Source organism: Artemia sp. Qi Xiang Cuo, chromosome 1 (assembly GCF_049724085.1).
Source record: "Artemia sp. Qi Xiang Cuo chromosome 1, ASM4972408v1, whole genome shotgun sequence".
Taxonomy (NCBI): Eukaryota; Metazoa; Arthropoda; class Branchiopoda; order Anostraca; family Artemiidae; genus Artemia; species Artemia sp. Qi Xiang Cuo.
This window is the reverse complement of record NC_142794.1, coordinates 44,414,511-44,529,143: the sequence shown is the minus strand read 5'-3', so window position 1 is coordinate 44,529,143 and position 114,633 is coordinate 44,414,511. Positions and strand designations below refer to the sequence as shown.

At 36.1% G+C, this 114,633-nt stretch overlaps 2 protein-coding genes across 2 annotated transcripts; both read left to right on the top strand.

Annotated features, from left to right (window-relative positions):
* Positions 1-959: 959 nt before the first annotated feature.
* Positions 960-11,616, top strand: LOC148956363 (uncharacterized). Its single transcript, XM_089090501.1, has 3 exons — positions 960-1,026; positions 4,553-4,955; positions 11,571-11,616. Exons 1-3 carry the CDS (start codon positions 960-962, stop codon positions 11,614-11,616), a joined length of 516 nt encoding a protein of 171 aa, XP_088946627.1.
* LOC148956362 (uncharacterized) lies at positions 9,683-106,279 on the top strand. Its single transcript, XM_089090489.1, has 13 exons — positions 9,683-9,745; positions 12,955-13,098; positions 38,623-38,778; positions 43,264-43,374; positions 49,709-49,865; positions 52,062-52,192; positions 53,950-54,056; positions 76,617-76,767; positions 87,642-87,780; positions 93,292-93,443; positions 100,863-100,993; positions 103,738-103,882; positions 106,272-106,279. Exons 2-13 carry the CDS (start codon positions 13,020-13,022, stop codon positions 106,277-106,279), a joined length of 1,467 nt encoding a protein of 488 aa, XP_088946615.1. The 5' UTR covers positions 9,683-9,745; positions 12,955-13,019.
* Positions 106,280-114,633: the final 8,354 nt, after the last annotated feature.

The window sequence follows — 114,633 nt, the reverse complement described above, 5'->3', positions numbered from 1 at the left end:
CATGGACTCTGTGGCCAGTTGAAGTTTGTCTTTTTTAATCCTTACGGATAAAAAATTGAGAGTTCATCATATAGAACCTTATTAGCATCATGTATCTATCCCTAGCTCACCAGAATTATGTTTCTGCAGCTACTCTTTGATGTAATAATTGCGGAACTACGTCATTGGGATGTATTTCTATTTATAATCGCTGCCCAACCGCATGGAGACGAATTTAGTTGCTTTCAAATGTATAGGAAACAAAGAAAATATGGACAAATTATTTATCTTAGCCTAAAATGCATATCAGGTGCCAATAATAGGCATACCAACTAGGAAAAGTTCCAAGCCCCCCGTCTAAGTACCGAATGTTACTTTCAGATCTCTGAATTGCATCCCACTTTTAATCCGAATTTTTTCTTTCAATATGTATATCAAAACTAAAGTTGTTAACCCTTCGATATTTTTAAATTGATGTGTATAATCCCTTAAAAATAAAGGTGACCACGCTGTAATAATCTATTCTTACTTGAACGTCCCTCTCCCTAGCGGACATGAAACCGAATTTTTTGTACCCTGAAATGCAGCAGAAATAATAAAATAAATGCAATAATTGCAATAAATGATTAATTAACGAAAGATGCCAATCCCTCATCGCAAAGATGACCAAGACGTAACAGCCATTTTTTCTCATATGTCCCTCCCTTTCCCTTGTCTGAAAAATTTTGCCAGATTTTATTTTGTACTACAACCATTGAACTTTCATACTACAACTTCTTGAACTTTTAAAATGGTGTGTCGTTTTTTCTTTTTTTTTTTTTTTTGTGAGAAAAAGGATCTCACATTCTTTGATAAGCTAATCAAGGAGTATTTATTAATACCAAGATACAGTAAGCTTTAACAAGCTTGTCGCCCAAGCTTGTATTGCTCAGCTTAAAAAAAGTCAACGTACCTTGGTTCAAAATTTAAATTTTGCTGCCATGGGGTCAGGTCACTGCTTAGAAAGGAGCAAAGGGAAAGCTGCAACTTCTTTAGAGATTGAGCCAGGTAACCGTCATACATCGTCAGTGCTTTTCTATTTTAGTCCAACTTTAACCTGAAATTGATGCCTGCCTGCTTGCTTTCTAGAACGGAGATTTCCAGTCAAAACCAGGAACATGGCACAAAGGAAAAAAAGCTAAGTTGTGTAATTTGATATAGTCCTCTCCAACAAAGACTGCAAAACTTCACAGAGTCTTCTATAGACTCTCGCTCAGTTACTAGTGAAAATCTCCTTTTTGGCCCCAGGTATGAATTATACGCAGGTTTCCAAAAGGTAATGTTATCTTCATCAGTTCGGCCTGAGGTCCACACTTTTTCACAAAAACAGTGGAGGTCTGACCTATACCACTTTCTAAGATAGATAGATAGATAGATAGATAGATAGATATGATTTATTTTCCATATATCAGTAAAATAATTACATAACAATCTACAAATCCCCACAAAGGCTCCATGGCCTGTAGGAGGGGGATTATGAAAAGATCAAATAAACATTAAACATTTAAACGCTTAAGATTTAAACAATATAAACATAACATTAATATTTAAACATATAAACATAAGCATTTGAACTTTTAACATGTAAAGCATTTGCTTCATAAAAAAAAAAAAAAAAAAAAAAAAAAAAAAAAAAAAAAAAAAAAAGGAGAGTTCACTTATAAGCTTTTTAAGAGTATGCGAAAATCGGTAAACTAGGGAAAAATGATGAGGACAAAACCATAGTGTTGCTCCCGGAGTATAATTAGGCCAAGTGTGTCAAAATATCATCTATCAAATGTGATTAATTTTTACCTACGTGTACGTCTGTTGGAGATATTTAGAAGTTCTAATCGAGATTAGATTTTGTTTGGATAATTTTTATCTTGTCTGTAGTACCCCATAATTTGTGTTGATATCGATTGTGCTAATCCTCATTTTTCACCGTCATTTTCAATTAAGCATTTTGTCTTGGTTAGATATTCTTTACAACGTTGAATTTGTTTGTCATGTAGAAAAAGAGAATCTATAAAGATTCATAGACAACTGATTAGTTTTCTGTGTTTCAGCTCAAGAGACTACTATGTTGCTATGTGTATCTGGGAACAGAACCATAGTAGAATTACTAATGAAACAACAATCAATCTTACAAAGAAGGAAAATGCAAAAGCGAGAAAGGTAAGGCTAACACAAATTCAAACGGGTATATTCAGTATTCCCAGGCGAGTTTCATTTTGGGTTTATCTGTCTTTTCTAATGGTTGTCATTCAATCATGATGGTTTTATCACATCATTTGTAACATCCATACCATCATTGAAGTTAGTTTATTTAAAGAACGTAATACAAAGACACTATTAGATTTTTGAGCCATAGTGAATGAGCCTTTGTTCAGGATTACTTATCGCATTTACATAAGGAACCCATGCCAATACGCAGCACCTCTCTTCCAACAAATGGATTATGCTTAAAAAAGACCTTGACAGCATTATGCAAATAAAGTAGGATTAGAAATATTGCTGAACGCACATTTCCAGATCTTTTTGTGGTACTTGTATGATACACCCTACCGTTCAAGTTGTCCATTCATTGACGCATTATAGAACCGTTTTATTTTTCGTTAGTTTCTTTCAGCTTAGCATGAGATGAGACAAATAGAAGTGACAGAACAGATGGAAAATAAATAATTTGGGCTATATGTTTGCCCATTAGGGGGGGGGGGGGGTTAAAGTATTTGGACAATGTAAAGTTAGGAAACAATTCTTACTACATAATATGCAGAATAATTGTACCTAACACATTCAGAATGCAGACCCGCTATACTTTACCCAGCCCGCTCGATCCGTCCCCCGTGTGACGCCCCCTAATATACAAATATATAGCCCAAATTTGTTTCTAAAGTATAATATTTTTATCTTACTTCGGTATATTTCATTAGGATTGAGCACCAGAGAAACATTTTAGAAGAACATTAGGTAGGGCGTATATCATAGAAGCACCCTTTTTGTCGCTAATTCATATAAGTTATATTAAAAATATTTGTAGAAACAAAACTTGATGCCAACTTTTAGCTATCTTATTTGTGCTTGGCTGAGTATACAAGTTCTGGTAAATCTCTTCTTGGTGTTAGGACATCTTAGGCAGATGCAGTCCGCTAGGCGGTTACCAATATTTGTTTTAAATAGCCATGGGTAGCTTTTCCTGAACTCAAAGGTAAGGTTTATCACAGGCCAAGATCTTGTCACAGAGGGACGTGAAAGGAAAGAAAAACATCTAATTTTTACTAAAATTAAGAACTCTTTATTTGAAGGGCCTTATAATAACTTATTATTATTATAATAATAACAAAATATATATATATATATATATATATATATATATATATATATATATATATATATATATATATATATATATATATATATATATATATATAATTTATTTATATTATAATATATTTATGTAATAATAAATTTATATAATATATTTATGTAATAACAATGTACATATATATAATAATTTATACAATAATTTATTTTTTATTTGTTATTTGACCTCAAATAAAAAATAACCTATTAATTTTTTTCGACCAGCTTGACATTTTAAGCTTATTACTTCAATCTAGTCTGTTTCTCATTTTAATTTTTTCATTTCTACTTAAGTGAGAGTGGGACACTAGTAAACAAATCTGTCTCTACCTCTTTGATTATAAGGTTGTTCTTGAATTATATCTTAAGAGACCATGTTACAATAGAGTTTATTATTGTTTCCTCTTGAGTTTCGTCTTCAACTAAATTAACTGTAAAGTTTATGGTACGCTACTCATTTAAAGATAAATTTTCCACGACTTACAAGAGAAGAGACGTAAGAGTAACATTTAGTAGTACTGCAAACATAATGCAAATATTATTAAACATAATAGAGGAATATTTGGATATGAAAGGATTAAAATTAAATAAGAAGAAAATTGTAATTGTAGTTTTTAGGAAAGGTGGAATTAAGGAAAGAAAATGAATTTAGTTATAAAGGTAATTTTATAAAGATTAAAAAAGAATTCGTGTATTTAGGGGTTAAGTTTTTTTTGGAATGGTAAGTATGCACAGGGGGTTAAGCATAGAGTACAAAAAGGAAATGTGTGTGTGAATTTAATTTTAAAAAGTGAGATTGGAAAGATTAGGGATTTAGCAATGCATAAAAATTTATTTAGGACTAAACTCCTCCCGATTATGCGTTACGGGTGTAAGCTGTGGGGTTTTAGAGAAAGTGAAGAGTTGGAGAGAATACAAAGGAATTATTTTAAGAGAGTTTATCGGGCCCATAAATCCACTCACAGTGTTGTACTGGAGGGAGATTTGGGACTAAGCAGGCTAAGAAAAGATAGGTTAATAAGAATGATGAACTTTTGGACAGAATTTTTAAGAAGTAAAAATAGGCTAACGAATCTCAGTAAAATTAGATCCTCAGTAAAATTAGCAACAAGAAGTTAGGAGTTATCCTAAGATGCAAAAGTCTTCTCCCTGATGATTCTATTCTGCCACTTTTCAATTCGTGCATCAGACCTGTCATGGAATGTGCATGTCCTCTTCGCTGGTGCACCAAAAAGCCACATCGCTCCACTCCAACATTTTCAAAATAGAGCAGTGCGTGCAGCAACCTCTGGCAACACGAAGGCTAAAACCCCACAGCTGATCCAGGAACGTTTCGATGTGGCGTCCATGTCGGTTTTCTATAAGTACTTGTATAACCCTCCATCGGAGGAGCTATCGAAGCTCGTTCCCGATAAAGCAAAGCCCTTGCGATCAACTCGCCAAAGTACAGCTCGTCAGGACTTCCTTGATCAGGGTACTGCCCGCCAAGAATATCTGAAAACAAGGTTCGCCCGGCGATCGGTTGTCACATGGAATAGATTGCCGGCAGAGGTAATCCCGGAAAATACTTCCCTTGACGCGTTCAAGAGAAGGTATAACAAGTACCTCAGTGTTAGAAAATGAGGTAACTACCAGGACTAGCGTCAAATCATCATCTGTGATGGAGTCGTGAAGCCTGTAATAAAAGAAGAAGCGTATTTCAGTTTTGTTGGAGGATAAGATACAGGTAGGGTGGCCTCAGGAAATTAAGAAAATTTTATATGAAGTAGGATATTCGTATTTTTGGAAAGAATGTAAGGGATCTAATTCTGATACAGTAGCTGATAAGGTAAAAGAAAGGTTACACGAGCAAGGAATACAGCAGTGGCAGGTCCGGAAGGAGGCCTCGGGATTTCTGAGTCTGTATAGTACCCGTGTCTCTTTCTGTATAGAAAGAGACGTGGGTGGAAGAAGTTTATTTTAAGTTGAGGTTGAAACAGGAAGAAATAAAATGGATTTTGAATTTAAGAGGAGGTTTGATTGATATTAGGGAAAGAGAGATTAAATTATGGGTCACAGTGTTAACCCAGTCCCTTGTCCTATGTGTGGGGAAGATGATGAGGATAAGTTTCATTTTTGGGGAATTGTAAGGAATTGGCAGATCTGAGAAATTCGTATTTTTAGTTAGTGCTGGCATATAGAAGGTGGGTGGAAGCGGTTGCAGGATCACGAGTTAAAATGGCATTAAGAAATTTGGCTAAATATGTTGATGAAGGGCTGATACATCGTGACAGATGTAGCCTATCTCTTTATAAATAATTTCGTGAAGATTCATTTATAAGTACGTTTTTCTTTTCAATGTATGTGTGTTTTTCGCTGATTTTGCTTATGTTCTGTTGTTTTTTTTCCAATGGCCCGACGGCTTTTTTTGGAAATAAATGTATACATACATATATTTAGTAGTACTGGTTTACAAACTTTTTAGGAAGAACTTGTTGTCTCCAAGGAAAGGACATCTTACCAACGTTCCTTTTGTCACATTAATGGTTACCTGCTGAAATTTTTCTAAGGGAAAGTATGGCGGCAAAAATTCTCCCAGTAAACGTTATAAAGTCTTGAAATAATATTTTTTTTTTTTTTTACCAGAAAAGTATCATATTTCATCTAATGCTAAACTTCTTTCTTTCTTGTGCATATTGTTGGTGCTAAGGATTGGGCAAATGTTCTGTGTTACCCCCCTCCCGTCCCCAACCTTTCTGTTACTATCTCTATCATTTATTTAGTACTAATGGGCAAGACCAAGTCCATTTAAAATGGAAACATTGAATGCTTCTGTATCTAAAACAAACCTGACATGATGAAAATTGTTGCCAATACTCCATCCTAGGACAATAGATATTATTTTCTCACTAGTCAGTTGCTATTAAAACACACTATTTAATTTATAGTTACTAGGGGCAATGGTTCGTTCTTTACTAGGCAACCATGATGAAACCGTTTTATCCAGTTCTAATGCTATTATGATTAATTAAAAAAAAAAAAACTGTTTTCTCAGGCAAGTAAAGAGTTAAGGGGAAACTTAAAACGAACAAAAATTATTGCTTCACAGTCTGTCTAACATATATTGATAAAACTAGTACAAATAAACCAACTGATAATATGCCCCTATGTTTGAATGATTATAGAAAACTAGTGCTTTACTGAAACACAAAACAACTTGAGTTTTGGTACAGTAAAATCAACCTGATTAAGGACACTTTTTGGAAAAAAATAAAGCATTTTAGAATTGCTGCATAATTTTTTATCGTGTATTTTGGTATCACTTCTGCACAATGAGCCCAGTCCAATGATTGAATCTCGTTTTGTCTCTGAAAAGGACATTTCATGATTAGTCAAACAGTTCGTGTTAACGAACTGTAAGTAAGGAGTGACCCGGCTCAATAGGAACCGAAACTCTAAAAAACGCAATTTTGATACTAATAGATACACCAAAAGAATCCAATTTTATGTTGATTTTAAATATATAAGTTTTATCAAGTTTAGTGTTACCCATCGAAAGTTACGAGCCTGAGAAAATTTGCCTCATTTCCGAAAAAAGAGGAAACACCCCATAAAAGTCATATAATCTTACTGAAAATCACACCATCATATTTAGCGTATCAGAGAACCCTACTGTATATGTTTGAAGATCCTATCTGCAAAAATGTGGAATTTTATATTTTTTTGCCATAAGAAAGATCACGGATGCGTGTTTATTTTATTTATTTATATTTTCCAGGAGTGATCGTATCGACCCAGTGGTCCTAGAATATCGCGAGTGGACTTATTTGAACGGACATTAAACGTTCTAGTGCCCTTTATAAACGTTCTAGGTCAACTAGGCCCCTTCCGACGCTCATTTTTTCCCAAAGTCACCCGATCAAAATTCGAGATAGCCGTTTCATTCAGCATAGTTGAAAAATCTAATAAATATGTCTTTGAGGATAACTTAACCCCCCTCAGTCCCCGGGAGAAGGGCTGTAAGTTATGAACTGGCAATAACCAATAATATTAACGAATAATTATATAACCAATAACCAATAATATTTTATTGGTTACTGGGAAATATAGGAAGACGCTTTTTCTGACGCTGGGGGGAAAGCGGGGGAAGGGGTTACATGGAAGCATCTTTTTATGGGGGAAGGGACATTTCTATGAAGGCAATGCCGGATTTCCCAGGATTATCTAAAAAAGATAAGAAATTAAATATAAAAAAAATATTTTTTCAACTGAAAGTAAGGAGCAACATTAAAACTTAAAACCAACAGGTATTATTACGTATATGACGGGATTTAGGCTCAACTTTCTACAACACTCATGTATGAACTACCAAATGTTGCTGTTCTATGGGCTTAACCTGTTCCATGAAAAAGATGTTCAGGAAAATCATAGATAAACGATTTTAAGGTTTGTTTCTGCGGAATTTGACTGTACTTAATAATAGATACATAGTACTTTATTAAAGGCTTATGCTTACCATTAGTGATGAAGTGAGAAAAAGAGGTAAAGTAAAAATTAGCTTTGCTTATATCGCCTAGTACCTAAAGACCCTTGAGGTGTTAAAGTAAAAATGGCGTCTTTAGAGGCATTAGTATTGAGATGGGATCGCCTTAGGCCTAACTGTTTCTGAACAAATAAATAGCACTCCCACCTCTGTATATTCATTAATCTGAAGCTAAGCCATTAACAGTGATATTTACTGTGTAAGGGAGGTGCTGTCGAGAGTCATTTGGCGGTAAAATGTAAGTCAAATTCTTTTGTCGCATGATTGATTCTATAAATCAGTTTATTACAAGCCGATACAAGGCCATGCAACACAATATTCTATAATACTCATTAAAATATAATAATAAATGTCAATCATCTTTCTAATCCCCCCAAAAACAACAAAAGACAATAACAACAACAAAGTAACACAGACTTAAATTACTCTCATTTCTTTACCACTTCATTAATATATCTACAAACATGACATATTTTCCTTTTTAAAGTCGTCTACAGTATCCCCTGGAGGTCACGGATACCACCCTATAAAAAAACTTCCTAAATGAGAAATGTTCTTGAATCCCGCTAGAATATCCTCAACTCCTAAATTGCATCTGGGGCAAAAACAATCAACATTTGAGGCTAGCCTTTTTCTCTCAAAAGCTTTTTTCTATTTTTCAATGACAGACGAATCACTCGGTCTCGAAATTAGGTGCCTGATATTTCAGATTACGAACCTATTTCAAAATATTACTCAAAGCCAAAAACCTCTTTAAACTGGGCATAAAACTTTAATGTCTCTGACCTCCTTCCTCTCTGGTCCCGAAACTGGATTTAATGGTATTCCATTCTACCTCTAAGCCCAGCCATAAACGATTCATCCATCTATGGCGCTTCTAGCCCTTCATTCAAGACATAAGATTGTCCTGCCCATCCGGTTCAGCCTTTATTTGATACACCTATGACCATTTCCTTTTCGACCGTAGCATCTCCAAATAAGCTGTATCTGCTAACCTATCTTTCAGCAGGCTAACAACTGCCTTCTTTAATTAGAATATAATCATTTGCTCATTAACTCAATTAATGGAGCTTTACTGAACTCAGGTACAAACCTAATAGCTATAAGTCAGGAGACGGGGGGGGGGGGCTATGCCTTGTCTAAAATGAGTTTGCTTGCGCTCTGTAAGGGCTTTACTTTAAAGGGGAAACTTGGAGTATCTATGAACTATCCTCTTTAAGCTCATCTTTAGATGTTCAGTTGTGAAGATCAACACGATTTCTATGGATTTTTTTGACGCTCCGGAAATAACCTACATGCAAATATAATTTAAAATAATAGGAAGTCACATTTTTAGAGATTGTCTTTTTAGTGGGATATTTGCTGACTCAAAACTTGTTTTTTTTGTTCAAAATGACATTATTTTGTATTATGATCCGACTATCGATGAAAAGTGAATGGCGGATCAAATATGCTTGGAAGATCTTCACTTTCTATGGGCTCGGTTCAGCCAGTACTGCACAATTGATAGAATGGGCAGATTTTCTTTCTATAGTTACGACTTCCGCAAAAAATTTTCTACCAACCCTTGTTTTGGAGGACATTAATCACACCCTCAGCAACAATTGTTTTATATTCGATTAATCACTTCCCGAGATGAAAATTTCACGGGCTACTCCGTTTTCAAATAATTTTAAATAGGGTTGTTCTATTATCTAACCGGAGGTAGAAAATCGGTGCTTCCGGTTCCGGATGCAGGTGATATGAGCCAGGATTTTTAGCATATGATCAGTCATAGAACACTAACGATTCTAGTCATTTCTATGGTGCATTGGCTTTAGTGTCACATTATGTGGATTAAAATCAAAATTGGCAAGTAAGGTAGGCTATTCAGTTCTTGGCCTGCAGACAATAGAACATTCCGATTCAAAAAAAGTTGAAGTTGTTGCAGCATAACACCTACAAATTTTCTCCATAGTGTTATAATTGCTTTTTGAATGTTACATAACTTTTCTCAGTTTTTAGCTTTTTAGAAAAAGTATGTTTACTGGAATTAAAAAAAGGCCATACGGCTAGTGCGTTGTTACTGAATGAAAATAATAACACATTTAATGTAATGCCTGAAAATCCGTCAGGTTGGAGAGATAAGCAATAATTCCAATTTGTTTTTTCCTAAATTACATTTTTTTTCCAGCAAAAAAATAGTAAGAAAAATAACATGTATTTGCAGCTTTAAAGAGCAAGTTCAAGGTTTTTTTTATCATTTTTTTTTACTCAAAAAGTAGACCAGATGGTTAAAATTATGATTTTCGGGATTTCTTTTCAGTTTTTCTGGCACTGTTTTTATTGCCCTGTAGTCCTCTGAGATACCTCAGACCCTAATCCCCTTCTCAGCACATATACCCGTGCATACTTTATAAAGTAAATTAAAAGGGGAGAAAAACTAAAGAAAAGCGCAAACATTTCGATGTTTTAACATGAAAAATTACGTATCTGACTTATAGTTTTTTTTTTGGTGGGGGCTGTCTGTCTTACATGGAAATTAGGCTACATTTTGTACTATCCTTGTCTCTTTGGTTTAAATCCTTTTATTTAGGCTATCATTTATAAGGGCTTGAAAAAATCATATTGTACGATAAAAACTGTCTCTTTTCCCCTTCTTAACTTTCGAAAAAAATCGAAACTTAATTCAATTCGCAAGACGATTTTGATGATTAGCGTTTCCTCTTGAATTCTATCCCAGTAAGATAATATTTTTTAAACCTTGGGTGGGAACTTACATTTTATAACTTGTCAAAAGCAAACACATGTAAACTGAATTCACATACTGTACTTAGAGTAACTATAGTGTTGTTACCTTCGGCATGGAAGTTTGGCTCTTGCATTCGATGAAAAAAAATGACATTAGAACCAAAAATTTACAACAATTCATTTAAGTCAACGGAGTAGCGGTGACTTTTAAAAAGACTTTTAAAAGGGCTGTTTTCCTCACAGTGTTCTAAGAAGAAGTAAATAGTCGGCATACCGAATTTTCTTGCTGGATATTCCCCGCTAATTTAAATAAAAAGTACAGGTTTTCCAAGAAACTCGAAAGATGATTTTTCAGTCGACTGGTAAACACTTATCAAATACGCTTTAGGTTTTAGTTGAGTAGGAATGCAAATAAATAATGGCTTTACTCTCACTTAATGTGAATTTAACTATTTTTGAATCTCCTATTTAATGGAGAATGGGGCATTTACATATGAGGGCGAGAATATTTTTGATACAGATAGTATTTCTTTCTTACATTGTGCCTTTCGCAATCAACAGGAATTGATAAAATATAATAGTTCAGGCACGTACGCAACAGGGGAGGGGACTCCTAGAAAAACAAACGAGTAAAAATTATGTAAGAACAATCTTCAAAATCTGTGCATCTCGTTGGCACTTCCTTCTATTTATTGCCAAGGTTTTTCAACATGGGGTGTTTACTAAAAAGGGTATAATCTTTAAACAAATTAAAATAAATAATTTAGTTGTAAATAATTTCATAGTGATAAATAATTATAATATTTATTATAAATAAATTGTAATAAATAATATTTATAAATAAAAATTTTTTGAACAGTTTACCATTTAACAGTGTCTAGTTTCTGAGTACAAAAGCGCACACAGTGGCATAGGTCTCAAGGGGAAGGATTTCAATGCCTTCTTTTTTTTTCAGGTTATTAATCAACATTGCTAAATCTGATGCCCAAGCCACACTATAGTCATACCTGTCGAACAAAAAAGAAAAGATCTGTGTTTATCGTTGATTGTAAAGTCATACTTGCACACTACTAATACTGATAATAGTAATAATAACGATAATTTATCTTTAATTCACAATGCACAACAAGAAACCAGGAGTAAAGAAGTATAAAAAGAAACAGGCCAAAATGAAACCCAAACCAATCGACTAGATGAAAAGCAAGGTATAAGACCTTGAAATGGCTGAAAATTTGAAATAGCAGACTAGGACAACCCTTCGTGCTGCAAGGTCATTTTTACTGCTATGCCTGGAATGCTATTTATTGCTTTTAAATGCGTTGGGGGTCAGTAGCCCTACTGCTGTTGGTTGTAGTTTCTGTTCATTAAAAGTTTGACTTGATTATTCACTTCGATTTTTGCTCTTTTTAGGATTTATTTATTTATCAATTTCGTTCCGTTTTAAGACTTGATTGCTAGAGGACTTTTTCTGCTCGACTTAGGTGTTAGTATGGCTCATCGCTTCTCCTTACAAAATTTATTTTCTGGAAAAAATTTTCAAACTAATTTTTTTTTGTTTTTAATTCGACATAGTTTTGTTGTTGGTGAATATTAAGAAAATTTATATCGTCTTTTTTGACAAGAAAATGTTGCAATGTGTTTTAAATGTTGGACAATGTCAATCTGCTCAAGACAACAAAATGTCGTACTCTACTTTAAATGTTGGAAAAAATTTTAATATTCAAATTCCACAATATTTAAGTTTAATCAACAGTAGTTTCATGTAGTAAATCCTTAATGTTGGTTTTACTAACCTTAATGTTTTAAAATCCTTAATGTTGGGTGTATTGAAAACCTGGGTGATGTTTGGTCTTCTTTGGGGACATCGTGTAGACACCCTTGAATAAACACCTATTTTAGTCTTCCATTTTATCAAACGAATCTTTTCTACATTATATTTTGTTGTAACAATTTGTTTGTTTGAATGAATGTATAATACAGTCAGTTTTTAAAAAGAGGTGTGTTTTTTCTTAAAAATGGGCGTCATGAATCAATACAACCAAATTTAGGTTTAATTGAGGTTCCCTTGGTCCTGCAATTTAATTGAGGTGCCCAAATAGCCTGAAACTATACTTGAATATGCGATACTTGAATATATAGTTATAAATTATAAAGTGTTTATCATAACTGTTTTTAGTAGTAAAAATCAAAAAAGAGATTACTTTCTAACTCTCCATATCGTGCCATCCTTTGCAGTATTAAAGTTTTCTAAATCTGCTGGAACCCACCCTGGTTTTAAACCTCTGAAGAATATTTATCAAGTTACTGAGATTCAATGCTAATTATCAAGTATATTTTAGGCTGAAAACTGTGGAATAAAATATATAGTTCAGAATCTTCCAAAAATAAAACCTCATTCTGCGCAATGGCTGCATTAACAAAACTCAGGTTTGAGATGTTTGGAATTCCTTTTCTCCTAAGTCTGTTGATCTCAGAAGCATCTGGTAAGTCATTTGTTTTTTTGTCTCAATGTATTACCCTGATATGTTCAATCCTGGTATTAGTTAATAAAACTATTAACTTACATTTTACATCCTCCATTCGGAGCAAAATGGAAATGGGAAAAAGCTCTGAAATTTCGATCTTCAGAATCAACATTTTCGGGGTCTGATATTTTGCAAACCCCTAGATTCGAAAAATGCCTTTTTGTGGTATTTTCATTGGAAAGACTCGATAAAACAAATCTCCTCTAGTAATTTTTACAATTAAGTTTTTTCATCTTCATTAAAAAGCTTAAAAACTACCCCCGCCCCGCAGTTCGTGAGTTGTCCCCTCTGACATTCAGTCGGAATAGGAACATACACAACGTAATTTTGTATGACAGTGTGTATCTAATATATCGCGAAATTACGCATCCGGTTTACTCCGAGGTTTAACCTTCCGAATAAATGCAAGTAAAACAAAGGTGACAAGAGTACCGTATTAAACTTGAAAGCTCAATATTTTAAGCAGGATAAAAAATGAAAAAGAATTGCATTAACTCTAAAAGTAATACCGGATTGGTGGTTGATGGTGAGAAGTTAGTATCTGTTCTCTAGAAGCATTTACCTATTGAAATTTGTAGTAAGGGGGCAAAACCAAGGGTCCGCAAATTTGAACCGTGCTCATATTAAACTTAAAAAGCCATCACTAATTGACTCCATCATTTTAAGATATGTATCCTACTTATAATTCGATCTTCTCTCCAAAGTTATGAAGCAAAACTTTATTTTCTGATAAAAAGTAACTTACGCATGAGATTATACATAAGTTTATATTGGGAAATGAAAGAAGTTGGGAGTAGAAAGTTTTCTACAAGATGCTATTAAAATGAGCTTACTGAACATCATAGGCAGCGCAATAGCGCTGCCAAAGTAAAGAACGATGTTGCCACAATCTATTTTATTTTTATTTTTTCTCCATACACGGTCACTTTGTATCGAAGGAATTGCCGTAGAAACTTCGAAAAGGGCTCATTGAATTGAAAATTGGAGTGGCTATTGCCCTTTTTAATAGTCGAAAGTGATAGGAAGGCAACTAACACCCCTTCCACGCCCACCAATCCTGAATTACATCCAATCAAAATTTAGTGATAGCCATTTGGTTCAGTATAGTTCATTCTCAAATAGAAATTATGTTTTTGAGGAGGACACTCCCCCACAGCTTTTAGGGTAATAATTATGAGTTATGGCCCGAAGGCATATAGGGTTTTTATAAAAGGCATTGTCACAAAAACTTCAAAAAAGGCTCATTTGATTGGAAGTTCAAAGGGCTAGTTCCCTTTATAATAGTCGAAAGGGATTGGAAGGCAACTAACCCCCCACCCCACGTCCATCATTCCCCAAACACATCCAATCAAAATTTTGAGATAGCCATTTTGTTCAACGTAGTTGATTTCCAGATAGAATATATGTTTTTGAGGAGGAAACTCCCCCACAACCCTCGGGGCAAAGGTTGTAAGTTATGCCCTGGGGCACATGAGATTCTCATAGAATGCGTTGTCGTAGAAAATTCACATGGGATTCATTCTATTGGAAATTGTAATGATTAATACCCTTTCTAAGAGTCAAAAGTGATTGGAAGGCAACTAACACCCCTTCCACGCCCACCATTTCCCCAAACACATCCAGTAAAAATTTTGAGGTAACCAATTTTTCCCGTGACGTTCAAAGTTCAGGAAATTATAGCTTTGAGCAGGATACTCCCCCCACAGTCTTCAGGGCAAGGTTTATAAGTTATGCCCTGGGGGTATATAAGGTTTTCATTGAAATCTTTATCCTAGAAACTTGAAAAAGGGCTCATTCGATTTGAAATTTAAAGGGCTAGTATCGTACCCTTTTGAATAGTCGAAAGTGATTTGAGGGCAACTAACCCCCCTCTCACGCCCACCTTTTCCCAAAACACATCAAATCAAACTTTTCAAATATCCATTTTATTCAACGTAGTTGAAAGTTTTGGAAATTAGGTCTTTAAGGATGACAACCCCTCCCCCCACAGCTCTCAGGGCAAGGGGTGTAAGTTATGCCCTGGGGGCATATAAAGTTTTTATTGAAAGCGTTGTCGTAGAAACTTCAAAAGGGCTCATTCTTTAATAGTTGGAAGTGATTGGATAGCGACTAACGCCCCTCTCACGCCCACCATTTTCCCAAACACTTCCAATCAAAATTTTGAGATATCCATTTTGTTCAACATAGTTGAGTTATGAAAATTAGGTATTTTAGGATGATAACCCCCCCCCCCCAGAGCCCTCAGTGCAAGGGTTGTTGGGCATTTCGTATTGAAGGAAATTTCGTAGAAACTTCGAAAAGGGCTCATTCGATTGGAAATTGGAGTGGCTACTGCCCTTTTTAATAGTCGAAAGTGATTGGAGGGCAGCTATGCCCCCCCCCCCGCCCATCATTCCCCCAAACACATCCATTCAAAATTTTGAGATAGCCATTTTGTTCAGCGTAGTTGATTTCCAGATAGAAAATATGTTTTTGAGGAGGACACTCCCCCACAACCCTCAGGGCAAGAGTTTTAAGTTGTGTCCTGAGGGCATATATAAACGGTGTTGACACAATAAAGTATACATTATTTTTTTTTCCTTTAGAGCAGGGCACTTCGTATCGAAGAAATTGTCGTAGAAACTTCGAAAAGGGCTCATTCAATTGGAAATTGGAATGGCTTGTGCCCTTTTTAATAGTCGAAAGTGATTGGAAGGCAACTAACACCCCTTTTACGCCCACCGTTAACGAAACACATCCAATCAGAATTTTGAGATAGCCATTTTGTTCAGCGTAGTTGATTTTGAGATAGAAATTATGTTTTTGAGGAGGACACTCCCCCAAAGCCCTCAGGGCAAGGGTTGTAAGTTATGCCCTGGGGGCAAATAAGGTTTTCATAGAAGGCGTTGTCGTAGAAACTTCAAAAAAGGCTCATTCGATTGGAAATTCAAAGGGCTAGTGCCCTTTTTAATAGTCAAAAGTGATTGGAGGGCAACTAACCCCCCCTCTCATGCCCACCTTTACCCCAAACACATCCAGTCAAAATTTTGATACATCCACTTTATTCAACGTAGTTTAAAGTTCTGGAAATTAGGTCTTTGAGGATGATAACCCCAAACAGCCCTCAGGGCAAGGCTTGTAAGTTATGCCATGGGGCATATAAGGTTTTTATAGAACGCGTTGTCGTAAAAACTTCAAAAAAGGCTGATTCGATTGGAAATTGAAATGGCTAGTGCCCTTTTTAATAGTTGAAAGTAATTGGAAGGCAACCAACACCCCTTCCACGCCCATCATTTCCCCAAACACATCCAATCAAAATTTTGAGATAGACATTTTGTTCCATGCAGTTTAAAGTTCAGGAAATTATACATTTGAGCTGGATACTCCCCCACTGCCTTCAGGGCAAGGGCTGTAAATTATGCCCTTGGGGCATATAATTTTTTATTGAAATCTTTGTCGCAAACCTTGAAAAAGGGCTCATTCGATTGGAAATTCATAGGGCTAGTGCCCTTTTCAATAGTCGAAAGTGATTTTAGAGCAACTAACCCCCCTCTCACGACCTCCTTTTTTCCAAACACATCCAAATCAAAATTTTTGGATGGCCATTTTGTTCAACGTAGTTGATTTCTAGATAGAAATTATATTTTTGAGGATGGAACTCCCCTACAGCCCTCAGGGCAAGGGTTTTAAGTTACACCCTGGGGGCATATAAGGTTTTTTTAGAACACGTTGTCGTAGAAACTTCAAAAAGGGCTCATTTGATTGGAAATTGAAATGGCTAGTGCCTTGTTAATAGTCAAAAGTGATTGGAAGGCAACTAACACCCCTTCCACGCCCACCATTTCCCCAAACATACCCAATCAAAATTTTGAGATAGCCATTGTGCTCAACGTAGTAGAAAGTTCTGGAAATTAGGTCTTTGAGGTTGACGACCCCCCCCTCACAGCCCTCAGGGCAAGGGTTTTAAGTTATGCCCTGGGGGCATATAAGGTTTCTATTGAAAGCGTTGTCGTAGTAAATTTAAAAGGGCTCATTTGATTGGAAATTGAAAGGGCTAGTGCCTTTTCAATAGTTGAAAGTGATGGGAGAGTGACTAACCATTTTCCCAAACACATCCAATCAAAATTTTGAGATAGCCATTTTGCTTAAAGTAGTTGAAAGTTCTGGAAATTATGTCTTAGAAGATGACAAACACCCACACAACCCGTAGGGTAAGGGTTGTAATTTATGCCCTGGGGGCATGTAAGGTGTTTATAGAAAGCGTTAAAATTTAACCAAGTCAAAATAGCGTAAGTGTATCCAACCTATCAAAGAGAGTAAGCAGATTTTTTTGCGAATGGTATCAAGTTTTCCATTTCAGGTCAACTAGAGGAGGTATGAAACGAAATTAAACACTACTATTTGTGTTCAGATTTTTAAAGTTAATTAAAAGTCTGAAGCAAATTAAACATAAAATTTAAACATAAAAACTTTACTGAAAAAAATACAAATGAATGTGCATTGTCAGTTTAATATACATATACTGATGTTTAGTAATCAAAATGTTAATATTATTTTCTTTATTAAAGTTATAAAAGTAAGAACATTTATATTTTTTTTCAGTAAAGTGCAAATTATGTTCTGGTATTGGGAAGGCATAGGGGTTTTGAGCCCAACTTATGTTAATTTCTGCTCGTTTTGGGTTTCATTCATTTATCATTGCTGATTTGCAGTATTTTCACGCTTCGTAGATTATTTAATTTAATTTTTGCTCATTTTTTGTTTAATGGAGTTCTTTACTTTTCTCTGAAAAACTTATTTTGTGGAAAATAAGTTTTTTTAATTAATTACGAGAAAAAGAGCACTTTCCTCTACAATTAGAATATCTACATGTGCTCCCAGAGTTTAATGGGTCCAATTAAGTAACTTCTCTATGGTGTAAGAAAGAAAATTCCTCCTACAGGAATTATTTAAAATTGAGGGAAAGGCTGTTTCATGGGCGTGAACGACTTTGATCACTGAAAGGTATTTCTGCAAAAATATTTGCATAAGGATTCGATTATACTTTAAAATTTATGCTACTGCATTTAGCTCTCGCCAGCTACATAGGGTCATCTTATGACCTTGTGTCCGAAGGTCAAGTGAGGCATCAAACTCTCTTGAAAAGTTACCACGCACTTTTTCTGCACCTATATCACAATTTATCTGTGGTTATTTGCCTTCCATCATTGTTGCAGCAATATAATTTAATAAATAGTAAACCAAGCCCAACTGCAGCCGAAACTGAAAAAAGGATTTAAAAAATCCATCTAATGACAAACATTTCCTATTTAGTACTGTTCTGGAAATGTTTTTTCCCTTCAGATTTAGCTTAATAACACTTTGTAATTACGTTACCAAATAATTTTAGACTGTCAAAAAATAGCCTGTTCTCCTCAAAAATGATGTTCAATTGCAATAAAAAGTATACTATTGAAGTGATCATTGCTGAAAATCTGGACTGGAAGTCTACAGTTCACTATTAAAAAAAAAGAAAGAAAAAAAAAACAACCAAACTTGAAATCTAGTACTGAGAAGTGGACTACTGAAACAGCCCTTGTTGAAAACCCGTAAACGAAGATTTACAGTTCCTAGCTTGAACAAGAAGAAAAATCATATTTTTTTTATATGTGACGCTGTTGCGTCTCCTTTTTTATCTTCTTTTTATCCAAGGGATGACCGTATCGAACCAATAGTGGTAGATAGATAGATTTATTCCAACAAAAATGAACGTACAACAAATATACACACATATTTCCGGCTCTATGGCCGGAAATGCAAGGAGAGAAAAATAAAAACATACGCACAATAACATCTGCAAAAACATTTAACATTAAATAACTCCCTGCAGGGCCTTATGGTCGGAATTTTGAGGAGAAAAAAAGAAGAAAAGCAAAACAATTGACAAAACACGAGAAAAAACTCAAAAACTCAAACAACTAGGAAATAATAATAAAGATATAAAGATAAAAGAACTAAAAAGAAATTTAACCAAATTTTTCAGAGATCAGAAATACGTGACTGCCCTCTGAAAACCCAGCTAGTGCAAATTCTAACTAGGACTAGCGATGTCAACCACACGTGGGAGCTATAGAAATAATAATAAAGAAATAAATATAAAACACCTTAAAAGAAACTTAAATAAATTTATCAGAGATCAGAAATTATTTCATAATCCTTCTAAAGGTAACAATGAATGACATTTTATGGCCAACTCAGGTAATGCATTCTAGGCAGACTGACAAGCATTCAGAGGGTTGAAATCTAGGGATTGAAGATACTTTTTCAAAAAACAAAATAGATCACGTCACGGCCAAGGGCTGTTTTCTACCATTTTGAACCTAAGAAAATTGGCCCAAAGAGGTTCAAAATCCCGGAAAATTCAAATGCTAAGATAAATATTTGATGATTCTTGGTCTAAAAGCCTATACTGGAGGTTTACACGATGGTTTGGTTGGGGATCAATAGTCAAATATGGATTCTTATCATTCCTGTACTCACAGTTATGCCTGTTCACATGTCCCGATATTGTGAAACAAGCTTTAGCTGACCAGATTATCTTATCTAGAAGGTCTGATTTACCGTTAATAGTATAGGCACCCATCGATACATAAATTTCCGGCCGGCGATCTGGGTCCTTCTCCAAAAGCTAAAGAACCAGAAGATAATTGGGTATTGGAACGGCCAATGCCCGTTATTTATTGTCATTTCCTATTTCATGGTTGTAAAAGTAGTTGCAACATAGCAAAGAGCGAGCCACAGTGCATAGTAATTAAAAGTTAAAAAACACGTTTTGAAAAAAAACTGCCTAGTAAAAAAATTCCCACCTGACATTGATTCAGGAATAATAACTATTATTTCAGTTCGTCAAAGTTTATTGCAAAAAGAAATTTATGGTGATTTTGAAAAAAGCCTGAAACACCTCAGAAATGGTGCCAGACCAATCTGAAATAGGTACCATTGGAATTAGCATGGTCGAAAACCTTTTATAGAGAAATTACAGTCCCCCTCCTTGAATATGAAGGAAAATGACTTTTTTGCATCGGTAGCACTGTCTCCCGTCTTTTTTTCTTCTTTTTTTTTCTAGGCCTAGCAGGTTACCAGAACATCATAGAGCTTAATGACTCATTCAAAAGCTATTTCTCATATCTACGTGATTTTTTTTATTTAGCCATCTGCAAGTGCCATATGGCTCTAAAATGGTACTTCGTGCCATTGGCACTAGTGTGCTACCGGAGCATCGTAGACAGATTTCTTATAAGCCGTATAAACGATATTGCTCATATCAATAGTAAGGGATGTCCAGCTACAAACTGCACATCATATATGGAACACTAAAAATAGTCTGTTTGCACTCCGACCAGAAGATCATTTATTTCGACCATAATACTGTAACACAGACAGGAATTTAACCTGCATTCTAGAGTCATGACCTGTTTATACCATATCCTTGAGACCCTAAAAACCGCTCATTGCAACCAGAACCGATATCAGGCTGGATTTTCAATGTAATTCGTATTAGTAGGAGAACAGAATCCAGAGAGAACAGTTTGATTATGCTTGTTTGTTTGACAAAATATATATAATAGCAATAATGAGTGGTTTGTTTACACTATTAGTAGTTGATAGTGGAATTGGTAACAGCAGCAATGATATTAAGACGAGAGTAACAAATATGGCAGAAGAAATTACAAGATGATCTCGACTAAGTCTTGAATGGGATGATCTGTATGCAAGACATGTGATACCATTGAGTAAATTCAAATTGGAGCAGCAGTTATGCTTTACAGCGAAAGTTTATATAGTGCATATGTATAGACTTCAATCTGCTTTAAATGCAATAGTAAAATATATTGAGGAGAATAAGTTGTATCAGTAATTGAATGTTGTAATTATATATAATTAAATTGTTTCTAAATCGAAAATGTTTTTCTTGTTAGATTTTTTTTAGTAGGTTACCGAATGTTCTTGAAGTAGAAAGAATCGTGGTTAGTCTGAAGTCAGCTGTGAGAGTGTTTGGATTGAAAATGGATAAATTTGAGAAACAGAAAATTATGCGGAATCTTGTGATTATGGAAAAATGTGGGATTCTAGATGGCGATTTTCTAGAGTTATCTCCTTTAAAGGAAAATATTTTCTCAAAGAATAATTAACGATATAATGAGAACGATTCTCCGTCATTGGACTATTGTATGGAACTTTAACGACGTGGGTTAAACTTATTTACTCAATATATTGATATTTAAATTGAAACAAAACAAAATGATATTGTGGAATTGCTTTTGAACACTACCTTGGAAATTAAAGACTCTGTCCAAATGAGAACAATAAATAAATATAGAATTTAGAAGATTCTGTTCAAACAGGTTTTGTGATTTCACACGATTACTCCTCTCTCTCCCTCTCTCTCAATCTAGAATATTCTATTTATCGATCGTAGGTCAGTTTCGTTTTGCCTGCGAGAGAGTTAACACTGGGCAACTGTTCTATACATGTTCACTATGCATGTATACAATGAGTAGCTGGTCATCACGTGAGAATTTTACAATTATTGAAGAGTATGATGCAAATTCTAGATTATACAATCCCTGTAAATGTATAGAAGATATGCAGTACTAATTAAAAATTTTAATTTCTGTCTGGAGGAGATTTGTGACTCTTACCCTAGAAAACACCTATGCTCCAGTTGTCACTATGATAAATGTGATCAATTGGAGACTACCTATCATGGCATTATTGGAAATAACCCTAACGAGATTATAGTTTACTTCTAAAAGACTGGTATCGTTGTGGTTTTAAATTGTCTTGGGAGGGAGAATCAGAAGTACGAACCATATAATGAGAACGATTCTCCGTCATTGGACTATTGTATGGAACTTTAACGACGTGGGTTAAACTTATTTACTCAATATATTGATATTTAAATTGAAACAAAACAAAATGATATTGTGGAATTGCTTTTGAACTCTCCCTTAGAAATTTAAGGCACTATCCAAATGAGAACAATAGATAAATCGAGAATTTAGAAGATCCTGTCAAAACAGGTTTTGTGATTTCACACGATTACTCCTCTCTCTCCCTCTCTCGAATATTCTATTTATCGATCGTAGGTCAGTTTCATTTAGGCTGTGAGAGATTTAACATTGGACAAATGTTCTATACATGTTCACTATGCATGTATACACTGAGTTGCTGGTCACCACGTGAGAATTTTACAATTATTGACGAGTATGATGAAAATCCTAGATTATACAATCCCTGTAAATGCATAGAGGATATGCAGTACAAATTAAAAATTGTAATTCCTGTCAGGAAGAGGTTTGTGACTCTCACCCTAAAAGACACCTATGCTCCAGTTGTCACTATGATAAATGTGATCAATGGGAGACTACCTATCATGGCATTATTGGAAATAAGCCTAACGAGAATATAGTTTACTTCTAAAAGACTGGTATCGTTGTGGTTTTAAATTGTCTTGGGAGGGAGAATCAGGTGTACGAACCAACTTTTGGGGTAACAAGACATTTTGGTTTCTACGTCATCGTTGTGAAGACAATCGCTACTATGATTATAAACCTACTGATTTTGTTTAGCTGTTACAGAAATTGATTCACCATTTGAAAACACTGTATGTGATATTGCTTCAAATAAGCAAATTGAAACACGTGAATTTTACGATATGACTGAAAAATTTGACATTGACAGCACAAACAGATACAATAAGAGCGAAGTTACACAGTGTTGTTGAAAATGTGACCCATTCTAGCACATCAAGATCAATATACAGCGAATTCAAATGATCTACCACCATTAGTTGATCTTGACAGTTGCCTTTACGTAGAAGAAGAAATCTAAGGAGGAGAAAAAAAAATTATTTTTACACAGACACACACACACACACACATATATATATATATATATATATATATATATATATATATATATATATATATATATATATATATATATATATATATATATATATATATATATAAATAAATAAATAAATATATATATATATATATATATATATATATATATATATATATATATATATATATATATATATATATATATATATATATATATATATATATATATATATATATATATATATATATATATATATATATATATATATATATATATATATATATATATATATATATATATATATATATATATATATATATATATATATATATATATAGTCCGATGATATACAAAAGGATTTGTATTTGGACATACACGGATCCATATTAAATACGCTGTTTATTTGATTTGTGTTCACGATGCGAGACTTAGTAGAACACTGCCTTCGGGAGTGATTTGCCAGTAAATTTCAAACTGATTTAATTACATTAATGCAATATCTTAGCTAATGCTTCGGCAAATGTGCCCTCTAAACGTACACTGCTCGTTTGTACAATATTCATATCTTGAGTCCAAGACAACTCCAGTACAATCAAACAATGAATTTTAGCAAACATTGTACCAATTATACCATTTTCAAATAGTTGTGATTCTCGATCTAGGGATTTTATTGTCAACTCATACAGTGTCCTATAGGATTTATCAAAGGATAAATTGTATAGTGGGATTCCATTTACTTTACACAAAAGATATGAAAGTCCAAACATTTCAAGTTTCTGTGGGGAACTTGTCCCCGATCCTATTGTATTAGCACTTTTTACAAATGTCAATGCCAATTTTGGTGGAATTTCACCGTTAATAAATAAAGGATCAGTAAGGGTTCGTAAATCCGTGGCAATATGACGCTGATTGGTGACTGTATGAGGAACAAGTACTTTGATATTATTTGCATTAGCTCTCACTTTTCCCACTGCCAAAGCAACAAAAGTCATAACCTGTTGCTTTCATGAAATTTTGCCGAGGTGAGAGAGAGTGTTACATCGGGGTTGATAGGAAGTTCCTTTCGTAAAATGAAATTGGATGGAACTAGCTTAAATTTTATATCCACTTTAAATATTTGGTAGTAGCCATTAAGTTATGTTAAATATCTCATGATTTATTTTCCCAACTAAATGTAATTCATAAGTTGTCGCACTTTTCAATGCATCTGTTCTATTAGTACCCGTCATATATTCATATCCGTTGGATTAAACCCTCAATTCTTTGTATGACTTGGGTGTCAATAACATGAACTGTATATAGCTCGCATAATTTGAGAGATTGTTACTAGTGTTCACAAACGTTTCATCTATGTAGACACTGATTTGGCGAAATAAATTATGCAATATACAATTTTCATAGTATATTTCACCGGTAAGAATTGGCATTGTATTGTCAGATCTTGACTACCACATGTAAATCTATAAATGTTGAAGAAATACCCATGAAGTAGTCTTCATTGGAATAAATTTGAAAGTGGATATTATCAGAGAGCGGTTGTTGTGGATATAATTTTCATAGTAACCGTGTTTTACACTCAAATCAACATTTTCTGCATTAAATAGATTTGAAGATGAAGTGACTGACGGATGGGAATCCTTGTGTGGTAGACATGCCATTATTCAGTCTAGAAAAAGAAATTTTGTTTTGATCTAACAAGTTTCTTCCTTATTTTGTTCTTTTTCTTTAACAAGAGTTTTTTGTTTTGGAGTAGAAACTGATGAGTGATACAGTGTTTGTCGACCTTTTTAAATCTTTTCCATTTTGTCGAGATTTCAATTGCTTACCAAAGGTTCGGTAACCGGACCTGAGATTTTCCGAAGCACTTTTTTAATCTTTGTCAGATCCCCAATCGCGTAGTCTAGAGGATGCAAAATTTGTCGCAGCCGGTACAATATATTTTTTGGCCAAGGTTAGTGCAGAGCGAAACAGTTTAGCCAACTAACTGCCAAGACCATGGCCCGACATTGATGAACGACCTCTGTAAGAATATATTCCAGGACCCAATTGTTTTGGAACAAGAATGGCAATCAATATCAGGACAAACGAATGCCATTTTTCTATCAGTTATCTTGCTATTCAACGACGGGTTGAAAATGACATGTAATTACTGGAAAACCTTCTTTTATTGCTAAAGAATCACCTAATACAATTCTTGGTGTTAATTGACAGAGCTCCAAATAGGAATTATTGACAGGGATGAAATGAAGGTGCTTTATATTGTAATGACGAATTTGATCTTGACTGGTTTTTAGTTCAAGAACTCGTAGGAGGGAACATCCGCTACCCTTTTGCATACTAGTGTTTTGTGATGGTGGTGATGAGTTGATATCAATAAGTCTTAGCTTTTGTCTCGTAACGTTACTGATGTCATCAAACTGAAATTGTTTTTTACAGCTACTAGGTTTGCTATTATTTATGAAGACTGATTTAAAATCTTCTTCTTTTTTAATGAAGGGGTTAGAGGGTTGGTACTATGTTCCTTTAATTTGTTAAGAATTGGCTTATTTGTATTAAGACTTTTTGAGAAGTTTAATGTATTTTAAAAGTTGTATAGATAATTGCCAAATGATAAAAGTATTTTACGATTTGTAACCATATCATAAATTAAATAAATTAGATTATAACCTTTCCTTTGAATTATAATTTGTTTCCAATTACTATCAACTTGAATGTGATCTTGACCACTTTCCAACATGAGATATGTTAAGACTTTTTTACTTTGTTCACAATATGAGTGTCGTAGTAGGTTTTCAAAACTTGACAATATTGACTTCAGTTCCTCCTCCTCCTTTGATTGTGTTGTTGTTGTTTCATCAGAATCTTGAATATATGTTTCCTTTTTTTAGGTCAATGACACTTACATTGACTGGTCTCTTTCGATAGGGTTTATTTTTGTCCAATCTTCGAAGTGCATCTTGAAGCAAAAGTAGTTTTCTTATCATCGGCACTATTCTCATCATTAATTAATTTGCTTAGACTGTCCTCAAAGTTTTCCATTGGCGAAAGGGTGAGTTCTATTTGCGTCAATTTGTAAGGTTTAGCCATCAAGAGAAAAACTGTTTACAAGTCCTGCAATTATTGGCAGTTAAAGTGTAAAAAAACTACCACTCGCCTGGAGGAGACGTTTTCTTTTAAAATATTTTCCTTTCTTTTCAAAGAACGTACACTGGAACGAGCTTTCTTTTTCTGTTGCTTAATTACTTCCGGCAATTGAACATTGCCCTCGGTTGAATTTAAACATAGTTCAGATTAATGAGTTCTTTGTCCATACCATGTTTGTGCAAGACTTTCCTAAGTGGTGGTTTTGAAGTGCTTAGAACGGAAAATAAATGTCTATTTTCTTGTAGTTCCTTGAGTGTCATGGATAGCAAATAATAACCTTTTTTACTGTTCACCGGTAGATATGCTGTAATTTCATTGTCAAAAATATATGTGAGTACGTGCAAATCCTCTGGTGTATTCTAATTAAGAGCCAGCAGAATGTAACCATAGGGTTTATTTGTTGCCTGACTGTACGCCTAAAGTAGAAATTTTGGAGCACTTGAATATATATTTTCATTGAGAGTTATTAGAAAACTTGAATCACGAATAACTCTGTAAATGATACAGTAGGTACAGTTCATATCAAGTCTTTTCATACATTTGCTTTGATGAAAGAGATTGTGTAGAATTGTGTTTCGGAAATCTGTTCATGATGCGAGCGAACAGTAAACCATTGTAACATTTATTGAGACCATTGTTCATTGAATTCAGCTAAATCAACAATAATCAACCATGAGTTTGGTTCAATAATGTTGAAAACATCAAGTCCCCGTATAAATTTTACCATAATATCTGGTGCAGCAATAGCGTTCGTTTTATCATATTACTCTTGCCAAACACTGTAGCAACAGTAGATGTTCTTCGGTTTTTCCAAGAACTTTTTATCACAATTTTTAATTATTTCATTTAAAAGTGTTGTCTTGTCTGGCACTGATGGACAACAAAGAAACAATCTGAATGGTGTTTGAAATTGATACATATTGTATTTCCTTCAACAGCTGGACTACAACTAACTGTAAACTATATTTTTCTAACGAATAAATAATTTTTCTATCAGTCTTATTCCTACTACGATGTTCAAAAATAACAACAACAATTTGAAATCGTGTTTGCTTTTATTTATATACAATAAATATTTTATCAGATGAAAAATGAAAAGTAGTATAGTTTAAAAGTAATACTTATTCTACAAAAAAATATTTTTATTCAACAGAATAAAAAATTACGGTTTAAAAGCAGCAGCAGCAGCAGCATTTGTTTTACAATAAATATCTATACAAAACTTGTTTTTTAGTCAATACACATAATAGTATTACAATTTAAATATCAATTTTTTCTTTATTTACAACAATAATAATAAACATTCACACATACACACTACATTTTTATAAATCAACACAAATACATTTAGAAAAGGGACCCAGCCCCCAAAAGGGCACGGTGGCCACTGCGGATGCTAAAGGCTTTGACGAAAGGCGTGGGGCCCGCTGCGACTGGCGCGGTGTGCAAAATACAATTTTTTAATTATGAACAAAAATACATTCAAAATACAATAATAATAACAACTCTGCCTTGTATATACATACGTATGAACTTTGCTGAACAATGGAAAGTAATGAAAAGAAAAAAAATCTTCCCACCAACCGACTCGTATTATTATTATTATTATTATTAGTAAATTTAGGTGAATTTATCCGGACCGATATTTTTTCTATAGTCTATACATTCAAATCGATTTGAAATACTGTAGTGTCCATTGGTAGTACCTCCAAGCCACCATCACGTACATATAATTTGTCCAACTTGGCTGTCATGACGTTTTTCTCTACTCTAACTGTGTAGTTTTTAAAATGTAAAGAGAAAATCGCCATGACTTTCGCTCTTGGAACTAAACTGCTTTCCACACAGTTTCTGTAAACACTCATATCGAAATTATTTTTAACATAGTGTGTAGGCGCCCCTTTGCAGATTTTTTTGATCTCCTCATTGTGTGTTTTCACACAGTACACCTTCGGACATGGAAACACACCATTGGATATCAAGTCACTCCCCGCCTGAGATCCATTTGATTCACCAGCTCCGGATAAATGAACTCATAACAGTTGGTAAAATCCGTTATAGAGCTTATTTGATTACCATTTTCCATATCATTTAGTAAATTATTAGTTTTAACTCTTAACAGCAGTGAATTAGTGTCTCTATAATACACCTGAACTTTCCCCCCCCACCCTCAGCCATTGCAACTTACACAAATTGTATAAGAATGACAACATGTCTTTCTTGGATATTTCCGTCATTGAGCTACCACCAGCAATATTTTTATTTAAAATGATATTTCTTTTTTTCTGTGTAGGAGGACCATATTGGAATCTATGATAATGAATGATGTATAGTTGGGATCAGCAATGATTCAAGCACTTTCTTTTGGATTGCTTGCAACGTCACATCGACTCCTGTTTCGTACACTTTCGCATATTTTACCAAAGGCTGAATTTAAAATGAGTTTAAAGATTTCTATTTCAACATTCACTTTCACTTCTGAACGTTTACTGACAAAAGTGCCAATAAATGTTTTCAAATATGGATTTTGATCAAATTGGAGGGCTCTATGTATCTTTATAACCCTGAAACCAATGGCTAGCATCTATCACAATAGAATATGACGAACAACAATATTCTGTTTCGGATCGTGGTCGGTTATAAGTTTTTACCTTGAAGGTGTTCAGTGCATACCCCCATCCTCTACCAAAGATAAATTGCATGGACTCAAAGAATCCTTGGTCACCTGTCTGTTTATGCACGGGAAAACAATATCCTTTACCGAGTCATGAGGTTCCATCGGTATTTCACCTTTAATATAAAAAAACCCATCCTTGCAGTCCATTCTCCTCAACGGTGGCAATGTTGGGGAAATTTGAAACATAAGGATTGTTAAGCTATTTGTAATTATCACACGGCAAACAGTAGTGAGACATTACCGACGGATAAAGGGTATTCATATCCAAAAAACTACATCAGATTTTACACCGATATTTTGTCCAAGCGGATCAGTTTTCAAGATACGGTCCCCATGAAAAATATAACATCCCCTCATTGATCTTTCAAAAAATAGATTCTGATCCACGTCGGTGATCATATTTATTTCTTCTTTAATGACTTTTACAATTAAATTCATAACCAGATGAGGAATTGAAAAATAATAAACCAAATTCCAAATAGATGTCATCCCTGTTCTTACAGACAATATCCAATAACTCAGTACATCATTTGCCAAGTACATTTTGCAATAATTCCAACTCTCTTTGCCCAAACTCTCTTGGCAAATTCATATTCGGTAGTGGTACATTGACGATTACTAAGTGGATAATAAAACTTTTCAATGGAAGGTAATTTCTTCTCATATATTCTCGAGGTGGAGTTGGATACGGGTATATGCCCTTATACCTTAATAGATCATACATTTCATCATCTAGAAAGCACTCTTTAAGGAGGCGGAAACTATCAAAACTGTCGCTTTTCTATACTTGAATCAATTGGCTTAGGGATTTGGGGAAAAAGGAGTCCAAAAAACAAATTTTATTCAAGATAAAAGTCCCCTCATTGATCTTTCAACAAATACATGCTGTTCCAAGTCGGTGATCAGACCTATCTCTTTTTTACTGATTTTTAGGATTAAATCCATCCCCAGATGAGGAGTTGAAAAATAATAACCCAAATTCCAAATTGATGTTATCCGTGTTCTTGCAGACAATATCCAATAGCTCACTACATCACTTGCTAAGTACATTTTGCAATAATCTCACCCATTTTTACACCCTCCCTTTGCCCAAACCCTCTTGGAAAATTCATAGTCGGTAGTGGTACATTGACGACACAGTTTATATAATATACCAGTAAGTTTACCGCAGATGATTTCTGGCTCTCCATTCTTGGTGCGAACAAAAAGCTCCTCCCACTTATTTCTGCACCTATTGTCCACTTATTGGTTGAGCCGGCGAAGTGTTTTTGTCAGTACTTGTTCCATAGGTGATTATTCTTTGTCTTCCCGTGAAAAGATCTAATGCCGCTTATGTTTATATCTGCAAAAACGTTCTCTGGAGCACTCGCACCTCGGTCTGGGTTTTTATAATGGGTGAGATAGGGAAAGATCATACTGGATAATTATATAAACTGTGATTGACGATCACTAAGTGAATCGTAAAATGCTTCGATGGACAGTAATTTCTTCTCACTTAGCCCCGAGGTGGTTTTGTAGTAATCATGCAGGTATATTCCCTTATACATTAATAGATCATACATTTCATCATCTGAAAAGTGCTGTTTAAGGAGGGGGAAACTATCAAAACTTTCACTTTTCTCTACTTGAATCAATTGGCTTAAAGATTTGGGGGGAAAACTAAAGGAGTCTAAAAAACAAATTTCATTCAAGTATGGCTGACCATTATTTTATGTTTTCCGTTTGAATTCTAAGAGCAGCAGCTTCTCAGATGATTATGGTATGTATTATAAGAAAAAGAACCATCTACTCATACGTGATCTACGACTTTACCCTTCTGCATACGTGTCAATGCTGGTAAAATGAATTTCAAATCATAATTGGAATTGTGTATATAAACAAGTAGAAAATATTGTTGACTAACGTTTACATTACAGTGTTGATGGGCCACACTCCGAAAGATACTTCCGCCGGTGAAATGTCTTGCAACAAATGATCATGATCGCGGACAATTCCATTACCTCCTTTCCCCTTGCCCCCATTCCCTCTTCAAATTTCCGCTTAGAAAGTTTAATGACCATCCCGTCCTCTTGTGATAGACTCATTGGATATTTTTTGTGGCGCAACCGTGAGATTGCCTTATTTGCTGTAATAATAAGTGCAGTCAAGGTTGTGCAAATACAGTATGGCCCATACAATGTCTCAATTATATATACCACGTGCATGCTATCACACAAGTCTCTTTGGATATGGGCTTAAGAGACTGCAATGGCTTCATGTTCTTTGACACGATTTAAATTTGATGAATTGTACACATCTGTGAGTTTGGCTTTGCTGTCTAAAGCGATATTGTCACTGTTTCCTGAAACGCAAAATTGCCATTTCACCGCTAACAGTTTTCACAGACTGGTACCCATGGCGCTTAAAGTATCTCATATGATTCTTTAGCTTTAATTTAGTTTTGAAAGAAGATAGATATGCTGGACAATAATAACGTCAAGTGTAACGTTTCCCTTGACTTAGAACCCCACTAATATCTGTAATTGGATTGAAGTGTCCCACTGAATCAGGTTCTGTAGCAGGCATGTAAAGAAGCCATACCCAGTGCTTCACTGATTCAATGGACGGATCCCTCACATGAAATATTACCCCCTCTTTGTCACTGCGCTCAACCTCCTCAAATTCAGTTTCATATTGTAACACAGTAACACTAGTCTTTAAATGTTTATTAGCCCGTTGAGAAATATCTATTGCATTAAGTGTTACTGGATATTAACAATTTAAACAATTGAAATATACTTTAGTATACTCTGTCCCTACCACACCTCCATTAGCTGTCAATTTTCCAGCTTTGTCTTAATAGAATTCTTTCGCAGGGGTCGGTGGGATGCGACAAGAAATGCATACTTGAAACGCTGTAGCCCTGTGCCGCAACAGATTCACTGCACACCTTGACATTCCTCCAAATCTGAATTATATTATAAAACTATAGCCCCGCCCCACCACCTTTTAAAATAAATTGTTTTTTAAATTTACATATACCTAAATTTAAAGTTTCAAAAAATAAAATCACTGCCCTTTTATTACAATTATCTACTTTATTTTCAATACTATTTATTCACACCATGAACACACCCTCAAAATTTTCCAAATGTCGCTGAATTGCTATCATTTAAGTACGCTAGATATTTTGAATAAACACCACCAGTATTTTCATTTAAATAAAATTTTTTTAGTGTTTTTGATGTTTTTATGCTGCCTCTTCCACCCCATTCCCGAATTTCCCTTTCAAGAAGAGCTCGAATCTTGCCTACATAGGAATGTACAATATCTAAGTGGTCTGTGATAATGTCCCCCACTATCCCATGAATTAAAATGGTCCCCAAATACGGCCGTATAAACATGAATATTGTGCAAGACAGAGTCTGACAAATAAAATTTAGGTACTACATTTGGCATTGCAGAGGTTTCCATACCCCCATCACCACTCTGTCCCCTTCAACCTCAATAAAAGGGTTGGCGAGTGGAGTAAAGTCATCCAGGTCACTTAGCATATCTTCCAGAGTATCTGGTCTAATGGTTCTGCCATATCAAATTTTTTTACTGGTATATTTTGTTCTCCAAATGTACTCGGCTGAGCTGGGGTGATGTCTATTAAGACAGTGAGGGGATTTTCATTCAACTCTCTAGGAAAATCATCGAAAATTTTACAGGTATTTGGATTCAGCTGATCAACCCAACCAAAATCGTCCTTTGATACACCTTGATCTTCAAATACATCTGGTTAGAGAAAACTGACATCCAAACCCTGTTCAAAGGTACTTGGGGGAATATCAATTGAAGTAGTGGAGGCAGTAACATTTTTATCCCCAAAATATTCCTTCAAAAAGTGTTCTGTCCACTCTGGATAATCGTCATTGTGATTGTAAGAGCACTAGTTATCAAGATGATCATCACCCCCCAAAACACTCTTTCACAAATTTCTAGTACCACTCAAGATCGTTGTTGACCAGATGGTGAGTCAATAACTTGAGCATCATTAAAATCCAATGGTGGTGCGAATAAAGTTGTCTCTATATCCTCAAAGAGGTTGAACAACTCTTGAGTTGGTGGTGGTAACTCATCGATATTAATCTAAAATAATAATATAATTTATTTTTATTGTGAAATCGGTACTGTTTCATCAAAGTCGAAAAAATGGATTATTAACGAGCTACATTTTCGAATCATTTAAAACACATGCATAATAAAAAAAATATACATACACATAGCATTAGTCGTAACAGAAACAGTAGCAGCACCATTATCTGTGTGTGCATAGTGTCATTTGGCTAGTTCACTGTCCCCATCACTCAATATATCCTGAAAGTTTTAATTTAATGTCCCTTATTTGTTAGTTTTGAACTATATAGATAACCTAAATGAGTATAGTGTGTTCTGATTTTGTCCAATATTCCCTGAAAGTTTCATCTTAATACCCTTACCTATTTGGAAACCCAGGATAATTCTTACCCCCCCCCCCACCGCACCTTTCCCAGTAATAAAACATATTTTAAACAAACGACAGCCTGCATAACATACGACCCATGCCCAATGGGCTGTGAAGGTCATGTCATCCCCAAAGACATAGTTGATGGAACTTTTAACTATTTCGAACGAAATGAATATTTCAAAATTTAAATCAAATGGTTTTGGGATGAGGGTAGCAAAAGATGGCTGGTTGCCCTTCAATTACTTTAAAATTTTTAAAAGTGTACTAGAACAGTCAATGAACTCCACTTCCGTAGTTTCTACCATAACTCGTTCCATGCAAGGTGACCTGGGAGGAAAGGAAAAAAACAATATATTGAACCCTTATCGCTCTTTGCTCAGGCGGTGGTCTTTACTTTTGCGCTGTCTATTTTCTAACAGGTCTTTCCCACGATATCTTCACTTTGCCATTGTTTTCAAGAAGAAGAATCAGAAATCATCTTTAAATTGAATTAGAAAAATTCCCAACTGATATATGATTTTAATTGAATTCAAACGTTATCCAAAAGAATTTAGTTTTTTCTTTATATAATAAAATATAATTAAAAAAAATCAATCAAGAAAACGAAGGTAAAAATTTGCCTCTAATAATCACATCCTGTCTCAACAAGCGCCTGCATAGCTACAAATACGGAACTGATTTGAGCATATTGACACGAAAATGATACATACCCATTTTTCGCTTACACTTGGTGGTGGGGGGTTTTTTCACAATAATCAGATTTATAATCAAAAGGATGCTTATTTAACTAAATAAATTTATAACTAAAAAACACTCTCCACCCTCCCATAATCATTTTAATGCATATTTATTGCACATTTACGTATAGCATTTAATTACAGTTCAAATGTATTTGGCTGAAATCTGTCAAAATCTAGTTTGCGGAACTGTCAAAGTGAAAATCTCTTATACGCGTATGCCATAAGGATAAACAATTTTAACATATCATTAACAGACTGACATTTCACTTCGACTATGAAGGGGGGAAAATGCTTGATACAGTTTCCAAAATGTAAATAAATTTCAAATTTGAAGGGAGAAATTAACAAAATAAATGTGAATGTATGATAACTATTTAATTGTGTAAGTAACTTACTTCGAAAAACCGTTCACCTCCAGTTTGTCTGTCCATAATAATCACTTGTTCAATCATCAAAGATCTTCCCAACTGATAGAGATAAAAGCAATTGTAAGCTCTATTTATACTGGACGAATTGTCACTGAGCCAAAATATATTAAAATATAATTCCTATCTCTTAGTAGAACAAGGCTCTATTCAAGTGTTAAGTGAAATGACAAATTCCCAAAATATAGGATAAATTACGCTTCTGGCCTGAGTGTATCCAGACTATTTTTGGTGTGCCATATATGGTTTGTAGTTCGTAGCTGGACTCCCCTTACTACTTATATCTACTCTCTTCCTATAAATTCCACCATCCGCAAGTTCCAAATGGCACTAAAATGGCAATTTTGGTGCCATGTCTCACATGCAAAAGCTGGGTTTATTGAGCTAGCAGAACTTTTAAGAATTATGTTTAATGACTCATTTGAAAGCAATTGCTCATATCTACGTGTTTTTTTTATTTTTTTCAATTCTACCATTCGTAAGTGCAAGAAAGCACTGGAAACAACACTTTTGGTGCCACTTTTTTGAGTGAAAAGGCTCTGAAGTAAAAAAAAAAGTCACTATTGTAATAGTTATGTTCCAGAACCCTTAACAGGGAGTTTACAAGAACCCCTACAGTGCACTTCTCCTCTAAGCCCCCTTAGTAAGTTTCATAAATCGCCTGCTCATCTTTAAGCTACTGCACCATTTGCAGGCCACCACACCATCGTAGATAGAGGTCTAATGGCTTAATTAAAAGCTATTGCTTATATTTACTAGGTTTTTACAAATTCTACCATCTATTAGATTTCACAGATTTCAATTTTAATTTTTTTTGGGGGGGAATTTGCAATTAACTCTTTGTCACGGTTGAAGCAGTAGCTGCAACCTACTAAAGAGCGAACCACTGCCCACAGTAACTAAAAGTTAAAAAACGTCAAAACGGTCTTTTTTTCTTCTTTTTTTTCCAGGCCTAACGGGCTACTAGAACATCTTAGAGAAATGATTAAAAGCTCATTTAAAAGGTATTTTTCATATAAACGTGTTTTATATAAATTCTGGCATCTGCAAGTGCCATATTGCCCGAAAAATGGCACTTTTTATGCCAATTCTCAAGGGGTGGGGCAATCAGGCTACCAGAACATCGTAGATAGATTTTTAATAGCTCATATAAAATTATTGCTCAGATCTACGTCCTTCCAATAAATTCCGGCATGTGCAAGTTTTAAATGGCTCTAAAAACAACACTTTTGGTGCCATGTCTCAAGTAGAAAAGCTGGGGCTAGTGGGCTACCAGAACTTTTTAGAGTGATGTTTAATGACTCATTTGAAAACTTTTTCTCATATCTACGTGCTTTTTGTTAATTCTGCTGTTTGTAAGTTAGATATAGCATGGAAAAAACACTTTTGGTGCCACTTCTTAAGTGGAAATCTTGGAAGTATAAAATGGTATCACTGTAATAATTATAGTTCAAAACCCTTAACTGGTGGTTTGCAAGAATACCTCCAGTATGTTCATCCTCCAGACTCCCTTAACAAGCTACGCAATTAAAGTCTTACAAACACCAACACATTAAATTAGATTATTAGAGGCGTGGTTCTGTTAGTACCGTACTTGACTTCAAATTATGGTATCATGCTTTCAATTCCTGCTTGTATTTTTTTTCAATCACGGTTTGTCCCTTCTTATGATTACTTTTCAGATAATCTACTATTTTTGCAAATATGATGCACTCATTTTTAAGGTATTAATTAAAGAAACTTTTTTCACAAAATAAGTTTTTCAAAGAAAAGTAAAGAACTCCATTAAACAAAAAATGGGCAAAAATAAAATCAAATAATCTACCAAGCGTGAAACTACCATAAATCAGCATCGATAAATAAATGAAACCCAAAACGAGCAGAAATTACAATAAATAAATGCGTGTTTTATTATTTTATTTTCCCAGGGGTAATCGTATCAATCCAATAGTTCTAGAATATCGTAAGAGGGATCACTTGAACGGGAATTAAAAGTTCTAGTGCCCTTTTTAAGTGACCAAAAAATTGGAGGGCAACTTGGCCCCCTCCCACGCTCATTTTTCCCGAATTCACTCAATTAAAATTTTGTGATAGTCATTTTGTTCAGCACATTCAAGAATCTAATAAATATGTCTTTGAGGATGACTTAATCCCCCAGAGTTCCCGGGGGAAGGGGTGCAAGTTATGAAGTTTGCCCGTTGTTTACATTAAGTATTGATTATTGGGAAGTATACAGACGTCTTCAGGACAGATTTTTTTCTGGTGAGGGGGCTGGAGGAGGGGGTTACGCGGAAGAATCTTTCTGTAGAGAATGTTTCCTTGGGGTAAGGGACATTTCTATGAAGGGGGGCGCCGGATTTCCCAGCATTATTTAAAAAACGATCAGAAATTAAATAAAGAAAAATAAGTTTTTTCAACTGAAAGTAAGAAGTAACAAAAGCTTATTTTTATACCTAATTACTTCTTAAGAAAATTAAATAAAAAAAAACTAGTTTTTTTAACTGAAAGTAAGGAGCGACATTAAAACTTAAAACGAACATAAATTATTCTGTATATGAAAGGGGCTGTCCCCTCCTCAACGCCTCGCTCCTTACGCTAAAGCTTTTTATTGTTTTAAAAAATAGAGTTTCAAGAGAGTCTAACTTTAGCGTAAAGAGCGAGGCGTTGAGGAGGGGATAGCCCCTTTCATATACAGAATAATTTCTGTTCGTTTTAAGTTTTAATGTCGCTTCTTACTTTCAGTTAAAAAAATTTTTTTTTTTTATTTAATTTTTTTTAAGAAGCGATTAGGTATAAAAATAAGCTTTTAAATGAGCCCTTAAACAGTTCCCTTTTGTTATATTAGCCTTCTAGTTTCTGCTAGTCAGTAGGCAATTTATAAAGCCCTTTCTTCATTATGGCTTTTTCAGGCGAAGTCCACCGAGTAAAAACAGCTTTTGTTCATTGAGAAACAAACGTTCCTGAAAAACATGTATTGTTTTGTAAAGTATGGATAATAAACTTTTATTATAAACCGAAAGTTTTTCGTAGCTGTCAAGGTTGTGTACAGTATTTTTTAAAGGTGTCTAGGGATCTCCCCTAGGTTAGTGATGATTAAAAATTATACTAAAAAAATAAGTTTTCAACTGAAACTAAGGAGTGACATTAAAACTTAAATGACAAACACATACATGAATTATATACAAGTTATAAAAACGTGTACAAATAAAGCAGCTAATTATGTTTCCCTATATTTCTAAGATTATAGAAAACTGCCCCTTTACTGACAACACAAAAAATATAGGAGTTTTGGTACAGTAAAAGTAAACCAATTAAGGACACTTTTTACATAATAAAAATAAAGCGTCTTAGGATTGTTGCTTTATTTATTTATTCGTTTAATTTGGTATCACGTCTGCACAATGGCTCAGTTCAATGACTAGCTTTCGTTTTGGTTCTGAAAAGGACATGTAATGATTAGTTTGTTGACAAGTTAGAAGTAAAGCCATCTTGATAGTATTAGGACTATAGACTAGCTTTAGAATTTGTAATAGCTTGAAATTTACTGTTGTATACAGAGAAATAACCGGATTTCCAGAGTTCATACTATGTCCTATTTGATCTTTATTTCAAGCAATACTAAAGCATATTTATTACAAATATAAGATTGTATATTACTCACTATTGGTATTAAAGCTGGCGAGACCAAAATCTTACCTGATAAATCAATCCTACTTCCCTCGGAAAAACTTTGTACAGTTTTTCCGAGTTTTTTCCTATAAATTAATCTACCAGTAAGGATACGTTTTGTGCCTAAGTAAAACCTGAGTATTCGTGGCATGGAACGTACATATACGCCTAGCAAAGGGTAACGTTCCTAGTTAACACATTGCTTAACTGATAACATCTAGTTAACACATTGCTAAAAGATAATGATCACATTGCTTAACAGATAAAATTGATTGATTCTTAACTGATTCATTCTATTTTTCTTTAAAAAACAAAAGCTGACATCAAGAAACTTATTCTATAATATACTCCTAACTTGCGTAACTGATGACTAAGACGTTCTCAAGAAGAATATCTTCCCTTTTGTCAGCAATTATTTCTTCTTTGTGACCTATTAAAATGGATACTGCCATTCCTCTGATGTGCTCTTTTTTTTCATTATTCCAGGAATTTGTTTTGGTGGAGTAGAGACATTCGAAAAAGTGATATCAATGACTTATATTGAGAATGGTAAGGTCCTTCTCTCCCAACCTGGAACTACCATTATGCGTGACTGCATAGCTGTTTGCAAGCAGACATCTACCTGCCATGGGTTTGTATTAGGTAAAAACAATTTTTGATTTATTGTTAGGTGATTTTATTGACTGCAGAAGGATTATAGTGTAAAGACATGGCATTAAGACGTTTTTGTTAGCCTGGTTTAGCCAGGATTTCTTATTTGGGATGCTCAAACTCATTCCTGGTGGGACTAGATATAAAAAAGATTTGCCCTGCAATCAGAACTCTTAGATCAATTTTCTTTTGATTTTCGCGTTTTAAGATAGACAAAAATCTGTAGCATTGGAAGATACAAAGACGGGGAAGACCGAGGGGCTAATAACTGACCATCGCAGGTGTCCCTTCCTTCGTGCCTCCGGCTGTGCCTCCGTGCCTCCGGCACACCTAAAACAGCGTGTTCCTGGAAGCGAAGTAACAAAGTTTTATCTTTGGCTTATGGAAAGCGTACGGCACGTTTTTTACGACGGCAAACTTTCTCCTCTTGAGAGGTTATCTTTACTTGGTCGTGTTGTTTACTGCGTTCGACATTGGAGATCCTGGGTCCTAAAAAGTGGACATTTTGCTTTGAACGAGAATTTTATTACCACAAACCTTTACCATTGCCTAGAGATAAATATGCATTCCCTAGTGCTTCTCATTCGTCGATTCAAATGGCTTGGGCTCGAACGTCTTTTCAAACTCTCCGACATGAATAGCCAACCGTGTGAAGATTTTTTTAGGAAGATGCGGTCTCAAACCAGCACTTTCAGTACTGAAATAAACTTTTCGTTCCTCCAACTTCTACATCGAATTCGTCGATATGAAAGTATAACGGATTTTGAAGCTCAATATTCTAATGAACAGTTGTCCTTGCCCAAGGCCAAGCGAGTTGGGTCCATTGGTGTTGTGTCTGTCAGTTCAGATTTTTCTTTGCCCGGGGACGATGAAATCAAGCTCGAGCTAGGGCGAGCTCGTATTGAAAGCCAGCGAATAATGAAAGCCTTGATACCCGTCGACGTACTTTCTGCTTTCGGTCACCAAGTACCGAATGTTCGTCTTTCTGTACTTCACGACAGTGACTCAGACGATGACTCAGAGGAAAATACTCTGTCCGATAAGGAGGAAAAGGCTTCCGCGACTGACACTGAATCGGGCTCGGAAAGTGACGCCATCTTTGAAGATTTGTCAGTGATTGCTCACTGTGTGAAACACGAAGTTGAGAAAAATTGGGTTAGTGAGCCTGTGACGAACATGAAGAATTCTAGGTTTTGTCTTGTCAAGACTTCTGAGGGCTCCATAACACCAATAAAAAAATCCACGCTGTTGTGGCTTTTGAGGGAAAGCTCTGAGAAGCTGAGTAGTGACCGATTAAAACGGGTGATGGTCCAGGGCCGACGAGTAGGACTACGTGAGTCGCCACAAACCAATTCAGAGGTCGGTGTGAAATCAGAATTGCGTATCGGTGAATGGTACGCTTTCAGACCGGTTGGCAGGGGAAAGAGAGTATTTGTTGGGTGGGTCATACAGTTTGGCTACTTGTCTGGGCGAAGATGCCACTCTGTTGACACGCAGAATATGGCGATGCAGTTCCCTGACGACATGGGAAATCTGTGCCAGCGGTTCCGGCTGAATGCTGTTCTCACATTAACTGCCGCATTGGTAGACAAGGGTTACTGTGACTCCAGTCTGTATATCATACATTCAGCAGAACCCGTTTCTATGGAAATCGGCACCAACATTGTCTTTGGCTTTGACTCAGACGTCTTCACAAAGCTGAATTCATTTATCCAGATGAAAGGGTTCCACTTTTTTGATGTCTCGTCAGCATCGCAATCATTATGTTAAAAATGGTATCTAAACCCAAAACTGACCTCAAGACCATAACCACCACCATCGCCATGTTCTGTGTGTCAACGGAAGGAATTTTGTTTAACATTTTCCAGAGGTAGTTGTTATTTTTTTTCCCTCCCCTCCTCCTCTCCACTCGGTGATATTTTAATACAAAAACATATAAATCTTACAACTTTATACATTATCATATCACCTAAACTTCAAAAAAAAAACAACAAAAAAAACAATTTATTATATACCAGTCAATGTATTAGTGGACATGAAGGCACACTACCATTTAACTTTTTTCTTGCCAAATATCTATCGCTCCCCCTGTTCCAAGGTGTCCTTCCCCCTCTAGGAGACGCTTTTCCGGTGGTCTTTTTTACTTCAGTTTCTTAAAATTCATCCCCTTGGGTTTTCACTAATACGAATTCGAATTTTAAAGGTGGTCTTCCAAAAGGCTTTCTGTCACAACTTTAAAAATTTTCAACACAAAAAAACTATTTTCTCTCCCGTAGACTGGGTATACTGAGTCCACAAGAAAGCCATTCTTGCGTTGGCACTTTTTTCCTTCTTTTTTTTTTCAGCCCTTTTTACCACCAACCTTAATCAACAAAAAAAACAAAATACAACCAACCCATCAACAAAAAACCAAAAATAACCTTAATACCGACGTGCATGAGGGCACAGAACTGAACAGAATCTTGAACCATGTCTCCTACGGACGAGGAGGCCACCCACGGCGGGGCTGGTCCTTCCAGCTCAAGTGCGTGTGCTCCTCGTCTCCCATTCGCTTGAGTTCTTGATATAATTTTATGAGTCTTGAATGCATTCCGAGATCTAGGGCAGCGGAAGCGATGAATACCATCGGAAAACTTGTTATGCTCAGTAGAACACTTAGTAGTAGAAGACTTAGTGTTTATACTTGTGCTAACTGAGCTTAGTTTGATTTACTGAAGTTCATTTGTCCGGTTTCTTAGGGTTGTCATTTGAGCTGTTATTATCGAGATGATTACTGAAACGTACCAATAAATATCTGAGAAACTAGTTATTTTTTTTAGTTGGTATCTTTACTTAGCGCTTTTTACTAATAACTCGGTAGTAACAGTTTTTCTGACTGTTGCTTTACAGTTTTCTCTTCGAATACCCAAAGGCCTGGGTTTAATACCAAGAAAGTTGGATTCTAAGTACATTCGGGAAAAAGGGATCTGTGTTTCTTCCGGATTCTTTCGTGTCAAAGCAGCAGATCCCATTTTTTTTTAGTACAATTAAGAATCCGAGATCCAAGGGTGCGTCTTGGCACAGCCACTAAACAGAAAAGCAGGTATGATAAAAGGGAAAGGGACGTGTGAAGACCTGATAAAAGGCAATTTTTACCGCTGACCGAGCCTTATTGAAAAGGGCTGCGAAGCGTGACATCAATTCTTGGGCGGGAAATTCAAATAACGATGAAACGTGGTTTCGTAGACACGTTTTTTCGGAACTTTGGCGAATTGTTTTGGCCTAAAATATTTGTCGTAGATCCTAATAATCCACCAGAACGTTTTCATGTCGAAATAATACTAGGAATATTGACAATCAGTTGTTAGTTACAAATAGAAACCACGTTTCACGGTACTTTGAATTTCGCACCTTGCTTTTTACGTCATCACCGCGTAGCCCTATGTTGTATAACTTAAAAACCGTGTTCGGGATTTTTTTTGAAATTTCGGGATTTTTTTTGAAGAAAAATCGGAATTTTATTTTTGAGCTGGTGGCAACGCTGCATGTGTAATAGGAAAAAGTGACACCATCAGTGCCATCGTAGGGTTACCTAGTTTTTGCATGGATATCAACAACTTGCAGTCCTGCGATCTTCTTCTTTAGGTACATATCAGTTGTTTTCAGTCTTGGGGGTTCTTTTCCTTGCCAAATAAACCCGTAAATGATTTTTTCCAAGTTTTAAAAGATCGCTTTTGAAGGTGCTGAAATATTCGACAGATACCAAATAACAGGCAAGCTGTATATATTTACATATTGCGCCCTTTGGAATATTTTATAATTTTCCTTCCCTGTCCATTTTTAATGCCTTCGGCGTGCCTCCGGCGTGCCTCCGTGCCTCATGCCTCCGGCGTGCCTCCGTGCCTCATGCCTCCAGGTGTCCCTCAAAATGCCCAGTTGTTAACCCCTGACAGTTAAAGAGGGTTGGAAATGAATCGAACTTCTAAAAGATAATGAATACCAATTTATTTCCTAGTTCTTATTTATTACGGACTAATTTATGTACCAGTACTCTAATTCAAAATTTACCAGTTAAACATTTGAGAATACGATTCTTGTCTTACTTCAGCTGAAGATGCAAAAAAATGAAATTTTTACTTATGATTTCTAGAGGATATGTGATTTTCAATCCCTTTTTGTTTACTCCATGGGGTATGTGACATCTAACTAAGGTTGCAAAGGAAAATTGTCAAAAGACCTCACAGTTATACCCACTTTTGACTACTAAATTCTTGAAAACTGTCTAAAACAGATCTGAGCTCAATTTGAAACCTATGGCGGCTGTTTTTCACAATTATTTGTAGAGTAGCCATTTTAATGGTTTCTAGTGGCCAGACGTATGTTTGGTTTTGTTTCATAGGGAACACATCAAAATTTATATGGACATAATTTTTTTCCTTTTTACGTTTTAATATTATATTGAGCTATGAGTATAGTGTAAATAACTTTCATTTCTAGATTACAAAAATTCCAAGTGCACTGCTTACAGCAAAGAACAAATGGAACAGAAACAATTTTTCACAGACGAAGTTGGGCACAGCTTTTTCGAACGTATCTGCTTAAAAGGAAGTAAGTATTTCACCAAAAACTAGTGGCAGGGATAAAGATTTTTTAACCAGCATGCCTGTCATTTCATGGAAAAGTCCCAGCAGAAGTGGAAATTCTAGTTATGTCAGTATTTAGTGACAGCCTAGTACTCCACTAACCGGTAAAATTCGTTTTTTTTTAATTAGCAAGATACTCTATTTCAACAGAAACTAAACAAAGGGGCAACATCTCCAACCTAATGACCATTAAGCAGCAAAATGGTCAATCGCCTCGTCCTTGTTGACTCTTCTTTATTACTGGCTATCATAATTAGGTTGCTAAACCTTTCCTTACCACTTGCCGTGAGTCAATGTGTCCTTACATGTTTCATGGTGCTAAACAATCTCTCGTTGGTCATAGAAGTCAATAGAAGCTCATGGGCGCAATCTCAGCATTTTTATTGGGGGAGGGCAAGAGGGGTTCATATCTGATGGGTCTGGGGTAGGTTTTAGAGAAAAGAATGTTCCCGGGTGATATCCTCCGGAATGTTTTTCAAAAAACATAAGTCTAAACGTGTTTTTAAGATGTCTGAAAACTTATTTTGGGAAATTATTTGATAAGAAAAGCATTGGGGGTGTGGGCCTGCCTTAAGTCTTCAATAGCACATTGTTTCTTCAAGCAGCAACGAAAAAACTTACCATCTAGTAAAGAGGTTACAATGGTAATGTCAAAACATTAAACAATAGATAGTAAATAATACACACACACATCCAACAAAGATAAAATTACTTTGAGAGTCTGCTTCCGCGTCCATCCGGTGGTGGAGGCACCCTTTCGGATTCCTGACGCCCAGCGTGCATATCTTACACCAACCATCTGCGATACCTTCGTCCCCGTCCCCTCAACTAGGAAGTTAGGTGTATGACCTTGCCTTGGCAGAAGGGTGGCAACCGCTATGTCAAACTATCATTTAACAGATGCCGGCTAACACACAGAAGGGGTGCCATCTTGGATTGGGGACCAGACGACAAAACATATTCCTTTGAAGGTATAGGCTGGAGGTTCAAGTGATGCCAGTGAAGAGTTGGTGAACCAGCACTCTATTTAAATGACGAAAATCTCTCAGTGTGGGGTGCTGGAATGTTTTTTTAATGAAGTGTTTGAAAAAGAGAAAATTTATTACTGGAGGATTTAAACGCTAAGACATGAATATCTTTGACCTATTTGAAACGAGAATGAATATAACCATCGAAAATGAACTTGTCTTTACTTATGATGGACATAGGCCCTTTCACTTCCTTAATTACGGTCCTGACGATTGTACTGGCCAGGCCGGTGTAGAACTCCTCATGAATAACAGAGTCACTACAATCCTCCTATAATGGCAAGCTATCTCCTCGGGATTGGGTGTGGCCTGCTTTAACAGTCACATATTCAACATCATTGTCATTGTCACGTATGCTCCCACGATAATATCTGAAAAATTCGTAACAGATGAGTTCTTTGATAGGCTAATGGTGTTAGCTAGATCTACATTAAGGATTAACCTCCTTATAATTGTAGGCCGTTTCAACGTCTACGACGGTAGCTCTAAAGCCGAAAATGAACGAGCTGTAGGAAAATTTGGATTCAACAACGCATATGAGCGATGGAGATGACTCGCGGAGTTTGCTCAACTACACAGCCTAGTCATAGCGAGTACCCTATTCAAGCACAAACAGTTGGACAAGATAACCTGGAGATCCAGAGATGGAAGAACATGATCTCAACTCGGCTTCATTCCAATACCTGGTTATTGGATTGTAGATCATGAATTTTAGAGCCTTTAGTGGCACTGACACTGGCTCATGAAATGGGTCCGACCAGACATAGTGAAGTCTATCTTAGCCCACAAACTAGCATTGTGAAAAAGTGTTATTTCCCCCAAAGGTACAATGTGGGAAGCTTCGAAGACAAAAAAAAATCCTAGAAAATTCCACTTAGAGTTTTCTAATCGGTTCAGCCTCCTGACTATGGATCCTTGCTCTGGGTCAGTGAGCAACACCGAGGATGAATGGATGTCAATCGAAGAAAATACAACAGAGGCAGCCGAAAAGATCCTTAGGAGAAAAATACGAAAACACAGAATTTAGATCTCGGATGAGACCCTCAAACTGACATTGAAGAAGCAGTAACTGGACAATAATAGGGCGTTGTCTGACTTCGAGGAACTCAGGAAGAAATGAGACAAATCAGCTCACCAAAACAGCCAAAGGTAATGAGATCAATTGGCAACAAATATAAAGAAGGTCGCACGACACTCAGATTCGAGAATTTTTTCAAATCTACAAGAAACCCGACAACCCAACCCACTCAAGCTGGATTCAAATCAGGCATAGGATGCATCGTTCAGTTCCTCATACTGAGATAGATTCTCAAACATAGGGCTAAACATAAGTAAATGACAACAGCAGTCTTCATCGATTTTGTAGCCGTATTCGACGCGGCTGTTCTTTGTGGGATTTGGATGGCAATGCTGGAAGATGTTGTACCACCCAAGATCGTTTACCTAGTCTAGGTATGCTACAAACATTTTTTTTTCCCAAGTCAACAGGAATTTCTTGTCTTGGTTCAATATTGAATTCGTTGTGAGAGAAGGCTGTATCCTCTTCCCAGAGCTTTTCAATTTTGTAATGGACTAGATTCTTAGGAAAGCTATTCAATGCTGTGCTAGAATTAGTGTACATTCTGTTTCAATGTCACCGACTTTGATCAGGTGTAAGATGTCTTGTTCCTAGGTAGGTCTTCCCTTGAAACGCAGGACATGCTCCAGAGATTATGTCTAGCAGCTGCTTCCATAGAAATCGCGATCAGTACTGACAAGACAAAAGCTCTAACTAACGATGAATCTTCCAAGAAAACTAGCATTACCGTAATATTTGCGACATCAACGATGATTTAATAGACAGTTAATTTAAAATATAGTCAAATTTACTGTTTAGCAAGAAAATGAAACTCCCAACATAATTTCAATTTCAATTTAATAACGAGGTTTATTAAATAAATAAATAAAAAAAAAACACTAAGAAAACACTAAAATAAAGTATTACGACAGAACGGTTAACCATCCTTAAGCTTTCGCTTGCTTTGAGTAACACCTTAAACGTAGGAATAAAATGAAAAAGAGAAGAAAAGAAAGAAAGAGAGAGAAAGAAAAAAAGAAATATGCACTTGCCCTGCTCCTGGTCGCAAAAACCCATCCAAACAACAACTTGTTCCACCTACCAAAACACCCGAAAAATCCTTGTTTCCGTCCATTAGTAAATTAAACAATTTATTTCAATTACATTTTTTTGAGGGGGGGGGGGAACTTGAGAGCGAATAAAAGTCAATTTAACTATTCTTCAAAAATCATACAACCGGAGACCAACTGTTTTAAGATCTCTACGAAAATCACACAAATATGCCAACTTTTTCGAACATTTGGGCAAATTATGGCCCAATATGACATATTGAAAATAAAGCTCTAGTTCTAAGAACTTAAGGTGTCCTCTCATTATTATACACAGATAGGTTTCTCACCAATTATCAGTTTCAGGTTAACTTAATAAGTTATAATATTTTTCAAATTATTGGGGGTCAACTGCCCCCTTGCCCGCTCAAATGAACTTAAGAAGATTAATAGTCATATCAGTGATTTTAATAAGTTTGCTGAAGCCATTAGGCAGCTTGGAAAGCTTGGGTTAAACTTCAAAAATATTACAGAGGCGAATGGGTATCAATTCTTCCCTAAGGAGAGACCGGTATTAATTGGCACATAGGGAGGATCAGGATGTTGAGCATTTGATTTAATCTTATCAGTGGATGCATTTGACTTGTATCCAAGTAAATACTCGATTGCCCTGTTGCCACTTTTAGGGACAATTTGACCAACTTATAAGCCAAGGAGGACAAACAGAAAACAAACCTACACAAAATATAGTAAACAGCTGAATAATATGGCTACATTCTTGTATAAAATTAAATAAAAAAAACAAGTTTTTCTTAGCTGAAAGTAATGAGCGACGTTAAAACTTAAAACTAACAGAAATTATTCTATATATGAAAGGGGCTGCCCCCTCTTCAACCCCTCGCTCTTTACGTTAAAGCTTTTTATTGTTTTAAAAAACAAAATTGCGAGACAGAGTCAAACGCGTAACTTTTGATCGTTAAGACTAAACTTGATGAAACTTGTATCTTTAAAATAAGCATAAAAATCTGATTCTTTTGAAGTATTTATTGGTGTCAAAATTTCGTTTTTCAGAGTTCCGGTTACTATTGAGCCGGTCGCTCCTTACTTACAGTTCGTTACCATAAGCTGTTTGATACTCATTTGCATTGTCAGTCTGTAAAAGTATGCCGTAGAAAGTTATTTGGGTGGGATTTCGTGTGAATAGGGATAAGTTTATTGGCTTTGTGTGTAATTTGGGCAATAAATTATTTGGGCAAAGTGGTGCTATCGAGGAATAGTAAAGGCTCATAGTTGAATGGGAATCAACAGTAAAATATTACACTCATTTGCTTACCAGCGCATAAATAAGGAATACGGGGGAGAGGGAGGAATCTTCCGGAAAGAGATTTTCCAAAGCAGCCCTATCAGGGAGTAGGGATCATTATAAATAAGGAATAGGCTAATTCCTACTTAGGGCTAGGTAGGTATTAATAAAAGAATGCTAGTTATTCATTTTATTACTGAAATGTACAAGATATTAGTCGTAGTAGTATATGCCCGTGAAGAAGCGACTGATGGAGACAGCAGTGACTCGCATGAATTTATTTACAGCCTCAGGAACAAATAGACAGGATTCCTGGTAGAAATATGGTATTTTTATTAGGAGATTATAATGCCCAGGTTGGTAGAAATAGAGATAGAGAAAAAATAGTAACGGTTAGAGACTACCGTAGGTTTAACAATCTAGTTATAACCAATGCAGAATGTGGTAGCAAAAAAGGCCCATAAGTTAACATGGTACTCACATGATGGTAAGATGGACATCCTTATTGATTATATTATTGTAAGCCGAAGACTGACAGGATCGGTACAAAATACTAAGGTATAGGAGCGTTGTTAGTGATATTAAAAGCAAAAATCGCCATCTAGTAGTGTCTAGGGTAAATCTTAAGCTAGAATTTAGGGAGGTTACTAACTTTCCGGGAAGCTATGACGTTGGTAGATTCCAGAAAGAGAATTTAGAAGAAACTTTCCAGGAACAGTTCATTATTAAACTGAAGAGTCTAAAATTTGATAATGTAAAAAATGGAGGGAACAATTTTAGGAAAATTGTTTGTGAAGAAGCAGATGCTGCCTTTGGGATAGAAATTTAGGCGCAGCTAGGAATATCAGTAAAAGTAATGTAAGTCTAGTAAAGGAAAGGAGGAAATTGAACAATAAAAACCTGTCATCGTATTAAAATGACAGGAATCTAAGGAAAATCCACATACAGATTGCTATTTAGAAGTTTCAAACAGGAATTTCAGTTGTGAAAAAAATTTACAAAGGTTGCTTAGACCAGTAGCCAAAGTCAAAAGTTTAATCGTGCATTATGATAAAATCCTCAGAGCTTTCAGAGCATAGAGTTTTCATAGAGCTTTCAGAGCTCCTAGGCTACTCATCAACATTTAGCCTTTTCAGTGGGAAGAATATAAATTGTGAGAGGAGAGCCGAGGGGTAACGCTACTTTCTTAATGTAGAAATGGTGGGTTTTTAGCACCAATTTTTTTTTCATGCTCTGAAATATTGTGATAAAAAGTGAAATTTAATTAAAATTAATGGAAGTTTAAGGGGGTGGTCGTCTCTCTCCTACTTTAGAAAGCCTAATTTGATTTCAAAAAGCAAAAACCCAAATGAGACGTTTACAATAGTATTGTTTTAAAAAAAAAAAAAAAAATTAAACTCGTGTTGGAACCGTGGAGGATTGATGGGGAAGTTCTCCCCCTCATATTTAGAATGATACTGAATATATAATTAAATATTAGCAAAGATTGAACATAAAAGCACCAGTCTCTATTAAAACAATATTTATATTTTAAATAGTCTGAGTGTTATCACCAAGTCCTATTTTTTCAGAGGAAAAAAAAATTTGACACAAAAGAGCCATATAGCCTAGTTTGGAATTTTTTATTGTAAATTCAGGATTTCATTGTTTATAAATGTTTGAACTGGTTTGCGCTGCTAATTTTACTATAACAAAGGAAGATAATTAGCTTCTCTCAGAATCTTCTCCTCCCAAAAATCTATTTGTCTGGGCTTTCTAGTGTCCATACTTGATTCTCGTATGAATTCTAAAATATATGCAATGTAGATGTTTCATTTGCTGATTCTTGTGATTTTAAAGCAATTATCTTACTCATTTTTTAGTTTCAAATTTTAATGCTGTTTGTGGTGAACGATTATGGGTATTTGAACGTATTTCTGGCTATTATATGGATAAATACAATGACAAAGAGCTCAGCAATGTAGACACTAGAATTGACTGCCAGAAACATTGTCTAGAAGAAGCATCATTCGTTTGTAGGTAAGGAGCTATACATATATCTCTCTAATTACTTATAGTCTCTCTGATTGTAAAATACTTTTACATCAATTATTTCAAATTTTCAATCATTTTCACTTTTTTTTCACTAAATCGTCGAATTATCTGTTTTTTCCCATACAGACTTCATTATATCCTACACCCACTAAACTGAATATTTAAAATAAATATTTGTAGCCGTGTAAACTAAATATTTTTAAATTATAACATACATTTTGTGTGAGACAGAAATTATTTGGAAAATTAGAAGAAATCTTTGAACGTTGACAATGACTAGTTATTTCAAAAAGGAAGTTCATTAAGTTATTTGGTCTACGGTAAGAAAATTTTTTTTGCTACAGCTATAGGCTACTCACAGGATATAGCCCGGATATGCATAGGATATGCCAGGATATGGCCATGGGCTACACACCAAAGGTAACCGTTTTTTTTCAATGTGCATTGTATGGGATTATGAGTCAACTATTGATGAGTGATAAATCTATAAGCAATAGTACTACTACTACTACTACTAACAACTCACCGCCGCACCAAGCCACCTGAGGCCAACACAGCTGCGCAGGCTTCTCCATCCCAATCTATTCAAAGCCTCCCTTTTTACACCATCCCACGAAGTTCCCATTTCCTTTAAATCTTTTTTTTATGACGTCCTCCCACCCCAGACGAGGAAGACCTGCTTTCCACTTAGCCTTAGACGGTTGGCCGATAAGAACAATCTTCGACAATCTGTCATCCTTCATCGGCACAACGTGCCCTAGCCACCTCAACCTTTCTTTCATTATAGCCCTAGAGAGCGGTATTGAACCACATTTATCGTACAGCCTATTGTTTGAAATACGGTCAGTCAGCCGGGTACCCCGAACAATACTTCAGCAGTTTCTCTGGGAAACATGTAGCAAATTTTTTCGAAAGTTTTTGAAGCGCCCATGCTTCAGAGCCATATTTGACCACTGTCATCATTGTAGCTTCTAATATTCCAATCTTGGTCTGCAGACTTATCTTCCTATTCTTCCAAATTTTTTTAACTGTGAAAAAACACCCTGAGCCTTGGCTCATCTTCACTGCTCCCACCATCTTTACTAATAATACTACCAAGGTAAGTGAAGCTGCCCACCTGATCAATCTTTTCATTACCCAACGTCACCTTTTCATCTTCACTTTTTCCTACCCTTAGTGACTTAGTCTTCTTAACATCAATTTTCAAACCTATTCTAGTACCCTGAAATCGCAAAACCTCTAAAACTTCATTCATTTTGCTCATACTTTCATCTAGGATGCATAAATCATCAGCATAATCTAACTCCAGGAGACTTTTTCCTCCTCATTTTATTCCGTGGTCTCCCATTGCCTTTCCTGTGCTCCTTAAGGCAAAGTCCATCAAAATAATCCGTATAAAAGGGGATAGAACACAACCCTGTTCAACTCCTGATTTAATACAAAACCAGCTGCTAACCTCATTTCCTATCTTAACCGCAGCAGTGTTATTCACGTACATAACACTAATCACTTTAATGTATTTGTCTGGTATACCATACAAGGATAAAACATTTGCTAAAGCTCTTCTATCAATAGAATCGAACGCTTGCTCATAATCTATAAAACTGAGGACCAAAGGTGTTTGACAACTCAGGCACTTCTCAATGATTAACCTAAGAGTGAAAATTTGGTCGACGCATCCTCTACCTTTTCTAAAACCTTTTCTTATTCTGAAAAATATCGTATTACTAAGCAGTTTGCTACCTACAGAGACCAGACTAATGCCTCGATAGTTACCACACCCACTTTTATCACCTTTCTTATAAAGTGGTTGAATTCAGGTTTTCCTAAAATCGTTCGGCTGACAAAGGGTAGAGATGCAATATCGTAAGCAGTGCAATAATACTGCCTAAGTAAAGAGCGAAGTGGGCACAATGTTTTTTTTTTTTTGCCAAGACACTTCATGTAGAAGGACTAGTCATAAAACTTCAGAAGGCCCCCTCATAAAACCTCAGAAACTTCCATTCATAAAACCACATTTTCCTCTCTTAAAAATATTCTGCAGCATCTCTAAGTATTTAGTTCGATAGAAAATAAAAATTGAAAGTTTTCGTTACTGTTTGAAAGTATTCACTTTTGTATTGCAAGAAAGAAAAGAAGAAGATGAAAAACCTAGTTGCTCTTATTGTTGGCTTTTTTTAGGTCAGCTACGTATGACGAGGAAAAAAAAGTCTGTCGACTTAGTAAGGAAGATCAGCATACTCAACCAGAGTCTTTTAAAGTGGCAGACAAAGATCAACTAGTTGACTACCTGGAAAACCAATGTGCTAAAAGTAGGTGTATGATTGATTTTTCGTTGATCTTCGACAGGAAAACAACGTTTTGCAAACATTGTTTTTGCATTATGCAGAACAATTCCATTTTTCAAAATTTTCGTATAATGGAAAGTTTTGAGTTTCTTCAATTGCCATTTCCAAGCCACAGACTTACTACCATTTGAAAAAAAAAACAAAAAAAACAGAAAAATATAAACAAGTTGCAGCAAGGACGCCACCATGAAACTTTTTCTGGGGAAAGAGGATTTTCGAGTTAAAAGATGTGGTAAAATTAAATTTAAACCCTTTAAATGTTGTAAAAGCTAATAATTACTTTATTTAAACTGAAAATAATGTGGTTTTCCACATCATTTTATATCTGACGTGGAAGGAAGGCAAATACATAGGAGACTTTAATCATTTAGTGAAAGTTTCATTGTATTTATTTCCCCCGGAGGTCTACTGCCCTTGGTCTGTCGCTGCCGGTACCCATGAGTAAAAATGCTACTCCACAGCACAAACATAGTCATGGGAAGGGAAATGCTGAAAAATTTGGTTCATGAAACTTTTTGTTTGATTTGTTAAGTCCCTTCTGACTATTTTCTTCCTATTTTTTTGTCGATTTGAATAATAACATCTCTATATCTTATTTTGACAATAGAAAGAATATGATGTGAAATTTGCGAGATTCTTAAAAGAAATTCATGCGTTCCTTGCAATATTTTAGTTACTTAAAATAACTATATTATTTATTTAATTTGTTGTATTTTATATTTACCAACCATATTAATGAGATATAAATAAAGGTTTTACTTTTGGTGCTTGTATGATAAACGACCTACCGCTCAAGTTATTCATTCATTGACACATTGTAGAACCGGTTTTATTCGTTATGTTCTTTCAGCTTAGCATGAGACAACACAAAGAGAAGTGACAATAAATGGAAAATATATAACTTGGGCTAAATATTTGCATATTGGGGGGTGGGGTGGGGGGGGGGGGGATAAAATATTTGGACAGTGTGAAGTTAAAAAACAATTCTTACTACATAATATGCAGAATGACTGTACCTAACACGTTAGGCATGCAGACCAACTTTACTCCCCCCCCCTAATGTGCAGTTACATAGCTCAAATTTGTTTCTAAAGTATTAAATTTTTATCTTACTTTGTGATATTTCATTAGGATTGAGCGTCAGAGGACCGTATTAGAACAACATTAGGTAGGGGGTATGTCATACAAGTACCTTACTTTTGTTTTACCCTTAAATTTCTTACAGACTGTGATTTTGATTAACTATAAACGTCTTGATACGTTTAATGTCGTCACTGATATAAACATAGGTATTTTAATATAATCATTCTTTATATGCCTGATTATATAAAATGAAATATGAAAGAAATAAATACAAATAGACAAAAAAGGACTGTCCTGGAGGTTTTCTTAATTTAAATTGATTAAGTCGCCAACCACTTTTCACTTTGTGGTATCTTGCCATTCGTTCTAGCTGTATAATAATAATAATAATTAATATTATTGCTCTAGAAGCTCTTGGGCCATGTCAATACAGAATGAATAATTCAGTTCCAACTAATTCACACACCATTGAGAAACAATTATCAAAAATCCATTTGTATGCTCTGTTGCTATGTTAGACTAGTAAATGTTTCGAAATCTAAACAGCCGATATCATCTTCCTAAAGAACCAAAATACGTTACCTTATACTTTCCACTTATATGTTTTTTTTTTTAATTTAATTTGTGTTTTTGTACAGGTTTGCCAAATTGTCATTATTCATACAAAAATGACACTGCTGCTTTTCTTATGGATCAAATAGAATTCGCCCAAACTCATTCAGAATGTGAATCCTTGTGTGAAAAGGTAAATGAATTTTGTTTTCGCTTGACGGCATCGCTGGTTTACAATTGACATAATTAGATCTTTAGATTCAGTTTCACTGCAAAAACCCTAAGGAGCAAAATATTTGTAAATTTTGAACAGATTTTGACTTAGTTCCTAACTGTTTCAACTGTTATTCCTGAAGTGTTTTAGAGTAAAGTCTTCATGAACGAAATATTACAAATCGTGCTATGAAAATATGTCCTAAAAATGCACAATATAGTGAAAAAAATAAAAAAAATTGGTATAATTTTCTTTTTGTATTTTATTATTTTCTTTATTTAGGACAAAGATATAATAATGTTATAAATGTTTTTGAAATAACTGATAGAGAATATGGTTTATTTTGGGCTTTTTGTTTAATTTTGATAGAAATGATATATTTACATGGAAAATATCAGGTATATCAAGATATTTTGGTAGGCAGCACAAGCCCTCACTTCTCCTTTCTTTTTGTCTACATATCTCATTGTTGAAACATAACCAAATCTGTCAGGAAAAGGGTATTATTTGTATCTATATTAAGTAAATTTTCAAGTTTTAGTTTTCAAAATGTTTAAAGTAATTAAATGTCTGAGAGTGAATGTCTAACTTAAAACAAGCAGATACTGTCTTGTACAGGCAATTGTCAAAACATAAACCAAGCAGAAAGATCATACAGCCATACCGAAATGCTTGTATTGATGACACCGCCGATTCCTTTCCTAACCGAAAAGCACGAGTAAAATTTCTGCTTTACTGGAAACTAAATGGTTGCTTAAATTGGAATTTTGTTTAGTCAGCAGCTTGGCCATATCATAAGCTGCACAACAGCACTGCCTAGATGAAGAGCAATATAATTTCAATATATTATCCCCAAGAAAATATTGCATGGAAGTTCGGTTGGAGTTCGTCCGGAATGATGCAGACCTTGTCTGCTGACCACGTGCCTCTGGATATGGGGTCATCCCCTAACTAAACACTCCGACCAGGGTGATTGCAACCTCATGTGGCGGGTGGAGCCCACCCCGGGAATCTCAATATCTAGGTTAAACCTAGCTCTAATCAGATTCCAGGCCTAGGGTCGGTTGGGCTAGCGACCCTCCACCTGAAAATCAAGTGCTACGCAAAGTGACTTCATAGCCTCGGATCCGGACCCCCTTTTAAAATCTCAACCATCGCGCGTCAACGGACATGCTGACGATGTCAGAAAGACTGACAGACTAAACCTTCTAGACCAAAGGGGGCTTCGAATAGCCACCTGGAATGTTTTGACCCTGAATGCACCTGCATCAAAGAACCTACTTTCTCAAGAACTTCCTAAGAATAAAGTGGCGATTGCAGGTCTCACAGAAACCCGTCTTACTCGACGTGGAGAAGAGCAAATAGGCGATAATCTCTCGTGAGTTTGGTCTGGATGGAGCATGAGAAGAAATGGTGTTGGCCTCGCGCTAAACGGCCTTGCAAGAAAGGCCTTACTCTTGCACGAAGCTGTATCGGACAGAATAATGAAGGCCCGCTTTGGGCACAAGCATAGCAAGATGACAATTTTCGTATGCTATGCCCCAACCAACGATTCCGACGATTTAACCAAGGAAGAGTTCTACTCTGCTCTGTCCAGATGTCTGTCAACAGTGTCCCCCCACGATGTAACTGTTCTTCTCGGTGACTTCAATGCTACAGTGCGAGATGATATGGGTGTTTGGCGTCGCACAATTGGACCTGTATCCCCCGACCCACTGAACGACAACGGCCTTCGCCTACTCTAACTGTGCCGATATCATGAACTTGTGATCGCAAACACCTACTTTCAACGTAAGACAATCCACTAGTAAACGTGGTATAGTAATGACGGTCGCACAAAGAAGATAATTCTAAACGCTGGAGATCATCGCTGAAGAACTGCAGAACTTACAGATCAGCAGAGCTCGGAAATGCAGATCACAGGCTTGTGTGTGCTGATGTCCAGCTTCGCCTCCATGCACAGCGATCGGAAAGAAAACCAGTAGCAGCGGATATTGGGAAACTAAAGGAGCCAGATACTCGCCAGAAGTATAGTGTTGAGATATCAAATCGCTTTGAGCTCCTTGGCTCACTCAACAGCAGCGAAGACGCCTGGAAGTATTTTAAATCGCAGACCAGCGAAGCAGCACAGCTGGTGCTTGGCAAGCGAAGTTTCCCGAAGAAATCGTGGCTAGCTAACGAAACACTGCAGGTCATAGAGCAAAGGCGGAGGGCAAGACTTCTTGGGGACATGGCTACCTATCGAAGGCTCAATGGAGTGCGGAACAGACTTATTCACCGAGACCGAACTCAGTTTGTTGCAAGGAAAGCCGATGAAATCGAACTAGCAACAGAAAAGAAAGGCATGGGTAGCCTGTTCAAGCACCTACGTGATCTCACAGAAAATAAAACACCAGCATTTGGACCCGTCCTATCCAGGGATGGGATACTTCTCTCTGATGAGGGTTCTTGTCTCGAGCGATGGCAGGACCACTTCTGCTCACTCCTGAACAACACTAGCCCGTCTATGCCTCCTACTGATAGTCCCAGCCAACCTGGCAGTCAAAGACCCGAAGCAGATGCTCCTTCAGTCGAGCCTTTCAGCCCCTCAGAAATTGGAAATGCAGTAAAAAGGCTAAAGAACAATAAAGCTGCCGGTATCTGTGGCCTGAGTTCGGAGCTGCTAAAATATGCAGGTCCTGTTATGCTCCTGTTTCTCCACACCCTGTTCTCTACAATCTGGTAAACCGAGATAATTCCCGAAGATTGGTGGAAGGGTGTCATTATCCCTTTATGGAAGATGAAAGGATCTAGAAGCGACTGCTCGAACTACCGTGGAATAACCCTACTGTCTGTCCCGGGAAAACTTTTCTCAATGGTCCTGCTAGATCAATGTCGAAATATCATTCGTGAAATCCGGCAACCGGAGCAAGCTGGTTTCATTTCGGACCGTTCAATCATCGAGCAGATTTTTAAGATCCGACAAATCATAGAAAAAACCACGGATTTCCGACACAAAGCTTTTTTTTACCTTCGTCGACTTCCGTGCTGCGTTCGACTCTGTGGACCGAGAAACTCTTTGGCGGATTCTAGAATCAACAGGCCTCGCTGAGAAATACTGCACACTCTTCAAAGCTCTACACCATGGGACAGAGAGCTGTGTTCAAGTGAACAGCCGGCGCAGCCTATTCTTCCAAATTACAACAGGAGTGCACCAAGGATGTGCAATGGCCCCAGAGCTGTTCAATGTCCTCATAGACTACGTTATGACAAGGACTACTTCACGTCTCAGCTTTGGAATCAAGTTTGGAGATCGTGTCATTACAGATGCTGATTTTGCTTATGACTTGGCCATTCTGGCGGACTCCATGGAGCAGTTGATGGAAGCGCTTCGAATCCTACGAGAAGAGGCTGCAAAAGTAGGAATGCAGATAAACTGGACTAAAACGAAAATTATGGCCATAGACCCATCCTCCCCTGCTGCCAATCCTTCCTGGTGCTATCCTAGCCTGGATAGCACCACTAGCATCGAAGTTGTCCAAAGGTTCACCTACCTGGGCTCCATAATTTCTTCAGATGGCTCGCTTCTTTCTGAACTACAAGCGAGAATATCCAAAGTGTCTTCTGCCATGGGCAGACTGAACCGTCACCTCTGGCGGAAACCAAACATCAGTCGCACAACGAAGCTGCGAATTTTCAACGCCCTCATCGGCTCTGTGATGCTCTATGGAGCTGAGACGTGGCAAGCTTCAGCTGCAACCCTCAAGGCAATTGATGTCTTTCAGTCGAAGAGCCTGAGGAGGATCGAAGGTCTACGATGGTTCGACTTCGTCAGCAATGAGAAGCTGCTGCAGCTCACCAAGCAGTCTCGGTTTTCGACCCAAGCAGCCGAGCGAACACTACGATGGTTCGGACACCACCTTCGAATGCCTCCAGACATACCTGCGAAAAAGATCCATGACTTCGACCCTGTCAAAGCCGGTTGGAAGTGACCTCGCGGCCGACCGAAGAAACGATGGTCTGACAGCCTGTCCGAGTTCCTGACGATGGAAAATATCAGGTTGAGCAATGTGCAAACGCTTGTCATGAACCGAAGGGAATGGAGGAGGCAGACGTCACTCTCTACGCCGAGCAGCGCCTGGCAGGAGACATAAGTAAGTCAAGAAGGAGTTGCCACAGAAACGTTGAAAAGGGCTTATAAGATTAGAAATTGAAGTTTATAGTTCCCTTATTAAGAGTCAATAGTGAGCGAAGGGTAACCAGCCCCCCTCCTCTCACGAACTACTTTGTTTCCTCAACCCCTCAACCCCCAAAGGTATTTGATTGAGATTTTAAAATAGACATTTTGGTCAAAACACTCGATCGGTCTAATAGCTATGCGTGTGGGAATATCTGGGTCTCCCACAGCCCCTTGGGTAAGAGCTATAAATTACCCAATTTGCCCATTGTTTACAAATGGGTTTCATTATTGGGGAAGGAGACATGTTTGATCCAAAATCCTCAAAAATGCTAATGGTGCTAAGGTGACTCTTTCAGGGAATAATGAAAGGGATGTTGAACTAAATCAAAAGATATTATGTGCAGGCCGGTTTTTAAAAAAGCATATCGGCGATGTTGCAGGAACGGCTGAGGATATCAAGTTAAGAAAAATATCCAAAAAAGAAGCTTTTCAAATAAATGCAAGGAAAGACAAGCAACCAAAGACCAGCAAAAATTGAGTGGAATGGAATAATTATCAATGTATAATTGAGACTAAAAACAACCAGAAATTGTAATGAACAATCAAGATAACTTAAAACGAACATAAATTACCATAAACAAGGGCAGGGCTAATGCCCCTAAATACTTCTAAGGGTCAGGGCTTCATTTGCGTTTTAATGAGAATAAAATATATTTTAAAAAATCTCTTTAAACGCTGGTAAATCCAAAATCACTGAAATTTCCCATAATGAATATCAATAAATAAACATACAGTCCATCTACTTTTGTTAATGCTTTTCAGTAGCCTTGTCTAAGATCATGATTTTTTTCTTTATTTGTTGATGCTGTAACAAATAAAGAAACACTAATCAAAATAAAACTAACTGTCGGTAAAGCATAAAAGGCACTCTGGCCTCCAGAAGGTTTAGTTAGCCTTTTGTTAGCCCTACTCCTGTTTGTCGATTAGAAATTGAAAGGGCTAGAGCCCTTTTTAATAGTCGAAAGTGATTGAAGAACAACTAACAACCCTCTCACGTCCATCCTTTCCCCAAGCACATCCAGTCAAAATTTTGAGATATTCATTTTTTTCAGCGTAGTGGAAAGTTCTGGAAATTAGGTCTTTGGGGATGGCAACCCCCCAGAGGCATCAGGGCAAGGGTTGTAAGTTATTCCCTGGGGGTATATTAAGTTTTTATAGAAGGAGTTGTCTTAGAAACTTCGAAAATAGCTCATTCGATTAGAAATGGAAAGGGCTAGAGCCCTTTTTAATTGTCGAAAGGGGTTGAAGAACCACTAACCCCCCTCTCACGGCCATAATTTCCCAAACACATCCAATCAAAATTTTGAGATATTTATTTTGTTAAATGTAGTTGAAAGAACTGGAAATTAGGTCTTTGATGATAACAACCCTCCCCCCCCCCCACACACAAACAACCCTCAGGGCAAGGGTTGTAGGTAATTCCTAGGTGGTATATAATTTCTGATTTTCTTCGCGATTTTTTGTTTATCTAGGTGGTATATATGGTTTTTATGGAAAGTTTTGTCGTAGAAACTTCAAAAAGGGCTCGTTTGATTGGAAATTGAAAGGGCTATTGCAATTTTTAATAGTCGAAAGTAATCAGACGGAGACTCCCCCCCCCACGCCCAGCATTGCCCCAAACATTTCCGATCAACATTTTTATATGGCCATTTTGTTCAAGGTAGTTGAAAGGTCTGGAAATTATGTCTTTGAGAATGACAACCCTCCCCCTATAGCCCTCAGGACAAGGGTCGTAAGTTATGCCTTTGGGGCATTTAACGTTTTATAGAAAGTTTTGTCGTAGAAGCTTCAAAAAAGGCTCATTTGATTGGAAATTGAGAGAACTAGTGCCTTTTTGATTAGTCGAAAGTGATCAGAGGACAAATGTCTCCCTCCATGCCTATCATTTCCTCAAACATTTTCAATCAAAATTTCAATATAGCCATTTTGTTGAGCCTATCAGAAAAGTCTGTAAATTATGTCTTTGAGGATAACAAATCCCCCCAGCCTTCAGAGCAAGGGTTGTAAGTTTTGCCCTGGGGACATTGGGTATTTAACAAAAAGTGTGGTCATATAAACTTCAAAGGGGGCTCATTGGATTGTTAATCACACGCTCTAGAGCTCTTTTGAATATTCAAAGTGATCAGAGGGCACCTATCCTATCCTCCCTAAACACACGTTATATTGTCCCAAAATGTGTCTCATAGAAATTTTGAGATAGCCATTCTATTCAAAGTAGTCTAAATATCATAGACAGCGCGCTAGCGCTGCCTAAGTAAAGAACGATGTGGGCACAATGTGTTTTTTTTTCTCCATACCCGGGACCTTCGTATCGAAGGAGTTGTCGTAGAAACTTCGAAAAGGGCTCATTCGATTGGAAATTGGAGTGGCTAGTGCCCTTTCTAATAGTCGAAAGTGATTGGAGGACAACTAGCCCCCCCCCCCCCCCATTGCCCGTCATTCCCCCAAACACATCCAATCAAAATTTTGAGATAGCCATTTTGTTCAGCGTAGTTAATTTCCAAATAGAAAATATCTTTTTGAGGAGGACACTCCCCCACAAACCTTGGGGCAAGGGTTTTAAGTTATGCCCTGAGGACATATAAGAGCAATGTTGACACAATGTACAGTTTATTATTTTTTTTTCTTTAAAGCAGGGCACTTCATATATAGAGTCGTTGTAGAGACTTCAAAGGGGCTCATTCGATTAGAAATCGAGAGATCTAGTGCCCTTTTTAATAGTCGAAAGTGATTGGAGGGCAACTAGCTCCCCTCCACGCCCATCATTCCCCCAAAGCACATCCAATCAAAATTGTGAGATAGTAATTTCGTTCAACGTAGTTGATTTCCAGATAGACAATATGTTTTTGAGGAGGACACTCCCCCACAACCCTCAGGTCAAGGGTTTTAAGTTATGCCCTGGGGGAATATAGAGTTTTTCATGAAGGCACTGTCGCAGAAACTTCAAAACAGGCTCATTCGATTGGAAATTCAAAGGGCTAGTGCCCTTTTTAATAGTTGAAAGTGATTGGAGGGCAACGAGCCCCCCCCCCCCCAAGCCCATCATTCCCCAAAACACATCCAATCAAAATTTTGAGATATCCATTTTGTTCAGCGTAGTTGACTTCAAGATAGAAAATGTGTTTTTGAAGAGGACACTCCCCCACAACCCTCAGGGCAAGGGTTTTGAGTTATGCCCTGGGGGCATATAAGGTTTTTTTTTATAGAAGGCTTTGTCGTAAAAACTTCAAAAAACGCTCATTCGATAGGAAATTCAAAGGGCTAGTGCCCTTTTTAATAGTCGAAAGGGATTGGAGGGCAACTAGACCCCAGCCCCTCCACGCCCATCTTTCCCCCAAACACACCCAATTAAATTGTGAGATAGCCATTTTGTTCAACGTAGTTGATTTCCAGATAGAAAATATGTTTTTGAAGAGGAAACTCCCCCACAACCCTCAGGGCAAGGGTTTTAAGTTATGCCCTGGGGGCATATAAGGCTTTTATAGAAGGCGTTGTCGTAGAAACTTCAAAACAGGCTCATTTAATTGGAAATTCAAACGGTTAGTGCCCTTTTTAATAGTCGAAAGTGATTGGAGGGCAACTAGCCCCCCCCAAGTCTCATCATTCCCCGAAACACATCCAATCAAAATTTTGAAATAGGCATTTTCTCAGTGTAGCTGATTTCCAGATAGAAAATATCTTTTTGAGGTGGACACTCCCCCAAAACCCTCAGGGCAAGGGTTTTAAGTTATGTCCTGGGAGCATATAAGGTTTTTATAGAAGGTATTGTTGTAGAAACTTCAAAAGAGGCTCATTCGATTGGAAATTCAAAGGGTGTTTGTCCTTTTTAATAGTCAAAAGTGATTGAAGGGCAACTAGCCCCCTCCCCCAACGACCATCATTCCCCCAAACACATCCAATCAAAATTGTGAGATACCCATTTTGTTCAGCGTAGTTGATTTCAAGATAGACAATGTGTTTTTGAGGAGGACACTCCCCCCAACCCTCAGGGCAAGGGTTTGAAGTTATGCCATGGGGACATGTAAGGTTTTTATAGAATGCGTTGTCGTAGAAACTTCAAAAAAGGCTCATTCGATTGGAAATTCAAAGGGCTAGTGCCGTTTTTAATAGTAGAAAGGGATTGGAGGGTAACTAGCCCCCCCACGCCCATCTTTCCCTCAAAAACATCCAATCAAAATTGTGAGGTTGTTATTTTGTTCAACGTAGTTGATTTCCTGATAGAAAATAGGTTTCTGAGGAGGACACTCCCACCCCCCCAACCCTCAGGGAAAGGGTTCTAAGTTATGACCTGGGGGCATATAAGGCTTTCATAGAAAGCGTTGTCGTAGAAACTTCAAAACAGGATCATTCGATTGGAAATCAAAAGGAATAGTGCCCTTTTTAATAGTTGAAACTGAATGGAGGACAACTAGTCCCCCCCCAAGCCCATCATTCCCCCAAACACATCCAATGAAAATTTTGAGATATGCATTTTGCCAGCGTAGCTGATTTCCAGAAAGAAAATATCTTTATGAGGAGGAAACTCCCCCACAACCCTCGGGGCAAGGGTTTTAAGTTGTGCCCTAGGGGTATATAAGGTTTTTATAGAAGGCGTTGTCGTTGAAACTTCAAAACAGGCTCATTCGATTATGAATTCAAAGGGCTAGTGCCCTTTTTAAAATTCGAAAGTGATTGGAGGGCAACTAGCCCCCCCCCCCCGCAAGCCCATGATTCCCCCAAACAAATCCAATCAAAATTTTTAGATAGCCATTTTGTTCGGCGTAGTTGATTTCCAGATAGAAAATATGTTTTTGAGGAGGACACTCCTCCAAAACTCTCAAGGCAAAGGTTTTAAGTTATGCACTTGGGGCATATAAGGTTTTTATAAAAGGCGTTGTCGTAGAAACGTCAAAACAGGCTCATTCGATTGGGAATTGAAAGGGCCAGTGCCCTTTTTAATAGTTGAAAGTGATTGGAGGCAACAAGCCCCCCACGCCCATCATTCTCCCAAACACATCCAATCAGAATTTTGCGATAGGCATTTTGTTCAGCGCAGGCTAGTTGATTTTCAGATAGAAAATATGTTTTTTTAGGAGGACACTCCTCCACAACCCTCAGGGCAAGGGTTTTAATTTATGCCCAGGGGTATATAAGGTTTTATGAGAAGGCATTGTCGTAGAAACGTTAAAACAGGCTCATTCGATTGGAAATGCAAAGGGCTAGTTCCCTTCTTAATAGTCGAAATTGACTATTATACAACCCTCAGGGCAAGGGTTTTAAGTTATGCCCTGGGAGCATATAAGGTTTTCTTATAGAAGACGTTGTCGTAGAAACTTCAAAAAAGGCTCATTCGATTGGGAATTCAAAGGGCTAGTGCCCTTTTTAAAATTCGAAAGTGATTGGAGGGAAACTAGCCCCCCCCCAAGCCCATCATTTCCCCAAACACATACAATCAAAACTTGTAGATAGCCATTTTGTTCAGCGCAGTTGATTTCCAGATAGAAAATATGTCTTTGAGGAGGACACTCCCCCACAACCCTCAAGGAAAAGGTTTTAAGTTATGCACTGGGGGCATATAAGGTTTTTATAGAAGGCGTTGTCGTAGAAACTTCAAAACAGGCTCATTCGATTTGGAATTCAAAGGGCTAGTGCCCTTTTTAATAGTTGAAAGTGATTAGAGGGCAATTAGCCCCCCCCCCACGCCCATCCTTCCCCCAAAACACATCCAATCAAAATTTTGAGATAGCTATTTTGCTCAGCGTAGTTGATTTCAAGATAGAAAATGTGTTTTTGAGGAGGACACTCCCCGACAACCCTCAGGGCAAGGGTTTTAAGTTATGCCCTGGGAGCATATAAGGTTTTCTTATAGAAGACGTTGTCGTAGAAACTTCAAAAAAGGCTCATTCGATTGGGAATTCAAAGGGCTAGTGCCCTTTTTAAATTTCGAAAGTGATTGGAGGGAAACTAGCCCCCCCCCCCCAAGCCCATCATTTCCCCAAACACATACAATCAAAATTTTTAGATAGCCATTTTGTTCAGCGCAGTTGATTTCCAGATAGAAAATATGTCTTTGAGGAGGACACTCCCCCACAACCCTCAAGGAAAAGGTTTTAAGTTATGCACTGGGGGCATATAAGGTTTTTATAGAAGCCGTTGTCGTAGAAACTTCAAAACAGGCTCATTTGATTGGGAATTCAAAGGGCTAGTGCCCTTTTTAATAGTTGAAAGTAATTAGAGGGCAACTAGCCCCCCACGCCCATCGTTCCCCCAAACACATCCAATAAGAATTTTGAGATGGTCATTTTGTTCAGCGTAGGCTAGTTGATTTCCAGACAGAAAATATGTTTTTTAGGAGGACACTCCCCCACAACCCACAGAGCAAGGTGTTTAAGTTATGCCCTAGGGGCATATAAGGATTTATATGAAGGCGTTGTCGTAGAAACTTTAATACAGGTTCATTCGATTGGAAATTCAAAGGGTTAGTTCCCTTCTTAATAGTCGAAATTGATTGGAGGGGAACTAGCCCCTCCCCCACGCCCAGCATTCCCCCAAACCCATCCAATCAAAATTTTGAGATAGCTATTTTGTTCAGCGTAGTTGATTTCAAGATAGAAAATGTGTTTTTGAGGAGGACACTCTCCCACAACCCTCAGGGCAAGGGTTTTAAGTTATGCCCTTGGGGCATATAAGATTTTTTATAGAAGGCGTTGTCGTAGAAACTTCAAAAAAGGATCATTCGATTGGAAATTCAAAGATATAAGGTTTTTTATAGAATGCGTTGTCGTACAAACTTCAAAACAGACTCATTCGATTGGAAATTCAAAGGGCTAGTGCCCTTTTTAAAATTCGAAAGTGATTGGAGGGCAACTAGCCCCTCCCACGCCCATTATTCCCCCAAACACATCCAATCTAAATTTTGAGATAGCCATTTTGTTCAGCGTAGTTGATTTCCAGATAGAAAATATGTTTTGAGGTAAAAACTCCCCCAAAACCCTTTGGGCAAGGGTTTTAAGTTATGCCCTGAGGGCATATAAGGTTTTTATAGAAGGCGTTGTCGTAAAAACTTCAAAACAGGCTCATTCGATTGGGAATTCAAAGGACTAGTGCCCTTTTAAATAGTTGAAAGTGATTGGAGAGCAACTAGCCCCTCATGCCAATCATTCCCCCAAACACATTCAATCAGAATTTTGAGATAGTCATTTTGTTCAGCGTAGGCTAGTTGATCCCCCCACGCCCATCATTCCCCCAAACACATCCAATCAAAATTGTGAGATAGCCATTTTGTTCAGCGTAGTTGATTTCCAGATAGAAAATATGTTTTTGAGGAGGACACTCCCCCGCAACCCTCAGGGCAAAGGTTTTAAGTTACGTCCTGGGGGCATATAAGTTTCTTATAGAATGCTTTGTCGAAGAAACTTCAAAACAGGCTCATTCGATTGGAAATTCAAAGGGCTAGTGCCCTTTTTAATAGTCGAAAGTGATTGGAGGCCAACTAGCCCCCCCTCGACCATCATTCCCCCAAACACATCCATCAGAATTTCGAGATAACCATTTTGTTCAGCGTAGTTGATTTCCAGATAGAATATATGTTTTTGAGGAGAACACTCCCCCGCAACCCTCAGGGCAAAGGTTTGAAGTTACGCCCTGGGGGCATATAAGGTTTTTTTATAGAATGCGTTGTCGTACAAACTTCAAAACAGACTCATTCGATTGGAAATTCAAAGGGCTAGTGCACTTTTTAAAAGTCGAAAGTGATTGGAAGGCAACTAGCTCCCTCCCACGCCCATCATTCCCCCAAACACATCCAATCTAAATTTTGAGATAGCCATTTTGTTCAGCGTAGTTGATTTCCAGATAGAAAATATGCTTTTGAGGAGGAAACTCCCCCACAACCCTTAGGGCAAAGGGTTTAAGTTATGCAGTAGGGGCATATAAGGTTTTTATAGAAGGCGTGGTGGTAGGAACTTCAAAACAGGCTCATTCGATTGGGAATTCAAAGGACTAGTGCCATTTTTAATAGTCGAAAGTGAATGGAGAGCAACTAGCCCCTCATGCCAATCATTCCCCCAAACACATTCAATCAGAATTTTGAGATAGCCATTTTGTTCAGCGTAGGCTAGTTGATCCCCCCACGCCCATCATTCCCCCAAACACATCCAATCAAAATTGTGAAATAGCCATTTTGTTTAGCGTAGTTGATTTCCACATAGAAAATATGTTTTTGAGGAGGACACTCCCCCGCAACCCTCAGGGCAAAGGTTTTAAGTTACGCCCTGGGGGCATATAAGGTTCTTATGGAAGGCTTTGTCGAAGAAACTTCAAAACAGACTAATTCGATTGGAAATTCAAAGGGCTATTGCCCTTTTTAAAAGTCAAACGTGATTGGAGGCCCCCCCGTCGACCATCATTCCCCCAAACACATCCGATCAAAATTTTTAGATAGCCATTTTGTTCAGCGTAGTTGATTTCAAGATAGAAAATATGTTTTTGAGGAGAACACTCCCCAACAACCCTCAGGGCCAAGGTTTTAAGTTATGCACTGGGGGCATATAAGGTTCTTATAGAAGGCGTTGTCGTAGAAACTTCAAAACAGGCTCGTTCAATTTGGAATTCAAAGGGCTAGTGCCCTTTTTAATAGTTGAAAGTGATTAGAGGGCATTTAGCACAACACGCCCATCATTCCCCCTAACACATCCAATAAGAATTTTGAGATAACGTTTTTGTTCAGCGTAGGCTAGTTGATTTCCAAATAGAAAATATGTTTTTTAGGAGGACTCTCCCCCACAACCCTCGGGGCAAGGGTTTTAATTTATGCCCTGGAGGCATATAAGGATTTATAAGAAGGCGTTGTCGTAGAAACTTTAAAACAGGCTCATTCGATTGGGAATTCAAAGGGCTAATGCCCTTTTTAAAATTCGAAAGTGATTGGAGGGCAGCTAGCCCCCCCCCCAAGCCCATCATTCCCCCAAACACATCCAATCAAAATTTTGAGATAGCCATTTTGTTACGCTTAGTTGATTTCCACATAGAAAATATGTTTTTGAGGAGGACACTCCCCCACAACCCTTCAGGCAAAGGTTTTAAGTTATGCACTGGTGGCATATAAGGTTTTTATGGAAGGCGTTGTCGTAGAAACTTCAAAACAGACTCATTCGATTGGAAATTCAAAGGGCTAGTGCCCTTTTTAAAAGTCGAAAGTGATTGGAGGGCAACTAGCCCCCCCCCCTTGACCATTATTCCCCCAAACACATCCATCAGAATTTCAAGATAACCATTTTGTTCAGCGTAGTTGATTTCCAGATAGAATATATGTTTTTGAGGAGAACACTCCCCCGCAACCCTCAGGGCAAAGGTTTTAAGTTACGCCCTTGGGGCATATAAGTTTTTTATAGAATGCGTTGTCGTACAAACTTCAAAACAGACTCATTCGATTGGAAATTCAAAGGGCTAGTTCCCTTTTTAAAATTCGAAAGTGATTGGAGGGCAACTAGCTCCCTCCCACGCCCATCCTTCCCCCAAACACATCCAATCAAAATTTTGAGATAGCCATTTTGTTCAGCGTAGTTGATTTCCAGATAGAAAATATGCTTTTGAGGAGGAAACTTCCCCACAACCCTTAGGGCAAAGGGTTTAAGTTATGCAGTGGGGGCATATAAGGTTTTTATAGAAGGCTTTGTCGTAGAAACTTCAAAACAGGCTCATTCGATTGGGAATTCAAAGGGCTAGTGCCCTTTTAAATAGTTGAAAGTGATTGGAGAGCAACTAGCCCCTCTTGCCAATCATTCCCCCAAACACATTCAATCAGAATTTTGAGATAGTCATTTTGTTCAGCGTAGGCTAGTTGATTTCCAAATAGAAAATATGTTTTTTAGGAGGACTCTCCCCCACAACCCTCGGGGCAAGGGTTTTAAGTTATGCCCTGGAGGCATATAAGGATTCATAAGAAGGCGTTGTCGTAGAAACTTTAAAACAGGCTCATTCGATTGGAAATTCAAAGGGCTAGTTCCCCTCTTAATAGTCGAAATTGATTGGAGGGTAACTAGCCCCACCCCCCACCCCAACATTTCCCCAAACACATCCAATCAAAATTTTGAGAAAGCCATTTTTTTCAGCGTAGTTAGTTTCCATATAGAAAATATATTTTTGAGGAGGACACTCTCCGACAACCTTCAGGGCAAGGTTTTTAAGTTATGTTCTGGGGTATATAAGGTTTTTATTGAAGGCGTTGTCATAGAAACTTCAAAAGGGGCTCATTTTATTGGAAATTCAAACGGATAGTGCCCTTTTTAATAGTCGAAACTGTTTGGAGGGCAACTAGCCCCCTCCCCCAACGTCCATCATTCACCCAAACACTATCTAATCAAAATTTTCAGATAGCCATTTTGTTTGGCGTAGGATAGTTGATTTCCAGATAGAAAATATGTTGTTGGGAAGGACACTCCCCCACAACTCTCAGGGCAAGGGTTTTTAGTTATGCCCTGGGCGCATATAAGGTTTTTATAGAAGGCGTTGTCGTAGAAACTTCAAAAAAGGCTAATTCTTTTGGAAATTCAAAGGCTAGTGCCCTTTTTAATAGTCGAAAGTGATTAATAATATTTTTTGTTGTTGTTGTTGTTTAGACCAGGGCACTTCGTATCGAAGGAGTTGACGTAAGAACTTCGAAAGTGGCTCATTTGAGTGAAAATAGAAAGGGCTGATGCCCTTTTCAATAGTCGAAAGTGATCGGAGGGCAACTAATCCCCATTCCACTCCGACCTTCCCATTTGCCCATTATGTTTAAAAACTTAATGTTGCCTTAAGATTAAATCAAAATGCACTGTGATAATGCTAATTCCCAATAAGGCATCTCAGTAGTATCCCAAGAACGACTGAGGGTATTTTGTTCAAACTTTCGGGGCTGCTTCTGCTCTTAAAATTTAACCAAATCAAAATAGTGTAAGTGTATCCAAGCTATCAAAGAAAATAAACAATTTTTTTGTTAATAGTATCAAGTTTTCCGTTTAAGGTCAACTAGAGGAGGTATGAAACTATGTTAAACAGTACTATATGTGTCCAGATTTTAAAAAGGGTGTATGTTGTTAAAAATTGCTGAAAATTTTTCTCCAGCATACAAATAGCAGGCCAAACTATAAAGTCTTAAAAACGAAAAGATTTAAAGTATTATTTTCTTTTTCCCTGAAAAGACTATGTCAATTTAAAACGAACAGAAATTAATTAAAAAAACTTTTTCCACAAAATAAGTTTTTCAAAGAAAAGTAAAGAACTCCATTAAACAGAAAATTAAATAAATTAAACTCAAAACGAACAGAAATTACAATACATAACCGAGGCAAACTCAAAACGAGCAGAAATTAACATAAGTTGGGCACAAAATCCCTATGCCTTCCCATGGTCAGAACAAAATTTGCACTTTACTGAAATTGCACTTTACATAATTATTCTAAATTTTAAACCAGTATTTGTGTAGGCCAATGATACAAATTACGATGTACGCCCGGTATAGAATATCATTCAGTGGTCTTAACTAAGGACTTGATTATTGGAATGAAATCAAGATGACGATAATAAGAATATTTTTTATTTGGATAGAATGAAACCGGTAAAGGGCTAAAATTGTTTAACAACTAAAGGTAAATTTGAGAGAATGGTTACTCCCACGCCACGTGACATAAATGTTTGAATATGATTAGAATATATTCATCCTTTCACAAGTCGACTGAATCGATTGACCTAGCTTCACTTCTTGGCTGTGTTCGGAATAATACGCAAGTACCAAATTAGGAGTGTGGGCAATATAAAATATTGTTCAGCATTAGAGTATTCATGAAGTTGAAAGTAATAAAGTCGTAGGCACCAACAAATTAATTCTAACAAATAAATTAATAACAATCCTTAGGAGTTCGTAGGAATGAAGTTGTTAACTGGATATGGATTCGAACCACCAATAACCCCAACCATCAAGGACCCCAACCATCAAGAACCCCAAATACCAAGGACCTCAACATCCAAGGCGCCCTCCCCAAAAATTTTGCCCCCTTCCCCAATTTCTCCTTTTTTTGGAAGTTTAATTTTTGTAACTTGTTTTTAACTTTTATTTTTTAAATTTTTTTAATATAGAATTATTTTCAATTTTTTTTACATCTCTTAGAATGACATGAAATTTACTTAAAACCAAACAAAATTACATTTAATATTTTCGAAATACAAAATGAGAATGGTATAGATAAGTTAGTCGTGACTTTTACTATTGGAAAAATAATGTTTGTAGTAACACTTTTTTCTAAGGGCCTCATTAGCCTCCCCAACTTTTTGGCCCCTCATCCAATTCTTTTTGCATATTTTTTGTTTTGAAGTTTAAGTTTTTTAACTTTTTATTAACTTTTCTTTATCCTTTATATTTTTCAACAGAATTTTTTTTCAACTTTTTTTACATGTCTTAAAATGACATGAAATATACATAAAACAAAAACAAAAATCACATTTGATATTTTCGAAATAAAAAATGAGAATGATATAGATATGTTAGTCGTGATTTTTACTATTAAAAAATAGTGTTTGTAGTAACACTTTTCTTTTTTTACTTGGAATTTTTTAGACTTAAAGAATTATTCAACTTTTTTTATTATTTTTCTTTATGCAGTTGTATCAATGGTACTCTATGGCTACTCATCAACACTACATAGTTCATTATATATTTTCAATCAGCATTTTTATGCATTGGAAGGATAAACACTTGCATCATATTTAAAAAAATGAAGATGACATTCTTTTGTCCTGATATTGATTGCTTTGTTGCTGCTCTTGGTTGCTCTTTGTTGGTGTTGGGCTATGGTCTTGGCAATTGGTTTGCAAATATGTGGGAGCGCCCTAGTGGGGGCCTAATTACTACAACCAGGACATAATTTAATCAACGCTAAAGGCTGCAATACGTTCTGAATACACTTAATTTATTCGCTGTCCCAGTGGTACTCTATGGCTGCTCATCCACACTACTAAGTTATTGTATGTTTCCAATCATTATTTTTTGTACATTGGAAGCATAAACACTTGCATCACATTTAAAAAAAATACTGAAGATCAAATATTCGAAGAAAGTTTGCACACATGATAATATCATCGTTGCGTTGAATGCTGATAAAGCCCAATATTTGAACTATGAAACAAGCACTAGTGGTAACACTATTGGAAACGTACGCGTGCGTTCTTATGACAGTGAGACTTCAGATTTCTTTTGAGTACTGAAAGCATTCAACATGGCTGATCGTGGATATGCGAGAGTGAGGTCTCCAGAGATTATAGTGCTCAAAGAGAATGCCAACATAAAAAAAATAGCTGATGAAAAGGGGTATCTTCTTGCTCATGGTTCTAGCAACACGGTACCTACTGATAGATCCTATTGCTGTCTATCTGGTATTAGTATTCAAATGAAAGCGAAATGAAAAAAAGGCCTACTGCTGCACTAGTGTCATAAATCATATCTTGTCTACGTGCCGGAACTGTTACCTGTGTAAGAATAATATGATAATAGACAATGAAACCACAGGCAAAATAAAAAGGGATTTGGTAGACAATATCACTAATGAATACAAAGCTGAATTGATGTAAAATAAAGCGCGAGTGAACATCATTACTACTATTGATCATATAGTCAGTGCGCATATTGAACCTGTAGATGACACCCCAGTAAATATAGTGCATGACTCAAAATGGAATAATGATTAGTCTCCTGGTTACGAACTAATAGAAAAGAGTAACTATAGTATCAACAGAGAACATGATGAATTGTTTTATGGAACAGACTCAAAATGTCCAAAGTTGTTCAACGATATTAATAATGTATAATAATGTATGTAACATATTTTATATTAATATTCTACATGTCATTATCTCATTCAAAATATTTTATGCATTACTTTGTTGTGTGATCGTTATTTTTAGGGTACGCTAGCGTGTCATACATTTAGAATATATTTTAAAAAGTCGGAAATGTAAGATAAGGAATTTTCAGAGATATAGACACTACTAGCAGACTCATAAGTCTATTAATTGAAAACTAAGTATCAAAATTAATGAAGAAAAGTATATTGCATGGAACAAGTTCAACTACACAGGTCTTTTTTGTAGCATCAAAAGGATTTTACATTATTACACAGAATCAAGAAAATATTCAAACGTCTACAGAGTCTATGCTTACTAAAATCTTCTATTGCTGTCATTGTGCTTGAAAAAATCTTGTTACGTGCTTCTGATTGGTTGTCAAGTAACTGGTACAATTAATGTCTCCAGCCTTGGGAATTTAGATAAAGTGTTTGAACATATTACTGTAATATCATTAGCTCTCAAGTGTCTTTGAATTCACAATCTTTAGGATCAAGTAAAAAAAAAAGACTGCAATATGAATGCAAAGAATGCAATATGCAATATGCAGAATGAAAAAAATCATCTTGTGGCATTATTTTTGAAGCTGCGTTCATGCTGATAGATGAATACTGTACTAGTATCCGGCGATGGAGGTTCTATTTTGAATTTCACGCAAATCATGGATATTGGTGAATGATTCACTTTTATTGTTGCTTAGGTATTTGATTTTAATTCTTACAATTTTTGGCTTTTATTGGATTTTATTCATCTTTTAGTTTTTTTGAATTTTTTTCACTGTTTTTTTTCACATTCACATTGACTTTCCGCGTTTTATTTGTTGGTTTGTTCTTCGGCACAATCATCGATTAAATTTTTTAGTTTCGTGCTGAGGAAGAGAGGCGTTTATCCCCTCGAAATATTCGCTTTGTTGTGTTTTGTTTATTATTTTTACTTAGCCTTTAAAACACCATTTTTGCTCATTTTTCTTTCTCTATGTTATGTCAAGCCAGTGTGGCTTTAGTGATTATCTTTATACCGACTACAGCCAAGAAGTGAAGCTAGGTCAATCGAAGCAATCGAGTTGTGAATGATTGAATGAATTCTAATCATATTCTAACATTTATATCCCGTTGCGTGGCAGTAACTCTTCCCTCAGACGTACCTTTAGTTGGTAAGCAATTAAACCTTTACCGGTTTCATTCTATCCAAATAAAACTAATATTCTTATTATTCTCATTTTGGTTTCATCTCAATATTCAAGTCCTTAGTTAAGACCATTGAATGATATTCTGTACCGGGCGTACATCACGATTTAAATCATTGAGCTACACAAATACTGGTTTAAAATTTAGAATAATTATGTGCCGTCAGTATCTATTGACATGGTCTACTCCCTCAGGTTCTTAGCTCAGTATATTGTTATAGCCCGAATGTAACGTCTTCTGGTCGGTTTTAGTATCCATATATGGTGTGCGATGTATTTGCAATCCAAAATGTGCATTGCAGATGTGCAGTCCAATGTCAAGTTCAGATCTATTGATAGCGTACTACCTATAAGCCTCTTGACACGGTTCAGAAGGGCTTAAGTTATCAAGTGTTCTAATAAGAATATTTTGCAAAGCTCGGACTGGACGGAGGATTGAGGAGAAATTTCACAACTATACTGAACTACAGTACAAAATATAGGGATGAATTAAACTTAAATATAACATACGGAATATTTCCTTCGGAAAACAATATTTAAGTTTACGAATTATGCCAACATTTTTCAATAATATTAATTAAAAAAACACAAGGAGAAAAACATTAGTCTCTTAATTGGTAAAGTTGGAAACCTTACTCACAAGTGGCCGAAGAAAAGAAGAAAGATCATTAATATAAATAAAAAATAATAAAGGGCCTAAGATAGACCCTTGGGGTGCACCGCATCTAATTATCAATGGTTGAGAAATTGAACCCAGGTATTTTTATTTTCCATTAAGAACCATATATGCCCCCAGGGCATAACTTACAACGCCTGACCCCGGGCCCTGGGAGGTTGTGTTGACCCTGGAGTGTTTGTTATATGAACTTTAAACTATTTTTAACAAAATGGCTATTTCAAAATTGTTATCGGATGTATTTGGGGGAAAATGGCGTCGGGGGGGGGGGGGGGGAGGGAGGGGCTAGTTGCCCTCCGATCACTTATGACTCTTAAAAAAGGCACTAGAACTTCCGGTTTCCAATGGAATGAGTCCCCTTCGAAGCTTAAATGACGACCCCAGGGTATAACTTACAACGCCTGCTCCCGAGCTCTGGGGGGTTGTTATTTAGGTTGTTTACCCGGAGTTTTTATTATCTGATGTTTGAACTATTTTTAACAAATGGCTATTTCAAAATTTTTATTGGATGCGTTTGGAGAAAAGTGGTATGGGGGGGGGGGCTAGTTGCCCTTCGATCTATTTTGAATCTTAAGAAATGAACTAGAACTTTCAATTTCCAATCAAATGAGCCCTCTCTTAATTTTCTACGAGCATCTCTTCTATAAGAACAATATATGCCCCCCGGGTTTTGGGGGGGTCAATCCCGGAGTTTTTATTATTTGATTTTTTAACTATTTTTAACAAAATGGCCATATAAAAATTTTTGTTGGATTTATTTGGGGAAAAAAGGGATTGGGGGGCTAGTTGCCCTCCAATCACTTTTGACTCTTAAGAAGTGCACTAGAAATTTTGGTTTCTAATCGAACGAGCCTCCTTTGAAGTTTATACGACGTCCCCTTGCATATGAAGTGCCTATGGGAAAAATAAATAAATAATAAGACATTTGAGCCGCATGGTCTTTAAGTGAATTAGGTCCGCTGGCAGGTCCTAATCGAACTAGGAAAGAATGAAATATTCCCATTTAAACTTACAATAGAAAAAATAGCTCCTGGTAGCACTTCTTTCCTCTCCTGGGAAATTTTCTGATGGTCCTCGTGATGTCCCCACCACTCCACCATTGAACCGTTAAGCATAAGAATATAGTTTTGCATGGAATAGATATATGTATATATAAAAAAAAATCATAGACTAGAGACAGAGATATTCCATTTCGAAGAAACTGACACCATTAGAAAGTGTGAATTTTGTTTTTAGATTAAATGGAACAAAATTTTCTTTTTAAAGATTTGTAGAGGGCAGTCCTGAATAAAGCTCTAGCATGCCTGCTTGCAAAACGCTAAGGAGTTATCATTTGAGAAATATAGCTCCTTTTGGAGTTCCCTAAGGTCTCACCCGCTTTGATTGATGAGCTCACCGACAAAAGGGAAGTAAACTTTTACAGTCTTTCCTGCCACCTTTCAATGTCAAACCACAAATTCTCGACAGTTCTTGATGATGGCTAGTCTCATGGGAGAATTTGCTGATAGGCCCTTTGTCTTTGTGACAGTTGGCCGACACTGAAGCTTGCAAAATGATTTCAACGCACCGTATCACCTTAAATGAAGCTTTAAGGCTTTTTGATACCTTAAACAATCACCCTATCTCGTCCATTACAACCATTTTTAGAGAACCGAATAAACCATTGATAAGAGAACCGAATAAACAAGCGGAAACTAAAAGCCGATACCAAGTTTATCAGAAATCTTATAATAACCGTTTAAATTCTTCCGTTTTGAATGAGAGACAGAGATATTCAGATTTAATAAAACTTTTATCATAAAAAGCGTAAAATTTGTTTTGTTGTTGAACGGAGCAGAATTTTCTTTTAAAGTTCTGGAAAGGGCGTTCCCTAAAATACTCTTGTATGCCTGCTTGGAAAATATTTGAAATCAGATCAAAAGACGTCCCAGTGAAAAATTTGACAGCTTTTGAAGTCTCCTGTTGTGCTAGCTGCCTTGACACAGGATGCGGACACAGGATGTACTTACTCTTTAGGCTGTACGTACATTGATTGGACAGTGTTTTGCTTAACGATTAGTAAGAGATTATAGAATTCTTTTGTTTTAAACTAGCCACATGTTAACTTTTTGAACTGTTGATACATCTAAGGTCCCCTATCAATTCTTACAAAAAATGCTTTGGAAGCTCCCTGTTTTACTGGAAAAATTTCTTATTGTGCCCTTTGTCTTTGAGACTGTCAGCTGATTCTGCGATTCGTAAAATGAGATTTTTAGTATCGAATGTTGTTAAAATAAAGCACTATGTTAATTGTTTGTTTTGTATGCACTACGTACATCTTTGGGAGCGATTGTGCGGCCGGCAAGTAGCTAGGTAGGTAAGCTAGCTAGTAGCTTTTGGTGGTAACTTTGGATTTTATGATTCTTACATATTGAGAATCATCTTTAAAAGCCATTTTTTAATCTACTTATTTATCCAAACTTCTTTTTCTTAGAATTTTGGTTACTATTACTACGACTCGCTCCGTACTTACACAATCCTTTCGGTAGATTATAATTGTTTGAAAGCATTTACGAGTTGAACCTTCGACGCAGAAGTGTTCATAATATCTTTTTATTCCAGACTAGAACATTCACCTGCCGTTCATTTACATTTACACAGTCCGAAAATCGTTGCTATTTGAGCAGTGATGCTATTGATGATGATGGTGGTGGTAAAGGTGTCACTATTCCAAAGTTTGGATCTGTCTATGCAACGATTAAATGTGTTGCCAGTAAGTGTTTTTTTACTGCATTTTATCCTATTTATTGTTTAGGACTCATATTTTAAGACAATGGTTTACAAAATTAGGCAAAATAAAATAATCTTTGCAAACATTTACGCAGAAACTGAGTCTTAGCGCTATGGTTGTCTTAAAACTCTCGATATTTTTGTAAATCACTTGGTCATTTCACGTACTTTTACAGTGATTCACCTGTTTCTTACGTTTTTCCGGCACTGTGGAGATACTGTCTGGCTGTCTGTTTCCCTGAAGTAAGTTCCTATGTACGGCATTGTTACTTTTCACTAAGATTAGTCTGCAACTTTATAGTAAGAGTGTTTAGATTACTAAAATTTCAAAATAAGTGCTTCAGGACATGCAGAAATTCCACCAACAGCGTCAGTTTGTTTCTTCTAAGAACTGCATGGTGATCTTGAGTATTTACAGTTTGAGACACTCGCAGCGTCTTTGTTCAGTCTACATTTTTTCAATACTCCCAACGTTGGTCTCCAATATTTCTAATTTGAAATAGAGCCAATATTTATAAATATAATATCAAGTTATTGTAATTATCATGTCTCTTCAAAATAAACAATAATTAAGGGGAATAGGCAGCGGCAAATCTACAGCATTTTTAGGGGGAGGGGGTAAGAGGGGTTCATATCCGAATAGTCAAGGGGCACAGACTATATCATTATTTTGTCTCTCCAAATTATTAGGGGGCAATCTGTCCCCTTGCCCCCTCCACAAACGATGTCCCTGGGAATAGATAAAGGAATAGTAACGACTTGCCCACTGAAATTTTCTGAAATTTTATGTTGGAAATTTTAAGATTTATGCACTTTTTTGTACATTTTCAAGCTCCCCCATTTGGAGGAACCCATAATTCGAACTCGACTGGTCGGATTAATCAACAGCGCACAATCGACATTTGTGCAGTTCACCTTTGATTATGCATTGTTCAAGTTTCATTAAATCGAAATAAACTAAAATTGTGGGAGGTATAGAGAAATCCTTAAGCAGGTTGAGATTTTAATCCAACTTATGATGTTTAGTTTTTAAGAGCTCTCTCTTAAAAACTATAATTTGTTAAGTTGCCGATGGTGTCTTTGGGAAAGAAGTTGAAAACGCAGCTAGGAACATTAGTGAGAAAGTCTTTATGTTTAACAAAAAAGAGATGGGGATTGTACAAGAATCATCTGGGTGATATATCATCAAACAGTTCGTGGTAACGAATTGTAAGTAAGGAGCGACCCGGCTCAATGGTAACCGAAACTCTAGAAAACGTTTTTGATACCAATAGATACATCAAAAGAATCAGATTTCAATGCTGATTTCAAATATATAACTTTTATCAAGTTTAGTGCTACCCATAAAAAGTTACGTGCCTGAGAAAATTTGGCTGATTTTCAAAAAAGGGGGAAAGACCCCCTAAAAGTTATAGAACCTTAATGAAAATCACACCATAATATTTAGCGTATCAGAAAATCCTACTGTAGAGGTTTCAAGCTCCTATCTACAAAAATGTGGAATTTTGCATTTTTTGCCAGAAGAAAGATCATGGATGAGTGTTTATTTGTTTTTTTTTGTTTTTGTTTTTTTCCCCAGGGGTGATCGTATCGAACCAGTGGTCCTAGAATATCGTGGGAGGGCTCATTGGAACGGAAATTAAAAGTTCTAGTGCCCTTTTTAAGTGACCAAAAAAATCGAGGGCAACTAGGCCCCCTCCCTCACTCATTTTTTTCCCAAAGTCACCCGATCAAAATTTCGAGATAGCCATTTTGTTCAGCATCGTCGAAAGTATGATAACTATGTCTTTTAGGATGACTTAATCCCCCGAAGTCCCCGGGGAGAAGGCTGAAACTTATGAACATTACCCATTGTTAACATATAGTATTAGTTATTGGGAAGTATACAAACGTTTTCAGGAGGGTTTTTTCTGGTAGTGGGGGGGGGGCTGGGTCGGGGGTTATGTTGGAGGATCTGTCCATGAAGGAAGTTTTCATGAGGGAAGGGAAATTGCCATGAAGGGGGCGCCGGACTTGCCAGCATTATTTATTGGTTATTGGGAAGTATACAGACATTTTCAGGAAGGATTTTTTTCTGGAGGGGGGGGGGCTGGAAGAGGGGGTTAATCGGGAGAATCTTTCCGTGGGGGATGTTTCTTTGGGTTAAGGGACATTTCTATGAAGGGGGCGCCGGATTTCCAAGCATTACTTAAAAAACGTTCAGAAATTAAATTAAAAAAACAAGTTTTTTCAACTGAAAATAAGGAGTAATATTATAACTTAAAACGAACAGAAATTATAACGTATATGAGGTGGTTCTCCCCCAAACCAATACCTCGCTCTTTCCTCTACAGTTTTTTTTAATGCTTTCAAAAGAGCTATCTATTCTAATTAAACGGCCTTTGTGATTCAGGGGTTTGTGAATTAATTTTTTTTTAATTTTTAACATAAAGAGCGTGGTATTGAATAAGGGGAGAATCCCCTCATATACGTAATAACATATACGTGTTAAAAAAAAAAACAATAAAAAAAACAAGCGATACGGCTCAATAGTAATCGAAACTTTTAAAAACGAAATTTTGATGTCAATAAATGTATCAAAAGAATGGGCTTGTAATGCTGATTCTAAATATATAAATTTTATTAAGTTTAGTATTACTCATCAAAGTATACGAGCCTGAGAAAATTTACTTGATCCTTTAAAGAGCGGGAAAACATCCCCTACAAGTGAAAGAATTTTAATGAGAATCACACCGTCAGATTCAGCGTATCAGAAAACCCTATTACATAGGTTTCAAGCTCATATCTGCAAAAATCTGCAACTTTGTATTTTTTGCCAGAAGAAAATATAGAAGTTAGTTACGTAAGTTAATTTGTAAATTACGTTATAACCAAATTTAGAGACATCCATTTAACAAAAGAAAAGTACAATTTTTATCCAAATTTTGTTTGCTTATTCAATGACGGTGAGCCAAAATAAAAGCTGCATTAACTAAAAAACGATCAGAAATTAAATAAAAAACAACAAGTTTTTAAACTGAAAGTAAGGAGCGACATTAAAACTTAAAACGAACAAAAATTATTCCGTATACGAAAGGGGCTGTCCCCTCCTCAACGCCTCGCTCTTTACGCTAAAGTTTGACTCTGTCTCACAACTTTATTAATAAAAAACTTTAGCGTAAAGAGCGAAGCGTTGAGGAGGGGACAGCCCCTTTCATATACGGAACAATTTCTGTTCGTTTTAAGTTTTAATGTCGCTCCTTACTTTCAGTTTAAAAAACTTGTTTTTTTATTTAATCTGAAAATAAGATGAATATTAAGAAAGTGGAAAAGTATTAAAATATGAACTAAGAAGGAAGACGTGGAGACCATGGATAAAATTGTCGAGGTTCTGGGAAATGTAGCTAGACGGCATAATAGTAAAATATTTTAATGGCATACTAATAAATCAAGAGGAAGTAGTCAATCCAAACCCGTCCCAGTTAAAGATAAACCGATCCTAGTTAAACATTTTGAGAATGCACTAAACCGAGATAGTTGTTGGAAAAGATATGGAGGAAAATGAAAAGCCTTGTGATATCTCGGATGTGAAGGAAGATTTGTTTTGTGGGAAAGAATTAGCGGCAGTACTAACAGGATCAAAAAATTATAAGGCCCCTGGTGCTAATAGTGTGGTAAATAAGTTTTTTGAATATGATTGCTCTGAGGCTAGAAATGAGTTACTGAAGATTATGAAAATGATTTTTGAAAAGAGGAAAGTACCTAGCTATTTGAAGAAAACCCTCATTAAACCACTGTATAAGAAATGTGATAAGGGTGAGTGTAGTAATTACAGCATCATTATCCCGGTCTCTCTAGGTAGCGAATTACTTAGTAATATGATTCTTTTTAGACTGAGAGATGCTGTAGACAACGTTCTAAGAAAAGAAAAGTGTGGTTTAAGGAAGGGTAGAAGTCGTATCAACCATTTTTTTTTCTTAAATCTCACCTCCTCTCCTCTCGGCGACATAATAATCTTTTTCACATGATTTCAAAACTTTATATTACCTACACTAATTTAAAAAACGATATTTTTTTTTAAATTTGTTATCCAAACAATATGGATGAAAACACACTCTGCTACTATAAATATTTACATGATCAAAATTTTTAATAAGGATTATTAGCCTTCATTATCCTTTTCGCTATTTTTATCCTATAATTTCAATTTTTTCCCTTTCCTTTTTTCCAATTTTTCCCCCTTTTCCCTTTTACCGCTCATCTTCATTTTTCTCCTATTAAAAAATAAATTCAACAAATTTACAAACTTCAACCAAGTACAACCACCAAAAAACTTCTCTTCCTCTATTTTCATACTCCTTTATATTTCTGAAATAAAAAAAAAACTAAATTAATCCAGTATATCATTTCATCATCCTAACTATAGACTCCCTTTTTCAAAACAAAAAAAAAAAAAAAAAAAAAAATTCCCTTTTATACCAACTAAAAATGAATTAAGGCAATCAAATACAACAGGTTACTCTCCGGGGCATACTACAACACAAATAAAAACTAAATAAAATACAACGCAGGTCCCACTTGTAGGATGCTCCCCCTCCTTAGGAGAATCCTTTGGCGGTGGCGTCAACTGCAATCCAAACTTTATATTACCCCTTCAAGCTTCCATAAAAAATATAAAATAAATAAAATGAAAATAAAATAAATACAATTTGAACCATTCTTCCATTGAAAAACCTAAAACAACAATAGGCCTAAAACATATACTTAAACAACACAATACTTATTTAGGATGAAGGGTTCAAAAATTCTAACAAAATCTACCACATTTTGACTCTTAGGTTAATAATTGAGAAGTACCTGAGTTATCAAACACCTTTAATCCTCAGTTTTATAGATTATGAGCAAGCTTTTGATTCTCTTGATACAAGCACTTTAGCGAAGGTCTTACTCTTGTATAGCTTACTAGACAAATGCATTAAAGTGATTAGTGCTTTATACGAGAATAACGATGCTGTGCTTAAGGTAGGAAATGATGTTAGCAGCTGGATTCATATCAAATCAGGAGTTAAGCAGGGCTGTGTTCTATCCCCATTTAAATGGACCATATTGATGGACTTTTTCTTAAGGGGCACAGGAAAGGTAATGGGGAACACGAAATCAAGGGGGGAAGGAACACTTTCTTGGTCTTAGACTATGCTGATGATTTCAGCATCCTAAATGAATGTGTGAGCAAAATGAATGAACTTTTAGAGGTTTTGCGAGTACAGGGTGCTAAAATAGATTTAAGAATTAATTTTAATAAGAATAAGTCGCTAAAGCTAGGAATGAGTGAAGACAAAAAAGTGATGTTGGGTAACGAATGATTTATCAAGTAGACAGCTTCACTAACCTTGGTAGTATTATTAGTAAAGACGGGGGGAGCGGTGAAGACATGGGCGTAGGGAGGGGGGCCGGGGGGCAGCTGCCCCTCCCTAGACCCTCAAATTTACATTAGATATGGCTGAAAAAGCAGATGGTTTGGAAAAAGCAGTTGATAAAACTCCATCACACTATCGACTGCCCCCCCCCCCCTAGACAATATGCTGCCTAATGCTGCCTGCGCCAATGGATGAAGATGTTAAAAGTAGAATAGCTAAGGCTTAGGTTGTTTTTTTCACAGTTACAAAAATTTTGGAAGAATAGGAAGATAAGTTTGCAAGCCGAGATTAGAATATTGGAAGGTACAGTGAAGACAGTGGTCAAATATGGTTCTGAAGCATGGGCGGATACACGGCTGACTGACCGTATTTTAACACTAGGCTGTACGAAAAGTTTAGTTCAATCCAGATTTTTGAAGCTATAATGAGAGAAAGGTTGAGATGGCTAGGGCACGTTCTGTGAATGAAGGATCACAGATTGTTAAAGATTGTCAGATTTAAGGGAAATGGGAACTTCCTGGGAAGGTGTTAAGAGGTAGGTTTTGAATAGATTAGCGTGGAGGAGGAACGTACATAGCTGTGTTGGCTTCAGACGGCTTTGTGCTGCGATGAGCAGTTAGTAGTAGTAATAGCGTTGTCGAAATTGTAATGGATCTTCAGGATTTTCGGTTACCGAGCTGAGTACAAATTATCTTATTTTTTCTAAGTTATGCTGGAAGTCTAATCCATATTTTTCCTATCTAACAAAAAATGACTTAATCTCTTCGTGACTATTGCATACGGAAATAAAAGTGTATAGGTAAATCACAGATGCGTCAGTTTTTTCTAGTAAGTAAAGGGGTACATTTTTATTAAACATTAATGAAACATCCAAAACTTGCCGCTGCATGCAACATAGCCATTATTATTTCTTCTATTTCTGCACTTATTATAGATTAATTAATTCAATGAATTTTAAACAATTAAACCCAGAAGAAAATTCAATTAATTTTAACTCAATCTGGTTCCTTGGTTGTAGGTTAATTTTTAATTTTGACATTCGTTCAAAAACGTAGAAGTGCTAGTATGTAAAAAAAATTGGCTTTTCCCGGCAAAATTGCAGAAATTGGGAAAATAGTTCGTGAAGTCGGTGATGGTGTCTTAGCGAATAAAGCTAGAAACGCAGCTAAGAATTTTAGTGGATATGCTTTATGTTGAATAGAGAGGAGGAGGGGCTTGTAAAAGAATTATTTGAGTTGCAGATCATATGCAAACAAAAGAAATGTAAGGAATGTGGAGAAAGTTCAGAAAGCTTTAAAACCTCAATTTATGAGGTGTGGAGTGGAGGCAATGGGTAAGATTTCTGAAGATCTGGTTGATAGCCAGATGGCATAGCAGTACAAAATTGTCTTGCATGTTAATAAATAGGGAGGATATAGTCAATCTGGACTTGTCAGGGTTAAAAATAGGGACGACCCCACGATTAGTGGTAAAAAGAGGAGTTAAAGAGAGTGACATTCTGAGAATGTTCTGAATCGTGACATAGTTACAGAAAAATGTATTGAAAAGATCGAAAAAGTTTGTGACACTATGGATGTGAAGGAAGATTTATTTTGTGAAGAAAGCTTAGTGACAGTACTAAAAAGATTAAAAATAGCAGGGCCACAGGTGCCGGTAGGGCGGTGTAATGAGTTTTTTTAAAGTATGGTGGTTGGGAAGTAATAAATTAAAGAATATTATGAATATAATTTGTGAAAAGGGAAAGTACCCAACGATTTTAGGGACACTTTATATAAGTCTCTCTTTACGAAAGGCAGTAAGAATGAGTACGCTAATTATAGTAGCATCAGCTTCGTTTTTGTAGGAAGCAAATTACTCAGTATGACTGTACTCTTAGACTTAGAGATACTGGAGCTAAGAGTTTAAGAGAAAATCAGTATGGATTTAGCATGGGAAGAGGATGGGTCGACCAGATTTTCACTCTTATGTTAATGATTGAAATGTTCATAAGTCATCAAAACCTTTAGTCCTCAGTCTTATATAGCATTAGCAAGCGTTTGATTGAGCTGATGCAAGAGCTTTAGCAACAGTCTCACTCTTATATGATACACCGGACGAATGATTAGTACTATGTACAAGAATAACATTGCTGCGGTTAAGGTAGGAAATGAGGTTATTAGCCGATTTCAGATGAAATCTGGAGTTAAGCAGGGTTACGTTCTATCCCTATTTATATCGATAGTTTTGATTGACTCGGTCCTAAGGAGAACAGCAAAGGCAATAAAAGAACATGGAATCAATTGAGGAAGTAAGAGTCTTCTAGACTTAGATTATTCTGATGATTCAAGACGAAAATGCTATCCTAGACGAAAATGTTAGCAAAACGAATGATTTTTTGGAGGTTTCGAGAGTTAGGGGTGTAATAATAGATTGGATAATTAATGTTAAGAAGACTAAGTCGTTAAGAGGAGAAATAAGTGAAAGTGTTTTCCGAAGAAATTGTTTATGGGATGTTTTGGGTACTGGTCTGACTGATTATATCTAACAGTAAACTGTACGAAAATGTGGTTCAACCCTACAATTTCTAGGGCTATAATAAGAAAAAAAGTTAAGATGGTTAGAATACCATCTGCAGATGAAAGATCACAAACTGCCAGACATCAAGGCCAGGATTGGCCTTGTCGGCCAACTATCTAGGGCCAAATGAAAAGCAGGTTGTCCCCGAATGGCGTGAGCGAATGTCGTAAGGAAATATTCAATAGAATGGGAACTTTTTGGGAGGGTGTAAAGAGGGATGGAGGCATAGATTTGGGTGGAGGAGGAGCGTGCGTAGCTTTGATGACCATAGATGGCTGGGTACTGCAGCGAGTTACCAACCAGTAGTAGTAGTAATATTGAACATGAAAATATTTTGATTAGAAACCCAACAAATCTATCAGAAATGCAAAGAATTGCCTTTGGGGTCCATGGGTGAAAAACGAAATTGTTTGACTTGGGATAAAGCCAGCCACACAACTTAAAGAAAAAGTTTAATTAGTCTCCCAATGTTTACCAATACATAGGCTAAATACTCACGTTTATGAAACGGTTTTTTTGTCCTATATTTCAGAGTTTTTACGTGGATTAAAGGAATAGCTCTCTTGAACTCTTCTCTATGGATATCCTTGTAAAGTATGATAAGCGCTATCATTAAGGGTTACCTTAATTTCCTTCTGTTTGTGATATAAGATTGGACAGGCTCATTATATGAAACCAAAGCTGATTATTATTTCTCTCCCTGATTATCCTTTCTACTTAATTACTTCTGTTAACTATCCCTTGTATGCTGATTATTCCTAGTATACTGTCTTCTCTGAAGAGTCATTCTTTAATTAAACAAAAATTAATGCTCTTTGTATCTCTTTAACTCCATTCAGTTTTATCTCATCTATTCTTATAGTATGTCTTCGCAACCTCTTTCCTTTGTTTCATTAGCCTGAAAGCTGTGTCACTTATGACAATCACTGATTTTTCTTCTCCTCGCCAGATACGAAGTATTTCCTTGTCCCTAGATCTTCTATTTTAGATGCATCAAAAGTATTTTCATAAAGCTTGTTGACAGTTGCTTAGTCCAAAAGACAAGATTAGAATAACAAGAGAGCAAGTGTCGTTGCAAAGGTATGACACACGGTGTTTCCTCAATATAGTCAAAATTAAAATGGGTGTCAATTTCGATTGTATATGGCCATTAGCAAATTATGAAGCCAGATAGCTCAAACTTTGTAGACAAAATCACCAAGCATATGTTGGGAAACACGAAAGCCATTGACAATACCACCGAGAATGTGTATGAATTTGTGAATTGTTTTGATTAGGACTTAGACCTCATCGAAGAGTTTTATAGCAGATTCATTAAAATGCTCAGTGTTTAAAATTTAAGTTTCTTAGCATTAAAATTTAATTTTAATTTAATTTTTTATTAAGTAGTTAGAATTTTTCTTCTTTGGAACAAGATGTGTTGACTCGGTACCGTTTTAACGTAGAAAAATGCAACATTCGAACGATGGCTTTTACAACTAGCACCGCTGTTCACTCATTTAGATAACTGTAGCAACACATAAGCTGCAAAATGTTACAAAAAAGCCCCGTGCCGTAACTCGATGGTCGAAAATCCATGAATAAGGAAATACTATTAACAGGATCTTTTTTCACTTATGTTAGATAAAGCCTGCAGTTCTAGTATCTTTACCAAAATTAAATTCCTCGATTCTTTATTAACATAGACGTCTACCACCTCTCTGAAGAGGGCCATCGGTTCCTCCTTAATATGCTCTGACATCTCAATCCAAGAATTTGCCTTCTCCTATTAGTACCTGCTTGGGTGTTAGAATTGCCTGCTGATTCGAGGAAAGTCATTTTTATGACCTATATAATACCCAATGAAGTTAAAAGAAATCTTCATTAAGATGAAGTGGCAAATATTTTACAAGTGATGAGAAAGTCCAAGACGCTATGAACAATTCTGTTAGCATTCGAATCCGTTCAACATCCATATCCACGAACTAATCAACATTAATTTAAATTCCGAGAGTGTTTTGGAAACATTTGTGTACAATGCGACTAATTAATAACAAAACTCAGAAGCAGAAATATTAAAAAAATTTTGAAAAAATCGAGTTGAAAAAAGAATAATATGAGCAAATTACTATATGCTCTGTACTTCTTTCTTGATCCTATCTTACTCGTTTTTGCAGGACTTGGTCTTTTAGGTGAAATCCCATTTTGAAAAATGTTTTCCCCCATTTTTTTCAGTACTTCGTATAACAATCTGTTCAGTTGATTTTCAATAAAAAACGATATTGCTTAGTCACGCAAACATGTCTGATTCTCAACAAAGAAAGTATAAATTCATGTATGAGCAACTAACAATCAGCAAACCATTTTGTCATCATGCAGGAATGAAAATATCTAACGGGCCACGTTGAAAACATTAGTCGGGTTTTAGGTGAAAATAGAGAAAACAATAACATTTTTGATGGCCTGAAACCGTAATCTGAAGTCAGAAATCATTCATTTTCTGGGTGTGTTCATTCACAAAATCTCCCGCGATTTTTCAGTCTGTTGTCCACACTGAAAAATCCACAACCTGTTGGGGAACAACATACTGACCGCAGACCTGAAAACGAAGGATATGTAAACGCCAAAAGATAAGTACTGCAAAATTACTTGAAAAATATAATTTACAGTACAACAAAATGCTCCGTGATCAGAAGCTCTATTGATCCTAAAAACTTTAAAAGTTATTGTGCAAACTTGCTACACCAGAAACATAGCCCATTAACTAGGGACTTTGAAAGGCTCACAGCTTGAATCAATTGGTTTCTTAGAAGCCTTTTCTTTAAAGTAAACAAAAACCTGAGTGATTTAAAATCTGAAACTTTGAAGTTTCAAAAATTGGTTTTTAAGTGTTTTGTTTATTCACAGAAATTGGATTTTCTTTTAGGCAGCTGTGAAAATGGAATCTATTCGTTTGAAAAGATTACCTCTTATTCTCTTCGTAACGCTAAAGAAGAACCATTACTGCCATCTGGTGTGAATGATATGGTCTCCACTGCAGTTGGGATCACATTAGATTGTCAGAGGTAAGACAAACATACTTACAATTGTTACTTTATGTAACTGCCAGTTAAATAAAAATAACATGCCAACATAAGTAATATAGCTATTAATCCCTGAACAAAAAGCCATAAACATAGTCCTGATCCTAGGATCATTTTAATTCTTATAGCTGGGGCTGAAATTCAGAAGAGAAAATGCTCTTGTTAGTTAAACATTCAGTAGAGTTTTCTCATGGACCTTGGTTTTCAGTAATCTTAAGCGGAATTTCAGTTAGAGATGAAAACTCTTAGAATCGGACTCTAATCTGTCGTCATGTGTTCCATCCATTAGAAACACTAATATCTATTCGACGATTCCTAGGATTAGAGGAAAACTGTCATCATCTATGAGGATTTAATTGATTTGGAAAATCTTTCGTCTGAAAGTATTGCCCAAAAGTTTTGTTTCTGATTTACATCTGAAAGAATTTTTTTTTATAATTCAGTTTGGCTGATTAATTACACTTTTAAGATACTTCTGTTGACTACAGACTTTACTTGTTCAATATTTTACTTAAATACTTCTTGCGAAACAAAATACTTTTTCTAAAGGGTAAAAAGGAAATCTGAAAACATTAGTGAAAATTTACTAGTGTGACTTAGGCAAAAAGCACTAATGTCAAACCTTAGAAGTAAAATCACCCATATCTACTGCAAACATATCCCGGTTGTGCCTGCAAAATCTGATCTCTAGAGGATTAAATAAGAAAAATCATCAATCAAAAGACAAAAATGCACATCACATTAACTTTCTTTTTTTTATTTTAGTTCGATGAGTCCAGGCGTGCACCCACGGGGGGTGTCTAAAAGGGCTTTAGCCCCCACCCCCCTTACGAAAAAATTACTATCTGTTTTTCAATTATATTTAATCTGCTCGGTTTTATCATTCATTCCTTAGTCTCTACTCAAAACTTGTACTCAAAGAGCTAAAGTAATGTTTTAAAGTAATGCCTTAAAATACCGGCACCCTTTGATGCCAATTATTAAAAGATTATATTTTTCTTTATTTTAAACTAACTACTCGTTAGCATTTTGAAATCTTGTCCTCATTCAAGATCCCCAATCAATGTTTACTAACATTGTAAAGAAATACCATTTGAGCAATTTGAAAGCTTTGGGAGCTCCCTGTGTTGCTGATAGAATCCACCGATGAGATCCCTATCTTTAAAATGGTCAGCCGACACTGAGGATTGCAAAATTATTTTAAGTCATTGAATCCCCTTGAATTCTAGTTTCCATGTAAATTTTTGAATTAAGAGTAAGCTAATGAGAATATGACACCATCACTTAAGAGAATAATAGTAACACGAAAAAGTTCTCTTTAGATTGCTAAATTAAACTAGGCCAATGTGTTCAAGTTATTTAAAACAAGAAGCTCCAAGTTATTTAAAACAAGAATACTTGTTTTAGAATACTCGGGCATTGTCTTCGTTTAAATTTATCCAGATATGGCTGGATCCGTTTTGAATCCAATAAAGAAGGAAAAAAGAAAATAGAAAGAGACGGTGAAGTTCTCCACCTTAATATAGCTACAGCAAATAATAGTGACAAATTAACTCCCTTCCGAAACATATTGTTTATTATGGTTGAAAATAGCGTGCACTTGAATTTCTAAGACTCATTGATCTAGAAAATGGGAGGCGAGGCAACTTTGTTTAGTTTCGAGACATTAAAAAAAATATTTAACTTAAATATATGAGTAAATTATTTGAAATATTGTCTAACACTTGTAGGACAATTAGAGCACAATTCAGTTCTTTTTCAGGCTATGGTATCTTTTCTTTGTTTGTCAATTAAAGAACGTTTTCAAGACAAATCTTTGTCAAAGAAGTTTTAAAAGTTATTATTGAAGGACAATACATACTGCTGTAGATGAATAGATGTTTTCTAAAACGAACCGAAATTTAAATAAAAAAGAAACAAAGTCAGCCTTAAAACGAACTTAAATTACCATAAAGATAAGAGCCCCTGCGTCGTAATAGTAGTAGCAGCAGTCTTAAATTAAAAAATTGGGGAAAAGTTTTCATTTGGCGTCACGTCTAGATACTTAATGCTTAACTCCATTAGTTTCTTCATTCTAGTTCGTCTGCTCGAAGCTGAAACTCAAAGCTCTTAAGTAAGATGAGTATTATCATTAGGAGAAAAACAACCTAAGTTTGTTAAATATTTAGCAGAGCTTTCTCACGGACCTTTCTTGCTTTTCGTAATTTGTAGTGGAATTAAGGTTAGAGATGAAAAGTCTTAGAATGAGACTCAAATCTGTCGTCACGTGTTCCAAGTATTAGCAAGATCAAAATTTAATTGACAATCCCTTAGCTTTGAGAAAAATTTTAATCTTGCACTGACAGAATTGCCCAAAGGTTTCTTTTCTGATTCATATGCTATTTTTTTCGCTCTAGTTCAGCTTGGGGGATAAATAGAACTTTTTAAGACACTTCTTCTGACTTCAGGCTTCGTTTGTAGAATTACATCGTCAAATACATCTTAAAAAAAAATTGTTCAACAAGGGAAAAAATCCATAAATAATTTCAGTTGGGTAACGTTTCAGTAACATTTCACTAGGGTATTTTGGGTAAAAACAAGTAGCTGTGAATCCTGTAAGCGTAATAGCACATAGCTACTGCAAGGATATCTCAGGTGATGTCACAGAATCTGATGGGTAGAGGACTAAAAAAAGAAAAATCTTCAATAAAAACACAAAACTTCAATTGCAATGGCTCAGGGCTATAATATTGAGAAGATATATTTTTCTTTGAGGGGATATTTTAGATTTTGATTTGTCTTACGACGAGTTGTTTGGTCAGGGCTTTCTTGAATATGAATGAGGGTGCTACTTCCTCTTTCAACTTTGTTCTTTAAAAATTCCAGACTAATATTCCTGTAATAATGTTTCGAGGTCGATAGTAATCTTCCCTCAAAAAATTTACCTAACCAATTGCTGATTAGGAGCGAAGGGTCTGAAATAAAAAAAAAAAATTTAGGTCATTATTTCCACTGCTTTCAAGGCGAATTCTTCAGACACATCTTTTTTATAGGAATAATTAGAATAGACCCGGTAGGGGCCCCGCGGGACACTGCCCCCATAGAAGATGCTAAAAAGTATGTTAAAACACGAAAAGACCATTTATCCCATTTGAGTCTAATTGAAAACTGAGCTTATGGTATCCCTTGCCCATTCTTCCCCCTGGATAAATTTCCCTGTGGCACTCATATCTTCCCTGCTTCTCTAAATTATATGATTTTAATCATCATCTTACAAAAGTTTGCAATATGGTGGGTGTAATCATCCCGGAGTATCCATATTAAAGGTGTTTAAAAATGTGCCCTTGAATCAAGGGGTACTAGAGGTAAATTTCTAGTAACTCCCAATCCAGCATCGTTTTACATTTATCTGAAGGATCATGGGGAGTTAGGCCGTTGGGGAATAAAAATATACTATTGAGGCTTCAAACTCACTCTCCTCACACATATAAAGATCTAATAGTCCTCCTCCATAATGGACGATGCATAATTATACACAATATATATATCATTCCATCAAAGCCTAACTGAAGCAACTTAATTGAAAGAAACTTTCAAATAAGTGTCTTGTATTTTAACTAGGCGCATTTTTAGAAATGAATGCGTCATAGTGTTAAACTATGACGCATCTAAAACCGCCTCTAAAACTGAAAAGCTCGATATATGGTCCTTCTATTCTTTTAAATTGATAGGCCATCTTAAAATTTTCACTCAATAGCAAGTTTACTTTACATCAAAGTAGTTGTTTTGCGCCACAATATGGCCGAAAATGCTACTTTTCTATGGCCCCTTATGCTACTTATTTGATATATTATGTTACCTTTTAATACTCTCTTACTGCTTTGAAGTTTTGATCTTTCTTCTCGACTCGACGCTTTAAAACTTCAAGGTAAAAAATGGAAGAACAATCTTTAGTTTAAAAACAAACATTCTTTGTCTTTGAGCACAGACAGCATTTATAGCCCATTATAGCTTTTAAACTTCTAAACACATTCGAGGCGATGTTTTCAGAAGTAATAGCTACACACTTTTTCCAACTGACAAAACATTCGAAACAATACCATCTCTGCCTTGAAGAAGATTTTGTGTTCTTTCATAAAATAATGTAACATTGCTTTCCGCTTAATATCACTCAAATTCTTGAGCAGCATCAAAAGGATTACCACTGACCCGAGATGATACGCTCAAGGATAGAATTTTTTTTTGTTTTGTTTAAGCTGAACAGCAGCAAAAATAAAGGCATGATATTATTAAAGTCCTTTCATCTAGGTCAGGGAAAGGAAGAAAGAGATTTCAATAAGCTGTACAACCGAAATAGGAAAAATTTGAAAAGAAATGGTAAAAATATTTATTGCTTCTCTTACGAACTACAAAAGGGGTCTAGGGGTTACAACATAGTCAAAAATTTATTCCACTTTTTATGGTGATATTATATGTCAAACTTAAGAACAGAATTGCAATCCCCGCAAAAATACAGTCTACAGTAAAATTTAACAAAAATGAGACCAACTGTTTGGGAGAACAAATTGGACTTTACTAAAAATGGCTGTCTTTTTTTTGCCCCGTAGCTTTCTGTTTAATGTTCTGCTAAGTATTCTATCTTATATATATATATATATATATATATATATATATATATATATATATATATATATATATATATATATATATATATATATATATATATATATATATATATATATATATATATTTGTTGCTCGTTCAAAGGTAGAAGGTATATGCGAATCCGTAATATATATATATATATATATATATATATATATATATATATATATATATGTATATATTCGCAATAGTTTGCTCTTGTTCGTTGTCATTGATTGTTAGAGGAACTGTTTTTAAAATAAACAGTTAGCCATAATTTCTGAAACTTAATGCCCCAGCCTTCAAGACGAGTGCCATGTGCCATGCTAAAAATTTAAATATAGACGGTGAACACATGAATAAATGAGTGTGCATTTTCTTAGGCTTAGCTAAGGTCTCATAGTATATGCAAATTCATTGTCGTGGGTGCAAGAGATATATCTGATTTGAAAAAAAAGTAAAATAAAGGGAAATTATTTGACGATTGTAAGAACTTTTTCAAAATCTAAAAAATACTTGAGATGTTAAGGAAATATCGATACTGTTGCTCTGACCTTGGTATTTTATGTTTGGGACCTTAGTTAAATTTCATTGGTGAACCCTTACCCCACCCCCACCCCCAATTTGCTTTAAGGCTAGCATATACTAATACATAAATCAAATATGCGCTAAAGATTTTAGATTTACGAGTTTGTGTAATTTCGGTGAATAAGCAACAATACTATTGAAGCTGCAAAAGTGAAAGTATTTCAGTAAAGGTGATGTCTGTGTTAGACATTGTAATTTTATATCTGTACCTTCATTGTCAAATCCTTAATCTTTTTACCAGACTATTGCAGTCGATAGATAATGTTCGATTATTTTTCTTAGGCTCTGCATGGAGCTTGGAAATGATTGCCCTGCATTTAGTGTTGACTATGCTACCGGAAGATGTGTCAATCTTGGTAGAAATTCTGAAGGAAGGCCAGAAGACCTAATTCAAAAAGATGGAATTAATTACTTCGAAAAAATCTGTTTAAAAGGTTTGAGTTTAAATGATAATCTTTGCCAAAAGTTGATAGGAAAAATTGGCTTTTCAAAACTGCAATTGTTAAGAAAAAAGAAAAAATGAGGTGTCTTGTTGTTGTTTCTTCTTTAGCGTTTTCTCATGTAAACAAAAATAAATTTTAAGTCTTGGTCTTGGTTACAAAAACGACCACCAGGGGATTTAAAAAGGTTTTTAAGTTATTCCGCGGGACCATATAAAGTTTTATGGAAGGAGTCATTTTGTTGAGCATTGTAGAATGATCCAGCAACTTTGTCTCTAATATTGGGTATCTTATCCCCGACAATTGTGCAATTGATCAAATTATGTTTTAAAACTAAATGTTGCTTTAAAACTAAATCAAAAGGCACCGTATATATGGTTGCTAATAAGACACCTCAGCAATATCTCTAGAACGTCTGGGGGACTAAGCTGAAACTTTCGGGGCTGCTACTATTACTGCTTCTGCTCATTCAATTTAAATAATTAAAAGAGTGCAAGTGTATTCAGGTTCTCAAAGAGCATAGATAGAATGTTTGGGAATGATGTTAAATTTTATTTTTCATGTCTACTTGAGAAGGTATAAAAATAAATTGAACAATACCATTTGTGTCAGGGTTAAAAATTGTTGAAAAAGTTTCTCGGTACTTGTCTAGAATCTGGGTATACACGAAAGAAAGGCCGCATCGAAATCTCAAAGCCGCTATTGATAAACAGGTTTGTGAGGTGTTGCTCACTCCGTGACAAAGATTTTATTTTGGGGTTTAGGGGAACTAAGAGGTAGCTAGTTAAGGTAGAGTAGGTTAGATTAGGTTACGCATTTAATATTTGCTATGATTTACCCCCATCCCACCCTAATGTTCAAATATATAGCCCGAGTTTGTTTCTAAATTATTATATTTGTATCCTGTTTTGTTTTATTTTATTAGCATTAACGAAAATTGACTTCTCGCGTGTGTACCCAGATTCTAGACAAGTACCAGTTTCTCCAACATACAAATAGTAAGCCAAACTATGGATTCCTATAGAAAAAACGAAATGATATGAATGTTTTTTTTTCATGAAAAAGACTATGTCCATAAAAAAGGAACAGAAATTAATTTAGAAAATTAATTTAAAAAATCCACCAAACAGGTTTGTTTATAAAAACTCCCTATCAAACCCAAAAGGAACAGAAATTAAAATAAATAACCAGGTCAAACTCAAAACCTGTTAAGTTTACGCTCGGTCATTTATTGCAATTTCTGCTCGTTTCGGGTATAATTTATTTATTGATGGTGATTTGTAATAGTTTTTCACTTGGAAGATTATTTGAATTTATTTCTGTTCATTTTTGGCTTAATGGAGCTCTTTACTTTTCTTTGAAAAGGTTTTTTAGATTAAGCAATAACAACGGTAAGGCGATGATTAGCTCTATAGTTTGCTCTTACTGGGAAATCCAAGTAGTATCCCCATGATTACTTCTGCAACCCAGATAGCAGATTAACATTGGATTTCTACCGGCCCATTACAAGTTGAGCTCCTAGCCCCTCAAGCTGTCACATCTGTGCAATGCGACTCAGGTTTTCAGGTGTAAGATGCTTGACGCAATCTTATTTCAGATGGCAAGATTTCCACAACACACCCCTCTGGGCTCCAATGACGTCATACGACACATCCCGTTTTAAACCGTCAGGTCTAATATGGATGAAACCATCGTACAAGGTAGACTCCGGGAGCAATGGGTGAACCCGCGCTTGTAACTTAACGACCGCCCACACCTTATGTGAGGTCACGTTATGACAGCGCAACCACCACTGTAAAATAATACCTTTTTGGTATTTTTTTTTCGCTCGAAACGTTCAAAGCGTTTTTTTTGTTTCTTTTAACTTAATGGCGGAGCACACTTTATGTAAGATCAGCACACAACTTACGCGGTGACGGCGCACTTTTATGTAATAGCGGAGCATGTCGCTGTCACATAATACCTTTTTTCGGCATTTTAATTTTCACCCGAAAAGTTCAAAGCAATTTTTTTTTTTTTTTTAGTTCTTTGTCCTCGCTGGGACTTGAAAGGTCAATTTTCTTCCAATGGGAAAGCACTCCAAGCAACACGACTAAATTGCCATTGCCAATATTCTGTATTAGGGAAATACTTTCAAGAAAAGACACCTTCCTGTGACGTTACAAGACACGCCTCTGTCTATTCCATGACACTCCCAGGTGTTCCCTAGCTAGCGCCATTGTTTTTCCCTCGTAAAATGGAAGCCCCTTATCTGTTGATTAGCTAACTGTTGATTTTTCAGGTGATCTCTCTAATACCATTGTTTTTTCCTCGAAAAAATAGAAGCCGAAAAAATAGAAAAAATAGAAGAAAAAATTACAGGGAAATTGATTTCCCTGTAAGACGCTCAGGTGTTCCCCTAGAAGCGCACCAGTTTTAAACACACAAAGGGAATATTTATTTTTAGACAAAATTGCTCTAAATGTATTTCTAGGGAAAAAGATTAAGGGATGCTCAAATTGTGTAAAGACCCTGATCGTGCTAAACAATAAATCTTAAAAATACAGACTTAAAAGTTTTATTATTTCAAACAAATTTACAAACAATATTAAAAACACAGAAAAAAAACAGTTAAAAAACGCTACAAACAGAAAATCAAACATGAAAAAAGGCTTATCGTAATATATGCAAAAAGAACTGTGTACTATAGAAAGTTGGAGATCGTAGCATGCAATACCAAGTGATATGGCTGATATTAGACGCAAATTTAAGCCCTATTAAGAATATTTTGACGAAAATACACTGTTTCTTTGAGTGAGATGTTAGATTTCACGCCATCGTTACAATACACCCCACCCTCCCTCTACCAATTATTTCCAGAGGGAAAGGTTTATATTAAGTGCAAATTTAAGACATAATTTAATTTTAAGACACATTTGAGAAGCCAATAGATAGCTATAAGGGACTTCTATTTTTCGAGGGAAAAAAATGGCACTTGCTAGGGAACATCTGGGAGGGTCATGGAACAGACAATAGTTTGTCTTTTGATGTCACGGGAACGTGCTATTTCTTGAAAGTATTTCCCTAATACAGATTATGGCAATAACAGTATAGTCGTGTTGCTTGGAGCGCTTTTCCATTGGAAGAAAATTGACCTTTCGAGTCCCAGTGAGGACAAAGAACTAAATAATGAAGAAAAAAGGAATGTTTGGAATGTTTCGGGCGAAAAACAAAATGCCGAAAAAAGGTATGATGTGACAGTGATGTGCGCCGTTATTACATAAAAGTGCACCGCCATTGCTTAAGTTGTGTGCTAACCTTACATAAAGTGTACACCGCCATTAAGTTAAAAGAAAGAAAAACGCTTTGAACGTTTTGCCCGAAAAATAAATGCCAAAAAGGTATTATTTGACAGCGATGGTTGCGCTGTCATTACGTGACCTCACATGAGGAGTGTGCTGTCGTTAAGTTACAAGCGGGGATTCCCTTATGGCTCCTGGAGTCTACCTTGTCACATACGATGGTATCATCCATATTAGACCTGACCGTTTAAAATGGGGTGTGTCGTGTGATGTCATTGGGGTCCAGAAGGGTGTGTCGTGGGAATCTCGCCATCGGAAATAAGAGTGCGTATAGCATATTAAACCTCGAAAAACAAGTCACATTCCACAGGTGTGACGGCTTCAGGGGCTAGGAGCTCCACTTGTAATGGGCCGGTGGAAATCCCATGTTAAACTGCTATCTGTGTTGTAGAAGTAATCATAGGGATACAACTAATTCAAAAGGTGTTATAATGCTTAGAATGAAAAGATCTTAGAGCTCTTGCGTCCCATCTTCGTAAGATGGGACAGAAAAGAGATAAAGACAGAATATTTGAAATAGCACAAATACTCTATAGGCCTACCAGTTATAAACTGCTCCTTGACAAATTACTACGTAGCTACGGCTGACTTTTTCCGAAAATTTGTGAAAAAAGAGCCGAATGACTCCATTTAGAATTTGACCCAGTTGAAAGAGTTACATAGGTTATTCTATCAGAAGCTATGAAAACATGATTACTGAGCTGTCGGAAAATTTTTCCTCATTTGGAAAAACAGATTGATTGGTCTCAGGATATTGTCTGGATTATTAAATAGCCTAGTGCATATTCTGTTAAACACAAAACCATGTAGTACAACTTGCTACTGGTATCAAGACTATTATTCAGTAAATATGGGATATGTTAACTTTCTACCTAAAGCCTTTGTATATAATAATCAATGGCCTATCAGTTGGACTTAACAAACATGTAGTTAATTTCATCAACATCTCATCAATATTTTTTTGTTTAATTTTCTTATAGCTTCATTCACCATAGACGCTGCACCTACAAAACCTGTAACTTCGTCTGGACGCTCGAGTGCTATACCGCTGATTCATACTGAAGTTGAGTTATTTGATCCGGTGGCTAAGACTCTAATTCATAAATTGAAGTCCAATATGCCTCTTTTGGGAACTTACCATCGGATTGACCCCTTTACTTCTTACCCTTTCAGCTTTCACTTCGATGAAGGGTCTGAAGGAACTATATCACTATTTGGGTTAATTATACTTGCCCGATGTTTAGCCAGTAACTTAGAAAAATGAATTTTAGTATGGAAACGCACTCTGTTCACAGAGCCGCTACGAGGTTTTACATAATATTACTGCATGGAATGCCAGAACCCTTGGCATGCCAGGCTTTCCCTATCTTCGGGTTATTAGGTGTATTAAATATTCAGCCCTTACCTTTCTTATAAGAACAGCCTATTTGCCAACGCAATGCATTTCGTGAATCAGGTCGCTTGTATAGATATTCAGCCCAACCCGCTTTTTTTACACAATTAATGGCGAACTTTTTTCAGCAGATCGAGTGGTCCTTTATTTTTGTTAAGTTGTCACCGCAGACTGATTTTAAAATTTCAATATATTCTTTATGTCACCTATATTTATAGAACCATCTTTGCCCTACACTTTGGGAATTGACAAGGCCACATACTTGAACTTTGCTGAAGGTCAGGATCTAAATTATAAGAATTAATGTCAGTCACTGTTACTTTTATAACTGTTTCAGTGGTGGTTTGTCTAGGAGTTTGAAAAAAGGGTAGCTCGAGGTTGACCCCGAATTGAAAATCTATGTGGAGTGGATGCCATTTAATATATAAAAGAGATGGACAAAGAAAGAATTTTTTGAATTAGAAAGCTAGAGTCATCGTGAAGTTTAATGATCCATTTGGGACGACTGAATATAAGATCCAAAGCACCTGTGACAGATTTGTAGACTTTGCTGTAGCCCTCGCTAAATATTCTGTCAGGTTTCTTGTATTTCTTATCAATTGGAATGTAAACAAAATATACAACTGTTGAATGAATCTTCACTGCAACAAGAATGTCTGTGGTGGTATCAACCTTAGTTGCAAAATAAGCTCTTACTACATCTTTAACGCCGTCAGAAAACTAGCCTCTTCCATTGCTAACTTTTAGAGAGGTAAAAAGTTTATTCCGACCATCCTTCGCAAACAAACCAAGCCCTGCTTCCCAGGATGGATGTTGTTGTAGGCAGGTAATGTAACAACCATGAGAAAATTCTTCTAGATATTGTTGCTTTGTGAGAACACTACCATTAAGGGCTTAGGAAAGAAGTCAACTTGATGAACAAGTAATAATTTCAGCAAAGCTTGCACAATACGTATATGAAGGGTGGTAGCTGAATTGAACCGATTACATTTAATTTACTTCTTACCCAGAGTGTCTTTATCTACCAGATACTTGCTGGAGTATTTTGTACATTTGGGAGGTCTCTAACGCATCAACTTTGCACAACTTTATTGTCTATTTAACAATTATAAAGTTCTATTTTTAGAACCTTAAACTTGCTATTAGGCAGAAATTCATAACTATCACCTAAACTTTCGTGTGATGCTTGTTCAAAATTAACTTTTACGTAAAATTGATTAAAAACAAGCACGCTCTGTCTAACTGCATAACTCTGGTGCAGCTTGCCACTAGCGGGATAATATCGTCTTACCACAAAAGGAATAATAATATCAACTCCAAAGTAGGTGGAGTTGATTTCAGTAGACTAGTTATGCAGATGAAGGTTCTGCACGTTCTGCGGATGAAGGATGACATAATGCCATAGACTGTCCTTGTAGGCCAACCCTCTAAGGCCAAACGGAAAGCAGGTCCTTCGCGGTTGGGATGGGAGGATGGCGTACAGAAAAGTTTAAGGGAAATAGGAACTTCCTGAGAGGGTGCAAAGAGGGAGGCTTTGGATAGATTGAGATGGAGGAGAAGCGTGCATAGCTGTGTTGGCCTCAGGCGGCTTGGTGCCACGGTGAGTCATAAGTAGTAGTAGACCAGTCATGAGCAATCAGATCACGCGGTACCAACTGAACAAAAAGTTTATTGGACAAAATTAAACGCCAAGCATCACTGCTACTGTGCTGGATTTTATTGAGTCTCTTTTCGTGACTTTTGATTATCCATACCTTTTTAAGACTTCTTCAAAACTACCGTATAGGTCTGATTTTAAGCTTTATGGGACTTTATGGGTAAAGCACAACTGTTTGTATTCAGCATTCCCGTTCCAATGGCATTGCCTAATTTTAGGTATATCTTATTGACTTGACGTTTCACACAGCACCACAGGCACCTCATCTAGCTGAAACTGACAAAACAAAGCAGGTTTACTTTGCCTTCATCAAAGGAATCAAGACGTCTAACCATATCTTCTTATATGTACAACTACTGGCTTGGTCCGCTCACTCCTGAAAAAAAAAATTAATTTCTCAGGAAACATACGAAATTCTATTTTCTCAGATAAATAGCTTCAGCTCCAGAAAGGCTATAGGGATCTCTTACTCGTTTAATTTGATGAAGTATGCAAATTGTATTATGATAATGATTTTTAATGAATAACTTTGAGCTTGACAAATAATACACATTTGGGAAAAGTATAAAAGTATATTTTTGTAGCTAGTAATTTCAGTTTTTATTGACAAAAGTTGATATTTGCTTACCTCTCATTGCCATGAACAGTTTTTCGATTCGGAAAAAATATCTTTAATCTCTGATGGGTCAAATCTGATTATTTTCAGCAAAGTTTTGGAGTCGTAGTTACAAGCTTCTGGCTACTTTCTCTGATGAAAAACCAAAGTTCTGCTATTTGTTTTAGAGCAACGGGAATTTTAAGAGGCAAATTTCCATCCGTAGAGATTGTTTAGATGCTCAGTTGAGTGATACTAAAAGCTTTCATATGAAAAACAGATTGATACTTTTTTCTAACAGCTGATAGAATCAGAACTATTGGGCGAAGACATTTTAATCCCTACATTTGTTTTTACCTCTACAGCCAAATAACTCCAAATGAAAAAGACATGGTAAATTTCTATATAAAATTATTTTTGTTTTCAGACAATACTGTTACATGTCAAGACAAAGCATGGGCTTTTGAAAAAGTTCCTGGAAAGCAGTACAGGACAAAAGGTGAAAAGTTGTTAAAAAATGTGAAGTCTCGGCAGGAATGTGAAATCGCATGTCTCCAGGTATTGACTTGCTATATAGCTTATAAAATATATGATAGTAAACAACACATTTTAGCCTACTTTTTTCTTTCATTTTATTCTTAAAATGACGATTTTCTTAACCAGTTTTTTTTTATGAAAATAACTTAATTCGATGCCAAAATCCCTTTTTTTCATTTCAATTAGTTAATCAGAGTAACTATTTTAAAATTTGGATGTTTGTAACAAAACCGGAGAAATTCCTTTTTCTTATTATGTGGTCAAATATAAAACCAAATATGTTCTGCAACAGCAAAACGTGTTGATTTTTAAACCTAGCTGTCATCTCAAAACCATAAGGGTATGCCATGTGCCACTAGACGAATGTATTGTCTTTTATTAAGGTTGTTGTACATAATGTGCTACAAGCCAGCAACGCAACAAGGGTTTTTACATTATAAGCTTGGAGCTCGTCTTGCTTCGGATGGCACAAAGAAGGGGATGAGGACTTTGCAGTATCAAGAAGCGAGAAATACTTACAAACAAAACTTGGAATTTACACGGGAATATATGTAGATTTTTTTCTGAATCTCTTTTCAAGGATTATCCTATGTAAATTGATAATATTTATAATTGATAACAGTATTGTAGTGAAAGGATTTAGGCCTACTGTAATAACAGCGCATGTTCCGAAATGCTTTCCCAAGCAAAGCCTTGCCTCTTTTCTTGTAGATATCTAATAGTTTATATTTAGTAGGGCTGTCAGTAAATTTTTAGTTGACAGCATAATTTAACGAGGATGACAGTGAATACATAACTTGATACTTTTTTTGTGCTCTTTCAAAATTCAATAATCGATTCTGGGAGAAATTTCATTTTGAGCTCTTAAAGGGCTAAAGAAGCTCAATTCTCCCCCCCCTCCACTCTCCTTACCCCTGAAAAGAATATATGCATCTCAAAAATTTTGAGTGCATGCAATATTGAAACGAATAAAGTTTTAATTTAACCATTACTTATTAAATACTCTTCATACTTGATATACTTAGGGTATATTAAGAGTTGTAAAATCTAGTTGAAAAACTTCCTTTTTGGGTTGTAAAATCTATTTTTTTGAATTTGTCTGTTAATTTTATTTTAAAGGCTTGTAACTGCTGATTTGGGCATTTTCAAAATAAATATTTTTTCCAAAACTTACTTCTTGTTTTTTATGTAGATCCAAGATATGTTTCCATGTGTAAGCGGTGTCAATTAAATTTCCATATTCATTTGTCGGGGTACCTCGGTTTACATAGCAGCTGGGGCCTTTGATTTGTTTGAGGAACCCTTGCTTTGCTGTAATGGCAATTTAAAAATCTGATAATTGCTATTCGCGACGTTGTTTCAGTCAAGTGGCAGGTTGAGCTTACGAGTTCCAAAAATGGTCCCTTTTAAATAGTACCGTCGTTACTACCCATTGTTTTGACCTTGTATTCTCAAAAATCAAAAACTGACTACAGAATGAAACAAAGACAGGGAATAGGTCAAAGTATTTTCAATCCAAGTCGATCCCTGTTTTCTTTTTTTTCTCAATGAGGATTATGTAGATTTGAACAGCTCATTTCCTTCTTGGTGGCTGAATAAAAATTTTTACTTTAAGTTTGTAGCTTCTTGAAAAGTTCATTAATTTTTTTAATTTTTTTTTATTTTGCTGCTTTTTTTAATGGAAGGAGATGGACAGACGCATATTTCTATACACTGAGAAGTGCAAACAATACCTTCTCCAGACACGCTTAAACGATTTATGATAATAGTGAAAACTGCCAAAGATCCCACTTGAATCGACCGATAGAGAAAGGATGCAGGAAAGGAACACCAACTTACGATTGTCTATATTGCTAAAACTATTTTTATCATTTTGCTTTAATAAATGGCAATTGTATTTTAAATAATATTTAACGGCCATATAGTAAAAATAAAACTCAAGAATTTCAGTTTCCAGTTTGATTCCAGCTCTTTCTAGAACAAGGCAAATTCTTGTGATAGAAGAGAATAATGTGAAGATGATATTCAGTTTTTTTTAAGCTGTGGGCCGCCGTCTTCGCTAGGCCACAAGATATTCTGCAGGTGATGAGAGGGAGAATGTTTAATGTGAATGTTTCAGCAATTATGCTTCATAATAGCAATAATCAATTTGACATAAATAGTTTGATAGTTACATTTTGGGAAGAAGGGGGTTAGTTAAGGACAATGATTCTACTATTTACGGTAAAAGAAAAGGTAGAGCAAAATCCAATTTAAAGGATATTGGCATGAGAAGAAAGTCTGCACCCGCCTTTGGAGCTAAATTAAACCGTTTTTTCCCAAGAAAGGGGACTGTTTGTGTTTCACCTCGATGTAAATCTACATAAATATATCATACATGTGAAAAATTTCTGCTGTAATAAAGGTGTTGCTTTTGCAATTCCTTCAATAGAGAGGGGGTTACACGTGTCTCTTAGTTGTTTTTCCCCCTCCCTAGATTTTCAAAAATACATTTTTGAAGTATTTTAATTGAGAATTTCTTTTTTCTGGAACTTTCATTGGAAAAATTGACTGAAATTTTTTTTTGCCCCGCCCCCCTTTAAATTTTCGTGAGTTGATGTTGTTGCTTCACTAGTTAATAGAGATAAAAAAAAACTTAATTTCCTTCCTAAAGTTGGCTTCACTTTTTGTTTTCACCGGGAGTCATTTTTTCACGAAAGTTTTTTCTTTTTGTAGAGATTAGTTGTAGTTAATTTGAATTATTGAATGGTCTGTTTATTTATTAGGAATCAGATTTTACTTGCTTGTCAGCCACATATGATCGCTCGGTTCAAGAATGCCTTGTGAATCCAGATAGTCGAAGGACAAATACTAATGGATATGAAGATGCTAGTGCTCATATCGAATACCTTGAAAATCAATGTAACCAAGGTAATTACCTTTACCCCATATTTTACAGGATTTCAACTTCAAGTGGTATTTTCCTCTACTTCCATATATAGCACTGTTAATTTTGCTTTATCTAATCCCGTCCTATGTTTTTAAGGGTTCTAGGCGTTTACCCCCCCCTGGCGATTACCCCCGGAAAACAACCCCCAGAAAATTACCCCGGAAAATACCCCCCCCCCCCCCGTGGAAAATACCCCGGAAAATACCCCCTCCCTTAGAAATTAAGGCTTTACAAATTTGAGACTTGACTTGACTTGCTTTATTTACTACTAATTACAAAATAAACTATATACAAGCAACCGCCCGGGGAAGGATCAAAAAGCCTGATGAAAGACGGATGCAATCCTCTAATTCTCAACCTATCAAAATTCTAATTCTAAGAAAAAAAAGACCTGAAAAAAGACCTGAACACTCTCTCAATTTAAACAATAAAACCAAAAACTATGAAGAAAAAAAAAAAATTAAGACATTAATGATTACAATAATAATAAATTAACTCCCCTCTCCCAATAAATTTTTTTTTTTTTTTAATTTAAACGACCCAATGTGTTCAGCTTCCCGAACGCCAACTGGGATATCATTCCAAATAGCCGGAGCCAAATACCGAATCCCGAAACCTGCACGTGTGGTGTCTCGATACTCAACCGTAAAATTTTCCGCCTCTCTAGTCGCATACCTGTGGAGTGAACTATTTACGCGAAAAAAATTTGTAAAAACTGGAGGACATACATCATTCCAACATCTATAGGCAAAAATAGCAGCTAGGTAATCGCCAATCTGACCAATGTTAAGCGCTCTTAATTTTTTAAAACATGACGCGGTATCATTCACAATTTCTATATAATTCCCAAGAAGACGTACTGTTTTATTTTGTAAAATCTGCACTCTTTTGAAATTTGCATAAAAATTGCTAGACAAAATGACACAACCATAAGACATATAAGGTGCAACAATACTATGATACAATAATAAAAGAACCGATAATGGTAAAAAATGCTTCAAACGACGCAAAATTCCCAGACCTCTAGCAACTTTAGCTGCAACAAGATCACTATGGTGCTTCCAAGACAAATTACAATCAAGCTGGAAGCCCAAATAAAACACACCTCAAGCACCTGTGACAAAGGCTTACCATTAAAAAATATCTCTCCATCAACACTCGGAGGCTTACCAACTCTCCTAAAAATCATAAAATTAGTTTTTTTAACATTCACTGACAAAAGGCTGAAACTTGTAAATACATAAAATTACTTTAAAACCCTATTTACTTTCAACAATAGATCATTAATCATTCGACTAGACATAGTTAAAGCAGTATCATCCGCGAAAGTCATGATAAAACACTCCGGTAAGTAAAACGCATTGAATCAACATACACAAGGTACAGAAGTGGTCCCAAGACAGATCCCTGAGGTACACCGCACTTCACTTGATAGGCAGAAGAAAATGCATCATTTAAAACAAATTGAATAGATCTTCCAATTAAAAAATTATCAAACCATTTCAGATAATTACCACGAACTCCAAGGGACTGTAGACGTTTGAGTAAAATTTTAAAATCCACTGTATTAAACGCCTTTCTAAAATCAATAAAAACAGTCAAAGGGATTTCACCACGTTCAAAGAATCTATTTACAATATCACAGAGAGAATGTACGGCGTCCGATGTCAAGTGACCTTTCCTAAAGCCGAACTGAGTTTCACTTAACATCCCTTATTTCGTAAGGTGATCATATAGCCTTTTATGCACAATTTTTTCAAATATTTTTGAAAACAGGGGAAGGATTGATATAGGTCTATAATTTTCGATATCTAGTTTAGACCCACCTTTATGGAGACGGATGACTTTTGCCCTTTTAAGCGCATCGGGGAATACCCCAGTTTCCAGGGAAAAATTGATTATGTGGACGAGACATGGTATTAAATAACACATCACTGATTTAAAAGCCCTCAAATTAATTCCATCTTTCCCTGCTGAATTAGATTTGATTGTTTTCACAACCTTCAGAATTTCATTTCCAGTACACGGTTGAAATTCAATTTTATTTTCGATTCCTCTTTCATCCAAAAATTCGTCCCCCAGGGAATCATTATTAAAATTCACTAACCCTTCTGCCAGCACATTTTTACCAATACTTGAAAAGAACTCAGCAAATTTATTAGTAATAATCGTTTCATCACTCACTGCTTCTCCTTGAATCAGCAGCGAATTGGGTGGAGCTTCTTTCTTCTTTCCCAATAGGTCATTTATAACCTTCCAAGTTCCTCTCGCATTATCCTTATTTAAACTCAGTTGGTGAGCAAAATATTGTTTTTTAGCTTTCCTTCTCATTGAGTTCACTTTATTGCGTATTATTTTAAACTCTTCCAGTTTCTTGACAAACTTACTATTTAAATAATCTACATACACTTGATTTCTTAAATCTGACGCTTCAAGAATTTCAGTAGTTATCCAAGGCTTCCTGGGTTGATCCTTATGCGGTTTCACAAATTTAACTGGGCAAGTCTTGTCATAAATTGGCTGTATGATCCCCATCATGCAATCAAATGCCCCAGAAGCGTCATCTTTTATCTCCAAAATCTTGCTAAGATCAGTGCTGCTTAACTCATCACCAAACCTCTGTAAGTTCTCTTTTTTTAACGATCGAGTCTTCACTTTTTTTCTTTCATTTCTTTCTATGCGGACACAAAGTACCTTTTCCGAGAACTGGAAAATGGTCAGAACAAAGGTACAGAACCACATCAGCATAACTACGGCCCAGATACTTCGAACCAACAAAAATATTGTCAATGAGAGTAGCTGAATGACTCGTAACCCGTGTTGGAATATTAGCCAGGGGAAAAAGATCATTAGCAGCCATCAAATTCAAAAAAATTAAGATTCACTCCATTCAGCGATAGCAGATCGAAGTTAAAATCACCCATACAAATAAAATCTAAACCTGTCCGAGACACCGCACGCGTAAAGTGATCAAATCCACGCTCAAAATCTTCCCAGCTTGCGCTCGGTGGCTTATACACAATACTAATCAAAAATTTACTACTACCCAAATTTAAATCAATACTAAAACTTTCTAACTTACCCTCTATCCAAACATCAATATCATTTCTTACTTGGTATGTCAATGACTTTGAAATCAAACACGCAATTCCCCCTCTGTGAAGTGACGTCCGGTTTTTAGCCTCTAAATTATAATCTGGAAAAGAATACAGCGAGAAAGAGTGTTCCTGACTAAAAAAACTTTCAGATATACCAATAAAACTAATTTTTCCTTGAGAATCAGAAAGAAATTGCAACACATCTTCATAACCAGTAGTGAGGTGACAATTCCAGGCACATAAACGCAACGAATTGGCTTTCCCGGGGTCTAACTTCAATCTTTGGACATAAGCACTATTTTTTAACGGTTGAAATCTAACTTGGTTCATACACGGTTCAGCATCTCTTGCTATTGGTGCCGATAAAACCTCTTCTAAACGAAAAGGTTGACTAATTAAATCATCAAGTGAAGAACCAACGAAAGTAAATAAATAAACATATAACATATCTCTCTAAATGAAAAAAAAAGAAAAAAAAAGTAAGAAATAAAAAATAGGAGACCAATACATTTTTTTTGCAAATAATAATAGAAAGACTAAAACCAAAAACGAAACAAAACGGATCTCTCAAAAGAAAAGTAAAAAAAATAATAAAATAAACGGTAGACAAAAAGATTTTTTGTTAATAATAATAATAATTCAAAAATTACGAAAAAGAAAGAGAAAGAAAAAGGGCAACAAAGCTGTACAGAGAAGAAAAAACGACAAACAACAACAAAAATATGAATTTTAATTGATTTCTATTTTTTTTCCGTAGGGGGAACGAATTTTGGTACTAAAATTCGAGAGCACACCAGTTTTTTCGTTACTTTAGCAATAGATTTGGGCTATAGATTTGCACATTAGGGGGGGGGGGTAAAATAATGCGGGTCTTCATGCAAAATATGTTTGGTACAATTATTCTGCATATTGGATAGATAGAGAGAGAAGTGTATTTTAAAGTCAAACTATAAGGCCATGAACATAGTAAAATAAAATAAATGAAAGGCACAAATAACATAAATTTTGATCAGCAATCATCACAAAACCCTTAAATGAAACACTACATTAACCTAATAATAGTAGCCCACTTAATACTTAGAAAAACGGTCATTGAAAAAAAAAACACTAAAAACTTGGAAAAAACACTTAAATGAAACATTACTTTTACTTTATTCTGGGATTTTTTTTTATTTTTTATTTTATTATTATTCTTCTGTAATTTTTTAGTGGCCATACCTAGAAGGAATTGTTTTCTGACTTCAAACTGTCCAAATATTTTACCACCCCTCCCCCTATGAGCAAATATATAGCCCAAATTATATATTTACCATCTATTATGTCACTTGTCTTTTTCTTGTCTCATGCTAAGATGAAAGAAACTAAGGAAGAAACCGGTTTGTTCTCGAGTTTTACACAGCGTAAGCTTAAGTGAGTGGCGCATAATTCACAAGTACCAAAATTCCTTCCCCCTGCGGAAAAAAACTTCAAGTCTTAAAAAAAAGAGTCTTAGAAAAAAAGTCTTATTTTCAACGGGGGGGGGGGGGCATTTTCCGGGGGATTCTATTCTTCTGTAATTTTTTAGTGGCCATACCTAGAAGGAATTTTTTTCTGACATCAAACTATTCAAATACTATACTCCCCCTATGTGGAAATGTGTAGCCCACAGAAGATAGTTCCTATCTATTCTGTCTGTCATCTTTCTTTTTTCCCGTGCTGAGCCGAGAATAGCAAACAAAGGAGACATTTTGGACTCATATTTTGCACAATAAGAACTTTAGTCAGTGGTGCATAATACACAAGTACCGAAATTCCTTCCCCCCGCGGAAAAAACTTCAAGTCTTAAAAAAAAGAGTCTTAGAAAAAAATTCTTATTTTCCACGGAGGGGGGGCATTTTCCGGGGAGGAGTATTTACCGGGGGGCATTTTCCATGGGAGGGGTATTTTCTGGGGGGTATTTTCCGGAGAGGCATTTTCCGCGGGAGGGGGGTATTTTCCGGGGGGGGGGATAATCGCCGGAGAGGTAAAAGCCAGCCACCGTTTTTACATAACAATAATGATGATTGTTTTTTTCCGATTTAACAGTAGTTACGAAAAGTGAAATACCAGGCGAAAGAGGCCAGACAATACCTTATCAGTTGTAAAAATCACCAAAAACTGACAGTGTCTAATCAGTCTGTAGAACTGAAAGGCGGTTCTGAAGTCGGCTTAAACCTAATAATAAATTAAAAAATTACTATTTGTCATAATGCTCAAACTTTTAACATTATGATTATATTTTATTTTTATTTCTATTTTGTGACGGTTGTCAGTTTTGTAAACTCTGAATATTCGAATTATGACTACCAACCTTCTTTGTTAAAAGTTCAATGCTATAAAGAAATAAAATTTGTGCTTTAATAAGCTTGCTTACAACATTCGTTGCATCAAAGTAGTAGTGAAACTTACTTGCACATGTCCCAGGGCACAAAAAAATTTAGCTCCCCTTGGTGTTATTGATCTTGATTGAATTAAATAAAAAAACAAGTTTTTTCAACTGAAATGTAAGGAGCAACGTTAAAACTTATCTCGAACAGAATTTATTCCAAATACGATGGCGATGAACTCTTCTTCAACCCTCACTCCAGGGCTGTATCCAGGATTTTTGTTCAGGGGGGGTTTTACTAATTTTTGACTTTTTTTGGGGGGGGGGGGTTTACTAATTTTTGACTCAGTTTTCGACTAATTTTACTGATTTTTACCTAGGTTTTACTAATTTTCGACTTATTTTCGAGTCGGTCAAAAATTTCGGGGGGGTGGGGGGGCTCAAACCGGGTAACCCCCCCCCCCTGGATACGGCCTTGCCTCACTCTGTAAACTAAATTCTTTCCCTTGTGTTTGAGCCTTTTCTTTCAAGTTGGGGCTTGTGTTTGAGTAGTTTCTCTTAAAGAATTGTCACAAAAGTTTGAACTTTAGCGTAAAGAGTGTGAAGACTGAAAAAGGGGCAGCCTCCCCATATACTGAATAATTTATGTTCGTCTTCTTTTTAATGTCATTCCTCACTTTCAGTCGAAAAAACTTGTTTTTTTATCTAATTTCCGACCTTTTTCAAATCATGCCAGGGAATTCACTCCCCCCGTCGTGTATAATTTCCCCTGTGAAATTCCCTCCGGAAAATATCTTCCCCATGAAAAATTATCCCCGTAGAAAACCCCCACCGCAGAAAATTCCCTCCTCCTCCATCAAAAATATTCTGTATATTTCCCAGTAACAAATACTATGTGTATATAATAGTCAAATAGCGTAACTTACAACCCTTTCCCCAGGAACTATGGGCGATCATGTCATCCCCAAATGCATAGTTTATGGACATTTCAACTATTCTGAATCAAACGACTATCTCAAAACTTTAATGGGATTTCCTTGGGGGAAAATGGGGCGTGGGAGGGGGGCTAGTTGCCATCCAATCGTTTTGGTCACTTACAAACGGCACTAGAACTTTTTATTTCCGATTAAAATGAGCCCTCTCCGAATCTTCTAGGATCACTGGTTCAACACGATCACACCCGAGGGAAAAACAAAATGAAAAATTTCACGTTTTGTTTATAGGAGCTTGAAACCTCTACAGTATGGCTTTCTGATATGCTGAATTATGACGGTGTATTTTTCGTTAAGATCGCTTGAATTTTTGGGTGTTTCTCCCCCATTTTTTTGAAAATCAGGCAAATTTTATCACAGTGATGTATAAGTACACATCAACTATTACGAAACAGTGGCTTTGGCCTATTGTTTAATGAGAGGGACGTTGCCAAATGCGTCAAAGAATGTATTTTAATGCCCATATTTACTAACTCTCAAAGAGTTCTCAGATAAATATACAATTTTTTTTTTGAGGGGGGGGGGGGAATTTTATATTTAATCCTTCTTGCTTTCCGGAACTATTTTTGGTTTATGCCTTTATCATTGGTGCTAGGGGGAGGGGCTATAGCACCCCTGCTGTTTGACAATATTTCTCTTTGTAGTATAGAAGATCACATCCACATGCCTACCGGCATAGAGAAGGAAAAGAAGGGGGGGGGGGTGGAAAGGCAGCATGAGCCTCACCAGTAATTTTTTGGTGATTTGGCGTTCATGAGGAACATTCACACAAATCAGGGTTTTTTCTGCCTTATAAATCTGCCATTAAAACTTGTTGAACTGTTTAACTTGAATAATTATGCTTTACTTCAAAAGGAAAATGCAATAAACAAACTTTTTTTCTCGAAGCCTTGCTTTGTAAAAGTTAAATTTTCATTTAAAGAGTCGAGTTTGAGGAGCAGTAGCCGTCCTGAAGTGTTTGGGGTAACCCTGGATATACTATGAAAAACGAACAGAAATTAAATTGAAAAGAGAGGTTTTCTGAAATGAAAGTAAATAACCAAATTAAAAATAAAACATACGTAAATTATTTCGTATATAAGGGGGGCTGCCCCCTCCTCAACCCTACTCTTTGCACTAAGCTTTAAAAATACTACTCATCCCAATCCAATAGTTTTTGTTTTTGAGTTGCTATTCTGAATAAATTCGAACAGAACGTCTACCTCTGTATGTCTTAAGTTTTAATGTTGCTCTTTACTTTCAGTCAAGAAAATTTATTTTCTTGTATTTACTCAAGTTTTGATCAAAAATAGTTTATTAGATTTTTCTATGGGAATAAAGGCTATGAGATGGAACAATTTTTTCCTTACTTTAAAGCAGGAACCATAATCCCAAAAGAAATGGAATAGATGAAATGGAAATTATCTCTTGCAATATATTGCTAGAGACGTGATTTTTCAAAAATCTTCTGGTTCAACGGAGTATAAGTTATGCTCTGGGTTCTTCAATTTGTAGTAGAAGGGGGAATCTTAAAACATTTAAGCATGGATATTAAGGTGAAAACAATATGTCAAACTTCCTAAGAAAACAGAACTAGACAATTAGAAATTTGGCTGTTTGTCAATCCTTTTAAATCTTAATATGTTTATTCTTAAGAATTTTGGCAGACAGAAAATTAGAATATGGATCTCCAATAATGGTTGAACAGAGTCTTATTTTTCACTCTTTGTTGCTAGAATGCTCCGGGAGTACTCATGCTCCTACATATTCTTTTAACTTTATCCTTTTCTAAGAGAGTATCGCAACTATTAAACTATGGCAACTAGTTTACCGTTATTATTTATGTTTCGGTTTATGAAAAGATAAATTTTATCACTTTTCACAAAGTCTGTCCATCGGTAAATAATAAGCTATTGAAATTACACGTTTAGGTAACACATTATAGCGGGAAATCTTGGCGTGGTACAATTTGTCGTTGAGACAGCAGTAGAAAGGCCTCAGAAGGTCCGAACAGAACCACGTGGTTCTGTCGGCATTTTTAATGCTGTCAGTACACCATATATGGGCATAGAGTCATTAGGGAAAACACGTGATTAATGGGGTCAATGACCTCTTTTCCAAGGTCGATGTTGTTGTTGTTGTAAGTGCACGCTCTCAGCGAATGTCAAGGTCGATTTATTTGTTGTTGTTGTTGTATGTGCACGCTCTCAGTGAATATTATGATCCAGAAATAGTATTTGTTGTTGTTTTGGTCATGTACATGCTCGAGGCGAATGTCATGGTGTCCAGAAATAGTATTTGTTGTTGTTGCTCTCGAGCCAAATGTTAAGAGTTTCCCGGAAACAGTTAAATCACGTGTTTCCTTCTCAGCCAATCAGCGAGTCGGATACATCCTCCTTCTCAACCAATCAGAGGCCTGCTTACATATGATTTCCCCGTTACATAACAATTCTCCCTTGAGATTTCGTATATAACGGACATGCAATGTGATTCAATCATCAGAAAGTATTTTGACGCTGTGTAAACAACAATGGATAAATTTGATGAATTAGAAGCCATGTCAACTTCAATTTGCAATGTAAATACATTTTTCATTTTCAAACGAATTTTTCGTGGACATCCTCCAGTATATTAAGCTAAAAATTAATTATATTCGTTTACCCCAAATCCCCCCCCCCCCAAACCATACAAACATCATTATAATCAATGGAAAACATAAAATATATTCTTTTTACCCTCGAAACCTAACCCCCCCCCACCATTGTTTTACAATCCCAAATTCTCGCAAAGAGAAATAATTCTCTTTTCATTAAAGTTTGACTTTTCTCAATTGTAATCTTTTCTCTAACTGAGACATCCATCGCTCTGTTGTTATTAGCTTGCTCTGGTTTTGACACAAGACTCCAATGCGAAGCCTAAAATTAGCTGTCACCCTTTCCGGCTTACAAACGCGGTCAACGGAACTATTCTTCCGTCAAATTAAAACACAATGATGCAATAATTAAGCTAGGCCTATGCAACCTGTATGGAAGTAGAGAAACAAGTTATTTCGAATTAGGGTCCAACAATATCCCCCTCCCTCCCCCATTGTCTTACAACCCCAAATTCTCGCAAAAAGAAATACTTTTTTGATAAATTCCTTCCTTCTATATTTCCAGCTAAATCCCCCTCCCACCATTGTTTTACAATCAAATTCTCGCAAAAAGAAATAATTATCCTTCCTTCTATATTTCCAGCTAAAGTGACCGCTGACTTCTGTCAATTTTTAGTGAAAATGCCGTTCTGTTTTGACACAAGGCTCCAGTGCGTGGCTAAAATTAGCTGTCACTATTTTTAAAGCACATCCTGTAAAAGGCTTCTCAGATCAAAATGGGATGTTTTTCTCCTGTCAAATTAAAGCAGTTTCATGCAGACAATTGCAATTTATTAAGCGCAGGCATATACAATCTCTTTTTGGAGAACCGGTGAAATCTCGTTATTTTCAAATTAAGATCTAACAATATATTTAGGACATTGGTGAAAGGGGGAGGGGACCATCATTTTAAAATGAAAAACAAACTGTTTCTTCGCGTTTGGGCAGTAAGAGAACCGAGGGTTTCTAAGAAAAAAAGATAGCTTTATTATGTGTACATTTACATCCAAGATTATAATTTAGGCCTATAAGCTGCTAGGCTAACAATCTTTTTTCTATTTTAAAGACCTATAGACGGGAAACACTTAAAAAATTTTCTCAGCATGGTAAAAATAGGGGCAGGTCGTGCAAATTTTACCTATTGCTGTGCTGGTGGGTTGAGGGGGAGGGGGCTTCTTAGTGATAAATGCATTTCTAGAAAAAATTATATGGATGATGATACTAACTTTCTTTCTGTAAAAAGGGGCAAATTATTTTGAAACTAATTTTTTCTCTTCTTTTAAGGCAAATTATGAAGAATGCGTGCCCCCTCCTTCCAAGAAAGCCAGAGATGACGAGACAGCCCCATCAGTGCCAGCCCCAATGCAGCCTGGCAGAAAGTTAAAGAGAGAGTGGGCGGCGTAATCTGACAATGCCGAAGCTATGCAAGATCGTGAAATAGCCGGCCCAGTTACGCAAGAACATAGCGATGTCGCCCCGTCCACCCTCTAACACGCACTACCCGGGCCATCTGGCACCCAAGTGCAGCCGAGATATAAAAATGTATGCATTCTTTCCTACCTTTCTATTTCTTCCAATTTTTAGTCCTTTTCAATCCCAATATAACTCATCTCAGCGGGATATTAACCCCATATTACATATCTAAATATAATTTTTTGTATAGAAACCACTCTTTTCTAATCTTTGC

What these genes read in the sequence shown, in the direction of transcription:
- LOC148956363 (XM_089090501.1), top strand. Translation starts at nt 960, where the DNA reads ATGGGGTCAGGTCACTGCTTAGAAAGGAGCAAAGGGAAAGCTGCAACT. An exon ending in TTCTTTAGAGATTGAGCCAG is followed by an intron (nt 1,027 to 4,552) that starts GTAACCGTCATA and finishes TTCGTGCATCAG; the next exon opens with ACCTGTCATGGAATGTGCAT. An exon ending in CTTGACGCGTTCAAGAGAAG is followed by an intron (nt 4,956 to 11,570) that starts GTATAACAAGTA and finishes TTTTTTTTTCAG; the next exon opens with GTTATTAATCAACATTGCTA.
- LOC148956362 (XM_089090489.1), top strand. Translation starts at nt 13,020, where the DNA reads ATGGCTGCATTAACAAAACTCAGGTTTGAGATGTTTGGAATTCCTTTT. An exon ending in GTTGATCTCAGAAGCATCTG is followed by an intron (nt 13,099 to 38,622) that starts GTAAGTCATTTG and finishes TCATTATTCCAG; the next exon opens with GAATTTGTTTTGGTGGAGTA. An exon ending in GAAGCATCATTCGTTTGTAG is followed by an intron (nt 49,866 to 52,061) that starts GTAAGGAGCTAT and finishes GGCTTTTTTTAG; the next exon opens with GTCAGCTACGTATGACGAGG.